At 44.5% G+C, this 144,179-nt stretch overlaps 4 protein-coding genes across 9 annotated transcripts in view; all 4 read right to left on the bottom strand.

Moving 5' to 3' along the window:
* LOC139393098 (metabotropic glutamate receptor 8-like) overlaps positions 1-70,386 on the bottom strand; it is a 235,002-nt gene extending 164,616 nt beyond the window's left edge. Inside the window, exons 1-2 of one of the 2 annotated variants that reach the window (XM_071141447.1) lie at positions 70,267-70,386; positions 64,898-65,758 (exon numbers count right to left, since the gene is read on the bottom strand). In XM_071141447.1, coding sequence (XP_070997548.1) covers positions 64,898-65,452 — 555 coding nt within the window. In that variant the 5' untranslated portion in view covers positions 65,453-65,758; positions 70,267-70,386. The remainder of the gene's footprint in view (positions 1-64,897; positions 65,759-70,266) is intronic. The other variant, XM_071141448.1, reaches the window with a different exon arrangement.
* Positions 70,387-77,375: 6,989 nt separating this feature from the next.
* On the bottom strand, positions 77,376-95,307 carry LOC139393148 (zinc finger protein 800-like). 4 transcript variants are annotated; one of them, XM_071141519.1, is made up of 9 exons: positions 94,981-95,304; positions 89,413-89,487; positions 88,193-88,361; positions 85,549-85,644; positions 85,083-85,226; positions 83,774-84,123; positions 81,926-83,670; positions 79,516-79,864; positions 77,376-79,429 (listed from the first exon to the last, which is right to left on the bottom strand). In XM_071141519.1, coding segments are annotated over exons 2-8 (2,556 nt in total). In that variant the 5' UTR covers positions 89,464-89,487; positions 94,981-95,304; the 3' UTR covers positions 77,376-79,429; positions 79,516-79,863. The 4 variants fall into 4 exon arrangements, with proteins under 4 accessions (XP_070997620.1, XP_070997618.1, XP_070997619.1 ...); XM_071141517.1 differs by lacking the exons at positions 77,376-79,429; positions 79,516-79,864 and having other exon boundaries at positions 81,922-83,670; XM_071141518.1 differs by lacking the exons at positions 77,376-79,429; positions 79,516-79,864 and having other exon boundaries at positions 81,922-83,670; positions 89,413-89,498; positions 94,981-95,211.
* A 3,725-nt stretch (positions 95,308-99,032) lies between these two features.
* LOC139392736 (ataxin-7-like protein 1) lies at positions 99,033-131,029 on the bottom strand. Of its 2 annotated transcripts, none has more exons than XM_071140948.1 (11): positions 130,906-131,029; positions 130,365-130,433; positions 126,655-126,759; positions 114,296-114,485; positions 113,671-114,077; positions 111,136-111,218; positions 110,706-110,950; positions 110,053-110,275; positions 103,464-103,585; positions 102,417-103,101; positions 99,033-102,174 (listed from the first exon to the last, which is right to left on the bottom strand). In XM_071140948.1, exons 1-11 carry the CDS (start codon positions 131,000-131,002, stop codon positions 102,157-102,159), a joined length of 2,244 nt encoding a protein of 747 aa, XP_070997049.1. In that variant the 5' UTR covers positions 131,003-131,029; the 3' UTR covers positions 99,033-102,156. The 2 variants fall into 2 exon arrangements, with proteins under 2 accessions (XP_070997049.1, XP_070997050.1); XM_071140949.1 differs by lacking the exon at positions 130,906-131,029 and adding an exon at positions 123,072-123,181 and having other exon boundaries at positions 130,365-130,415.
* A 1,346-nt stretch (positions 131,030-132,375) lies between these two features.
* Positions 132,376-142,061, bottom strand: LOC139392743 (synaptophysin-like protein 1). Its single transcript, XM_071140963.1, has 5 exons — positions 141,296-142,061; positions 139,083-139,201; positions 137,208-137,412; positions 134,075-134,266; positions 132,376-133,828 (listed from the first exon to the last, which is right to left on the bottom strand). The coding sequence occupies exons 1-5, from the start codon at positions 141,365-141,367 to the stop codon at positions 133,688-133,690; spliced, it is 729 nt and encodes a 242-aa protein (XP_070997064.1). The 5' UTR covers positions 141,368-142,061; the 3' UTR covers positions 132,376-133,687.
* Positions 142,062-144,179: the final 2,118 nt, after the last annotated feature.

Below are 144,179 nucleotides of genomic sequence, written 5' to 3'. Positions count from 1 at the left end.
CCTGTTAGAGTACAACGAGCTCATTTGTACGTGTGTGTGTGCTGTGATTAACATTGCATGGGCTCCCCTGTGGTGAAGCTTCAAAGAAGCATCTCAGTCCGGGGAGAGGGAGGAGCAACATCGGACGAATGGCAGGAAGTCAACACTTCCTTTCCAAAGTTTCCATCGAGTCAACGGTCAGAACAGAACTGTGAAAAATGAGATGTAGTGGAGGAAGACTTGTTCTGTCTGTCTGTCTCTCTGTCTGTCTGTATGTCGGGTCACAGACATCATATCCTTTTACCGGCTTGTCTGTTTTTCAACAACACTCTGTTGAAAAGTGCTGTGTCCCGGGATAACTGTGTCTTTACTGTCGTCTCTCAGCCCGGGATCGCTGTACCTTCACAGAGAAGAAATAGACTGAAAAGCACCAACTCATCAGTCCTGGGGGAAGATGAGAGAGGGAGGAGAGGAGGATGGAGAGAGATACGGGGGTATCGGGCTTTCTCTAGGTCTGAGTGCCTGTCTGCTGTCTGGCCAACACAAAGGTTTCTGCGTGGGCTGAAGAGTGTGGATGCAGAGAGTGAATAGATATAGATCATCTGCCATCCACACACAGTTTCACATTCATTTGTCTGGGCTTTCCTTGTTAGATTACACATTGTGTTAATTAGGGATTGTTATCGTGTTTCACTGCTTGCAGGGCGTCTAGACGCTAGACAAACACACGCACACAAACCTGTGATGTTTGCTTCGTATGTAAAGAGATACCTCTCTCTAAAAAGGGACACATATGTCCCAACACTGTTTGCTTAGATGGAATAATGAGAGTGTTTTGTAGGTGGGAATGACAGACTCGCACACATAATCAATTGTAGCAGGATCTGATAACATGTCTCTCCTTTTGACCCCTACTGAGTAGCAGGCTGGTGGCTGGACCCTGACTATCCCTCTGCATTCTGCCCAGGTCCTCCCAGCCCTCCCTGTCCTCCACCTCCACCCTCGGGCCTAATCAATGGATATCTGCTGCCATCGATCCACAGCAGGGATCTTTGCCATGCACGGATAAGCCAGGTCTGGATCCTCTCCCCTGAAGTCCCTCCCAGCTTAGCGACACCATTACTCCGCATTAAATACACCGAATATGTGCTTTTAGCTACACCATTACACAACAAGACACAGAGTAAACTCATACAAAGATAGTTCTACAGGAGTAGGATGACATTGCCTCTAGACACACTGATCTAAGCCCAGTGTGCATATTAAGGGTCATTTTCTACCCAGAGAAGTTCTGCAGTTGCACAGTTTCTTACGTGTCTCCCCCTGGGGGCAGGAGTGGGAAGTGCTTTACACATGACAGACCTTTAAAAGAGCAGTATACCTCTGCCCCACGCCATGAGATCTGTGTGTGTGTGTGTGTGTGTGTGTGTGTGTGTGTGTGTGTCAAAACGGACAGCAGCTGAGCATTACTTCCACGCGATTGGTGACACTACAACCACACGGCACTACAGAATGTCGCCTGTGTTTCGCACAACATCATGCTGGGTGAAAAGCGCCAGAGACATCATAGAAAAACACCTTTTAGCTGTGGGTGTGCATGTGGTCTTACTGTATGATGACATCTCAGTGCTCTGTCGATGCCTGTAACCTCTGTTTAGTCCTGCAGTAATGTGTAGCAGAGCCAGAGAGACGTAAGATGTCTTCCACAGTGCTTGACCATTGGCTGATCGTTTAAACTGCTGAGGGAATCCTGTCTGTGAGTCCAGTGTTATTGACTAGCTCCTCTCCTAGGGAACACCCAGGGAGCATCCTCACAGTACAGTGGGGCAAAAAAGTACTTAGTCAGCCACTAATTGTGCAAGTTCTCCCACTTAAAAAGATGAGAGAGGCCTGTAATTTTCATCATAGGTACACTTCAACTATGACAGACAAAATGAGAAAAAAAATCCAGAAAATCACATTGTAGGATTTTTTATGAATTTATTTGCAAATTATGGTGAAAAATAAGTATTTGGTCAATAACAAAAGTTTATCTCAATACTTTGTTATATACCCTTTGTTGGCAATGACAGAGGTCAAACGTTTTCTGTAAGTCTTCACAAGGTTTTCACACACTGTTGCTGGTATTTTGGCCCATTCCTCCATGCAGATCTCCTCTAGAGCAGTGATGTTTTGGGGCTGTTGCTGGGCAACACGGACTTTCAACTCCCTCCAAAGATTTTCTATGGGGTTGAGATCTGGAGACTGGCTAGGCCACTCCAGGACCTTGAAATGCTTCTTACGAAGCAACTCCTTCGTTGCCCTGGCGGTGTATTTGGGATCATTGTCATGCTGAAAGACCCAGCCACGTTTAATCTTCAATGCCCTTGCTGATGGAAGGAAGTTTTCACTCAAAATCTCACGATACATGGCCCCATTCATTCTTTCCTTTACACGGATCAGTCGTCCTGGTACCTTTGCAGAAAAACAGCCCCAAAGCATGATGTTTTCACCCCCATGCTTCACAGTAGGTATGGTGTTCTTTGGCTGCAACAGCATTATTTGTCCTCCAAACACGACGAGTTGAATTTTTACCAAAAAGTTATATTTTGGTTTCATCTGACCATATGACATTCTCCCAATCTTCTTCTGGATCATACAAATGCTCTCTAGCAAACTTCAGACGGGCCTGGACATGTACTGGCTTAAGCAGGGGGACACGTCTGGCACTGCAGGATTTGAGACCCTGGCGGCGTAGTGTGTTACTGATGGTAGGCTTTGTTACTTTGGGCCCAGTTCTCTGCAGGTCATTCACTAGGTGTGGTTCTGGGATTTTTGCTCACCGTTCTTGTGATCATTTTGACCCCACGGGGTGAGATCTTGCGTGGAGCCCCAGATCGAGGGAGATCTTGTATGGTCTTGTATGTCTTCCATTTCCTAATAATTGCTCCCACAGTTGATTTCTTCAAACCAAGCTGCTTACCTATTGCAGATTCAGTCTTCTCAGCCTGGTGCAGGTCTACAATTTTGTTTCTGGTGTCTTTTGACAGCTCTTTGGTCTTGGCCATAGTGGAGTTTGGAGTGTGACTGTTTGAGGTTGTGGACAGGTGTATTTTATACTGATAACAAGTTCAAACAGGTGCCATTAATACAGGTAACGAGTGGAGGACAGAGGAGCCTCTTAAAGAAAAAGTTACAGGTCTGTGAGAGCCAGAAATCTTGCTTGTTTGTAGGTGACCAAATACTTATTTTCCACCATAATTTGCAAATTAATTAATTAAAAATCCTACAATGTGATTTTCAGGATTTTTTTTTCTCATTTTGTCTGTCATAGTTGAAGTGTATCTATGATGAAAATTACAGGCCTCTCTCATATTTTTAAGTGGGAGAACTTGCACAAATGGTGGCTGACTAAATACTTTTTTGCCCCACTGTATGTGGTTGATTTTATCAGGATAATTTATTCCCTGTTTGGCTTACAAACACACACACACACACACACACACACACACACACACTAGACACAGACAGGTGATCCCTGAGGTAAGGCTTTGAATTAAATGAGAAAAGCTTCAGATCACAGTTTGCACCCATGTGTTTGTGTGTGTTGCCTGGTTCTCAGTCACGGTTTGCGTACCGTTTTGAAAGGTCATCACACATGGTGACTCATCACCGGTTATCACCCCCATGCACCTTCCAGCCTGCTTGAAGACACACACACACACACCTCTAAGCCTTATATAAACGCTATTTCTCTGTCTTGACATTTAAGCCAGAATGTTCCTCTCTCTCATGGTGCTGTACCACTATTACTGTGAGTAACAACACTATCTCAGACCCACAGACCCACTGGTTGGATATTTCACGACTGCTTAGGTTCCACTCCTTTGTGTCCTCAAGCACAGCTGGATCTCCTCTCATCCTTTGCTGCAATCACTCTTTCCTCTCCGCCTCTCGTCCTCTCCTTTCCTTTCCACTTATCTCTCTCCTGTCCTTCCTTCGCTCTCTCTCTTCTTTCTTCCTCAATTCCTCTCCTCCTCTCTTTTTTCCCTTCTCATTCCTCTCCTTCTCTACTCTACTCCTCTCCTCCTACCGCTCTCTCTCTCTTCTTTCGTCCTCAATCCTCCTCTCTTCCTCTCCTCCTCTCTTTTTTCCCTTCTCATTTCTCTCCTTCTCTCCTCTACTCCTCTCCTCTTCTGGTCACTCCAGCTCCTGATAAGAGTGTCTCCATAGGAACCAGCCGGCTCCTTAAGAGGGAGCCCTCCACTAATTACCACATATCTTCCTAATAACCCAGGACAGAGAGAGGGAGGGAGGTATAGAGGGGGGTGGGGGGGGGGGAGAGAGAGGGTGAGAGGGGGAGAAGAGGGAGCAGAACACGGAAAAGAGAGGAGAGATATGGAGAAGGGGAACAGAGAGAAAGAGAGAGCTGAGGTAATTGGTGTGTTGAAGAACAAAGACCTGTTTTTGACTGACAGATTCCAGATTCAATATGAGAGGAGCTGAGAGAAGAGGAGAGGAGTGTGGAGGAGGGGAGAGAGTCTATGATACTGAATACCTTACTGCAGTAACAGTATCAGCTCTCTCCAACACACACTGCTATTTACAGTATATTATAAACTGGGTCGTTTGAGCCCTGGATGCTGATTTGCTGAAAGAATGTGGAATATGAGACATTATAAACCGGGTAGTTAGGATACTGGATAATGATTGGCTAAAACAGAATTTAGCCGTGTGTATTTGAGACCGTATACCATGACTATGACGTTTAGCCTTTTCACCTTCACATCATTGCGCCTTTCACCTCGGTAAAATGGCTACATGAACAATAGTTTGACATGCCGATGTACAAAAGCACTTACCTGCTTCACTGGCTGGTGTGCAGAAAAAAAGGGATACATTGTGAGTTTGGGAATACAACAGAAACGGAGCTGAACTTCACGAGAATAACTTCAACGAGACTTGTACGGTTCAGTGACATGAATGCTGAAGAACACAGGGCTGATTAGCAGCTATGCTGGACTCAGAACTGGTTTGAACCAACACATCAACGACCCCCTCTCTCAGTCTGGCATGGAGTATACAGAAGGACACCAAATTCACAACGAGCAACAACGTGTCTGTCGGCGTAATTAAAAGGTTGAGGGAAGAGGGGTGCGATAAAGCTGCACACCAGTGAACGGGTACATGTGGTAGGTAACTGTTATCTAGCTAAATCATTTTAATGTACCCTGACAATATAATCGGTAGCTATGTAGGCCTAACTATTAGCTAACGTTAGAATGATTTTCAGGTCCACAAAAGAGCCAATGGGAGTGAACACCCTCGCAAAAATGCTGCCAAACATCTGCAAAATAGCTGGTCTGTCGCAGATTTACCCAAACCACTGCCTTCGAACCACCGCGATCCAGAAACTGTCAGATGAAAGAGAAATAGAGGTACGAGAAATACTGTCCGTCAGAGGACACAGACTCGAAACCTCTCTTCAACCTTACTGGAGGCCAAACCTGGAAGCGGCGGAGCACTGTTCTCTCTGACAACACAGCAGCAGGTCCCCCAGTTAAATGAACGGCATCCATTTCCAACATTCATAAATAATTGGCGCTAATGCTCCGCTTTTGCATACGTTTAACGTAAGCTTGCTAGCTAGCCTGTGGTTGTTGCAAGGCAACCAGTCTAGCAACAACTAGACCTGACTACCCTTTCTGGCGGATTGTATTTGTTAATTATGTATTTATTAAAGCAAAAAAAATGATTTAGATGTGTAGTTCCTTGCCTTACTGTGTTGGCAACCGGTTTATGAAAGCAGTAAGGCACCTCGGGGGTTAGTGGAATATGGCCAATATACCACTGCTAAGGGCTGTATCCAGGCCGCGTTGCGCCGGGCATAAGAATAACCCTTAGCCGTGGTATATTGGCCATACACCACACCCTCCGGGACGTATTGCTGAAATATACCACGGGTAAACGACTTGCTTAATATTCAAATTATGTTGGTGACCAGTTTATAGTAGCAATAAGGCACCACTTGTTGTCCCCATAATAACCCTATGTGGAAAGGGTTCTACATGGAACACAAATGTGTTCTACCTGGAACCAAAACAGATTATTCAAAGGGTTTTCCTATGGGGACAGCCGAAGAACCCTTTTAGGTTCTAGATAAGTCCCTCCCTCACTAACTTTAAATATCAGCTGTCTGAGCAGGTAACCAATCACTGCAGCTGTACATAGCCCATCTGTAAATAGCCCACCCAATCTACCTACCTACCTCTGTTTTTATTCCCTTTTAAGCTCTTTTGCACATCAGTGTTTCTACTTGCACATCATCATCTGCTCTCCTATCACTCCAGTGTTAATTTGCTAAATTGTAATTAATTGCTACTATGGCCTATTTATTACCATACCTCCTCACACCATTTGCACACACTGTATGTAGACTTTCTTTTTTCTATTGTGTTATTGACTGTACGCTTGTTTATTCCATGTGTAACTCTGTGTTGTTGTTTGTGTCGCACTGCTTTGCTTCAATTTGGCCAGGTCGCAGTTGTAAATGAGAACTTGTTCTCAACTAACCTACCTGGGTAAATAATGGTGAAATAAAAAATAAAATGTGTGTGTGCGTCACAGTCTTTATCATCATCATCATCATCAAATTATATTGGTCACATACACATGATTAGCAGATGTGTAGATATTGCGAGTGTAGCGAAATGCTTGTGCTTCTAGTTCCGACAGTGCAATTAATCTAACAAGTAATCTAACAATTCCACAATAACTACATAATACACACAATCCAAGTGAAGGAATGGAATAAGAATATATACATATAAATATATGGATGAGCAATGACCGAGGGGCATAGGCAAGATGCAATAGATGGTATAAAATACAGTATATACAGTGCCTTGCAAAAGTATTCGGCCCCCTTGAACTTTGCGACCTTTTGCCACATTTCAGGCTTCAAACATAAAGATATAAAACTGTATTTTTTTGTGAAGAATCAACAACAAGTGGGACACAATCATGAAGTGGAACGACATTTATTGGATATTTCAAACTTTTTTAACAAATCAAAAACTGAAAAATTGGGCGTGCAAAATTATTCAGCCCCTTTACTTTCAGTGCAGCAAACTCTCTCCAGAAGTTCAGTGAGGATCTCTGAATGATCCAATGTTGACCTAAATGACTAATGATGATAAATACAATCCACCTGTGTGTAATCAAGTCTCCGTATAAATGCGCCTGCACTGTGATAGTCTCAGAGGTCCGTTAAAAGCGCAGAGAGCATCATGAAGAACAAGGAACACACCAGGCAGGTCCGAGATACTGTTGTGAAGAAGTTTAAAGCCCGATTTGGATACAAAAAGATTTCCCAAGCTTTAAACATCCCAAGGAGCACTGTGCAAGCGATAATATTGAAATGGAAGGAGTATCAGACCACTGCAAATCTACCAAGACCTGGCCGTCCCTCTAAACTTTCAGCTCATACAAGGAGAAGACTGATCAGAGATGCAGCCAAGAGGCCCATGATCACTCTGGATGAACTGCAGAGATCTACAGCTGAGGTGGGAGACTCTGTCCATAGGACAACAATCAGTCGTATATTGCACAAATCTGGCCTTTATGGAAGAGTGGCAAGAAGAAAGCCATTTCTTAAAGATATCCATAAAAAGTGTTGTTTAAAGTTTGCCACAAGCCACCTGGGAGACACACCAAACATGTGGAAGAAGGTGCTCTGGTCAGATGAAACCAAAATGGAACTTTTGGGCAACAATGCAAAACGTTATGTTTGGCGTAAAAGCAACACAGCTGAACACACCATCCCCACTGTCAAACATGGTGGTGGCAGCATCATGGTTTGGGCCTGGTTTTCTTCAGCAGGGACAGGGAAGATGGTTAAAATTGATGGGAAGATGGATGGAGCCAAATACAGGACCATTCTGGAAGAAAACCTGATGGAGTCTGCAAAAGACCTGAGACTGGGACGGAGATTTGTCTTCCAACAAGACAATGATCCAAAACAAAAAGCAAAATCTACAATGGAATGGTTAAAAAATAAACATATCCAGGTGTTAGAATGACCAAGTCAAAGTCCAGACCTGAATCCAATCGAGAATCTGTGGAAAGAACTGAAAACTGCTGTTCACAAATGCTCTCCATCCAACCTCACTGAGCTCGAGCTGTTTTGCAAGGAGGAATGGAAAAAAATGTCAGTCTCTCGATGTGCAAAACTGATAGAGACATACCCCAAGCGACTTACAGCTGTAATCGCAGCAAAAGGTGGCGCTACAAAGTATTAACTTAAGGGGGCTGAATAATTTTGCACGCCCAATTTTTCAGGTTTTGATTTGTTAAAAAAGTTTGAAATATCCAATAAATGTTGTTCCACTTCATGATTGTGTCCCACTTGTTGTTGATTCTTCACAAAAACATACACTTTTATATCTTTATGTTTGAAGCCTGAAATGTGGCAAAAGGTCGCAAAGTTCAAGGGGGCCGAATACTTTCGCAAGGCACTGTACATATGAGATGAGTAATGAAAGATATGTAAACATTATTAAAGTGGCATTATTAAAGTGACTAGTGATCCATTTATTAAAATGGCCAATGATTTCAAGTCTGTATGAAAGACAGCAGCCTCTCTGTGCTGTTTAACAGTCTGATGGCCTTGAGACAGAAGCTATTTCACAGTCTCTCAGTCCCAGCTTTGATGCACCTGTACTGACCTCGCCTTCTGGATGGTAGCAGGGTGAACAGGCTATGGCTCGGGTGGTTGTTGTCCTTGATTATCTTTTGGCCTTCCAGTGATATCGGGTGCTGTAGGTGTCCTGGAGGGCAGGTAGTTTTCCCACGGTGATGCATTGTGCAGGCCGCACCACCCTTTGGAGAGCCCTGCGGTTGTGGGCAGTGCAGTTGCCGTACCAGGCGGTGATACAGCCCAACAGGATTTTCTCAATTGTGCATCTGTAAAAGTTTGTGAGGGTTCTTCACCACACTGTCTGTGTGGGTGGACCATTTCAGTTTGTGTGGAACTTAAACGTTCCTCCTTCTTCACTGCTGTCCCGTCGATGTGGATAGGGGGGGTGCTCTCTCTGCTGTTACCTAAAGTCCAGGATCATCTCCTTTGTTTTGTTGACATTGAGTGAGAGCTTGTTTTCCTGACACCACACTCCGAGTGCCCTCACCTCCTCCCTGTAGGCTGTCTCATCGTTGTTGGTAATTAAGCCTGCTACTGTTGTGTTGTCATCAAACTTGATGATTGAGTTGGAGGTGTGCATGGCCACGCAGTCATGGGTGAGCAGGGAGTACAGGAGGGGGCTGAGAACGCACCCTTGTGGGGCCCCAGTGTTGAGGATCAGCGAAGTGCAGATGTTGTTTCCTACCTTCACCACCTGGGGCCAGCCCGTCAGGAAGTCCAGGACCCAGTTGCACAGGGCGGGGTCGAGACCCAGGGCCTCAAGCTTGATGATGAGCTTGGAGGGTACTATGGCGTTGAATGCTGAGCTGTAGTCAATGAACAGCATTCTTACTTAGGTATTCCTCTTATCCAGATGGGATAGGGCAGTGTGCAGTGTGATGGTGATTGCATCGTCTGTGAACCTATTGGGGCGGTATGCAAATTGTAGTGGGTCTAGGGTGACAGGTAAGGTGGAGGTTATATGATCCTTGAATGCTACAGGGCGATAGACATTCAGTTCAGTTACCTTTGCCTTCTTCGGTACAGGAACAAGGTTGGCCATCTTGAAGCATATGTGGGGACAGCAGACTGGGATATGGAGAGATTGAATATGTCCGTAAACACACTAGCCAGCTGGTCTGCGCATGCTCTGAAGACTGGGGATGGGGATGCCGGGGATGCCGTCTGGGCCGGCCGCCTTGCGAGGGTTAGCACACTTAAATGTCTTACTCACGTCGGCCACAGAGATGGAGAGCCCACAGTCCTTGGTAGCGGGCCGTGTCGGTGGCACTGTATTATCCTCAATGTTGGTAAAGAAGGTGTTTAGTTTGTCTGGAAGCAAGATGTTGGTGTCCGTGACGTGGCTGGTTATCTTTTCGTAGTCTGTTTGTCTGTAGACCCTGCCACATATGTCTCGTGACTGAGCCTTTGAATTGCGACTCCACTTTGTCTCTATACTTACATTTTGCTTGTTTGATTGCCTTGCGGAAGGAATAACTATGCTGTTTGTATTCAGTCATATTCCCAGTCACCTTTCCATGGTTAAATGCGGTGATTCGTGCTTATGGTTTTAGGCGAATGCCGCCATCTATCCACGGTTTCCTGTTAGGGTAGGTTTTAGTAGTGACAGTGGGTACAACATCTCCTATGCACTTTCTTATAAACTCACTCACTGAATCAGCGTATAAATCAATATTATTCTCTGAGGCTACCTGGAACATGTCCCAGTCTGTGTAAACAAAACAATCTTAAAGTGTGGATTCCAATTGGTCAGACCAGCGTTGAATAGTCCTTGTCACTGATACATCCTGTTTGAGTTTCTGCCTATAGGAAGGGAGGAGCAAAATGGAGTCGAGGTCAGATTTGCCAAAGGGTGGGGGAGGGCCTTTTAGGCATCACGGAAGTTAGAGTAGCAGTGATCCAGTGTATTGCCAGTGCAAGTGCTATAATCAATAGGCTGATAGAATTTAGGCAGCCTTCTTCTCAAATTTGCTTTGTTAAAATTCCCAGCTACAATAAATGCAGCCTCAGGATATACAGTGGGGCAAAAAAGTATTTAGTCAGCAACCAATTGTGCAAGATGAGAGAGGCCTGTAATTTTCATCATAGGTACACTTCAACTATGACAGACAAAATTAATTTAACAAATCCAGAAAATCACATTGTAGGATTTTTAATGAATTTATTTGCAAATTATGGTGGAAAATAAGTATTTGGTCACCTACAAACAAGCAAGATTTCTGGCTCTCACAGACCTGTAACTTCTTCTTTAAGAGGTTCCTCTGTCCTCCACTCGTTACCTGTATTAATGGCACCTGTTTGAACTTGTTATCAGTATAAAAGACACCTGTCCACAACCTCAAACAGTCACACTCCAAACTCCACTATGGCCAAGACCAAAGAGCTGTCAAAGGACACCAGAATCAAAATTGTAGACCTGCACCAGGCTGGGAAGACTGAATCTGCAATAGGTAAGCAGCTTGGTTTGAAGAAATCAACTGTGGGAGCAATTATTAGAAAATGGAAGACATACAAGACCACTGATAATCTCCCTCAATCTGGGGCTCCACGCAAGATCTCACCCCGTGGGGTCAAAATGATCACAAGAACGGTGAGCAAAAATCCCAGAACCACACGGGGGGACCTAGTGAATGACCTGCAGAGAGCTGGGACCAAAGTAACAAAGCCTACCATCAGTAACACACTACACCGCCAGGGACTCAAATCCTGCAGTGCCAGACATGTCCCCCTGCTTAAGCCAGTACATTTCCTGGCCCGTCTGAAGTTTGCTAGAGAGCATTTGTATGATCCAGAAGAAGATTGGGAGAATGTCATATGGTCAGATGAAACCAAAATATAACTTTTTGGTAAAAACTCAACTCGCCGTGTTTGGAGGACAAAGAATGCTGAGTTGCATCCAAAGAACACCATACCTAGTGTGAAGCATGGGGGTGGAAACATCATGCTTTGGGGCTGTTTTTCTGCAAATTGACCAGGACGACTGATCCGTGTAAAGGAAAGAATGAATGGGGCCATGTATCGTGAGATTTTGAGTGAAAACCTCCTTCCATCAGCAAGGGTATTGAAGATGAAATGTGGCTGGGTCTTTCAGTATGACAATGATCCCAAATACACCGCCCGGGCAAAGAAGGAGGGGCTTCGTAAGAAGCATTTCAAGGTCCTGGAGTGGCCTAGCCAGTCTCCAGATCTCAACCCCATAGAAAATCTTTGGAGGGAGTTGAAAGTCCGTGTTGCCCAGCAACAGCCCCAAAACATCACTGCTCTAGAGGAGATCTGCATGGAGGAATGGGACAAAATACCAGCAACAGTGTGTGAAAACCTTGTGTAGACTTACAGAAAACGTTTGACCTCTGTCATTGCCAACAAAGGGTATATAACAAAGTATTGAGATAAACTTTTGTTATTGACCAAATACTTATTTTCCACCATAATTTGCAAATAAATTAAATAAAAATCCTACAATGTGATTTTCTGGAATTATTTTACTCATTTTGTCTGTCATAGTTGAAGTGTACCTATGATGAAAATTACAGGCCTCTCTCATCTTTTTAAGTGGGAGAACTTGCACAATTGGTGGCTGACTAAATACTTTTTTGCCCTTCTGTATGGTTTCCACTTTGCATAAAGTCCAGTGAAGTTCCTTGAGGGCCATCGTGGTATCGGAGTGAGGGGAGATATACACAGCTGTGACAATAACCATCTCCTCTCTTGGGAGATAATACGGTTTGATTTTGAGGAATTCTAGGGCAGGTGAACAAAAGGACTTGAGTTATTGTATGTAAGTACAATTACACCATGAGTCGTTAATCATGAAACATACACGCCGTTCTTCTTCCTGGAGAGATGTTATTTCTGTCGGTGCGACGCACAAATAATCCCTTGGCTGTATCAACTCTGACAGCATATCCTGAGAGAGCCATGTTTCCGTGAAACAGAGTACGTTACAATCCCTGATGTCTCTCTGGAAATTTGTTTGTCTACCTTGTTATCTAGAGACTGTACATTTGCGAGTAATATACTCGGAAGCGGTGGGTGGTGTGCGTGCCTCCAAAGTCTGACCAGAAGGACGCTCTGTCTTCCTCTCCTGCGGCGACGTCAGCCTCTGGAATCAGTTCAAATGCCTTCGAACAAAGGATCCGCTTCGGGAAAGTCGTATTCCTGGTCAAAGTGCTGGTAAGTTGACGTCGCTCTGATATCCAATAGTTCTTCCCGGCTGTATGTAATAACACTTAAAATTTTCTGGGCTAACAACGTAAGAAATGATACGTAAAAAAAAACAAATACTATCAAATCAAATTTTATTTGTCACATACACATGGTTAGCAGATGTTAATGCGAGTGTAGCGAAATGCTTGTGCTTCTAGTTCCGACAATGCAGTAATAACAAGTAATCTAACTAACAATTCCAAAACTACTGTCTTGTACACAGTGTAAGGGGATAAAGAATATGTACATAAGGATATATGAATGAGTGATGGTACAGAGCAGCATAGGCAAGATACAGTAGATGGTATCGAGTACAGTATGTACAAATGAGATGAGTATGTAAACAAAGTGGCATAGTTTAAAGTGGCTAGTGATACATGTATTACATAAGGATACAGTCGATGATATAGAGTACAGTATATACGTATGCATATGAGATGAATAATGTAGGGTAAGTAACATTATATAAGGTAGCATTGTGTGGCTAGTGATATATTTACATCATTTCCCATCAATTCCCATTATTAAAGTGGCTGGAGTTGAGTCAGTGTCAGTGTGTTGGCAGCAGCCACTCAGTGTTAGTGGTGGCTGTTTAACAGTCTGATGGCCTTGAGATAGAAGCTGTTTTTCAGTCTCTCGGTCCCAGCTTTGATGCACCTGTACTGACCTCGCCTTCTGGATGATAGCGGGGTGAACAGGCAGTGGCTCGGGTGGTTGATGTCCTTGATGATCTTTATGGCCTTCCTGTGTTTGCCCCCAGTGATGCGTTGTGCAGACCTCACTACCCTCTGGAGAGCCTTACGGTTGAGGGCGGTGCAGTTGCCATACCAGGCGGTGATACAGCCCGCCAGGATGCTCTCGATTGTGCATCTGTAGAAGTTTGTGAGTGCTTTTGGTGACAAGCCGAATTTCTTCAGCCTCCAGAGGTTGAAGAGGCGCTGCTGCGCCTTCTTCACGATGCTGTCTGTGTGAGTGGACCAATTCAGTTTGTCTGTGATGTGTATGCCGAGGAACTTAAAACTTGCTACCCTCTCCACTACTGTTCCATCGATGTGGATAGGGGGGTGTTCCCTCTGCTGTTTCCTGAAGTCCACAATCATCTCCTTAGTTTTGTTGACGTTGAGGTTGAGGTTATTTTCCTGACACCACACTCCGAGGGCCCTCACCTCCTCCCTGTAGGCCGTCTCGTCGTTGTTGGTAATCAAGCCTACCACTGTACTGCTAAGTTTCCTAAGGACTAGAAGCGAGGCGACCCTCTCTGTCGGCGCCATCTGCATGGGCTGACTGCCTCAGACTAGGAGTAACTGACTATCACTCTCACAATGTAATTTAAGTGGTATACATCTGGCCTTACATTCTTATATATGACTGAATTCTAAATGTCCTTCTCTTCCTAAGAAGTATTCGGACTCTCCTTTACAATGCTAATACTCCCCCAACATGCATTTTGTGAGGCATCACTCCCAAGCTATTTTTAGAAAACAACAGAGCCTGCTGTCCTTTTTAGAGGGAGAGAATATTTTGTTAATGGAAAGGTCCTTGAGGGGGCGAGATGGAGAGAGGGAGGGAAGAAGAGAGAAAGAATGAGGTAGAGAGAGCACTGAGATGCATTAATCTCCACTGTCTGAGAAAATACATTTAGAAGTTCATCACGTAATATGGAGAGAACAGAGAGAGAGATATAGAGTGAGAAAGAAAGAAAGAAAGAAAGATAGAGACAGAGAGAGAGGTAGAAAGAGATAGAGGGAGAGAGATAGAGAGAGAGAGCTCTCTGTGGGTGCCTGTGGGCAAACGGCAGGACGAGATATACTCCCACACACATCTGCATAGCACACATACACGCGCGCGCGCACACACACACACACACACACACCCCCCCACGCGCACACACACACACACACACACACACACACACACACACACACACACACACACACAACACACACAAACTCTGCATCACAACAGAGCGGCAAAAATGTGAAAATAGTGTTGCATCTCTTTTTCTCTCTCTAGATAACGACACTTACATCTGAGTGAGTGTCTCCAGACCCATAGTACCGTGTCCCGAGACACACAGCCCCAGAATGTCCTCCTGATAATCTCACTATAAGAGCCTCTCTCACACCTCGCAAAGGAAGATGCTGCACAGCGACACTACAGCAAGCAGCCCATCTCCTCATAGACAGACTACGCACTACATTCAATGACAATGTGGTAGAATACCCTACGTTCACTTTAAGGAAGCAACAGGGAGCTGTTCTCTTGTCAGAATCCAGAGAAAGGAGAGAGGGGATGTACAACAAAGGAGCCTGTAGAGAAGGGAGATGATTAGCAGTTTACATGGTGAGAGGGGAGAGAGGACAGAAAGAGAAAGATGGAAAGAGAAGCGAGGTCTGAGGTTATAGAGGCAGGCTGCAGACAGACAGAGAGAGAGAGAGAGAGGGGGAGAGAGAGATGGAAAGAGAAGTGAGGTCTGAGGTTATAGAGGCAGGCTGCAGACAGACAGAGAGAGAGAGAGAGAGAGAGGGAGAGAGAGAGAGATGGAAAGAGAAGCGAGGTCTGAGGTTATAGAGGCAGGCTGCAGACAGACAGAGAGAGAGAGAGAGGGGGAGAGAGAGATGGAAAGAGAAGCGAGGTCTGAGGTTATAATGGCAGGCTGCAGACAGAGAGAGAGAGAGAGAGAGAGAGAGGGAGAGAGAGAGAGATGGAAAGAAAGAGAGATGGAAAGAGAGAGAGAGAGAGAGAGAGAGAGAGAGAGATGGAAAGAGAGAGAGAGATGGAAAGAGAGAGAGAGATGGAAAGAGAGAGAGAGAGAGAGAGAGAGAGAGAGAGAGAGAGAGAGAGAGAGAGAGAGAGAGAGAAGCAAGGTCTGAGGTTATAATGGCAGGCTGCAGGCTGCAGACAGAGAGAGGGAGTGGGGTTGGTGTTACACCCTCCTCCAAGTTGCCTCGGAGACCCTCAGTCCTGTCAGACCCCATTACTTCAGCATGCGTGGGGTACAGCACCACACAACTCTCACAACACACAACAACACAAATCCCTGAGACAAAACGCACCAACACACAAACGCAACCATACAGCACCCCTGGGAATGCAGTAAAACACCTTTTAAAATACCAAACAACAACCTTACAGATACATAACAGAGTATCTGTTATCTATGTGGGTTTCAGTTTTGACCAGACACAATCCTGAGTAAAAGGATGAGGGCCTGAGGGCGAGGTGGGATGAGAGGGGTTCTGTAACCCCCTGTGACCAAAACTCTTAGATCAATATACTACTAGATGGACGTGTTGTGTTCAACCACACTGCAGTCTGGAGAAGACGGTTGTGGTCACTAATGTGCAATGAGAGGAATGAGGAGATGGCTGACGGTGAACATGCTCAGAACAGAAATATGAGAGGGAGAGGGGGGTGAGGGAGAGAGAGCGAGAAAGAGAGCGCGCGTGAGAGAGGGAGAGCGAGAGAGAGAGAGACGGTAAAGAACGATAGGGAGAGTGAAACAACAGCTTTTTACTTAGAGGTAGATAAGTAGTAGAGAGGCTTTCATTGATATATTGTATAACACTCCTGGATCCCCACAGGGATGGAAACGTGTGGTATTTACTTCTTAGATTCTTGAATTGGAATGTCAATTTTCTCCCCGAATGGATAGAATGACTGAAATGGAATCAAACAGCAAACTATAAAACACGGTCATTGCCACAATATAAGTGGTTCTGATAGCTTAGTTTGTAAAATAATGTTGCTGGTAACACCAGGGTCTGATGCTATGTTATAAACACATAACACATTCATCTGAGTTGATATTGCTGGTAATAGAAGCCATAATACTCAGATAATACTCATAATACAAAGATGTTAACAGAAGAAGAGGGGTTAATTGACAGCCATATTGCAAATCCCAAGTGGCCTTAATCACTATGCAGTACACTATTTTTGACTTGAGTCATATGCCCTTTTGAGAAGAGCTTGTGGCCGATTTGAGACGTAGGCAGAGGAGTCTGTGGTTCCGGGTCAGGGGTCGGCGACAAGTGTAGGAGATAGATGGCGGTCTCCCTGTTTAATGACTGAGAGTGGAAGTTCTCCTAGAGACACAAATACGCCTCAGCCCTTCACACCCACGCACCCAATCTAATCGTCAAGACACACACACACACACAACACAGTCCAGTCTCGTACCCTGAAGCTTGCCGTATGCGTCCCAGGCGGAAACAGTTTGCGCATATATTACGACGCCATTGTGTTCGTTTTAATGAGCGCTCGTCAGTCTCTTTTCTTCTTGAGGCTTGTCGAAGCTCGGTAGCCGGACGTCTTAGTTAGACGTGATATTACACGACTAAGAAAAGGAGATCTTAGACTAATTCTGACCATTCTGAGGAAGTGTACTGGCTACGGTGTATGAATAGGGACTAACAGTAATATTGTTTTTGAAACTAAGGTATTGTAAGGGAATATTCGAGCACAGACGTTCAGTTCTGCTAGGAGCAAAACCAAACCGATCTATGCGGTCGGCTTAACTCATCCCCAGCTAACTCATCCCCAGCTAACTCATCCCCAGCTATGGCATGTACCAGAAAAACACATTCTCTATCTCACTGCTGCCGTGTCAGGGATATTAGGAGGCGCACCAGCCACGGTCTGCTCCAAGGGTACCTTCATCATCAGATTCCATTTCCTGTAGACAGACTGAGCGCCCAGGCAGACATACACAGACAGAGTGATTTGTGTCCAAGGTGGGCATTATGGCTCCCAGGCCTCGTTTCATTTCTTTGTTTTTCTCCACCACTCAACCGATTCCCTTTTTTACAAGGAAAGCACTTCGCATTTAAAACCCATAGGGGGGCTGTGTGTGTGTGTGTGCGTGCGTGCGTGTGTGTGTGTGTGCGTGTTTTCAGAGGACATTATGCAGGCGGATGTGAGTGATTCGAAGCAGAAAGCCTGGTTGTTCAGTCTGTCAGCCCATCATGCACTCTCGTTATGGAACAGGACTGACGAGCCAACCTACAAAGACACAGACACGCAAACACACAGTGCCAGATCCCTGTGTCACACAGTGGAGGCCTGCTGTTGCCTACCTGTCAAGGTGCAGTATACATACGGCAGAGACAGGGAGGCAGCTGCTGGAGGAGGATGGATGAGGAGGGCCTGTATGAGCGTCGTACGGTGCCCTGGGCACGTTCATCACTTAGATCTGTGTTTGAACAGATTAAGGTGATAAAGGTACTGTAGTAGCACGCACGCGCACACACACACACAGACACACACACACACACACAGCCTTCTAACAGCAGGCCTGATTAAGGCATTAGTGCCTTGTAATGAACCAACCAAGGATGATTAATCCCTCTCTCTCCCTCTCTCTCCGCTCTCTCTCTAGCTCTTCTCTCTCTCTCTAGCTCTTCTCTCTCTCTCCGCTCTCTCTCTAGCTCTTCTCTCTCTCTCCCCCTCTTTCCTGTGATGGGATGAGGGCCTGGTGTTAACACTTAATCAAGCTGGACAAAGGCTGCCATTACACAGAGACAAGGAAGGCGGCGGTCAAACGACGGGGCTCTGTATCAAAGCTTAAGAAACAAGACTCTTTCTCTGAGAGACATTCGACATGATTGTCTATCTGATCAGAGGCACGCAGTGGTGAGTCTGTGATCGAACCACTCTGTAGTTCCACTCTGAGAGAATAGGGCTAGGCCCTGCCTGAGAAAGACAGTAGCTGACAGTAGCAGACAGACAGTCCGATGTTGGGGTCGGTCTCTAAACAATTTGTAGTAGAATGGATCTGAGCAGCTCTCTGAGAGGCTAGGACCAATCACAGACAGAGAAAGTAGCAGACTGTCGTGGGATGAGACAGTGATCTGGTCACTCTGCAGCAGTACGGATCTGATCTCTAGCTCCTGATGTGGAGGGTATCTTTGCAGCAGTACGGATCTGATCTCTAGCTCCTGATGTGGAGGGTATCTTTGCAGCAGTACGGATCTGATCTCTAGCTCCTGATGTGGAGTGTATCTTTGCAGCAGTACGGATCTGATCTCTAGCTCCTGATGTAGAGGGTATCTTTGCAGCAGTACGGATCTGATCTCTAGCTCCTGATGTGGAGGGTATCTTTGCAGCAGTACGGATCTGATCTCTAGCTCCTGATGTGGAGGGTATCTTTGTAGCAGTACGGATCTGATCTCTAGCTCCTGATGTGGAGGGTATCTTTGCAGCAGTACGGATCTGATCTCTAGCTCCTGATGTGGAGGGTATCTTTGCAGCAGTACGGATCTGATCTCTAGCTCCTGATGTGGAGGGTATCTTTGCAGCAGTACGGATCTGATCTTTAGCTCTTGATGTGGAGGGCATCTTTGCATCAGTACGTATCTGATCTCTAGCTCCTGATGTGGAGGGTATCTTTGCAGCAGTACGGATCTGATCTCTAGCTCCTGATGTGGAGTGTATCTTTGCAGCAGTACGGATCTGTGTGTGTGTGTGTGTGTGTGTGTGTGTGTGTGTGTGTGTGTGTGTGTGTGTGTGTGTGTGTGTGTGTGTGTGTGTGTGTGTGTGTGTGTGTGTGTGTGTGTGTGTGTGTGGGTGTGTCTGCCTGCCTCCGCATGTGTGTGTTTGTGCAGTCCTTCCTGTGTGTGGCTGGAAAGAGAGCTCTCCTATCATGTAACGGTATTAAGATGCCAATATTGGTTGGAGGACCTCCCTCTCATGTCCTAGCAGGAGCTAATTGAAGTGAAGCCATTGATTGGCTGGTTATCTGAGATGGTCGAGGAGGGATCCATAGCGTGTGTCTGCAGAAATGGAGGCTAGGCTGATTGTGGAGTGGGCAGAGAGCAATTGACCGCACCACCAGCAGAAGTACATAGATTAAAGCCTTGTATCGGTAATAACCACCTGGCTGCGATACGGACAGACAATCATTCCTGTTTGCCGGTGTGGAACAATGATCCTAACAAGGGCTATTTTTTACTGTCCAGTTGCATGGCCTTTAGATCCTATGTTCACTGTTGTACTCTCTACTTTTGTTAAATAGAATAGTGTGTGTATGTGCGTGGTGTGTGTATAGAATAGCGAGCTCATCAGGGATCAACGCCTGTCTGTCGCCATTAAAACATCCACCACTGCATAAAGAGAAGGAAGGAATTCACAGCAGCCAGATCAATGGTTGCTCCTCTTTCTTTCTTTCTGGTTCCTTTCTCCTTGTTGTCGCTCTGACATCAAGCCAAGAACCCACCGAGGGGACTTCCTGCTTACCGACTGTTTATTAAAAATTCACAGCAGGAGACACACACACTTCCCGCCCCGACAGAACACAGCATTCACACACACATACACACTTCACTTCCTGCCGAGACTAAACACAGCACCACATCCCCCAGAAGACGACAGGAGACAGACAGAGGCAGACAGAAAGAGAAATGAGCATCTCTTTGGCCAACAGCGTTGACTGAGACGGACTACTGCTGATGGGAACACTTGAGACCAGCTGATGGGAAAGGAACTGCTCTGTGAGAGGGTTCTATAGCGTTCTGTAGTTGTTCCGTTATGAAAGAACATTCCCCTCTTTCAGACGGACTCTCCCTGGGATACAGAATCAGTGTCTCTGTGAGGGTCTACACGGGGAATGGAGGCAGTCTGAAAGAAGAGTGACACAGAGGGCCCCAGTGGCCCCATAGGGAGATGACTAGGAGCCTCCATAGATAGATGGGAGATAGAGAGGCAAGCAACGCTCCACAACAACAGAGACAGGGTTGGTCTTTGAGAGTTTAGGTCCAGGACACTGTTACATATTTTATGACAAATATAACTTGATTGATTGATTTAATAAACCAAGCTTCCACTGGCTATTATTGCGTACTGCTGTTGCATTGGAGTATGTTGTTTGTCTAATAAATTAAATCAATCAATCAATTGAGAAGGGTGTGGTTATAAATGTCCCTAGTCTCACTCATATCATATCTTTCACGCATATCTTGGCTGCTCATATTACACATACACATACAGGGTTGGGGAGTAACTGATTACATGTAACTGACTACATAAAAACTGTAACTGTAATCTGTTACCAGCAAAAATATTATAATCGGATTACAGATACTTTTGCAAAACTTGATGATTACTTCTAGGATTACTTTTAAATGAAAAATAAATAAATAAATAAATAAATTACACCTTTTCTGTGTTCTCAATGACTTTGAAATCAGCATTGAAAAAATATGCTAGTTTATGTTCGTTTCACTATTATAGGCTTTTGTAGGCTACAGTCCAAGCTGTCTTCCAGAGTTGTGACTGCTGTCGGCATCCAAAGATTATCCAATTTGAATAAATGCTTGGTGGTCAACGAAAGCAGTGGTGTAGCCTACAGACTGATATCTACAGACTGATATCTACAGACTGATATCTACATAGCGCATTGATGTGAATCTCACTGCTGCTCTCTCATTTAGCTATTTGTGCCTTACGGATTGTGGTTGTTGCTGTTAACAACAAATGTATGTGTCTATTTGAACCTAATAATGGATCAATTGAAGAAGTTTAAGCTGCCTATCGATCATTGTTTTTGTGACCAGTGGGCAGCGATTGAAAAATGCGCTCTTGCAACAGCTGCATAGTGCGGATCCCAGCCCATGGAATAAAAGTCCCTTCTTAAAAGTCCCTTCTAAACTCCTTCATGCTATTGTGCTCCGTAGTGTCAAAAACAAGTTGAATTTAAGAAGGCCACGAGTAGGGCTTTTATCGCACAGCGGAAAAGGTGCCGATTCCCCCCAGAGAAATCATAGACCTATTGAACACGTGCTCAAACTTGTGCACTTTTGGATAGACTTAAACAGCTGCAAATGATCACGATATCAGTGTCACCAACAGAAACAGAAACAATAGGCATATAGCAAATAACTATTGTACAAAGCATGCCATTCCATGAGAGCAGGATTTATTTTTCAACTAGAAGCAATGAGTCCAATCAGTCTTCCATGACAACAAAATCCTAAACAGAGTAGGCTAATAAATCCTTCGCTTTGGGGTTATGCTCAGGGAAAACAATTTGGCCCGCATCTACACTTCCATACTTCCAAGTCCTATTCTTGAAGATCAAGAGGTATTACATTAATTCAAATGAATCAGACAGGTTTAGTAATGTAAAGACATAGCCTAATCGTATTATCTGTATTAAAGTAGAAAGCAATGGGTTAGAAGAAGCCTACATAACCAACCCATAAATTAAAATGCAATATCCATTTAAGGCCAGCTATGTCAACTCTAACATTGATTTATCCTGCAATAGATGTCGTTCAATTGGTAATATTCATTTTTGTCTTCTTCTAATGACTATCAAAGGGAAAGTAATCTAAAAGTAACTGAAAGTAATCCGATTACATAGTTTGAGCACTCAAAATGTACTGATTGCAAATTTTGGACAGGTATCTAGTAACTGTAATAGATTACATTTACAAAGTAAGCTACCCAACCCTGTACACATATCATGCTATCAAACATCTCCATATCCCTCCCCGGATAGAGACCGACCAACAGCATCTAACCATCTCTGGCCCTGCCCACTATATGTTCTCTAGGGGCCCTGCATTCATTGTCTCCTTGGTTTAGTATTCAGGAAGTGATCCTGAGCATTAATCTATGCGGTGGTCTTGGAGTCTTTGATTATAGTCTCTGTTTACAGGGATGTGCTGAGGGTCACCAATACATGATCACCTGCCTAGAGGCCTGGGGGCGGGAAAGGGAGAGGGGAGTGTTGGTGATCAATGACATGGAGAGGAGTGGGACATGTGGCAGTGCTAAGCACCAGGGGAACAGTGTGAGGCATGCTAGCCCTCCTTAGAGGGGAGTCATGTACACATACTCACAAACACACACTCTGCCCGAGGAAGGCCAGCATCAGACTTTTACTTCCTGTGTTAGTGAGTGATGCCAGGAGAGGCACACACACACACAGGGCCAGCCAGAGCATGGTGCCAGGGTAAGAGCCAGTCTGTGCCAGCTTCCGTGACCAGTGCCCTCCACAGGGCTGTCCTGATCAACCACAATAGATCATATGCAAGCAAGCACGCACGCACGCACACACACACACACACTAAGTATTGGAGTCAACAGGTGCACAACATACCAAACCACACACACACAGTATAACTCGACAGGGACACAGAAAAAGAGGTGATATGTCAGAGTTAGCGACATTACCACTGTATTACAGTATTTAGGAAAAAAGGATCCATTAACACAGAGCTCCAAATGTGTGGCAACAGCCACCTTTAAATCTGTCATTTTTCACGTGCTTCCATCCATCCAAGCATCATCCATCGTCACATTAAAAATAACTTCTCCATCTACCAGCTGCTTCTCTCCCGACTGATGGTTCCAATTAGAGCCCTGGGAAACGTAACGGGATTCAAAGCCAACACGTTATTTATTACTTCAATGCTACAATGCTATTACTGACTAGCTGGCTGGCTCTGTCTGCTACACCGTTCCTATTCTGAGGATGGAGAAAGGGACTGGGCATATTCACAGAGATTCACAGATTCACAGACACTATATACAGTATAGATATTTATGTATTTTATGTACAGTACCAGTCAAAAGTTTGGACACACCTACTTAGCCAATGGTTTTTCTTTATTTTTTACTATTTTCTACATTGTAGAATAATAGTGAAGACATTAAAACTATGAAATAACACACATGGAATCATGTAGTAACCAGATGCTATATATACTCACAAAGACATTGCGATTGGAACCCAAAATCTCAAATTTGGACTCATCAGACCAAAGGACAGATTTCCACCGGTCTAACGTCCATTGCCCAAGTTTCTTGGCCCAAACAAGCCTCTTCTTATTATTGGTGTCCTTTAGTAGTGGTTACTTTGCAGCAATTCGACCATGAAGGCCTGATTTACGCAGTCTCCTCTCAACAGTTGATGTTGAGATGTGTCTGTTACTTGAACTCAGTGAAGCATTTATTTGGTGTCACGCCCTGGCCTTAGTTATCTTTGTTTTCTTTATTATTTTGGTTAGGTCAGGGTGTGACATGGGGGATTTATGTGTTTTGTCTGGTCTAGGGGTTTTTGTATGTTTATGGGGCTGTTTCCTTTCTAGGTAGTTTGTAGGTCTATGGTTGCCTAGATTGGTTCTCAATTAGCTGTCTATCGTTTTCTCTGATTGGGAACCATATTTAGGCAGCCATATTCTGTGGTTATTTTGTGGGTGATTGTCTTCTGTCGTTGCACCAGAGAGGACTGTTTCGGTTTCCACTTTTGTTGTTTTGTATTTGGTAGTGTTCTCATGTATGGTCTTGATTAAACATGTTGAACACTAACCACGCTGCATTTTGGTCCTCCTCTCCTTCAGCGGAAGAAAACCGTTACATTTGGGCTGCAATTTCTGAGGCTGGTAACTCTAATGAACGTATCCTCTGCAGCAGGGGTAACTCTGGGTCTTCCTTTCCTGTTGCGGTCCTCATGAGAGCCAGTTTCATCATAGCGCTGGAAGGTTTTTGCGACTGCACTTGAAGAAATGTTCAAAGTTCTTGACATTTCCATATTGACTGAACTTCCATGTCTTCAAGTAATGATGGACTGTAATTTCTCTTTGCTTATTTGAGCCGTACTGCCACAATATGGACTTAGTCTTTTACCAAATAGGGCAGTCTTCTGTATACCACCTCTACCTTGTCACAACACAACTGATTAACGCATGAATTCACTTTTAACAAGGCACGTGAGTTGAAATGCATTCCAGGTGACTACCTCATGAAGCTGGTTGAAAGAATGCCAAGAGTGTGCAAAGCTGTAATCAAGACAAATGGTGGTGTTATTTCAAGGTTTTGATGTCTTTATTATTATTCTACAATGTAGAAAATAGTCCAAATAAAGAAAACCCTTTGAATGAGTAGGTGTGTCCAAACTTTTGACCGGTACTGTGTGTACAGCTCTGGAAAAAAATAAGAGACCACTGCAAAATGATCAGTTTCTCTGGTTGTACTATTTATAGGTACGTGTTTGGGTAAAATAAACATTTTTGTTTTATTTTATCCTCCACCAAATTTCACAGTGGGTGCGAGACCTGGAGAGGCCTTACAAGCCACAGTGTCTCGTACCCACTGTGAAATTTGGTGGAGGATAGGTGATGATCTGGGGTTGCTTCAGCAAGGCGGAAAACGGGCAGATTTGTCTTTGTGAGGACGCATGAATCAAGCCACGTACAAGATTGTCCTGGAAGAACTTGCTTCCTTCTGCTCTGACAATGTTCCACAACTCTGAGGGTTGGTTTTTACAGCAGGACAATGCTCCATGCCACACAGCCAGGTCAATTAAGGTGTGGATGGAGGACCACCAGATCAAGACCCTGTCATGGCCAGCCCAATCTCCAGACCTGAACCCCATTGAAAACCTCTGGAATGTGATCAAGAGGAAGATGGGATGGTCACAAACCATGAAACAAAGCTGAGCTGCTTGAATTTTTACACCCAGGAGTGGCATAAAGTCACCCAACATCAATGTGGAAGACTGGTGGAGAGCATGCCAAGATGCATGAAAGCTGTGATTGAAAATCAGGGTTATTCCACCAAATATTGATTTTTGAACTCTTAAAACAGTATTTTCTTGTTTAAAAATGAATATGAACTTATTTTCATTGCATTATTTGAGGTCTGACAACACTGCATCAATTTTGTTATTTTGACCAGTTGTCATTTTCTGCAAATAAATGCTCTAAATGACAATTGTATTTGGAATTTGGGAGAAATTTTGTCAGTAGTTTATAGAATAAAACAAATATGTTAATTTTACCCAAACTCATACCTATAAATAGTTAAACCAGAGAAACTGATCATTTGTGATCTGTTTCACCTGTCTTTGTGCTTGTCTCCACCCCCCTCCAGGTGTCGCCCATCTTCCCATTATCCCCTGTGTATTTATACCTGTGTTCTCTGTCTGTCTGTGGCCAGTTTGTTCAAGTCTACCAGTGGTTTGGTTCAGCGTCTGGTTGTCCCGAGTCACACGTTCTCTTGGTTTTTGCCTGTCCTGACCCTGTACCTGCCGCCTGTCCCTGAGCCTGCCTGCCGTCCTGTACCTTTGCGCCACCTCTGGATTACCAACCCCTGAGCCTGCCTGCCGTCCTGTACCTTGGCCTCTGCTCTGGATAATCGACCCCTGCCTGCCTTGACCTGTTTGCCTGCCCCTGTGGTTACAATAAACATTGTTACACAGTCTGCACTTGGGTCTTACCTTGATTCCTGATTGGTGTCTTGATATTTTCCAGACCTGTATGTGTATATATATAGTGAGCTCCAAAAGTATTGGAAAGTGACACGTTTTGTTATTTTGGCTCTGTGCTCCAGCAATTCAGATTTGAGATGATACAATGACAAGGAGATTAAAGTGCAGACTGTCAGCTTTCATTTGAGAGTATTTTCAACCATATCGGGTGAACCGTTTAGAAATTACAGCACTTGTTGTACATAGTCCCCCATTTTAAGGGACCAATTGTATTGGGACAGATTCACTTTTATGTGTATTAAAATAGTCAAAAGTTTAGTATTTGGTGCCACCGTCTTTCGATATAGCCGCACACATGGTGATGTTTCCCGCTGGCCAATGAAATTCCGACCTCTCCTAATTGTCTTGGCAAGGTTGAAGCCTGCCTCATCCAAAAAGAGGAATTTGTGAGGGTTTTCGTTAGCATCCGGCTGCATCACCCTGTAAAAATACATTTTGGAAAGAGAATTACTGTTTACAATGATGTAGAATTTGGGGGAATTTTTTACCACAGGCATCTTGGAACTGAACATACCTGAACATGCTCAGTCCTCAGTTGCTTCACTCTGTCTGCATTTCTTTCAAAAGGCACACTGAGAGTAGCCTAATGTTTACTGCACGGTGGAGACTTACTGGTTCTCATTGCGGAAAGTTCTGATGATTGAGGCCACGGTTGATCTTCTGAGGTTCGGTTGAATCATTGTAGCTGCCTCAGTCATTGTCATGCCATGATTTACGACATGGTCTACAACTATTGCTCGGATTTCATTGGACACTTTGCTGTTGCTGCCGCTGTCTTGGTCCGTGGCCTTGTCCTCTACCACGTTCCACCATACCTCTCAAATGAGGCCCACGACCACCTCTCAGAAGGGGTGCTTGTCCCCTGCCATTCCTTTGACCACCACGTCTTCCTCGTCTTCCTCCTCCCACTGCTTGAACTCTATCGTGACCTGGATCACCTGCCGGCTCCATGTTATCGCTATGTTGTTGTAGGTGGATACCACTCATTTCACTATATACTCGTACCACAATGTGAAATCAATAATCAGTAACAAGTTGGCAGTTTTGGAAAAGCAATTACAAGGGCCTGCATGCATACACTCACCCGCCACTTTATTAGATACAGAGCTCACAAATGCTCAAATGACAGCCATTTAAAACAGTGGTGTGCAGAAGGACATCTCTTAATGTACAACACAGTGAATAATTCAGGCTGTTGTGGAGGCAAAAGGGGGTCCTACCCAGTACTAGATAGGTGTACCTAAATAAGTGGCCGATGAGTGTACAGTACAGTGTCAAATCTGAAAACATGGTCTTGAAAAGTGGTACATGAGACCATAGAAACAGTTTCTGATAAAGAATGATGATGAAATATTACATCCATAGATAATGTAGTCCAATTGGTTCATGTTCCACTGTAATTGGTGTCAATGGATCTCGTTATCCTGAAACTTTCAGAATCTAAACATGGAGTATTGTTTGTCAATTTCCATAAAACTATGCATTAAGAATAATTCAACAGTTACTTATCATTTTGAGCAGTTGTATCAACTGATAGTTAGATCATTGTAATGGAATGAATAGACAGTCATCTCAGATGCAATGTGTGAATTGCATTTTGAAATGGTAATACTTTGATGTTAAGTTGTGTCATTTTGAACAGGGGATTTTAGTTCAATGAACAAATGATCTTAGCTTTATGTGTATTGTATGCAAGCAATTGGAAAAATAGTTTTGAAAAATTAGCTTTTTTATCATCGTTTGTAGAGTTTTGAAAAATGACATCAAGGTTCTGAAATGAGTGCCAAAGTGATTGTAAAAAACTGTAATGTGGATGCTACCATGAATATGGATCTACATTCACACCTACCCATCAATACAGTAGGCCACAGAGGAACACCCTTCCACTTCCCACCAGGATCAGTGTGTGTGCATGTGTGTGTGTTTGTGTGTGTGTACATGCGTGCGTGTGTCTGTGCATGATTGCATGTGTGTGTGCGTGCGTGCGTGCGTGCGTGCGTGCGTGTCCCATTAGTTGAGAGCAGTGGGAGTCGGAGGGTGCAGTGCCCCCAGGCTGAAGGAGAGAGTTCCTATGATGAGTCTGACAGTACTGCTCTATGCCGCTTAAATCCTCTATTCTCCCTCTCCTCTCTCTCTCTCTCGTCTTCTCAATCTCTCTCTTTCTTCAACCTTATAAGCCAGGAGTGCTTTTAGAACACGCCCCCTCTCTCTCTCTCAAATACAAACTCCTTTCCTCTCTTTCACTCTCTTCATCCCCTCTCTCTCTCTCTCTGAGCTGGTGATTAGCAGTGTAGAGGTCAGAGCGTGTGAACTCTGGGTGAGCGCTCTGAAATGGAGCTACTTTGGCTCTCTCCCAGCCTTGTAAAACACACAAACACACTTCCATCAGCCTGAAAGCACTGCAGCAACAGGGTTTCTGACATGCTTCTTTCAAGAGGTTCGAAATTTGTTCTCAAGCAAACGACTTCAGCCTAAAGTAAAGCTTTTCCTACAAAGTTGTATTGAAGGGTTTGTCTCCAATCTCCAAGCCAGTCTACATTTACACTCTCTCTCCCATTATCTAGAATTACAGCTAGGCTGACCACGCTCTCTCTCGTACACAGAGAGACACAGAGAGAAATGTCCTGATAGTTAGCCACCCACACAAACATGTGTTTCATGCTCTCAGGAAACTAGTCTTGCAGACACTCCCGCACACACAAACACAGCACTGACGATCTGTGAACAGCTGTCAGTCAGCAGTAGGTCCTTGCAGTGCAGCTATGGCTCCTCTCCTCCAACTATGGAACTAGAAGAACTAGGAACGAGCTGATTTGCACAGCTAATTCTCCAGTGATAAATCAACATTGAGTGTTCATTTTAACAGTGGTTCAATGTCTATTCTGGACCACACTTTTTTCAGTGTTAAATTATTACACTACTTAGTGTACAGCCTTATTTCCATATTTCCCAGAGTGCCTTGCGTCTCGATTTAATTGTAGAGTTACCACCCATGACTGTATTTGTTAGTGACAGAGAGAGACATGGTTGCTGCATTCATCCAGTTTCTGTTTTGTGGCTTTCACCAAGTGTGATCCCAAGCAAATGTTATAATTACATTTTATTATTTAAGGCATTTCAACACATATCCCCAACCATCATCCAAAAACAATAAGCCACGAAACCACCACTTTTTGCCTAAAATTGTAATGATTACAAATGAGAGAGAAGTTAATGGATTTATATAGAAATTAAGTACCAATGTGTCAGCGGGCCTGTTGCAGCTTTGAACACAGCATTCGTTTTCTTGTGGGTGAAATATTTTGTGTGATATGATTTGCATGGGCACTTCCACTAACACCAGCTATGCCCAGTGCGGCCCATGAACTCTTTGGTCTCGGCGTTCCATAGATACACACACACACACACACATCGAACGCTTTCTCATGGAGCGTCCTCTCTCTTTCACACTCACACACACACACACACACACACACACACACACAGATCCCCTTGTTAGTGTGTCTCAGAGATAGAAAGCCAATGAGGTGCGATGAGGTAAAACTAATCAGCATCTCATTACAGAAGATTAGATGACAGAGACATGACATGTCCCCTTGAGGAATAGACCAGGTGCCAAACGCACCTGAGACATACTCAGACCAAGAAAGATGCAAATGGCACAGACAGACTCAATGTGTCCACGATCACAGAGTTATGGTTCCAGTCTCCTTCTCTCTCTCTCCCAGCCCCCCCTCCCACCTCTCTCCCTCTCAGCAGGTTGGAGGATTAAGTGGGCCAGCATTCCTCTGTGTGATGGACCCGTTCATCATGTGACCCACCTGCTGGCTGCACCTGTCTTGTTGCGGGCTTAAGTTGCAGTGCAGCGTGGGTAATCTATCAGGGCCTGAGGGCACACGTCAATTGCGCATCCATTTCTCTTTCTCTCTCTTTCTCACTCCCACTCTATCCCTCCATCCTTCCCTCCACCTTTTCTTTCTCTCTCTCTCCCTCCACCATCTCTCTCCTTCTTCTCTGTCTATCTGATGTATTAGCCGTGGCGCCTGGGGAGCAGGAGGTAGCTGTTTCTGTCACAGGATTTCATGCTTGCAGGAACACAAGTGTCATTTCACCAGGCAAGGGGGGGGGACTTTCCTTGTTGTTCAAAAATGAATTTCAAGCCTCATCTGCTCTTCCTGAATTCCCCCATTCACGGGCTAACACCCCTGAGAAAACACTTTCACACAAACAGCACCCTGCCTGGCCATATGAGGGTTGTGTGTTGTGTTGGGTGGGTGGGGGGGGGGGGGGGGTAAGAGAGAGAGAGAGAGAGAGACAGAGAGAGAGAGAGAGAGAGATGGAAAGAGAAGCGAGGTCTGAGGTTATAATGGCAGGCTGCAGACAGAGAGAGAGAGAGAGAGAGAGAGAGGGGGGAAGAGTGAGAGATGGAGAGAGGAATCAGGGGGTTCCCCATCAGTGCACTCCAATGTCCTCGTCTCTCCCTGATCACCTCGCAAAGGCAGACATTACTGTGCCAACGGCCCCAAACTGAGACACAACTTAAGCTTTATCACTCAATCTACTGACTCCCCTCAAGCTTAACTACTGTGGCTGGAACATGATAAAACACCATAGAGAATGAATGAACTTCAGCTACAATTTATCCATCTAGTCTGGTGAGACAGTGCCAGGGTATCGCAATCAGTGACAATCCAACTCCGCACACAGGTGTGTGCGTGTGTGTGTGTGTGTATGTGCATGTATGAGCGTGTGTATGAGCGGGTGTGTGTGTGTGTGTGTGTGTGTGTGTGTGTGCGTGTGTATGTGCATGTGTATGTGCATGTGTATGAGCGTGTGTGTGTGAGTGTGCATGTGTGTGTATGAGCTCGTGTGTGTGTGACCTGCGTGCTAGGTGATAAAGTGAGGTTTGGGGGGACCTAGGGCTGTTTAAAACATCATCAAACCATGACTCATCCCATGGTTTTTCTCACAACTCCACCTCTTGAGGGCTGCTCCACGCTCCCATGACTTTACTACGGTCACCATCATTGAATGGTCATAAATGAAGGGCAAGTGAAGGCCAGACGTGAATTTTTGCTCTGCTTCCAGAGTGCTTTTCAAGAGGCTCAAAGTACTTTGTAATGGGTGAACTCACCTCATCCACCACCGATGTGTATACTGAGTCCATGGAGGATGCTGAGAGAGTTTTGTATGCACTCCCAGATATGGGTGTAGAGATGTAAAGTAGAGCAGGCCTGGAAAGCTACAGTAGGATGAATATTTTAGTGGATTAAAGGCTAAAGGAGCTCGCTTCCACATCTTCCTCTTTCCCCCTCTTTCTCGCTCCCTCTCTTCCTCTCACTACCTGATTAATGTTACATGAGAAGCCTGGCGTCTTTCTGAGTGGAGATTTGTTCAGTTTATTGTACACTAACACTCTCTGGTTCTCGGACACACAACCAAAGACACACACACACACGCCATTGAACCAATTAGCAATTCGTAATTACTGGCACATGGGAAATGTTTGGGGGGAAATAAAGATTCTGTGACTAATTCCCCAGGATCCATTTTCAACCAGAAATCACATCTTTCACAACACTGGGTGGGAGAGGTGCTGTGTGCCATTCTGACGGCTGGTAATGGTTGTGGCTCACCATCTGAGGAACACCGCAGAAAGAAGGAAGGAGGGAAGAGAGGAGAAAGACGACAGGAGAACCGCACCATACTACTCACGGATAGAGGGAGCAGTTGCACTTTGGGATAGCGTGATGGAGTGATAGAGAGAAGGAGAGAACCATGACGCATTTAGGGAGAGAGGAAAGGAGGAGTGCAAACAGCGGAGGAGAAGAGAACCATGATGCGCAGTGGGATGGAGAGGACTGTTACACTCAGGGAGGAAGGAAGGATAGGTGGATGGGTTTGTGGTGAGCAGCGGAGGATGTTAACTTGACGTTGACGTCGCCAAGAGGCACTTCCTGTGAAGAGATAGAAGGATGCATCCAAGAAGATCTGTGTGTGTGTCTGTCTGTGTGTGTGTGTGTGTGTGTGTGTGTGTGTGTGTGTGTGTGTGTGTGTGTGTGTGTGTGTGTGTGTGTGTGTGTGTGTGTGTGTGTGTGTGTGTGGTGAAAAGTACAGTACTATTTTTAAACAATTCATCCACCCATTCTCTTAATGTGTACGGGTAGCAATATGGGAATACTACACATCTCTGATAGTGACACAGATGATGGCTGACACAGATTACCACAGCTCAGACTAAAACACAACTACAGGCCATACCAGCTATGACACTGACACAGCAGTGATGAGATCAGAGCAGCACCATTCTATCCACTGTCGGCTACTACTGAGTGATCTGATGGCTGCAGGCACCCTTCAAAAGGCTGCGGCGCAATACCACTACCACCACTACTACCACCACCACTATTATAACCAGTACCAGTACCACTACCACTACCACCACATTATAACCAGTACCACTACCACCACTACTACCACCACCACTATTATAACCAGTACCAGTACCACTACCACTACCACCACCACCACTATTATAACCAGTACCAGTACCACTACCAATACCACTACCACCACTACTACCACCACCACTATTATAACCAGTACCAGTACCACTACCACTACCACTACCACCACATTATAACCAGTACCACTACCACCACCACTATTATAACCAGTACCAGTACCAGTACCACTACCACCACCACCACTATTATAACCAGTACCAGTACCACTACCAATACCACTACCACCACTACTACCACCACCACTATTATAACCAGTACCAGTACCACTACCACTACCACCACCATTATAACCAGTACCACTACCAATACCACCACCACCACTACCACCACCATTATAACCAGTACCACTACCACAACTACTACCACCACTACCACTTCCACCACTACCACTACTACCATCACTATTATAACCAGTACCACTACCACCACCACCACCACCACTTCCACCACCACCACTACTACCACCACCACTACTACCACCACCACTATTATAACCAGTACTCCTACCACCACTACCACCACCACTATTATAACCACTACCACTACCACTACCAACACCACCACTACCACAATTATAACCAGTACCAGTACCACTACCACTACCAACACCACCAGGACCACTACTACTACCACCACTACTACCACTACCAGTACCACTACTACCAACACCACCTCACGGCAAAACAGTTCACTGGCCCCCCTCTTGACAGTAAAGAGGAAAATATTCAGTTAATTTCTTGCAATTCTACACGTTGCCATTTGTATAGAGAAGATGTTGCCGTTTTAAAGATCATTTGATGCAATTCGACACATTTCATATTGACTTCTTATGCCATGTTAATATGATATCTGAGTGAGAATGACTATCAAAATCAAATGGGAGCCCCTTGGAGGTCAGGGCCCCTGGGTACGTGCTCTGCGCGCCAGTTGTGTTCGGCCATGATCACTACAAGTTTAGATAGCTGGCTAGACTAAGTACCAATCAAAAAATTGTTAGCTGACATGGCTAATTGAGTGACTGTCAGTAAATGACATAATAAGGAGAAAACCTGCCGATTCACAAAGAAATTTCTAAATTGCATCTGGTGTATTGTACTAGTCTTACTCTCCAGGGCCATTTGAGCCCCCGACTGAGTTCCAAATCAAATATGACCGCTTATGCCTGGAACTGGCCTTGCATCCACTGTCCATATAGTGCTCTACGTTTGTCCAAACCCCAACCTCATGAGACTGTGTTGCAACCACCCTATTTGTTTGAAAAGTGAATATCCATCCCAATAACTCTGAGGGAACAGTCACTGATGAGACAAAGTTTTTCCTTCCCTCAGACTAAGTCTACTCCTCCAGCTTTACATATATGAACAGGATGAAAGAGGCTTTCTGTAGGACTGGTTCTCTATACACCCTGCAGTGTCAACAGAGCAGAGCAGAGACAGCAGTACGGGTCTCAGATCAGCCGTCCGTGTCTGCTCTGCTCTAATTAGAGCTCTGACAGCAGTTGGTTACTGATCCAGAGACATTTGTTAATCCCCTGAAGAGCTGAATCACATTGACAGTAGCTGTATGTAATAACATGTGTAATAACAAGTATTACCATGTAATAACGGAACAGAACATAGACTTGAGCTCTGACGTGGTGATCTACACCTCATTCTACCACCTCTGAGTGGAGGAGAGGGAGAAAATGAAAGTGGCAGACAGAGAGAGAGACACAGAGATATATAGCCTAATCGTATCAACTCTATTAAAGTAGAAAGCAATGGGTTAGAAGAAGCCTACATAACCAACCCATAAATTAAAATGCAATATCCATTTAAGGCCAGCTATGTAAACTCTAACATTGATTTATCCTGCAATAGATGTCGTTCAATTGGTAATATTCATTTTAATCTAATCAAGGGGAAAGTAATCTCTCAAGGGGAAAGTAATCTAAAAGTAACTGAAAGTAATCAGATTACATAACTGAGTTTGGGTACTCAAAGGGTACTGATTACACATTTTGGACAGGTAACTGTAATAGATTACATTTACAAAGTAAGCTATCAAACATCTCCATATCCCTCCCCGGATAGAGACCGACCAACAGCATCTAGCCATCTCTGGCCCTGCCCACTATATGTTATCTAGGGGCCCTGCATTAATTGGTTCCTTGGCTTAGTATTCAGGAAGTGATCCTGAGCGTTAATCTATGCGGTGGTCTTGGAGTCTTTGATTATAGTCTCAGTTTACAGGGATGTGCTGAGTGTCACCAATACATGATCACCTGCCTAGAGGCCTGGGGGCGGGAAAGGGAGAGGGGAGTGTTGGTGATCAATGACATGGAGAGGAGTGGGACATCTGGCAGTGCTAAGCACCAGGGGAACAGTGTGAGGCATGCTAGCCCTCCTTAGAGGGGAGTCATGTACACATACTCACAAACACACACTCTGCCCGAGGAAGCCCAAACACACACTCTACCCGAGGAAGCACAAACACACACTGCCCGAGGAAGCCCAAACACACACTGCCCGAGGAAGCCCAAACACACACTGCCCGAGGATGACCAAACACACTCTGCCCGAGGAAGCCCAAACACACACTGCCCAAGGAAGCCCAAACACACACTCTGCCCGAGGAAGCCCAAACACACACTCTGCCCGAGGAAGCCCAGCATCAGACCTTTACTTCCTGTGTTAGTGAGTGATGCCAGGAGAGGCACACACACACACACACAGGACCAGCCAGGGAATGGTGCCAGGGAAAGAGCCAGTCTGTGATGATGGGCCAACTTTGGTTATTTTGTGACCCAGCGTTGGTTAAATAATGGACAGAACACATGTTGGGTTATGTTGACCCAGCCAGTTGGGTTGATTGTTGGGATTACCCAAACATAGGTTCATTTAACCATCAATTGGGTATTTCTTATTCTCATGCTGGGTTGTCCTAGCAATCTAAATCTCTAAATCTCATTCCTGTTCATCATGTTCAATTTACATACTTTTTTTTGCAGATTCTGTAATATTAAGATTATATGCTATATATTATAGTAAGATATACCAACAACTGCATTTACGTAGGCGTTTAGGGAATTCATACACTTATGTAAGTGTATTGAATCAACAAAAATATAAATGTTAAATCTGAGCATGTCATAACGCTGCAACATAACAGTTCAATACATTTTACAGTGATTCTTTAGTTGACATTTAGAAAGTTTGCATAGAAAATAGGTAAATAGTAGACAGAACACAGGTTGGGTTTTTGACCCAGCCAGTTTGGTCACTAATTTGGGTTATTGAGCTATTATCCACCGGGTCAGAAGACTAGAGGCATGGCTTAGTAGGGATGTGGCTTTTAGATAGTTTGTTGTGGCCACCTGTGAGAGTTGCATTGTCAACACATGTTGAGGCTTACACAAGTTCAGTTCCTGAAGTGCCTATGTGTATCCTAATGTTGAGGTAGTTACCACTTTACAGTAGTTTAACTAATATTGTTATTAATGATGTATTTAAATATGTAAGGTGCCAAAATATTGAAGAAATATTAAAACGTTTAGTGTACAAACATAACATGATGAACAGGAATTACTCTCATAGGCAGCCAAAAATACATACCTGAAAGCCACATGCCATGCCCCCTGAAAATAACCTATGGATTACATCAAAAGGTGTGGCCTTTTAGTGGCATGGATTTCAGATAGTTACATATTTTCGTATAAAATTAATAACATGATTATTTAAAAAAATATTAAAAAGTGCTAACTAGCCCAACATTGGGATATGCATAGGCACTTAAGGAACTCATACAGTTGTGTAAACCTTATTAACGCTACAAAAGTATCTGTGTTTAACCTTAACATGTGCTAACAATACAACAGAACAGATGAACTGGAATGACATGTACTCTCGGGTGGCCAAAAACAACTACCTGAAAGCCACGCCCCTACTAAGCCACACTTAAATGCATGATGACTTCGGATCCGCAATGTGATTGGTCAATAATCTAACACGTCTAGGGTGTGTTGTATGGTTTTCAGCTTTTAACACATTAATTGCAGGAATTGACACAACATGTGTTAAAATATTTATACAAATCATGTTGTGCCAACACAGTGATTGTGTTAAAAGTAACACGTGTGTTCTCTTAAAAAATAACACATTTTCTAAGAGAGTGTATGCCCTCCCACTTATCTGTTTCATGCCTCGGGTATCCTGTGAAGGCCAGCATGGATAGAATGCAAGAATGTACTAATATTTGCCATATTCTGACAATTCTCATGTGCCAACGTATCGCCACAGCCCGTGCCATGGTGATACTTGGACTCCTGCATATCTGAAATAACCGAATGGTGAAACTTGCCAGACAGAAAAGCAAAGTGGTAAGTCAAACATTCTTGAAAGTCGGAGAAACTGTTGTCCCGGAAAGAAACACTTTTTAATAGTTGAACAGAAATGTTCTTAGAATTATTCGTCATTCATCATTTTCGAAGAAACGTTTCCATCATAATCTGTCGCAAGAAAGAAAGTTCAAATAAAACTCCTCCCTGTCGAAGAGATGCAAATTGTTGTCTATCTGTAGAACATGTCTCCTATATCTGCCATGTCCAATACACGTCACAGTGTATCTTTTTGTTGCAACATTGCTGTTGTGGAATAAACCTGGGTCAATGGAAACCTGCCCATGGAGAGGTTGAGAGAGATGTTGTTCTTCTGGGGCAGCAGGATTTTTGCAGAGATGCATGTGAACAGTGTGAGAGAGCAGGAGAGGTGCGTAGGTAGATGGGTAGCAGACACATACACATAAATCATATTTAGTTTTTCATTTCTCCACAAGCTACCACTTCAGCTGAGACCCCAGTCAGAGACATCAGAATATCTAACCTAGCAGTATGAGAATTGTCATATCCACAGAACAACTCGTCTCTCTCGCTTTCTCTCTCTCTCTCTCTCTCTCTCTCTCTCTCTCTCTCTCTCGGTTTCGGTTTCTCTCGCTCTGTTTCTCTTTCTCTCTCCCTTCCTCTCGCTCTCTCTTTTCTCTGTCTCTCTCTTTCTATCCTCTAGTGGGGACTGCACACACACATAGCCAGAGACACTGGGATTCTTGTTGACATATGTATGCCTTTGCTCAGTCCCATCCAGGTGCCATGGAGCAGAGAGTTGTGATGCTGCATGTGTGGTGGCCTATCTGGAGGTCTACACAGCCGTGTGTGTATGCACTAAATCCCAGTCATGATCTGTGTAGCAGCACTCAGGAGACTGCAGAGGGGAGGAACGGAGTGAACGGAACGGCATCAAACACCTGGAAACCATGTGTTTGATACCATTCCACTAATACTGCTCCAGCTGTTACCACGAGCCCGTCCTCCCCAATTAAGGTGCCACCAACCCCCTGTGGTGTAGCGATATGGAGTAAACACTCCAATCATTACCACACAGTAGGGTCGACAAAACATCACCCCACGGAGAAATACTGAAAGAGGGAGGGAGGGCGGGAGTGTGTGTGTGTGTGATCATAACCCCAGAAAAACAACACAGGGAGGTCACACTAGACGCCACTCACCCAGAGCTACAATCATCACACACCCAGACAACACTGACCTATGGCGTGCGTGCATGTGTGAGAGGGGACAGTTTCTCAGCAGGGAGGTGCCATTATGGAAATGGGAAGATTTACACCGCTGCCGCATCTCGCCGAATCACCCGCGCGACCAGACACACACAGAGAGACCGCCCTCTCTCCCACAGACACACTGCTCACACACACACACACAGTGCTCACTGGTGGTTGACATTAGTCACTGCAACATCTCAATGTGCATAATTACCATGTGCATCAAACTATTCCAACTATTCAAGCGAAGGCACTCAGAGTATTGTGTGTGTCCATTAGCACCAGGTGGTTGTTTACAGCCCTGAGACTGGCATAGTCCTTTAATAACGATGACCCATTTACTCTGATGGTTTTGACTCACATATTCCTATAGAAGCCAGCTCTTGCGTCATCTTCTCCTGTTGATTCCACCTATTCCAGACCTAAGCAGGTTGATGGCACCTTAATTGGAGAGGACAGGCTCGTGGTAACGACTGGAAAGGAATCAGTGGAATGGTATCAAATCCATAAAACATATGGTATCCATGTGTTTGATGCCATTCTATTTCCTCCTTTCCGGGCCATTATTATGAGCCGTTCTCCCTTCTGCAGCCTCCCCTGGCAGACTCCTTGTGACCTACTATGAACTTCAGCAGCCTCCCCTGGCAGACTCCATGTGACCTACTATGAACTTCTGCAGCCAGTCATCAGACAACAGTAACTGACAGTAAAACATTTTACACCTGCCCACAGAGCTGTAGAGTTAGACGCAACTCATTAGACCCAACTCTCTCCTAATAACTATTTAACCACATCAAAAGTTCTGAATATTGTTTTAATTGTGTTTATTTCAATTACAAGCCAGCTAGCACAACAAATAAAGTCAATCTGTATGGAAATAAGGAAATGGGCTCTGCCCTTGGGAGTGTGACAGGGCGTCGTGGAACCAACCACCGGAGAGGCAGAACAAATAGGAAGATGGCGGAGGGGAAATGCAGCTAGCTAATGTAGCTAACGTGGGTCCGTTGGCTAAGAGAAGGATACGGTCGATTCAAGAAGAACACAGAAAGTTCCAAGAGAAATGGACGGGCAAGTATTTTCTTTGTACTGCATGATGGGACTAACTCACTTTGTCTTATTTGCCAGAAAGCAGACAATTGTTTCAAACGAGCAAATTTAGAGCGACATTTCCAGTCACACCATGCCCACTTTGACAAAACATATCTGGCACAAAGCTACCTCAGAAACATCTAAATAGCTCAACTCAAAGGACAGCTCAAAGTACAACAACAAATGATAGACAGTTGCAGAGAAAACGACCGAGGCGACATATAAGATTGCTTGGATACTCTCGAGAAACAAGAAGGCCTTCACAGACGCGGAGATTGTTCAATCATGTTTTTTGGCCTCAGCCGAAATATTGTACGCCGATTTCACAAACAAGGAAATCAAGGGACTGAAACTCTCAGACTCAACCATAACACGACACATGGAAGACATTGGCTAGGACATCGGTTAGCAACAGATTACTGACATATCTGTGACACCGTGTTTTAGTATTGCGCTTGACAAAAGCACTGATGTAAGTGGCATTGACCAATTATGTGTTTGGGTCCACTTCCCTCAAAACGATTCGTTCAGAGAGGAACTTTTATGTTTATTGCCGCATCAGGGACAAACACGAAGAAAGGATATTCCGAAAGCCCCTGTTACATTTTTTGCTGATAATAGTATTGACCGGTCAAACCTGGCATCTGTGTGCACTGACGGTGCCCCAAACATACGAGGGAAGGAGAAGGGCCTCATAGGCCTGATTAGAAAGAGAGAGGATATTCCCAAATTGGTTGAGTTTCATTGTATCATTCATCAGGAAGCACTTGTGGCTAAACTCAAAGACTGTGACTTACAGAATGTGACGCAGCAAGTTGTGCACGTAGTGGACATTATTATTGCAAGGGGATTGAATCACCGGCAATTCCACGAGTTGCTGCAGGAATACCAGACAAAATAAGACGACTTGACTGTCTCGTGGCAGAGTTTTGGAAAGTTCTCTCTCTCCTCCCTCAAATTCGTGAATTTGTTGCAAGCAAGGGGAGAGAGGAGCCAGAGCTGGATGATCCAAAGTGGATATTAAAGCTGGCTTTTTAAACTGACATCATCAGCCACCTGAACACGGTGGCTCTCCAGCTCCAAGGGAAAGATAAAACTCTGGGCAAAATGCTGTGTGTGGTCACAGCATTTCAAAATAGAATCACCACATACCTCACGGACAGTTTGTACATTTCCCAAAACTCAGAGCAGCCACCACATCCAACCCAGACATACTGCAACCTTTTTAGCTATGGTGCATTTGTGCGTGTGTTGGAAGAGTTGAACTTGGAGTTGGAGTCAAGATTCAAGGATATCATGGAGTACAAGGAGTTTTTTTTTAACTTCATTGAGAACCCCTTTCATGTGCCAGTGTCATCTCTGACCTCAGTCATCACAGCCCTCTGTCCTGACCGTGCTGGAATAGAGAGTGAGATAGTGTCATCTCTGACCCCAGTCATCACAGCCCTCTGTTCTGACCATGCTGGAATAGAGAGTGAGATAGTGTCATCTCTGACCCCAGTCATCACAGCCCTCTGTCCTGACCGTGCTGGAATAGAGAGTGAGATAATGTCATCTCTGACCCCAGTCATCACAGCCCTCTGTCCTGACCGTGCTGGAATAGAGAGTGAGATAGTGTCATCTCTGACCCCAGTCATCACAGCCCTCTGTCCTGACCGTGCTGGAATAGAGAGTGAGATAGTGTCATCTCTGACCCCAGTCATCACAGCCCTATGTCCTGACCGTGCTGGAATAGAGAGTGAGATAGTGGAGCTGCAGGCAAATGACACATTGCAAGGTGAACTAAGTTCAGGGGTTACCCATTTCTGGAGCCTTGGGTCAGACACAGAGTATCCACTTCTGAAGCAGTGTGTGCAAAAGGTGACATCATTTTTTGTCAGCACTTATTCATGTGAAGCAACATTTTCAACAATGAACATTGTGAAACAAAAACAGAGAAACAGACTGACCAATGAATACCTGGATTGCCTCACAAGGATAGCAACAACAGACATTTAGAATGAATTCAGTCAAGGAGCAGAAGGGACATTTTCGCTCATCCAACTAAGGAGGTAACCCTTAATATGGGTCTTACACATGTGATGTAGCCTATTTGATGTCTGTATGTATATATTTGTGATGTGCTGTACAGTCGTGGCCAAAGGTTTTAAGAATGACACAAATATTAATTTTCACAAAGTCTGCTGCCTCAGTTTGTATGATGGCAATTTTCATATACTCCCGAATGTTATGAAGAGTGATCAGATGAATTGCAATTAATTGCAAAGTCCCTCTTTGCCATGCATATGAACTGAATCCCCCAAAAACAGTTCCACTGCATTTCAGCCCTAACACAGGTGTGAGTGTTGACGAGGACAAGGCCAGAGATCACTCTGTCATGCAGATTGAGTTCAAATAACAGACTGGAAGCTTCAAAAGGAGGGTGGTGCACAGAATCATTGTTCTTCCTCTGTTAATCATGGTTACCTGCAATGAAAAATGTGCCATCATCATTGCTTTGCACAAAAAGGGCTTCACAGGCAAGGATATTGCTGTAAGATTGTAAGATTGCACATAAATCAACCATTTATCGGATCATCAAGAACTTCAAGGAGAGCGGTTCAATTGTTGTGAAGAAGGCTTCAGGGCGCCCAAGAAAGTCCAGCAAGAGCCAGGACTGTCTCCTAAAGTTGACTCAGCTGCGGGATCGGGGCACCACCAGTACAGAGCTTGCTCAGGAATGGCAGCAGGCAGGTGTGAGTGCATCTGCATGCACAGTGAGGCGAAGACTTTTGGAGGATGGCCTGGTGTCAAGAAGGGCAGCAAATAAGCTACTTCTCTCCAGGAAAAACATCAGGGACAGACTAATATTCTGCAAAAGGTACAGGGATTGGACTGCTGAGGACTGGGGTAAAGTCATTTTCTCCGATTGTTTTGGGCAACCGGAAAAAAAGCTTGTCCGGAGAAGACAAGGTGAGCGGTACCATCAGTCCTGTGTCAACAGTAAAGCATCCTGAGACCATTCATGTGTGGGGTTGCTTCTCAGCCAAGGGAGTGGACTCACTCACAATTTTGCCTAAGAACACAGCCAAGAATAAAGAATGGTACCAACACATCCTCCGAGAGCAACTTCTCCCAACCATCCAGGAACAGTTTGGTGATGAACAATGCCTTTTCCAGCATGATGGAGCACCTTGCTCATGATGTGTGGTTCCAAGCCTCTCCAAAACCACATTCTCACAAGACTTATCCGGGTTTAAACCTCTCACATACAGTGGGGTCAGAAATTATTGACACACTTGATAAAGATTAGCAATAATGACTAATTAGAATACAGAATTCAAATACTGAGATACAGTATATTATCAATAACGATGAGTGAGAAAGGACATATATACCAATAACAGGAGAGGTTGGCATATCTTGAAGGTATGATCTTTGACCAATCTGTAAGTTTCTCACTCATCATTATTCACAATTTATTCAGGATTATCCGTAACATGAATGTAGAAGTGTTTAGAAACATATTCTATTCTTCTTCTTCTTCTACAATAAAAGTGACTCTTCTATTGAGCACGCAATAATTTGAAACACAACCAAATGCACCCAGCAAGTTTGTAGCGTCACCAGCTTGATGTTGTCATTGTGTGCTAGGAAAACACTAAACTTTTGACTACTTTATTGATAAGAATCTTTAGGGGTGTCATTCATTTTGACCCATAACTTTTTGAAGAGAAACAGTATCTCTTTCTCTGAGCAATTATATTAGCATAAAATAATATACTGTATATATATATATAAATATATATATATATATTACCTACAATACAGTTCAGTATTTGAACTATTTATTTTATGCAGTCATTATTGCTCATTTTTATCAAGGTTGTCAATCATTTTTAACCCTGTACATCTCAGATGAGAAGAAATCTGTTGTGTGGGTTACCAGAAATCAAGATGACTGTCACGGCCGTCCTCCTCTTCATCTGAAGAGGAGAGGCGAGATGGATCGGAAGACCAAAATGCGGCGTGATAAGTGTCCATGGTAAATCTTTAATCAAGAAAATACTGACACTGCATACAAAACAATAAACAAATGATGACCGTGAAGCTAACAAATTAGACCTGTGCTGACACAAGCCTCTGACATAGACAATCACCCACCAACAAACAGTGCAACCCAGGCTACCTAAGTATGATTCTCAATCAGAGACAATTAATGACACCTGCCTCTGATTGAGAACCATACTAGGCCGAAAACATAGAAATGCCCCAAAACATAGAAAAACAAAACATAGACTGCCCACCCAACTCACGCCCTGACCATACTAAATAAATACAAAACAACGGAAATAAAGGTCAGAACGTGACAATGACGACTGAGATGATGACTTAGGGATATAGATAGGAACTGAAATATAAAAAAAGGTATTACAGTATGCTAAAAGATCATACTGTATGGTAGCCTGAGTGCTAGTCTGCTTGTGATATTCATGCCAACTCCTTGACAATCATTGTCAGTGGGGAACCGTGAGGCGTTTCTAGGCCTTCAGAGGCAAAATCAAATGATATGTTGTTTTAATTTCTATTTCATATTTTAAATACTTTTTATGATCTTCTGATTTCATCTCTTCAGTTGTGTTGGAAAGAGAAGGGTTAGGAAAAAAAAATCCAATCAGGATTTTAGTTGGTGATCTCTCGGTAGGAAAATCTAGATCAGCTAGACCATTAGCTAGGAAATAAAAAGCTGGACAGAAGGCCTCTGTCATTCAACTGTATTAGAGCAGAATTTTGGAGTGACTGTGGAATGAACCAATCAAATTTTGACTTGGAATTTGACGGGTTCAGGCCTTCTCGAAGGCCTACACACCCTACACAGGTCACTACTAAGAGCACAAGAGAAAATAATCAGTAGAGCAAGCAGTAGATTTCCCACGCTAATGCCTCGATCACACCTACAGCTTCATTGCGCAAAATGGCGCACAACATCACCTGAATGTGTGCTACCATTTCTGTCAAGCCACCTTAGCCAAATACATTTAAACTCAGTTGTTCACAATTCCTGACATTTAGCCTGAGTAAATATTCACTGTTTTATGTCAGTTAGGATCATCACCTTATTTGAAGAATGTGAAATGTCAAAATAATTGTGGAGAGAATGATTTATTTCAGATTTTATTTCTTTCATCACATTCCCAGTGGGTCAGAGGTTTACATACACTCAATTACAATTTGTAAGCATTGTCTTTAAATTGTTTAACTTGGGTCAAACATTTTGGGGAGCATTCCACAAGCTTCCCACAATAAGTTGGGTGAATTCTGGCCCATTCCTCCTGACACAGCTGGAGTAACTGAGTCAGGTTTGTAGGCCTCCTTGCTCGCACATGCTTTTTCAGTTCTGCCCACAAATTTTCTATAGAATTGAGGTCAGGGCTTTGTGATGGCCACTCCAATACCTTGACTTTGTTGTTCTTAAGCCATTTTGCCACAACTTTGGAAGAATGCTCTGGGTCATTGTCTATTTGGAAGACTCATTTGCAACCAAGCTTTAACTTCCTGACTGATGTCTTGAGATGTTGCTTCAATATATCTACATAATTTTCCTACCTCATGATGTCGTCTATTTTGTGAAGTGCACCAGTTCCTCCTGCAGCAAAGCACCCCCTCAACATGATGCTGCCACCCCCATGCTTCACGTTTGGGATGGTGTTCTTCGGCTTGCAAGCCTCCCCCTTTTTCCTCCAAACATAACGATGGTCATTATGGCCAAACAGTTATATTTTTGTTTCATCAGACCAGAGGACATTTCTCCAAAAAGTACGATCTTTGAGCATTTGCAAACCGTAGTCTTTCTGAGAGGTGTCAATATAGGACTCCTTTTACTGTGGATGTAGATACTTTTGTACCTGTTTCCTCCAGCATCTTCACAAGGTCCTTTGCTGTTGTTCTAGGATTGATTTTCACTTTTCGCACCAAAGAATGTTAATCTCTAGGAGACAGAATGCGTCTCCTTCCTGAGCGGTATGATGGCTGCGTGGTCCCATAGTGTTTATATTTGCATACTATTGTTTGTACAGATGAACGTGGTACCTTCTGGCATTTGGAAATTGCTTCCAAGAATGAACCAGACTTGTGGAGGTCTACAATTGTTTTCTGAGGTCTTGGCTGATTTCTTTTGATTTTCCCATGATGTCAAGCAAAGAGGCACTGAGTTTGAAGGTAGGCCTTGAAATACATCCACAGGTACATCCCCAATTGACTCAAATGATGTCAATTAGCCTATCAGAAGCTTCTAAAGCTATGATATCATTTTCTGGAATTTTCCAAGATGTTTAAAGGCAGTCAACTTAGTGTATGTAAACATCTGACCTACTGGAATTGTGATACATGGAATTTTAAGTGAAATAGTCTGTCTGTAAACAATTGTTGGAAAAATTACTTGTGTCATGCACAAAGTAGATGTCCTAACCAACATGCCAAAACTATAGTTTGTTAACAATAAATTTGTGGAGTGGTTGAAAAATTATTTGTATTGACTCCAACCTAAGTGTATGTAAACTTCCGACTACAACTGCATACAATTTGATGCATACATTTGATAAATCCAACATATGCACCACAGAACGCACAGCAACTGCCCATGCAAGGCAATACTGCAAGGCAAACGCAGCGTTCCATTAGAAATGAAAGTACTTCATGCTTCTACATCTCCATTGCTTGTTTTTTGGGGTTTTGGGCTGGGTTTCTGTATAGCACTTTGTGACATTGGCTGTCTATGTGTGTAAGAAGGGATTCATAAATACATTTGATTGATTTATTCTTGTGTACCAAAACGCAATGACGCAGTCGGTGTGATCGAGGCGCTACACTAGTAAAGTTAGCTAGCTGGTGTTGTTGGCCAGCTTGTGTTGTAGGAATGTGACAATGTTGGCCAGCTTGTGTTGTAGTAGTGTGACAATGTTGGCCAGCTTGTGTTGTAGTAGTGTGACAATGTTGGCCAGCTTGTGTTGTAGTAGTGTGACAATGTTGGCCAGCTTGTGTTGTAGTAGTGTGACAATGTTGGCCAGCTTGTGTTGTAGTAGTGTGACAATGTTGGCAAGCTTGTGTTGTATTAGTATGACAATGTTGGCCAGCTTGTGTTGTAGGAACGTGACAATGTTGGCCAGCTTGTGTTGTAGTAGTGTGACAATGTTGGCCAGCTTGTGTTGTAGGAATGTGACAATGTTGGCCAGCTTGTGTTGTAGTAGTGTGACAATGTTGGCCAGCTTGTGTTGTAGTAGTGTGACAATGTTGGCCAGCTTGTGTTGTACTAGTGTGACAATGTTGGCCAGCTTGTGTTGTAGGAGTTTGACAATGTTGGCCAGCTTGTGTTGTAGGAATGTGACAATGTTGGCCAGCTTGTGTTGTAGTAGTGTGACAATGTTGGCCAGCTTGTGTTGTAGTAGTGTGACAATGTTGGCCAGCTTGTGTTGTAGTAGTGTGACAATGTTGGCCAGCTTGTGTTGTAGTAGTGTGACAATGTTGGCCAGCTTGTGTTGTAGTAGTGTGACAATGTTGGCAAGCTTGTGTTGTATTAGTATGACAATGTTGGCCAGCTTGTGTTGTAGGAACGTGACAATGTTGGCCAGCTTGTGTTGTAGTAGTGTGACAATGTTGGCCAGCTTGTGTTGTAGGAATGTGACAATGTTGGCCAGCTTGTGTTGTAGTAGTGTGACAATGTTGGCCAGCTTGTGTTGTAGTAGTGTGACAATGTTGGCCAGCTTGTGTTGTACTAGTGTGACAATGTTGGCCAGCTTGTGTTGTAGGAGTTTGACAATGTTGGCCAGCTTGTGTTGTAGGAATGTGACAATGTTGGCCAGCTTGTGTTGTAGTAGTGTGACAATGTTGGCCAGCTTGTGTTGTAGTAGTGTGACAATGTTGGCCAGCTTGTGTTGTACTAGTGTGACAATGTTGGCCAGCTTGTGTTGTAGGAGTTTGACAATGTTGGCCAGCTTGTGTTGTAGTAGTGTGACAATGTTGGCCAGCTTGTGTTGTAGTAGTGAGACAATGTTGGCCAGCTTGTGTTGTAGTAGTGTGACAATGTTGGCCAGCTTGTGTTGTAGTAGTGTGACAATGGTGACGGCGCCTGCAGCAGCTTTAACAACTTCAAGGTGAAACTTGTTGCTATTTTAAATGCATCACCCAAGTTTTTCAAGATCTGGTGTGGCCTGTTTTTTTGTGAAATATTGTTGCATTTAAACTTTCGACGTGTTAATGTGATGAACATGATAAAAATATATTTGCAATGAGAAGTAATAGCTGGTTTGTTCATTTCGGAAGTTGCTGTGCTTTTCTACTGTTATGATTTCATGGTTCCTACTGGAGTGAATGGGCTGCTTATTCTTATTTGATGCTGAGTGTGACTGCTGTCTTCTGTCTATCAGCCGTGTCTATGTGCTTGTACCTTGTCAGCTCGGGGATTCGAACTTGCAACCTTTCAGTTACTAGTCCAACGCTCTAACCACTAGGCTACCCTGCCGCCCCAATTGATTGCCCCCCATCTATCTTCAGAGTTTGTTCTGTTAGGTGACCTAAACTGGGATATGCTTAACACCCTGGCCGTCCTACAATCTAAACTAGATGCCCTCAATCTCACACAAATCATCAAGGAACCCACCAGGTACAACCCTAAAATCCGTAAACATGGGCACCCTCATAGATATTATCCTGACCAACTTTCCCTCCAGTGATCACTGCCTCATTGCCTGCATCCGTTATGGGTCCGCGGTCAAACGACCACCCTTCATCACTGTCAAACGCTCCCTAAAACACTTCTGCGAGCAGGCCTGGGTATCCTGGAAGGATATTGACCTCATCCCGTCAGTAGAGGATGCCTTGTTCCTCTTTAAAACAAATTTCCTCACCATCTTAAATAAGCATGCCCCTTTCACAAAATGTAGAACTAAGAACAGATATATCCCTTGGTTCACTCCAGACCTGACTGCCCTCGACCAGCACAAAAACATCCTGTGGCGTACTGCACTAGCATCGAATAGTCCCCGCGATATGCAACTTTTCAGGGAGGTCAGGAACCAATACACATAGTCAGTTAGAAAAGCAAAGGCAAGCTTTTTCAAACAGAAATTTGCATCCTGTAGCTCTAACTCCAAAAAGTTCTGGGACAATGTAAAGTCCATGGAGAATAAGAGCACCTCCTTCCAGCTGCCCACTGCACTGAGGCTAGGAAACACTGTCACCACCGATAAATCCACTATAATCGAGAATTCCAATAAGCATTTCTCTACGGCTGGCCATGCTTTCCTCCTGGCTACCCCAACCCCGGCCAACAGCGCCGCACCCTCCGCAGCTACTTTCCCAAGCCTCCCTGACTTCTCCTTCACCCAAATCCAGATAGCAGACATTCTGAAAAAGCTGCAAAACCTGGACCCGCACAAATCAGCCGGGCTAGACAATCTGGACCCTCTCTTTATAAAATTATCCGCTGCCATTGTTGCAACCCCTATTACTAGTCTGTTCAACCTCTCTTTCGTAATGCCTCTTTCGTAATTTCCTAAAGATTGGAAAGCTCCCGCGGTCATCCCCCCCTTCAAAGGGGGTGACACTCTAGACTGAAACTGTTACAAACCTCTATCCATCCTGCTCTGCTAAAGTCTTCGAAAGCCAAGTTAACAAACAGATCACTGACCATTTCGAATCCCACCATACCTTCTCCACTGTGCAATCCGGTTTCCGAGCTGGTCAAGGGTGCACCTCAGCCACGCTCAAGGTACTAAATGATATCATAACCGCTGTCATGACGTTGGCCTGGGGGTAGGGTTATGACAGTCATAAATACCTCTTTCCCCCTTTTTCATCTCTACCCTACTGATGTTACATTTGCAAAACCCTTGGTTAACGTAGAGATTCTGGGAACATCAGAAGGTGGGGGGAAATCAACTATATTCTGGTAATCCGACCAATTGAACATATGCGGTGGTACTTAATGAATATGATGTCAGTTCGGTTGTCATCTGAGACATTCTCATCAACGATAAGATGACATAAACTCTACAGTGGAAAGTCTACACATCAGAGTTATCGGATTCACATGTAATTGTTGTTCAATTTAAATGTTTGAATATGAAATTATTCGTGAGGGATGAAATGTGATTTTAGCTTCTAAAATGTGAGATTTGGGTTTTCATAAGATAGGGCTCTGCTCAATCAGTGGCCCGCCCCTGTGAAGGGACATGGGCTATAAAACTTTTCAAACACGCCCTCCTCTCCCTTCCTATATAAAGCCTTGACGACAATTTAACCTCCTGTTCCGAGGATGTGAGGACGACGGTCCGATGTCAGAATGGTTCAGATAATAACTACAGACCGAAGCCAACATCAGCATGAGCTTTGGTTGCGAATGGTATGAACTTTGAACTCTTATTCACTACAGAAGTGATACCTCCTAGACGTTGAGTTAGCAACAGCAGCTGCAAACGCAGGTTATGAAGGAACAGACAGAGTATCCCATCTACCACATAACAACGTTACTACAACGTATCCAATTTACCAGCAGAGACATTCTTCAAAGGACAAAGGATTCGGTTGGGCAACACGGCCTTCCAACTACCACAAACCTACCGAAGCGCAGCTCAGAGTAAATATTTCCTCAGTCTTCCCGCTCTTTCACTCAAACCCAGCCATTTTCTTTTGTGTAACCAGCTCTCATATCCGTAATTTGTAATCAAGTTATGATTTAATTATACGTATGTGCAATTCTGTGTGATTAGTTAGGTATTTATTTAAATAATTAAACCCAATTTTGTATTGCTGATTCAACTTGTTAGCCAGGGTTCGTGCAGATAACCAAGAATTTACAACTTTCAGATGAGACTGAATTAAGATGACGATTAATATTGACTGCTATTGATGTAAAATATTACTAGGTTTTTAGAGTTTATTCGGAAGATAACAGCTCTAGAAATATTATTTTGTGGTGCCCCGACTCTCTGGTTAATTACATTTACATGATTAGCTCAATCAGGTAATATTATTACAGAGAAATTATTATATAGAATAGCATGTCATATCACTTAATCCGGCATAGCCAAAGACACGACACCGCCATCAATAAAAGACCGTACTGTGCAGCCGTCTTCATCGACCTGGCCAAGGCTTTCGACTCTGTCAATCATCATATTCTTATCGGCAGACTCAACAGCCTTGGTTTCTCAAATGACTGCCTCGCCTGGTTCACCAACTACTTCTCTGACAGAGTTCAGTGTGTCAAATCGGAGGGCCTGTTGTCCAGTCTCTGGCAGTCTCTATGGGGGTACCACAGGGTTCAATTCTCAGGCCGACTCTTTTCTCTGTATATATCAATGATGTCGCTCTTGCTGCTGGTGATTCCTTGATCCACCTCTACGCAGACGACACCATTCTGTATACATCTGGCCCTTCTTTGGACACTGTGTTAACAAACCTCAAAACGAGCTTCAATACCATACAACACTCCTTCCGTGGCCTCCAATTTCTCTTAAACGCTAGTAAAACTAAATGCATGCTCTTCAACCGATCGCTGCCCACACCCGCCCGCCCGACTAGCATCACTACTCTGGACGGTTCTGACTTAGAATATGTGGACAACTACAAATACCTAGGTGTGTGGTTAGGCTGTAAACTCTCCTTCCAGACTCACATCAAACATCTCCAATCCAAAGTTACATCTAGAATCGGCTTCCTATTTTGCAACAAAGCCTCCTTCACTTACACTGTCAAACACACCCTCGTAAAACGGACTATTCTACCGTTCCTCGACTTATGCGATGTAATTTACAAAATAGCCTCCAACACTCTACTCAGCAAACTGGATGCAGTCTATCACAGTGCCACCCATGTTGTCACCAAAGCCCCATATATTGCCCACCACTGCAACCTGTATGCTCTCGTTGGATGGCCCTCGCTACATATTCGTCGCCAGACCCACCGGTCTCCAGGTCATCTATAAGTCTTTGCTAGGTAAAGCCGGCCTTATCTCAGCTCACTGGTCACCATAACAACACCTGTAGCACGCACTCCAGCAGGTATATCTCACTGGTCATCCCCAAAGCCAACACCTTCTTTGGCCGCCTTTCCTTCCAGTTCTCTGCTGCCAATGACTGGAACGAATTGCAAGGAATTGCTGAAGTTGGAGACTTATATCTCCCTCACTAACTTTAAGCATCAACTATCTGAGCAGCTTTCCGATCGCTGCAGCTGTACATAGCCCATCTGTAAATAGCCCATCCAACTACCTACCTCATCCCCATATTGTTTTTCATTTACTTTTTTGCTCTTTAGCACACCAGTATTTCTACTTGCATATCATCATCTGCACATCTATCACTCCAGGGTTAATTTGCTAAATTGTAATTACTTCACCACTATGGCCTATTTAATGCCTTACCTCCTTACACCATTTGCACACACTGTGTATATATATATATACTGTATGTTTCTATTGTGTTATTGACTGTACTTTTGTTTATCCCATGTGTTGTTGTTTTTTATTGCACTGCTTTATCTTGGCCAGGTCGCAGTTGTAAATGAGAACTTGTTCTCAACTGGCCTGCCTGGTTAAATGAAGGTGAAATTTAAAAAATGGAATGCACAGGTATTATGGCCGCTCTCCTTTCAGCACCATGAGCCTGTCAACTTTGATGTGACACTGTTGTTGTCGCTATTGGTGATAGTGGTGTTAGGCTATCATAGGTTGTGTAAACAGTGTGCTTTATGTTTTGCTGGTCGCATTATTTTATGCTGTGTGTCCATGCCGGTTCTGTCTCTGTGTGCTGCAGCCCAAAGCACATCCAAAGCATTGCTCCTCCTTCACAACAACTAGAATGGTCCGACTACAGAGGATATAATGTCGGGCGCATTAAGTTATGCTATATGTTCTGTTACTTTCTGGATTTTTACAATGCAATGTATTGGAAGATTTTTGGTCCCTCTGAAGGCCTAGATCCTATAGTCACGGTTCAGCACTGATCAGTGTCATGTTTGGCTTAACAATGAGCAATAGGGTTGGCAAGAGCAGAAACAGATCTGGGACCAGGCTAACAGTATGGAGCTAATGAAATGGCGATTTGATGGTGGTATGTACATTAGTTAATTACATGGGCGAGGTTTGTCTGCCTCTCCACTGTGTCTGTGTTTAATTGAGCGTGTTTAATATTGTTATGGATCTCAGTCTTTCCATTTACTCAGGATTAACAGCTAGATTCCCTCTCCACTCAGAGTGAAAGGTTTCATCCCAAATGGCACCCTATTCCCTATATAGTGAACTACTTTTGACCACGGCCCACTGGATTCTGTGTAGGGGATACGGTGCCATTTGGGATACGACAAAATTAATAATAGGAAAGAAAATCATTTACAGCCACAAGTGACAGGCACAAACAGAAAACCCAAAATCTATATTTATATATTTACCCCCTGGCTTGAAATGATGTAGATTTAGTGCCGGCTTGATTTATGAACGGTTTACTTTTTCAACTAACTAAATTGATACTGCAGTGGCAGGTGCTGTAGAAATGGCCTGCGGGTAATTATATATGACACCTAAAGTAGCCTATTAAAAATAATTCCATCATTGAAGTGGCACTTGGCAGAGGCAGCGGGGCTAGTATAGGATGCAGAACGGGAGCTTTCTGCCCTCTGATGAGTGTGTGAGTGTGTACGTGTGTGTGTACGTGTGCGTGTGTGTGTGTGTGTGTACATTTGGTTCAATTAAGGGCACACAGATAATTATGAATGAGTTTTAGCTATCCTCTGTACATACCTGTGTGTGTGTGTGTGTGTGTGTGTGTGTGTGTGTGTACTAGTAAACAAACAAAACTTTGACCAACTGGGGACATTTTGTTAGTCTCCCACAATGTCAAATGTTATTTCTAGGGGGTTTAGGGTTAAAGTTAGAATTAGTGTTAGTGTTAGAATTAGGTTTAGGGTTAGGGTTAGGAGCTAGGGTTAGGTTTAGGTTTAGCTTAGGTTTTGGGGTTAGGGTAAGGGTTAGGTTTATGGAAAATAGGATTTTGAATGTGTCCCCACAAGGTTAGCTGTACAAGACTGTGTGTGTGTGTGTGTGTGTGTGTGTGTGTGTGTGTGTGTGTGTGTGTGTGTGTGTGTGTGTGTGTGTGTGTGTGTGTGTGTGTGTGTGTGTGTGTGTGTGTGTGTGTGTGTGTGTGTGTGTGTGTGTGTGTGTGTGTGTGTGCGTGCGTGCGTGTGTGTGTGGCTAACAGCATGAAACTGATCATTCATTAGATTAGTCCCTTATGGAAGGGCTAAGTGGTCTCCTGGTGGTTCATTTTTCAATCAAATTTGCAGCCGGTGCTGTTCTGAGACAAAGTGAGGATGTTTGACACACAGGAGAGGCGTCACAACAGGAACATAAATAACCATCTGGACACTATTTGATTATTTGACATTGATCTGGTACTGCTAATCCCTGCACATAGCTCCATTCTTGTGTATTTTATTCCTCTTGTGTACAATTATTATATATTTTTTTACTCTGCATCATTGAGAAGGGCTCAGAAGGAAACATTTCACAGTAAAGTATACACCCGTTGTTTTCGGGTGTATGTGACAAAAACAATTTGATTTGATTTGCCATGATTCACACTTAATAACTTTCACAAAAATGTTGCTATACTTGATAATGCTGCTAACCAAACTATCAGTATATATTTTAACACTCTGTCAAATCAAGTTAAATCATTCACAACAGGAAGTCCAGGGTATGACCCAGATATTTAACTAGTTTCTGAAAGCCATTGGGAATAGTGGTCCATTTCTGACACAATGAATGAAATGATTGGAACAGTTGGCTCCCATGTGTAGCCTAATTCCTGAGAGGTGCTGTTGAATTTTAGGGTTTGCGCCCACAGCTCCTCTCTCCTGCTCTCCTCTATGGCATGAGAGAGATGAAGGGATGGAGATAAGAGAGAGAAAAGAGAGGAGAGCTGTCGCCTCTCTGCTACCCATCAGGCCCTCTGCTGGAGAGATCAAAGGGCCATGATGTCACACCTCTGGGCCCCTGTTGGGGGGGGTGGGGGGGGGGGGGTGGGGGGGGGGTGTACAGGGTGAATTCAATTCGAGATGTGAATGTTATAAAAGCACAATACTGTTTTTGGCTAAAAACGCATGAAAATGGTCCCACATGCAGACCAAGTGTTCTGTATTTCATCAGCTAACGAGTTAAGATCTAGGCCTTGATGTGAGAGCAATTTCTACCTGGAGTGTTATTAGTCTGAAAAAGTGAGTAACTTCAGGGGCTGAAGAGACACAGCAGCAATTATTCAGGCAAATACACACCTTCCCCACAGGGGAGAGGGGAGGCGAGGAGAGAGAGGGAGAGCTGAGAGCAGCTATTGATTAGCACTGCACTTATACGCAGTTTAAAGGCTTCCTTACCTTTTACTATTCTGCTCTCTGAGTCTCACCAGTCTCTCTCTATAGCTACGCACACGCACAGCCCTGCTCTTTAAGATAGGGTTCTTCGTAACTATATTTTGTCTCAAAGTGGGTTGAGTAGAAAAGGAGGTCAGATTTCTTATAGTAGATACACCTGTTTGTTACACACTCCCTTAGTCTCTACATACAGTGTCTTGCAAAATAATTCATCTCTCTTGGCGTTTTTCCTATTTTGTTGCATTACAACCTGTAATTTAAATTAATTTTTATTTGGATATCATGTAATGGACATACACAAAATAGTCCAAATTGGTGAAATGAAATGAAAAATATAGCTGGTTTCAAAGAATTCTAAAAAATGTAAAACGGAAAAGTGGTGTGTGCATATGTATTCACCCTCTTTGCTATGAAGCCCCTAAATAATATCTGGTGCAACCAATTACCTTCAGAAGTCCACCCGTGTGCAATCTAAGTGCCACATGATCTGGCACATGATCTCAGTATATACACACCTGTTCTGAAAGGCCCCAGAGTCTGCAACACCACTAAGCATGGCACACCACCAAGCAAGCGGCACCATGAAGACCAAGGAGCTCTCCAAACAGGTCAGGGACAAAGTTGTGGAGAAGTACAGATCAGGGTTGAGTTCTAAAAAAATATCCGACACTTTGAACATCCCACGGAGCACCATTAAATCCATTATAAAAAAATTGAAAGAATATGGCACCACAATAAACCTGCCAAGAGAGGGCCGCCCACCAAAACTCACGGACCAGGCAAGGAGGGCATTAAATCAGAGAGGCAACAGAGACCAAAGATAACCCAGAAGGAGCTGCAAAGCTCCTCAACGGAGATTGGAGTATCTGTCCATAGGACCACTTTAAGCCGTACACTCCACAGAGCTGGGCTTTACGGAAGAGTAGCCAGAAAAAAATAAGAAAACATGTTTGGTGTTCGCCACAAGGCATGTGGGAGACTCCCCAAACATATGGAAGAAGGTTATCTCGTCAGATGAGACTAGAATTTAGCTTTTTAGCCATCAAGGAAAATGCTATGTCTGGCACAAACCCAACACTTCTCATCACCCCGAGAGGGATGTTTTTCATCAGCAAGGACTGGGATCCTGGTCAGAATGGAAGGAATGATGGATGGCGCTAAATACAGGGAAATTCTTTAGGGAAACTTGTTTCAGTCTTCCAGAGATTTGAGACTGGGACGGAGGTTCACCTTCCAGCAGGACAATGAACCTAAGCATACTGCTAAAGCAATACTTGAGTGGTTTAAGGGGAAACATTGAAATGTCTTGGAATGGCCTAGTCAAAGACACCAGTGGAACCCATCGAACTTGAAGGATCTGGAGCAGCTCTGCCTTGAAGAATGGGAAAAATCCCAATGGCTAGACGTGACAAGCTTATAGAGACATACCCCAAGAGACTTGCAGCTGTAATTGCTGCAAAAAGTTGGCTCTACAAAGTATTGACTTGGGGGGGTGAATAGTTATGCACGCTCAAGTTTTCTGTTTTTTTTGTATTATTTCTGGTTTGTTTCACACCCAAAAATATTTTGCATCTTCAAAGTGGTATGAGTTGACAGTAAACTGTCTTCAGCAACCTCACCTTGTTGGCTGAGTTTGGCCACACACAGTTGTATTCCTCCTACACAGCTGTTTCTGTTTCAGTTAATGACTGTGTTTCAACCTACATATTGAATTGATGATGACTAGCACCTGTTTAGTATAATTGTTTAATTATACACCTGACTGTATGCCGACAAAATCTCTGACTATGTGCAAGTGTACCTTGAAGAATAAATGCTGTTTTCAAGGCAAAGTATGGTCACACCAAATATGGATTTGATGTAGATTTTTCTTATGTTCATGCACTTTGCATTTTGTTAATTGATAAATATAATCTATCAACATGTCTATTTTTGAAAGCATTCTTACTTTACAGCATTTTTTCACACTTGCCTAAAACTTTTGCACAGTACTGTACATGCAAAAACAGAGATATTGAAACAAACAATTGAAAAATAATCTACCTGCAATACAGCACGGAATATTGATAATGATGGGCGTGGTTTGGGGTTAACACTGGTTATTAACACCAACACTGGGTTTCCTTTTCACCAATGAGTGTTATTTTAACACTTACAGAGTTCATTTAACTCCTGAATCAACACTAGAAATGTTACACTGACAAATCAACACTAGGTAATACTGGCCAATTTGCAGTGAACGCACATACACACTTTCCCTCTGTCACATTATAATAGAAATCAGAGGGTGGCCGTCACGCTACAAGACAAATTATAGAGATCTGAGACCAGTAAACTCCTTCCTTTCCTCTCGCTCTACCTCTTCTCCCCTCTACCTCCATCCCTCCCTCCTCCTGTCTCTCTGTCTCTCCCTCCCTACCTGATGGTACCCTGGTTTTTGAAGATGCCATCCTTAAGGCGTCCATTTAATCTTGTCTTTACTAACATGTAACATTAGTTGAGATTTAGAATGGCCCGTTATCAAATGGGCGGGAACAGGGGCAGAGTTCAAACACATGACATCTGTATGCACTCGAATAGCGAATGGAGGCCACTTTCCTGCCGGTTCGTTTCACTCATGTCAGGTAGGCTACTCCGTGCAACAACATATTCCACAACAAACTCTGTATGGCAAGGGGCTCTCCAACCCTGCTCCTGCAGCTACCCAGTGCTTAAAATCTGTTCGGGTTTTCACAACAAAACGTATTTCATTAAATGGTTGACAGCCCCTCTCTGCACGCTGGAGAAAGGAATCAAATGTATCACCACAGTGAGGTGAGTTTTAAAAGTGCATACTGTTTTGGTGATAAGTGTTTGATAGAATTTTTCCCCCGTATGATGCATTTTGCATCATACGCAAAACGCAGCATCATATGATTTCTGTATTTTGAAAGTTATATATCTTGAAAACTTGATTGGTGACAAGCAAAACATTGTGGGACTATGTCAACAATGGACTAATGAAATAAACGCCTAAATCTAATTTTGTTTGGGTGGAGTGTTCCTTCGGTTCACCTAGTCGACTTCAGCTAGCAAGCCAAACTGAGACTTGCTGAAGTCTTTAGTCACACACCGGTTCCCAGGTAGCCTGTGGAGGAGGGAGGGATGGAGAGATGGATGAAAGAGGGGTTGCCCCTGAGGCGCAGTGGGGCCCTGCTCTGCAACAAAGGCTATTCAACTCAAACACTTATTGGCTATTCCTTCTCTCCCTCTATGTATTATTCACACAGATCCAAAAGGACAGCCAGTTAAAAATACATGGACAAGGCTAACACAGTTAAAAGGCTTTCTTAGCTTTTACTATTCTACTCTCTGGGATTCACCAGTCTCTCTCTATAGCTACGCACACGCACAGGTATGCATGCACACGCACGCACGCAGGCACGCACGCACACACACACACACGCACACACACACACACACACACACGCACGCACGCACGCACACACACACACACACACACACACACACACACACACACACACACATTCACACACACACACGCACGCACGCACGCACGCACGCACACACACACATTCACACACACACACACACACACACACATTCACACACACGCACGCACGCACGCACACACACACATTCACACACACACACACACACACACACACACACACACACACACACACACACACACGCACGCACGCGCACACACACAGAGGAACTTTAGAGCTCTGTCAGAGTGACCATTGGGTTCTTGGTCACCTCCCTGACCAAGGCCCTTCTCCACTGATTGCTTAGTTTGGCCAGGCGGCCAGCTCTAGGAAGAGTCTAGGTGGTTCTAAACTTATTCCATTTAAGAATGATGGAGGCCACTGTGCTCTTGGGAACCTTCAATGCGGACAAAATGTTTTGGTACCCTTCCCCAGATCTGTGCCTCGACACAATCCTGTCTCTAAACTCTACGGACAATTCCTTCAACCTCATGGCTTGGTTTTTGCTCTGACATGCACTGTCAACTGTGGGACCATATTTAGACAGGTGCCTTTCCAAATCATGTCCAATCAATTGAATTTACCACAGGTGGAATGCAATCAATTTGTAGAAACAAAGGGTCTGAATTCTTATGTAAATAAGGTATTTCTGTTTTTTATTTTTAATACATTTGCAAAGAAATCTAAAAACCTGTTTTCGCTTTGTCATTATGGGGTATTCTGTGTAGATTGCTGAGGACATTTTTTATTTAATGCATTTTAGAATAAGGCTGTAATGTAACAAAATGTGAAAAAAGTCAAGGGGTCTGAATATTTTCTGAATGCACTGTAAAACAGTAAATCCACCCATTGACAGAGGGATATGTGATAAGGGGATAATAGAGAGGAAGAAAATACATATACATAGGCATCCTGATCACGTATTTCCTGTCTGAACCCGGAAATGGCTTCTGAGAGAACAGGAGAGTGCATATATTATGACAACATTTTGTGACGTTTTTTCGTTCATTTTGGACTGTTTCTGGAGGCAAGTCGACGTCTACGCTAGGACTGTGGCGGTGATGTCCTTCTGCCGGTTATTGTCATGCAAAAGACTGCCGGTCTCACAGTAGTCGACCGTTTATTAACATAAACACGTTTAGCATCTGCAGGCCTCCACACACACACGCAAGCTGCTGCTGGGCGCATTTGGAACATTTAACATGTCTAAAAAAAATGATTGAATATACACCATCACAATAAATCCATTATTTATTTTTAGGAATGTCCGTCTAAATAAACATTATGATATGAAGAAAATGTATTTCAGAAGAACAGAATACGTGTTGCCCGACTGTATGTTATCTAGCTATGTGCCACGCTATCGGCTGTAGGCTTGTTCATTTAGCAGACAAGATATGCTTAAGTCCCCTGACATTATTTTATATTTTAGGATTTTATAGTAAGAAGATTATAATTGAACTTAGCTGACTAAAATAGAAGCGATATTTTTCCCGTTCCTGAGCAAGTGTGAATACGAAGAGGCTATGTTGAGCGTAAAAGTGATCATTTGAAACAGGTCCTATACACTAGATTTAGAGTTATTTGGCAACTTTACTTTTGAATGATGCAAACCATAGTGCCGTGCTGCCGACCACCATTTAACCTCTATTTAAGTATTCACAGCCTACAGAAAATACGTTTTTCAACGCTTTTTCATCCTATTTTCAGCTCTCTCTCCTCCTCCACTAATGTTGTTTCCATGTTTTCCCACAACCATTTTATAAATAATGCTGGTGTGCTAATAAAACATAGAAACAGCTCCCTCTGGACAAGAGGCTGAGAAAAGAGAGGAGAGTTTTGTCTTTCTTCCCTTCTATACCCCTCGTTCTATTCCCACCCTCTCGTTCCCTGTATTCTAAACCGAGCCCTTGGAGCCAGTGAGAGCCAGTGCACAAACCCTGGGTCAAGTACAGAATTTGAATATTTTCTAATTACTTGTAAAGTACAGAGGCGAGGGTGATTTAGCTTGGGGTTTGCCCTTTGGGACTATTCCATCACTCATCACAACCACGACAACCAACCACTGAGCATCAAACTCCCATTAGTCTCCTTATGTTGTTCAACAACAAAAACAAAGCTCTTGTTCATGCCATGGAACCATCTTGCTTTGACTAGCCATAGAGATATACTTCCTAGTAATAACCAGCCAGTCTCTCTCTCAGGCAAAAGCCATGCATGGGGGGCTGTTTTGCAGTGTGTCACTCTGACAGGCGGTTTATAAGAGGCCGCCTACGGCGTCATTTTCCGTCAGACACTAGAGTTCACACATCTCCTGCTCAACCCTGGGGATCTCCTTAGAGGCAGGTGACAAGTCTCAGAGAACAGCACAAACACGCTTCTAACACACACAGACCAAGCACAATGCTAACACACACAGACCAAGCACAATGCTAACACACACACTTCTAACACACACAGACCAAGCACAATGCTAACACACACGCTTCTAACACACACAGACCAAGCACAATGCTAACACACACACTTCTAACACACACAGACTGAGCACAATGCTAACACACACAGACCAAGCACAATGCTAACACACACGCTTCTAACACACACAGACCAAGCACAATGCTAACACACACGCTTCTAACACACACAGACCAAGCACAATGCTAACACACACACTTCTAACACACACAGACCAAGCACAATGCTAACACATGCTTCTAACACACACAGACCAAGCACAATGCTAACACACACACACTTCTAACACACACAGACCAAGCACAATGCTAACACACACGCTTCTAACACACACAGACCAAGCACAATGCTAACACACACACTTCTAACACAAACAGACCAAGCACAATGCTAACACACACACTTCTAACACACACATACCAAGCACAATGTTAACACACACACACTTCTAACACACACAGACCAAGCACAATGCTAACACACACACTTCTAACACAAACAGACCAAGAGCACTCCTCACAGAGACTTTTGAAACTCACCACATCTTACACATTCAGCCCAAGTACAATCCTCAAACACACTTCCTACATCCACATACAACACACAAACACAAACACAGACAAACACACAAACCTAACACATGCACCCCAAATACACCCCTGACAATCACACACATATTTCATTCACACCCACATCCATGACACAATCTCCTCACACAAACGCGTTACACACACTTGTGAGTCGTGACACACATACAGTAGCCCAAGCACACTACTCTCACCCCTTATACAACTTCCTTACAGACCTGACCCAAAAACACTTGTTACCCCCATTCTCTTAAAGGGATAGTTGCCCCAAACACACATTCTACAACCAGGCTTTCCAGAATCAGGTTCATTATAAAAACAAACTCTGGTGACCTCGACTCACTCCCAAAGAGCTTGAGGAGAAACTGGTAGACAAGTAAACAAACTTCACTCAAAAACCTGTGTGTGTGTGTGTGTGTGTGTGTGTGTGTGTGTGTGTGTGTGTGTGTGTGTGTGTGTGTGTGTGTGTGTGTGTGTGTGTGTGTGTGTGTGTGTGTGTGTGTGTGTTGCCAGTGGAGCTCGTTTGATGAATCATCAGTAGGTCGTCCTGGCTGAAAATAAATAATTTGAGACGGACAATTAGAGCTCTCCTCGTTAGTGAGTGCCTGGCCTTCACTCTCTGGGGTGTGGCGGCCATCTTGCTTGAGACAGGCAGAGCGAGTCAAAAGTAGTGCACTACACAGGGAATAGGGTGCCATTTGGGAAGCAGTCAGTTTCTCCTCTCTAATGAGATCTCCTGGTTGTTGTTGTTGTTGTGGTGTGAAGAACCCCTGGCTCCATTATCAGCCACTTAATTCTCTCATCATTAACGAGATCAACGGCACAATCATCAGACTCCTGAGACTCCTGAGACGCTCTCTCGATTTCTCCCTGTTGATCTCAATCTCTCTCTCTTCTCTCAGTCTCTAAATCTAACTCAGTTCACAGTAAGAACAGACACATACTAGCACACTTTCTGTCTGGACCTGTCCAACCACATCCTCAGAAGTCTTGCCCTCTGGCCATCAGTAACTCTGTCCTTAAACTCTTCAATGCAGAGGGCGAAATCATCCCGATGACTTCTATTTGTCATGTATGACTCATGAGCATGTAGTTGTTCATTCCATTCCAATCTAATTGTTGTCTTCGGAGTGTAATGGAGCAACACGATTGGTTCATAATTCGCCGAGCAGTCTTTGAAATGAGGGAACTCAATCTTAGGATGGTGTTTTTAAAGTTTTGTACACTCGGTGTATACATACACACAAACACACACACAGAAATGCTACAAAGCAAACACACACGCCTACCAATCCCCTGCTCTAAATCCTATTAGTGAAATGAGAACGAGGCACTGCGACCTAAAATCAAGGCCCTGTGTGTGCTGTTTCCATGGCAGAATCCTCCCTAAATCATGTTTAGTATTATTATGCACAGGTTTAGAATACAGCACTGCCACTCACACAGAACCAGGGCAATGATGTGGGAGAAAATGAGAAATAAAAGAGAGAGAGAGAGAGAGAGAGAGAAATAAAAAGAGAGAGAGATAAATAAAAAGACAGAGAGAGAAATAAAAAAAAGAGAGACAAGAGAGAGAGAAATAAAGAGAGAGAGAGAGAAATAAAAAGAGAGAGAGAGAAATTTAAAAAAAAGAGACGAGAGAGAGAAAAATAAAGAGAGCGAGAGAGAGAGAAATAAAAAGAGGGAGAAATAAAAAAGAGAGAGACGAGAGAGAGAGAAATAAAAAGAGAGACGAGAGAGAGAGAGAGAGAGAGGATTAAAGAGAGAGAAATAAAGAGAGAGACGAAAGAGAGAGAAATAAAAAAGAGAGAGAGAGAAATAAAAGAGAGAGAGAGAAATAAGAGAGAGAGAGAGAAATAAAAAAAGAGAGAGAAGAGAGAGAGAGAAATAAGAGAGAGAGAGAGAGAGAAATAAAAAAGAGAGAAGAGAGAGAAAAATAAAAAGAGAGAGAAATTAAAAGAGAGAGAAATAAAAGAGTGAGAGAGAAATAAAAAAGAGAGAAAAATAAAAAGAGAGAGAAATAAAAAAGAGCGAGAAGTGAGAGAGAGAGAGAAGAGCGAGAGAGAGAGAAATAAAAAGAGAGAGAAGAAAGAGAGAGAAGAGTGAGAGAGAGAGAGAAATAAAAAGAGAGAGAGAAGAGCGAGAGAGAGAAATAAAATGAGAGACAGAGAGAAGTGAGAGAGAGAGAGTAAGAAGACAAAGGTGTATGGCTGAGAATGTCACATGGATCATTAGGAGACACATATTTCCACATTGCGCTCGCATCAATCAACCTTGTTGGACTAATGACGGCGGGAACACACACACTCTTGTGCTCGTATACTCACATTCCTCTGTTACAACCACTCTACCATTAATTGGCTTTTGTACCCTAGACAGTAATTGATTTCATTGTTTCTCCATGTTCTAGAAAGCCCCGTCTAAACCAGTCGAGCATAGATCAAATTTGAACAGCATACTACCATGCCCAAAACCTCATACACACACACACACAGTCTCCAGGGCTGAGGGCAGAGTGAGGTGGAGTATTCTTTAATAAGATTGACAGTATTTTAATTGGTTGTCACAATTGAACTGTATCTGCCTGCAGTAGCGAGCGAGCGCGGCTGGCTGAAGTGGCGTCTCTGTGTGTAATACCAGAGAACCTATGTCAGGAGCCAGGCTGCTTCTAGAACACAATAATGGCTCTGACTGACAGACACAGGCCAGGGTAATATCCTGCTGGAACAATATGCATCCATCTGACGAGGAGAGGATAAGAGGAGGAGGAGGAGGAGGAGGGGAGATAGACAGGATGTAGCCCCAGCCCTGGCAGCCAGCAATATACTCCATTTCACTGTAAAGAGACCCCTTACATCCAACACACAGTGGCTGGTGTTCAACACCTACACACACAGTGCCATAGTATCCACACAAACACAACACAAAGATCCACGCATGGCTCCAACACCAATGTAAGCACAAACCATGACATCACCCACACTGAAACCGGCAAGGTTCTTAACCCAGACCCAGCCTGACTAACCCAACTAAACTCAAGTCAAACTATACCAGACCCAGCCTGACTAACCCAGCCAAACTCAAGTCAAACTAAACCAGACCCAGCCTGACTAACCCAACCTAACTCAAGTCAAACTAAACCAGACCCAGTCTGACTAACCCAACCAAACTCAAGTCAAATTAAACCAGACCCAGCCTGACTAACCGAACCAAACTCAAGTCAAACTAAACCAGACCCAGCCTGACTAACCCAACCAAACTCAAGTCAAACTAAACCAGACCCAGCCTGACTAACTCAACTAAACTCAAGTCAAACTAAACCAGACCCAGCCTGACTAACCCAACCAAACTCAAGTCAAACTAAACCAGACCCAGTCTGACTCAAACAAATTAAACCAGACCCAGCCTGACTAACTAAACCAGACCCAGCCTGACTAACCCAACTAAACTCAAGTCAAACTAAACCAGACCCAGCCTGACTAACCCAACCAAACTCAAGTCAAACTAAACCAGACCCAGCCTGACTAACCCAACCAAACACAAATCAAACTAAACCAGACCCACCAGAAACCAACCCAGACCCGTTCCAGTGTCCTTACCTTGAACAGCCTCAGTATATTGGCAACCATGATGGACACGGAGCTGGCAGCCGCCCCGATCACCCCCACGATCTTATCAGGCTTGGCGAAGATGGGCAGGTCGCCATTGGCACAGCGTACATCCGAGCCGTCCTTCTCGATGAGGGCCTGGACAAAGGTCAGCGACTGCTCCAGGGCGTAGGTGTCTCTGGAGCAGGTGTCCAGGATCCGGGCCCCCAGGGTGATGTTGGGGAGCAGCTCCGTGTCCTTGTTGATCAGGTCGATGGCAAACATCATGGCCTCAAGACGATGGATCCCTTTCTCCTTCTTCAGTTCCCCGCAGGGCATGCCACCGCCCCCCCGGGAGTGCACCGGGAACAGGCCACCCAGGATGATGTCGCCTTCCAATCGGATGGAGTGAGCGTACTCCTGATTGGGCGCAGTACCAATGGCGGGGTCCGTGATTCGCTGAGGAGAGGCCAGAGGGAGGAACCAGGAACATGAGGCAAGGAAGTGGAGAAGGAAGTGCCGTGTGGCGAGGAAGGAAGGAAGGCGTTGGGATTCCGGCAACGCCATGGTAACAGTTGAGTGACGGTAGTGGGAGGAGTTACTGAGGAGTTACTGTGGAGTTTGTGGGCGGGATCATGGGTGAAAGAGCGTCAGTGCCCCGGGGGAGGAGTTAGCAGGCAGCTCTAAGATGTCCCAGGCCCATGAGGCATGCATGTCCCAGTAGAGGAGATAGAGGAGAGAGAGAGAGAGAGAGAGAGAGAGAGAGAGAGAGAGAGAGAGAGAGAGAGAGAGAGAGAGAGAGAGGAGACGGTGGCGGTGGCGGCGAGTGTAGCTGCAGCGATTGTAATCCTGAACTCACATCTTCAGCAGACCCTGCAAGATACACACACAGAGAACACGTAGCAGTCAGTGCCTCAGTTATCTAGCACACACAGTCTCTCCCTCCCTCCCTTCCTCGCTCACACACACACACATACACACACACACACACACACACACACACACAAACACACACACACACACACAAATCACTGTTCATGCTGCAATGCCTGTCTTCCAGATTCAAGAGTAGACAGATGAGCATTGGCCACACACACAGTACAGCCCCCTCCCCCTCTCTCTCACACACACACACACACACACACACACACACACACACACACAACCGCCAATCCTATCCCACTGATAAGTCCATCCTATCCGTCAGTGCCAAGCCTGTCAAACACAAAGTGCCAAGCCTGTCAAACACATCAACAATGGTCCAGAAGGCATTATTCACGTGGACAGAGTGAAGGTTACTCAGTGTGTAATCATTCAGTATAAACATCTACTGGTTCTACACCTGTTTGACTGACAGCTGCATGGGAATCAACACCTGGAAGGTGTCACCTCAGCTACCTAATCATTGTCATCAGAAACAGTACAGTAATGATGTAGCAAGCCATCCTAGTACGTGAGTCAGTGAGAAGAGGCAAGGCTTTCATGGAGCAGGTTCGGTTTAACGCTCTTAGTTTTCTTGCTGGTCTCATTCCCGCTTTGAATGTCCTTCACGAATGGAAGTGATGCCATTGCTGGCCAAACAGATTAGGCTACTGGGTGCCCTCTTTACCTCAAAATATAATATCCACTGGCGGCCTGGTTTATCTGTAGCCCGCTAATAAACTTTTATCATTCATATCACATCATCACTCTCTATTCCTCAGACAAAACAAAGGCATGAGGAAAAGACCATCATTGAGACAGACGAAGAGGGCCTTCCTAATAGTGTGTTTGATCTGTTATGGTTTGACCACACCCGCTTCCCCAAAATAGTCAAATGTGTGGATATTCTTCAGAGATAGATAGAAGAGCATATTAATAACACTAGAATGTGAAAATATCAAAGAAATTCACATTCGTAGCTATAATGTATTGGCTCAATAAGTCTAAACTTCCCGCTGAGCGCCATGACCACTTTTGAGCGCGTCCGTGTGTGTTCCAAAGGGCACAGATGCTGCGCAGTATGCTTGTGTGGGCTGAACCGGCTGCACAATTCTAGGATGCTGAGATGCTAGGGGACTGCTGCATCATTGCATATAAATATCCTAATGTTTATTCGGACATCGTGGCAATATTTCTCCCTCCCTCCCCATCTATGTACCCATATTTCAAAGACGCTCACCTTTCCACACAAACAGCACTTCCACATACCCTCAGAACAGCCTCAATTCCTTGGGGCAAGATGTCAAAAGCGTTCTACAAGATGTCGAAAGCGTTCTACAGGGATGCTGGCCCATGTTGACTCCAAAGCTTCCCACAGTTGTGTCAAGTTGGCTGGATGTCCTTTGGGTGGTAGACCATTCTTGATAAACACAGGAAACTGTTGAACATGAAAAACCCAGCAGCATTGCGGTTCTTAACACAAACCGGTACGCCTGGCACCTACTACCATACACCCCTCTGAATGGCACACATACACAATCCATGTCTCAATTGTCTCAAGGCCTAAAAAATCCTTTGTTAACCTGTCTCCTCCCCTTCATCTACAGAGTTTGAAGTGGATTTAACAAGTGACATCAATAAGGGATCCTAGCGTTCACCTGGATTCACCTGGTCAGTCTGTCATGGAAAGAGCAGGTGCTCATAATATTTTGTACAGTGTATAGTTCCTATGGTTGCCAATTATGCACCTATGAAATAAATGAATCATTTACCTTGAAAGGATAACATTACTATAGCACTTTACCAAGCACTTTAACAATAAAAAAAACGGCTAACGGAATTGGGTAAGGCACACGCATATTAATATAAAACAGTACATCTTTATGGTTAGGTTTTATTCCTAATTGGCTATTCAGGCTGTATTCATGCATACACTTTAAACCCCAATGTGCTGTCATTACTCAGAAATCTGTTGCACTTAATATATATGAGTACAGTTACTTGAAGTGATTCTGTAGTGTCGTGTGAGCTTGAACACTTTGAGTAATGCCCCCACTAAGCCACGCATCCCAATATAGTTTCCCAGTGTACCTTGCCTTTTCGAGGGAATTGTAGTTAACCCCCCCTCCCCATGACTGTATTTGTTAGTGACATAGACATGGTTGTTGAATTGATTCATTTTCAGCCCTGTGGCCTTCACCGAGTAAATTCCTAGGTGAATGTTATCATTAAACTCTTTATGACAATACTAAGTATAAGGCCTTATTTTGAGGTCAAAACAAATTCCAGTAACTTTCCCAGATTTTCAAAAAAGTCCTAGTTGAAGTATTTCCAGGAATCTTCCGACTGCAATTTCTGGAAAACCTGAGATATTTACAAGAACTTTGCGTCCCTAACTGCAAGTCATTTAATGCTGGCTTGCAAAGTGATGTGTAATTCCTATTGGAATCCAGACAGAATTAGGACATCGAACAGCTGGAATTCACATTCGCCTACAATCTGTATTCACAATGACTGCAAGGTTTTGGGAAATTATGAGGACTGCATTTAAACTGGAACAGTAATTTCAATAAGGGGTTGCAAAAATCAAAATAAATTATTAGATTAGTTTAGAAAAAAAATATGTTATTTATCTCTGTGTAGCATAAGATGTATCTATCCATCCCTCAATGTACATGCAAAAACACAGATATTAAAAACAATTCCAAAAAAATGTATCTGCAGTAGAGCATGCTGGGAAAAAAAGTACGTTTGTTATTTTTTAATATAACTTTTAAAAAATAAAGTTGATGTGACTTCTCATTTCGTTTTGAGTCACTACCACAAACATTGTAAGTAATGATGACTTTTCATTGACTTTGAGTTCAACTTACTATACGTTTTTGAGTTCATAATGCCTTGGGTTTTACAGTGTAAGAATGGATGTTTCAACGTATTGTTTTCTTTTACACTATTTTATTTCCCTCCTGCAATAAAACCGTATCACAAGCATTTCGCTACACCCGCAATAACATCTGCTAATCGCGTGTATTTGGCCAATAACATTTGATTTGATTCCTGCTCGGGTTGGAACTTTTGACTCACTAATAAGAGATAATTGACAGAATGGTGGAAATTCTAGCAGTGTTATCATTATTGTTGGCAGTAAGAAAAAGGGAGTATTACCCTGCGAGGCAGAGGCCGGCCCATTTAACTTTTTAATTTACACCAATCGCTAGGTGTCAGTCTGCACCATCCTCTCTATTGGTCATTATATTAGGTTTCCTCGTGTGCAGAGACGTTCACTGGGGAGCGCACTGCTCTTTTCACAAAGTGATAGCTTTTCTCTCTTTTTCGCCTCTCTCTCTCCCTCCCTCTGCTATTTTATTCCCCTCCCTCTGCTCGTTTCTCTCTCCCATCTCCCCGCCCGTTCCTCTCCCTCCTCCTGCTCCCCCTCCTCCTTATAGTTTCCCCCTCTCACCGCACCCGTTGAATATGACATTTTTTTATTTTTTTTTGCAATTCCGATCACAGGCAGGTAAAGACACCAACCAACGGCAACGAATCAAACACATCCCAAATCCCTCCAACGGTTCCCCCCTAAATTGACTTGTGATCCTCACAATTCCCTTGACCCGTTCTTGTGGATGAGAGAAGCAACGGAACTCCTCACAGAAGACGTGGTGGAAGTGGTGTGTTAGTATGATTGCGTGGGTTTGTTGCGGGGATAGATGGGGAAGCAGGCAGCTGCGGTATACAAATCGTGGTTGTGCTCCAAAGAGAAATAACGACCTAATGACGTCTTCATGGTAGGCTACATATAAATAGATAAAAACATTATCAACCCGTAATGTTTTTTAATTCAAGTTCAATATAACATTTCGTGTCTATAGATTGAGACAGCATCCTTCATGTGTGTGAAATAACGCGTCCCTTTTCAGTGAGCTCTCTGAAGATCACACTATTGATATCCCAATTATTTTCATCTAATTTTCCCATATTAATTATGATTAATTAGATCACAAAATAAGACGTTTGTGCTACGGATGAGATCAGATGTATGGATCATTCCTAAATGCCATCAGAGCGGATGCTGTTTCTTGGCGCGCGGAACAGAGCAGAGAGCGCATTCCTTTGGGTCAATATCGGAACTTCATTGCGGAGCTCAGCAGTTTCCTTTCCCAACACTGAACCCTTCTCATTTAGCTACAGGTCACGACTCTGATTAACGATACCGTGGACTGTCAACATCAACTATGCATGTCGATAATGAAAAGATAAATAGTTATTTAAGGGATGATTTGCAGAACCATCGAGGGTAATTAATTTAACAATGAGGGAGAAGAAAAGGCAGATGGACGAAGAGCGATGGATTCTTCAGATAGAGGGAGAGAGGGGGGGGGGGGGAATGATGTTTGATGGGACCTTCTCAGACATACGAAAACTATTGAACTAAATATGTAATTTTCAAAAATGCCTACCTGCTTTTCCGTGACTTGATTGAGTGATCCTCGCTCCTTCGCGTCCCACTCATAGATGCACGCGCCTCGGGTTTTCGGTGCTGAAAGGGACAGCGCATGCAGTCGTCCAGCCAAGCAGCCAGCGCGCGTCTCCGCCAAATGAATCCCCCCCCCCCCCCCCCCCCCCCCAAAAAAAAAACACCCACCCAACAGCGATTGGTCTCCCTACTCTCTCTTTTTTCTCTCTCTCACTCTCTCTCTCTCCGCATATCCCCTTCTCTCTTTATCAGCATCGGCACCTTTTATATGTAGCATAAATGACACAGAAACGGTTTGAAATGCAACATTTAAGCAGTCATATTCTGATGCATCTGCCCAGACAAGATTCCCATTCAATTAATCCGTTATGATTGAGATCAATGTCTTAAAACAAGACGACACCAATAGGCCTACATCTACTTTCTGCATAATAGCCAACACAAAAACGCAGCCATTGGTTCCTCTCTGACGCTCACACCAACATACATGTGTTGCTACATGTCAATAGGTTCTTTCTAATCAATAGGCCTATTGGTTGCAGTGATCAATCTATAACTTGATTTATGCAGATATATTGCAGATAAGCCGATGCTATATATTGGTGATTAACAACCTAAATGAATACGGACGGGGGTACGATCAAAAGTCAGACAACTGATTCATCAAGAAGAAAAAAGGCTTTCGCGTTCAAATGACGGTGCTGTGCGAGACGTGATAAAATGGTGTCATGACTTTAGGAGCGAGCGCCTCACTAGATAGAGCACTACCGCCATCTAGAGTAACGTAGCCTACAGTAGGTCCATAAACGAAACACCGGTCATGTCAATTTATGGAAACTATTGACTATAGCTCTTCTGTTAAAAAAAACCCATAGGTTGAATCAACCAAAGCATACTTGTTCAGCGATAGACTAACAATCCGCAAAAACACTTCAAATCCACCAATAATAGACCCTCTTAAATCCAAGCATCAAGATCCACAGTAGCCTGGCCCAGTGGTTCTTAATAAAATAGGGTTCGGGGACGCCTGTGGGTCAGAGGAGGTACTGCAAGGGGTCCGCAGACTGATCGCAAAACTCTGTATAACACACAGCCTGTCTGGCTGCTTTGTATAGTAAGCCACGGCCACGTGACTCACTATCTGTACGAGCGAACCATTTTCCTGATCGGGGTGATGTACCTAATAAACTAAAAGGCTAAATAAAAGCCTTTAAATTCCTTCATCAAATCCACTTCAATCATTGTAGATGAAGAGGAGGAGACAGGTTAAAAAGTGACATCAATAAGGGATCATAGCTTTCACCTGGATTCACCAAGTCAGCCTATGTCATGGAAAAGGCAGGTGTACCTATTTCTTTTGTACACTCAGTGTGTATAAAACGTTTCAATTGTTTATGAATATACCTAGAAACAACAAGTTGAATGAATTTTGGGCAAGGAGTCCAAGGAAAAAAAATTGAGGGCGCAAACACAACATAATGTAATATTATTCAACCAAATTAAATCTTTACCCTTAGATGCAGAGCATTGTTCTGGTTCACACAGATATTGGTAGCCACATTAAACAGAGGCTGCTGGGGGGAGCTATAGGAGGACGGCTCACTGTAATGGCTGGAAGGAAACAACATTTTTGACTCCAATGAGCCCATCCTCCTATAGCTCTTCCCACCAGCCTCCTCTGACACCAGTGATCAACTCAATTCGTGTATTACCTAAGAATGTTGTTTTGAACATAAATGCACTGTACTTTATGCTTTACACTGCAAAATTCTCTCTGCCCCATGGACAAGAAATGAGCTTTAAAGGGCAAAAATGTCTCTCTGATGCCAAGTGGGGAGGCCTTCAAAATGTTCGTTTTTTTCCTCAGGGCTCTAGACTTGATGAATCTGGCCATACACTGCAGAAGTCATAGTAAAAACAGCTTGTATGCTATTTTTATTGCACTCTAAAGCAGGGGTTGGAAGCACAATTATTTTCCAATCGTTCCTTTCTTAGCCACAGAAACTGTGTGATGCCATCGCGTCAGCATGGACCAACATCCCGGGGAACATTTCCGACTTGCAGAATCCATGCCCCGGAGCTTTCAGGTTGTTCTGAAGGCAAAGGGGATCTGACCCGGTACTAAATGGGTGTACCTAATAAACTGAGTGTATACTGATGAGAGGTCGAAGGAGCATGGCAAGAATCGTGTAAGCTAACAGGCGAGCTACAAACAGACGAATAACGACTCAATATAACAGTAGTGTGCAGAACGCTATCACATTGATCCTTGTCACAGATGGGCTATTGATGGGCTATTGCAGCAGACGACCACACCGGGTTCCACTCCTCATCGCCTGTTCCGACAAATTGTGGGTCCTGTTGCGTCATGCTGATGGCAGAGATAGGATTTGACGTAAGCAGCATGAGTGATGACTGGATATGATGTAGGCCTACCTGTTGCACCTGACCAATTTTGCCCTGGTCTCCACTATGCCTCCATGCAATAGGGGATCCTTGGTATGTCCCTAAACCCTAACCCTACCCTTACCTAACGCTAACCTTGAACCCTAACCCCTACCTAACGCTAACCCTAAACCCTACCCTTACCTAACACAAACCCTAAACCCTACCCTTACCTAACGCTAACCTTGAACCCTAACCCCTACCTAACGCTAACGCTGAACCCTACCCTTACCTAACGCTAACCCTAACCCCTACTCTTACCGAACACAAACCCTAAACCCTAACCCCTACCCAAACCTAAAGCTAACCCTACCCTTAACTAACACTGAACCCTACCCTTACCTAACGCTAACCCTAACCCCTACTCTTACCGAACGCAAACCCTAAACCTTAACCCCTACTCTTACCTAAAGCTAACCCTAAACCCTACCCTTACCTAACACTAACCGCTACCCTTACCTAAAGCTAACCCTAAACCCTACCCTTACCTAAAGCGAACCCTAAATCCTACCCTTACCTAACATTAACCCCTAAATCCTACCCAAGGCAAACCCCTAACCTTACCTAATGCTAACCCTAACCCCTACCTAACGCTAACGCTAACCCGTACCCTACCCTTGCCTAACACTAACCCTAACCTAACGCTAACCCTACCCTTACTTAACACTAACCCTAACCCCTAACCTTACCTAACGCTAACCTTAAACCCTACCCTTACCTAACGCTAACCCTAACCCCTACCTAACGCTAACCCCTAACCAAGGCTAACCCCTAACCCTTACCTAAAGCTAACCCTAAACCCTACCCTTACCTAACATTAACCCCTAACCCCTACCCAAGGCTAACCCTTACCCTACCCTTACCTAACACTAACCCTAACCTAACCTAACCTTACCTAACACTACCCTAACCCCCACCCTTACCTAATGGTAACCCTAAACCCTACCCTTACCTAATGCTAACCCTACCTAACGCTAACCCTACCCTTACCTAACACTAACCCCTAACCTTACCTAACGCTAACCTTACCTAACGCTAACCCCTACCTAACGCTAACCCCTACCCTACCCTTACCTAACACTAACCCTAACCTAACGCTAACCCTACCCCTAACCTTACCCAACGCTAACCCTAACCTTACCCTAAAATGACCTAACACTAACCCCTAACCTTACCCTACCTAACACTAACCCCTAACCTTACCTAACGCTAACCCTACCTAACGCTAACCCTAACCTTACCTAACACTAACCCCTAAACTTACCTAACGCTAACCCTAACCTTACCTTACCTAACCTAACACTAACCCTACCTATCGCTAACCCTAACCTTACCTAACACTAACCCCTAACCTTACCTAACCCTAACCCCTACCTAACGCTAACCCTAACCTTACTTAACGCTAACCCCTACCTAACGCTAACCCCTACCCTACCCTTACCTAACAATAACCCTAACCTAACGCTAACCCTACCCCTAACCTTACCTAACACTAACCCTAACCTAACGCTAAACCTACCCCTAACCTTACCTAACGCTTACCCCTACCCTACCCTTACGCTAACCCCTACCCTACCCTTACCTAACACTAACCCTAACCTAAGGCTAACCCTACTCCTAACCTTATGTAACACTAACCCCTACCCTTACCTAATGTTAACCCTAACCTAACGCTAACCCCTACCCTTACCTAACACTAACCCTAACGCTAACCCTACCCCTAACCTTACCTAACGCTAACCCTAACCGAACGCTAACCCCTACCCCACCCTTACCTAACACTAACCCTAACCTAACACTAACCCTAACCTAACGCTAACCCCTAACCTACCCTTACCTAAACTAACCCCTAACCTTACCTAACACTAACCCTAACCTAACGCTAACGCTAACCCTACCCCTAACCTTACCTAACGCTAACCCCTACCCTTACCGAATGCTAACCCTAAACCCTAACCCAAAGCTAACCCTAAACCCTACCATTACCTAAGGTTAACCCTAAACCGTAACCCATACACTTACCTAATGTTAACCCTAAACCCTACCCTTACCTAACGCTAACCCTACCCTTACCTAACGCTAACCCTAAACCCTTACCTAACGCTAACCCCTACCGAATGCTAACCCTAAACCCTAACCCAAAGCTAACCCTAAACCCTACCCTTACCTAAGGTTAACCCTAAACCGTAACCCATACACTTACCTAATGTTAACCCTAAACCCTACCCTTACCTAACGCTGACCCTACCCTTACCTAACGCTAACCCTAAACCCTTAGCTAACGCTAACCCCTACCGAATGCTAACCCTAAACCCTAACCCAAAGCTAACCCTAAACCCTACCCTTACCTAAGGTTAACCCTAAACCGTAACCCATACACTTACCTAATGCTAACCCTAAACCCTACCCTTACCTAACACTAACCCTAAGTCCTAACCCCTACCCTTGCCTAACGCTAACCCTAATCCCTACCCTTACCTAATGCTAAAACCAAATCCCTACCATTACCTAACGCTAACCCTAATCCCTACCCTTACCTAATGCTAAAACCAAATCCCTACCATTACCTAACGCTAACCCTAATCCCTAACCTAATGCTAACCCTAAACCCTAACCTAACCTTACCTAACACTAACCCTAACCCCTACCCAACGCTAACCCTGACCTAACACTAACCCTAACCCCTACCTAACCCCTACCTAACACTAACCCTAATCCCTACCTCTACCTAACGCTAACCCCTAACCTAACCCAATGCTAACCCTAACCAAATGCTAACCCTAACCCCTACCCAACACTAACCATAACCCTAACCCAATGCTAACCCTCACCCCTAACCTTACCTAACGCTAACCCTAACCCCTACCTAACACTAACCCATATACAGTGCATTCAGAGACTTGTCCCAAAGACACACCTGCGTTGTCTTGGCTGTGTGCTTAGGGTCGTTGTCCTGTTGGAGGATTAATCTTCACCCCAGTCTGAGGTCCTGAGCGTGCTGGAGCAGGTTTTCATCAAGGATCTCTGTACTTTTCTCCGTTCATCTTTCCCTCAATCCTGACTAGTCTCCCAGTTCCTACTGCAGAAAAACATCCCCACAGCATTATGCTGCCACCACCATGCTTCACTGTAGGGATGGTGCCAGGTTTCCTTCAGAAGTGACGCTTGACATTCAGGCCAAAGAGTTCTATCTTGGTTTCATCACACCAGAGAATCTTGTTTCTCATGGTCTGAGAGTCCTTTAGGTGCCTTTTAGCAAACTCCAAGCAGGCTGTCATGTGCCTTTTACTGAGGAGTGACTTCCGTCTGGCCACTCTATCATAAAAGCCTGATTGGTGGAGTGCTGGAGAGATGGTTGTCCTTCTGGAAGGTTCTCCCATCTCCACAGAGGAACTCTGGAGCTCTGTCAGAGTGAACATTGGGTTCTTGGTCACCTCCCTAACTAACTAAGGCCCTTCTCCCCCGATTGCTCAGTTTCGGCAAAGTGTCTGAATAATTATGTAAATAAAGTATTTCTGTTTTTTATTTCTAATAAATTTGCAAAAAATTAAATAAATCTGTTTTTGCTTTGTCATTATGGGTTATTGTGTGTAGATTGATGAGGGAAAAAATATATTTAATCAATTTTAGAATATGGCTGTAATGTAACAAATGTGGAAAAAATACTGAATACTTTCTGAAGGAACTGTATTAACTATTTCAAATGGTATGGTACTTCAATTGGTATGAACGTCCCACGGATCCCAGATAGCAGGGACCTAGAAACCATGCCACTGTTAACAACTTCTAAAATGGTGCAGTTCACCACTAGAATGCCCTATGATCTTCCTCTTTTAAGAGTGACCATTAATTACTTTCAAAAGGTGTTTTTCCACGACTGCATTAAGAATGTTGAAGGCGCCACCTGCAATTTGAAAGCACCGAGAGGAATATTATTTTTCACATAGAATGCAAAAGCTGACCAATTGAATAGGCAAACTATTATAATATGGGGTTGTATGATTTTGCTGTTGCTTACTCGTGTCGTTGGCTGAGAAAAATGACATAGATAATAAATATAAAAAAGGTACTGTGTCTCAGCTCCGCCTGGCTCTCATTTGGATCATAGGTCCTGGCAGAACCTGAACCAATTTAACCCCTGGTATAGCCTACTTTCTCTGAATTGGTGGCTTCTACGATTGTGGCTAGATGGAGTTCAGCTATGGACTTAAAGTATGTTAGGAGAACTAATGTAGCAGGTTACTAATGTAGCAGGAGAATTAGGTCAAGGTTAGGAAAAGGGTTAGGCTTAGCTAAATTCTACAGTTGTCCCTGACGCGACAACTAGATGGAGATGTGCTAGCCACAACCGCAGAGGCCATCATTTCTAAAAAACCATCAGTATCATAACGCCGCCATAATGAATTAATGAGGTGTGTGTCTGTGTGTGTAGGCCCCATGACAAGCAACGCTGCACAATATGGCCTGGGTTTGAGACAGGGGGGGGGGGGCTATAACTAGTTCAAATGGAATAACCATGAACTGAATAGTTCATTCACAGCTTTCCTGACAAATGCTGAGGGTTTGATTATCTCAATTGATTCTTGCTGAAATACTGGGGCAGGAAATGTCAATTTCACAACTACAAAATAAAAACACAAGAACACATTTTCCTTTTGGGCTGTTTATTATTGGGGTAACAGTTGATTTCTTCCGGATGGATTAATGGGTTATGTTATTTTCAACAGAAAACCTAACTGATCTACTCTTCTCCTTATCCTACAGAGGTGCTTCAGGTCAGCTAGTAGGCCTGGAAAAATGTCTCCACTCTTTTATATCTGAATGTAGAGGACCGGTAAGGAAAGTCAGTCATGAAAAGGAAAATCACTTAATTTCCCTTCTGCTCGGTCACAGATGTGCCGCCAAAAACACACATCTTCTCCTTTAAAGAAAACTCCCTACGTCATTTCACCATCTGGTTTTGACACAGTCGTATGAGTGAGAGTCTGAACGTAACAGATTCTTCAGTGCTTTGAACAAATAGAGGAAAACAAAATCTCTCACTATTCAGAGATACTGGAGCATATGCAACCAACTGTAGGCTATACAATATATCTACTTTTCAGGGAGATTGAAACAAAAACTATACATCACCTATACATCTGCCAATATATCTATTGTTTATACCATCCATATGATATTTTAACAAGCGTTTCCGTTAGAAAAATACAATTTGGTCTGTTTCTTTTCTACTGTGCCATGGCTTTCTGACTGAACAAGACATAATTCAGATTTTTTCCCCCTCCTCACTAATTGTTTTTTTGACCAATCGGATCTTTTCACATCGTGATTTTCATGAAACCATTTTTTTAAAAAGGCTGTAGCAAATTGAGCTACAAAACCATGATGCATCTGCAAAAATTAACTATCATTCTGAGGACTAAGATATCTAGTTATTGGGAAGGTAACATTTTCCCTGAATTTTGTACATTTTCACCCCAAATTCTCATTTCCGAAATGTGTCCGGATTAAATTCTCGGGTGATTATAAATGTTCTCTTTAGAAAACCTAACACAATTTTTTTTTGCTGTACATATATCATACATTTGTCCATAAATCATAAAAATGGATTAGTAGTTGGAGTTTACATTAAACTATAATATTTATTACATACAAACACAGTGTCTGTCTGAGGACGGGTTTCATTACCGTAACTACCGAATCAGCTAAAGTGCTGAAATTGGAAAGTCTGATTTAATTTTAGAATAACTGAACAATTTAATTTGAAAATATTTACATCTTCAGTGTGATGTTTAACTCAGGCCTTGTCATTAGGGGAGCAATATTAACAAATATTAGAAATATATATCACTTTTTGGGACTTTGAAAACTGTTACGGTAATGAGAGTTTTGTGAAAAGGCTAGTAAAATGCATAATATCTGATAAAAAAAGTTGAATAATTCTGAAATAGATAAGCACAGATCCTAATCTCAGTGATTCAAGAGGAAATTCCGTGAAAAATTACACTTTAATTCATTTTCAGTTTCATGAGAATTGTCTATCAGAGCTTTTTCAGAGCTGATCTGATTGGTCAAAAGTCCAATTAGCAAGAAAAAAAAAAGTCAGAAGTCATAGCCACTCAATCAATCAATCAAATGGTCACCGTCTCTTCAATGTGCCAGAGTATCGCTGGTCAGCTATCTACTTGTCTTTCTCTGTCAGATAATCACCCAAATTATATCTCTTGGAATGCCAGAAAAACTCAAGCCTATCTGGATGAACTGAGTTAATATGGAGTCTTTCCCGTTGGATGGATAGCTTACTATGAGCTGGGGAAATAAACCACTAACATCACTACTGCTGGCTCTGGCTGGGCCAACTTCACAGCATACACATGGGGAGGTCTCTCCAACCCGTCCTGTAGGTTTTTCACCCCAACCCTAATCTAGCACACCTGATTCTAATAATTAGCTAGTTGATAAGATGAATCAGGTAAGACATCACTGGGTTTGGCGTGAAAACATACAGGAGGGTAGCTCTCCGGAAACAGGGGTGGAGAGCCCTACCTTAAAGTCTAATCCTATAAAGCAGAACTGGAGCACCATCTACTGGTCAGATATGGGATATCTATGGTGTGCTAAGAGCGCTCCCAACCCTGCCCTCTTCTCTCCCCACCCCTAAGGTTTATACAGGCTCAAGTCTAGACCAGGTTCAGGTGTGTGTGTGTGTGTATATATAGATATATATATATATATATATATATATATATATATATATATATATATATATATATATATATATATATATATATATATATGGATCTACATGTACATACAGTGATGGTAACCTACACACAGCAGTGTGATAGCATCAGTGCCTCCGCAGATGGCTCCTTGAGTGTCCACTGACTCCACTCCTCTGGCATCACGTTGGCTCCCATCCCTCCTTCTAGTGCGGGGTTCCAGCAATACTTTTGGTCCCTTAGATGTGAAGTCTCTCCTTCTTTCACCCCTTCTCCTCCCTCTCTCGGTTTCGCTTGCACCACTTTCTCAGCCCAGCTACTTTCTTCATCATCGTTAGCGGTGCTCCTTCATCTGTTAAGTCTCTCCTCAGGATGGAGGCTCCCAAGAACCAGGAGTGAGACGAGACTGGGGATCTGAGAGAGAGAGAGAGAACAGCAGCTGTTAGAAGGCGCTCGCCAGTCAATTAGAGACAGTTTAAACACGGTTTCTGTTCTCTCTCCTCTGCGCTGCTGTAACATCACTACCCCAAGGACCAGCCTCCTCCCAGACATAAACACTAACACACTAATCAACTGTCTGTCTGGACACTCTCACACACACACACACACTTTTAATCAGGTGTCTGTGCTCGCTCCCATTGATTGAAACCTACAGTCGTCCGGGGGAGAAAACAAGTTCAACTCTCTGGAAGAGACGTGACACCTGAATCAGCCTGTGTGTGTGTGTGTGTGTCGTAGCAGACTGACCAAAGGGTTTCAATGATGTGTAATGTGTTAAAAAGAGAATGTTCTTCCCCTCTCTGTGGTCTCCTGACACCCCACTGTGACTAACACTGAGCTACACACACACAGTGGTGGGGTTAGTTTAATCACAGCTAAAGAGGCTCATCCTCAGACAGACCACACAGAGCCCCGGGGGAGTAAACCTGGAGGACGGATTCGGTCTTATATCTGGGCCTGGCTACACAATCCATATTTTACTAGACAGAGTGAGTGAAGAGAGGAGGAAGCTTGAGGACATCTGCACTCATAAAACATTGTGATATACGATGGTATCGCCCCCTATTGGACAAAACCCCCCACCCCCCTAAAGAACACTAAAAATCCCCCGTTGGGCTATAGCGCGAAATCACATGCTACAACTGGACGAATCATGACGTAAGATGATGTTGCGGAAAGCCCGGGCAGAGGCTGAGCGGGGGAAAATATTTTCTAATATTATTGTCTGGTGGAGCTTTTGGCATGGAATGGGTTTGCCCGTGTCTGTGTGGCGCGCACATGATGGGGCACAGTGACGGTCAACTGATCAGGCTGTCGTGCCGTAATTAGGTTCTAAATAACGAGACAGGAAAAGAAGGAAAGTCGGTCCTCCTCGGACCAGGATAACATCAGCTTAATTTGGCACGTCCTCCTCTCTTTAATATTGTTGGTTCGATCTCTCATAAAGCTGTGACCAAGAATAGCCCTTGCCTATAGACTCCCACTTCCATTCACTGACCTGAGAGATCGAACCAACAATATTAAAGTAGGCTGTTTGGAACATTTGGGAAATCGCCTACGGTTCATACCTTCAACGAGCAGGAGGATTGGCGTCGGAGGGATTTCTCTGCGTCGCACAAATTATTTCTTCCTCCGTTAGCTTAAGCTCGATTCAACTCGTCATTCCATTTCTCTATTGGCTATATTGATATTTGTTCTCCCTCATTATTACCCCGGCTACTTACGTTTTTAGGCTATTCAAACAACTTTGAGATAAAAGCGTAGCAGAGCCCAAAGTAATATGCAGAGCCTGTCGAAATGGAGAGAGACGGGAATACAGCCAAAAGAAACAACAAGATAGATAAAGACTAGCTGTCATGTAATGTGTACAAAACATTAAGAACACCTGCTCTTTCCATGAATCTGGGTGACTTCGATCAGTGTCGATGAAGGGGAGGAGACAGGTTAAAGAAGGATTCAGAGGGTGAATGGGCAAGACAACATATGGCTTTGAACAGGGGTAGGGTAGCAGGTGCCAAAGGACAACCAGCCAACTTGACACAACTGTGGAGTCGAGATGAGCCAGCATCCCTGTAGAATGCTTTCGACACATTGTCGAGCCCATACCCTGACGAATTGAGGCTGTTCTGAGGGCAAAAGAGACGGAGAGAGAGAGAGACAGAGAGAAACAATATTTGGAGGACTTCCCCACTCTATAACATATTGAACTAGGCTATATAGGATATTACTCGGTAGGTCACTCCGTGTGGTGCCCTGCTGTGCACCCCCCAGTCAAGTTCAAATAGGCTAAACCAAGTTCAAATAGGCTGTCTATCATCGTCAATAGATGTAATATCGCCCCAACCCCACTCTCCTGGCTCCATCTCTATTAGTCCGCCCCCCCCCCTCCCTCCCTCATAACAACCCATTTCACACGCCACTTCCTCTCAACAACAAGATATCGACAAAGACAACCATATGTGTAGTGAGGCTCACCAGAGCAGTGCCTTGGACCGAGTGCTGACCCCCTTAGCCCTGGCGCCGCTGGGCGGCGTGCTGACCGGTGGCGTGGCGTTCCGGTGGCTCCTCTTATGGGACTCCAGGTAGAGTTTCTTGGCAAAGGCCCGGCCGCACACGTCACACGCGTGGAGCGAGAAGTTCTTGGTGACACGCACCTCTGTGCTACTGCTGCTGCTCTCCTGGTGGGCGTCATGGCGACGCGTGTGGAGGGGCGTCGGGGCGGGGGTGTCGGGGTGTTGTTTGTCGTTCTTACGGGAGACAGGTGACCCGGTTTGGGCCTCCTGCTGCCTCTCCTGTCTCTCCTGGTTGCGAGTGACCGGAGTGGAGGAGGAGAGGAGGTCCTGTTTACGTGTGACTGGGTAGGAGGAGGAGTTGAGGAGCTCCTGTTTGCGTGTGACTGGGGGCGTAGGGGGGGAGGGGGCCGAGTGGCACCCGTTTACCTCCTCCTTGACCGTTGTTCCTCCTCTCTTGTTGTTGTTGGCATTGGGGGCAGAGTTGAGGACCACCTCAGCCGGCCGCTTGACCGCACGCGACTCCAGCTTGGGCACGATCTTGGCCAGGTAGCCCGTCGACTTCTTGTGCACCACCGTCACGTGGCGCAGGACGTCGCGCTTGCGCCGGGACTCGTAGCGGCAGAGCGGGCAGCGGTAGAACTTGATGAAGATGTCCGTGCCGTCCGTGTGCAGCTCGATGTGCTTGGTGAGGTTCTGGCGCGAGCTGAACTGACGTTTGCACAGCTTGCAGAACAGCTGCTTGAAGTCGAACCCCACCGAGAGCTTCTGAGGGGGTCTCCCAAGAGTCCCGCTACTAGTACCACCGGTGCTGTTGATGGACGTGGAACGAGTCCATGTCTTGGGGCTGCCGTCACCCTCTTCCTCTTTGATCTTTTGACCTGCCTTGGTTGCCACGGCGACGCCCTTCCTGTCCGTGTCGCCTGGCGTCGAGGCGGGGCTGGAGTCAGGGTCGTCCCAGGGTTCCACCGCCTCCTCCTTCACGCTCAGGCTGTTGATAGGGGTTCTGTTGCTAGGGCTGCTGTCAGTGTTGGTCGCTGTTTTGCTGCTGTTGTTTTTGTTGGTCGCCGTGGATGTGGTTGCGGCCGTGGTCATGGAGACGGAGCTAACGTTCTTGAGGTTCTTGAGATTGTAGATCTTGTGGACGATGCGCATGTGTCTCTTTAACATGACCTGGGAGCTGTACTTCCTCTTGCAGAGCAGACAGCGGCAGGAGGCCAGGTTGTACAGGGCCGATGCCAGGAGAGAAGGGGCAGGGGGCGCCGCGGTTGAGCTTTTGGGGGGCTGAGGGGTGGTAGCAGCCGCGGCTCCTCCGCTCTTTGGGGTGTGACCTCTCGTGGGTGAGGAGTTGGCGCTCTTGCGGGGAGGCGTGGCCTCCAGGGACAGCGGCTGGCCGGGGCGCGTGGCTATGTCCGGCGTGATGGTGTCCCGGCGCAGGCCGCGGTGCACCTCGTCAAAATGGCGCCGCACGTTGGCCTTGGTGGCGAAGGACTTGAAGCAGACGGGGCAGGACTTGCCGCTGGGCGTGTGCAAGGGGCGGGACCGACCTTTGACCATGGAGAGGAGGCTGATGGGAACGGTGCGCGTCTCGGTGAACTTCCGGAGCTCCTCTAACTTGGTCTGGTGCATCTTGCGACAGTGGCGGCGGATGCTGCGGCGAGAGTTGAAGTCCTTACCACACAGGCAGCACGAGATGGTAACGTCCTCCACCTAGGGGGAGAGAGACAGAGGGAGAGTATTACAGTGAGCGTTGGTGTGTGTGTGTGTGTGCGAGCGTGTGTCTGCTTGCAACCTTTCTCCTGTATGTACCCACCCCGCTCGTAGACCCCTCCTCCTCGGGCTGCGCCGCCTCCTCTCCTCCCTCCTCCTCCTCCTGGTCACTCCTCCTCCTCTCATCCCCCTCTCCTGTCTGTCCATTCTCCGGCGTCCCTCCCTGCTCCCCCCAGGGCTCAGGACTGTGTGTGTGGGTCCCTCCAGGGGTGTGTGGAGCCCGGGGGAAGTGGGCCAGCTCCTCCTCTGAGGACATGAACTGGAACACAGCGTTATTGGAGGTCTGGATTGGCTCCAGGCGCATCACGTAGTCCGGCCGGTCCTTCCTGGGGTAGATGGCCTCCAGGAGGTCCTTCATGGCCCCGCTCTGCTTGTCACCCTCGCCCGCTGGATCTAAGAGGTCAGGGAGGAGGAAGAGAAAGGCATTAGGAAAAGAACGTTTTCAACCAGACACCAATATTTGCTCCCAAACGTGATGTGTTTTGAGCCTAGATACGTCACAACACTAAGGAACATTCCGACAGAAGGAACATTTTTAAACTTGCCAAAGGGAGAAACAAAAACACACTATTTTTTCTGTTTCTAAATAAGATATGTAATGAGCACATTGTGGCAACAGCAACCACGTTTCAACCATATCATTAAATAGCAATTGAATGTATCTTTGTGTTTTCACAGACATGGTCTTTGTTGTCGTTATAGTTCAATACACAGATGAGATAACAAGAGGATTTTCTAGATGACTGGTATTTCTAGATATAGACAGAAGTCATAGAGAATGGAAGAGTAGTGGCTAATGAGGCTGGATCAAAGACAGAGGCTGGAGCATGAAAGAAAATTTAGTTAGAGTATAGGAGGACAGGAGAGAAAGGGACCAACTACATTAGGGAGAGACAGAGACATGGAGAGAGACAGAGACATGGAGAGACAGGGAGAGAGACAAAGACATGGAGAGACAGGGAGAGAGACATGGAAAGAGACAAAGACATGGAGAGAGAGAGCGACATGGAGAGAGTCATGTAAAGAGAGGCATTAGAGGGAGAGAGAGACATGTAGAGAGAGACATGGAGAGAGAGACATGGAGAGAGAGACATGGAGAGAGAGACATGGAGAGAGAGAGAGATTAGAGGGAGAGACATGTAGAGAGAGAGAGAGTGAGAGACATGTAGAGAGACATGGAGAGAGAGAGTGAGTGTAGACCAACGAAGACCGTGAGTGAGTGAGTGAGTGAGTGACAGAATAAAAGAGACAAGCATAGGCATTAAGTGGGAGACAAGCATTGACAAAGAGGGAGAGAGACAGAAAGAGAACAAGAGAGCGAGAGAGAGTCTTAGAGAGATGTAGTCACGTACCGTCCGGCTTGGACAGTCTGGTGAGGCAGTAGTACTCTTTGTGGGTGATGAGGTTGGGCAGGCCCCGAAACAAGCTGCGACATGTCTTACACTCAAAGATGGTGTCCACCTCATTCAGCAGCATGTGCTTCAGCTGGGCAGTACCTACACATACACGACACCAGGGGGCAGTGTTAGGGAGCGCTGGCGGAGACAGACAGACAGGACAAATAGGACTGGGCCATCATTAACTCCTAGAGCCTAAAACCCTTCGATGTTTGCATATCGGAAGGAATATGATAGGTGTGATTAAATAGATTTGGTTTGCTGGACGAGCGATCACTATTTTTCTTCAGATGTGCAAACATTGAAAGAGTAGGAGCTAGGTGTTGCACTTGGGCCATGTTTCATAACAAAATGTACGACTGTGTTGTGATTCCTGATTAAAAGACCTCGGTGCAGTCGGAGTAGCACGACTAGATGTTACCTGAGCGGAAGACCTCTGTGATCTGCTGGATGCCAGACTTGGAGGTCTGGAGCTGCTGCTGCAACAGAGGAGGGTCACCTGGCTCCACGCAGTACCCTGCAGAGGTCACACACTTCAATACAACACTTCACTCTGCCCCCAGCCATGGAGTGTGTGTGTGTGTGTGTGTGTGTGTGTGTGTGTGTATAGAGAGTGGCTATTTCCTATAGGAAGTGACTAGGATGGGTTTGCTGCAAGATCCTGGGCATATAAGTATAGAAGTGGTGGCAGCCCCTATACAAATGACAGTGGTGGGTGCAACGTGTGTGTCAATGAGAGTCAGAGTGTGTGTGTGGGGGGGGGGGGCACTGGTTTAATCTCACCCCCCCTACAGCCCGGGGTCAGATGGCGACCAATCAGACGCGCCGACACAGCAAACACGGCAGTAATCATTACGCCCATTCTGTTGCAAAACGTTTCGTCTGTTGCGTTTACTCCAAGTGGAAAATGTAAACGAGTCCCTATGGGAATAATTCGGTTAGGTCCCTCCCAGTTTTGCTCCGTTTGCATCCGTTTGGTTCTTAACGGTTTCCGTAATGAATACACCCCAGTTCACCCCTTCCGCCCCGCTAGAGTAGGACAAACAGGAAATATGCGTGTGTGTGTGTGTGTGAGTTTTATGCAACAGACAGACAGTTGATGCAACAGATATTTCACATGTTCGCTACAGTTAGTGGGGTCTCTCTCTCCAATCCCAAATGGACCCCTAAGAAATATGGTGAAACTTCCACCTAAAATATCAGAGGGCAAGGTGGAAGTTATTGCCACATTGCTTACACCTGTCAAATCCTCTCAGATCTCCACAAGTACATAGGGGTCCATCTGGGATTGGGCCCTGGACTGAGGCTTCACCTCTGTCTCCGGCTGCACGTCAATACTCCAGCATATCTTCCTCTCCTCTTCTCCTCCCCTTCATCTGACGTGAAGGATCTGGACAGGCTTCAGCCATACTGCTGTAGGGCATTTCCATGTAAAAGGAGCCACGAGCACCAACATGAGAGGTCAATAGGAGCGAGTGTCAAATGAAAGCTAAGAGTCTATTTTTGTTTCAACACCGGATGTCCATAGACATTGAAAAGTAGTTGACATTTGGTGGCCTTGATTTCAATGTCCACAGATGTTGTTTCTTTTGAAACGTTCCGGATCGGCCTTGATTTCAACGTCCACGGATGTTGTTTCTTTTGAAACGTTCCGGATCGGCTTTAATTTCAACGTCCACGGATGTTGTTTCTTTTGAAACGTTGCGGATCGGCTTTAATTTCAACGTCCACGGATGTTGATTTTTGGTCCGGTCCCGACCGGCCTTCATTCGGCCCAATTTACGTCCATGATTATTCAGATTTGGTCAAGTCTGGACCAGACCAAACTAATGTACTGTACTGAATGAACTATACTCTACTGTTCTGAGCTGTACTGTGTTGTACTTTGATGTCCAAACTTGGGAAAGATAGATGTCTATTGTTTCAGATTTGGTCCGGTCCAACCTAATTTTATATTTGTTTGGGGTCGGAGTGCATTAAAATAATAGCCAGTGTACCCAAATATGAAAAGGAAGATATTGCATATTTCTACCTTTATGTACCTAGGATACATCACCATGAAGAGAATGAAATGTACATGTATAATTATGTGTTTCTGTGTAGTACAAATACACTTCATTTACTGTAGTTCATGAACCAAAAAAAATACTTATTTTGTCACTCTCCTCTCCCTCTCCTCTCCCCGGCCCCTCTCCTCTCCCCGGCCCCTCTCCTCTCCCCGGCCTCTCTCCGGCCTCGGTCCCTCTCCTCTCCTCTCCCCGGCCCCTCTCCTCTCTCCGGCCTCGGTCCCTCCGGCCTCTCCCTCTCTCCCGGCCCCTCTCCTCTCCCCGGCCTCGGTCCCTCTCCTCTCCCCGGCCTCTCTCCTCTCTCCGGCCTCGGTCCCTCTCCTCTCTCCGGCCCTCTCCTCTCCCCGGCCCTTCTCCTCTCCCCGGCCTCGGCCCCTCTCCTCTCCCCGGCCCCTCTCCTCTCCCCGGCCCCTCTCCTCTCCCCGGCCCCTCTCCTCTCCCCGGCCTCGGTCCCTCTCCTCTCCTCTCCCCGGCCCCTCTCTCCGGCCTCGGTCCCTCTCCTCCCCGGCCCCTCTCTCCGGCCTCGGTCCCTCTCCTCCCCGGTCCCTCTCTCCGGCCCCTCTCCTCCCCTCCTCCCCGGCCCCTCTCTCCGGCCTCGGTCCCTCTCCTCCCCGGCCCCTCTCTCCGGCCTCGGTCCCTCTCCTCTCCTCTCTCCGGCCTCGGTCCCTCTCCTGTCCCTCTCCTCTCTCCGGCCTCGGTCCCTCTCCTCTCTCCGGCCTCGGTCCCTCTCCTCTCCCCTCGGTCCCTCTCCTCTGTCACTCTCCTCTGTCACGCTCCTCGGTCCCTCTCCTCTGTCACTCTCCTCTGTCACTCTCCTCTGTCACTCTCCTCTTCCAGTCTCCTCAGCCCCTCTCCCCAGCCACTCTCCCAGTCTCCTCAGTCAGGACAGACTGGCCAACAATGACTGAATAAATATATTGTATCTAGTGCTCCGCAGTGTGTTTGAAGGACATCAATCAAACTAACGGTAGGTTGGTGTAGACAAGCGGGCAGTCTTACCCGGTGTCCTGGGGGCTGCGTCGGGGCCAGGGTTAAGGTCAGTCATTGGGTTAGGGCTGCTGGGCTGTGGCTCGTCTGTCTGGCAGCACTGGTCTCTGGTAACATGGCGCTCAGGTTGGGGCTCGTCCTGGGGGATCTCCTCCATCTCCACCTCCATCCTGCTGGAACTCTGATACATAGACAGACAGAGATAGAGAGAGAGAATGGTGAAGTTTACCTTTTAAACCTCACAGACATTCCTGGGCTATACGATGGTCAGGGAAACACAGGGACAGAGGGCGTGGGGTGCAGAGTTGGAAAAAGAGGTACGGGTAATTCAACACAGGTGTGGCTCCTGAGTTAATTAAGCAATTAACATCCCATCTTGCCTACGGCGATGTATAAAAATGACTAGTTGCCCATTATTTTAACTACCATGACTAGAAGAAGAGATCTCAGTGACATTGAAAGAGAGGTCTCAGAGGAGCACAGGGGGTTTAAAGCTGTTCTGGTTGCTCGTGGTGTCCCAATGCCCTAATAAGACACATTATGTTGGTGTTTCCTTTACTTTGGCGGTTACCTGTACATCTACAGACACTCTCTACTACACTCTCTACAGACACTCTCTACTAGCCTGTGTAACACCAGCGCTATAAGTGTTATGGGAGAACCCTACTTATATAGGAGAGACACAGAAATACTGTACACGGCACTACGGAACCGCCTCTATAGCTGCATAATTGGTCTGAGTAAAGATACCTAATGACTCATTATGCCAAACGCTATTTGATCAGCAGTGCTGTTGCTGATCTCGACACCTGCGGTGTCACGTGGCATTGTTTGGTTGGGTCTGATAAGGGCGGGTGGTGGTTCCACTACTGGCTGGGTGAGACTCTTGCCTTGTCTGTCTTTCTTTCTCTCTCCAGGGTGATGGAGATGTTTCCCAGCACACCCAGCTAACACACACACACACTAGGCTGTCAGAGATAAGGGACTCCACACTAACCCTTGGCTTCTCCCTCTCACCTCTGAAGGCACTGTAAGTCTGAGGAGAGAGAGCGAGAACTTGTCATCTCTCTCACTGATTGATGAGTAAACAGTGAGGATGACTGTCTGTATTCAACTGCTGCATGACAGACGCTGTGAAAAGGAAAAGACAGAGTGGGCTGGAAACAGGGAGGAGTAGAGGACTGTGTACTGGTAGGATATATACGGGGGGGACGGGACTGTCTTGTCTCTACCTTCATGTGTTGCTGAGAGGTCTTCCTCGGAGCGGATTTGGCCTTCACCATGCTGCTCTCCCTCTACCCAAACACCTGCAACAACACTGGAATGAGCCCATGTTTCAGTGTGCGTGTTTCACCATCATCGCCAAACCATGTTTCGATGCCGTCACAGAGGTGAAAACAGAGGTAAAGCCCCCCTCTAGTGGTGGCCCCAGGCTAGTGCAGTTCCATCCATCACATCCACCTGCCTGACTGTCGGCACACTTCCAAGTCTTCATGTATTATTCCAAGTAAAGAGTGTGTGTGTGTGTCTCTATCAGAAACTGCCCAAACCATATACACACCCCCCACACACACACACACACACACACTATATTTTCAATGCACTGTGAAGTTGATTAACGGTACCGTCTCTGACTGGAACTGTCTGGTGGTCAATACGTGGTACAAACTCCATGTTTTGGAAGTCATGTCAAAGTGATTCTAGCACTACCGCCTAAAGAGTCAACCCCCCCTGTCCCGAGCCTGGTTCCTCTCTAACTCCCTTCCAGGTAGTTTTTCCTGGTCGCCGCGCTAGTGCTTGCTGACTCACTTTAGGTTACCGTAAGGCACTTTGCAAATGTTTTGGTTAAGTCGGTATACCGGTCCTCAATTTGCACCGATTTGATCAAAACTAGGTTTTCAGATTTCCATTCTTCCAAACCTATAGCCTAATGCATTAGGAGGAAGATGGTCATCGCCGTCTCAGAGCGGGGAGAAATACAAGAGCATGTTCAATGAAGAGCTCAGCGGTAATGCTCTCTGACAGCATCAGACCGGACGGACGGGTATCACTGGAGTCAATCCAAAGTCGTGAGGCTCAATCAGAAAACATGCAGCTATCATCAGAGAGGTGACCTGGTGGCGAAGACTTGGTAACACGCGCGGGCGTTTCCATGGAGACAGAGCCAGAAGTAGTTGTTCCTACTCAGGTAATATGATGAAGTGTGTATTTATCAGTGGGCCTGTAGAGACAGACACTGCTACCAGAACAAACTCACCAGAGAGTCATTTAAAATTTAAAACGGGAAATCTGTGATTGCTACATCATTATTTATTTTTTTTTGCTTTTAAATTCATGACATACAAATGTCCCATTGATTCTTGAAGAATATAACTCAATGACCTCATGACCTTAGTTGGCTGAATTGTCTTACCCCATCAGAAATATACGCTTGTTTTACTCCTTTGCTAGTTAACAATGTTTTGTAGACAAACACGGTATAGATTCAAAACATGGTTAAAACTACAAACAAATGTTGTTCTCATGGACGGTCAGTCCTTGGACCCATAGCTCTGTTTATGATTTTAAGAGTGGTCACATATCCCTAAGCTATTTACCGAATACGTGGCGGGGGTCATTGATGTGTTATTTATTTGAACTGCAGATTGCCCCTTTAACGTCGCCTGATAAGATGTACACTGATGTGAAAGTACTGAACCCACACCTGCAGGAGACTGCTGCAGCAAGGCAGTGAACATAATTGAATGAAGAAATTATGGGAAAAGTTCACAGCAATTATTTCTGTGTGTAAAGGGATGAGTGTATAAGTGCTGGAATAAAGAACGGACGCCTCTGTTCACGTTGTAACCCGTGTGAGACGCCATAACCTCACATGGAGACTGGCTGCTGCCCTCATAATCACACCCACTAGACAGACCACCAGTACATCATAACGCAGGTCTGCCCTTATTATTATTATTCTCAACTTCCTCAATCTAAACCCTATCTGACCATAACAATAGGCCGGCCTTGGGATGTTTACATTCAGTTGTTAGGCAACCCTCTCCTGGTCGTTTTAATTCATCTGAAGAAGAATTTGACCAAAAATATACATCATAATAGCATTATATAGGCATACTTTCTCTTGCCCTCGGCTAGTCTTCTTAAAATGGGCTAGAAATCCGTTTCTAAAGTGGGCACTGTAGAGGCATATACTTTAAAATCATAACCCACATAACCCAACATTACCTAAATATCTCCACATGCTAAAAACGGTCCAATTAAAATGCATTCAGGTGATTTTGATTAAAGTCGAGAAAATAAAATACTACTTTTTGTTTGAAAGCAGAAAATCACCCGAGACAAGTGTAACTAACATGCGCAGTGCCCAACGGGGCGCAATAACAAAACCAAGCGTTCAGTTGGACAATACGCCCCACTCGGGACGAAACCAGAAATGGTACAGCGTTTCCCCCGCTTTAATCAGAAAGGATGCCTTATTTTTATGATTCATTATCTACAATTTTATGTGTGCGCTATTCGTAAGGGCTTTACGGTCGAACAAAATGTACGTTTACCATACTGTGGAAAATTATACCCATATTTTGAGAAGTCGCGAGATATCGACACCAGCGACTCCACAATGGGTCTCGTCAAACATGAAGGACGAAGTGAACTGCCCTCGCTGACTAACAAAAGTCCCTGTGAGCCTGCCAGCCACCATCCCCTTACGCATTCCACGCAAAGGGGGAAGAAATTTTGCCATTCCGTAAAATAAAATACCATAAAACGATGCCTACACTGTTCAATTTCATCTCCAATTGCAACTCGTCTCCACTAGCAAGCGCGCATTGATTGTTGGCGTTTGGTTCACAGTTATCTTTCAGCGGGTAGCAGTCTCCATTAGCAACTCCATATCCCATGGGCGTGCGAGGGCCGCGGGCTGTGACGCAAATGCCACTTGTGAATTGCAAATTTGACATATCTAATTCAGTGTGGCTGGATGACTATTCACCCCGCATTTAAAACTATAACACCCCCCCCCCCCGCCCACGTGCTGGGAGAAGTGGCGATGCCAATAGCCACTAGCCAGCATATTATGTTAGGATTCGTTGCATAACTCGCCAGCCCAACTTAATAAATTGTGCACCGAGAGCGAACGGGTGCAGTAGCCAGTCTGGATATTGTTACGTTTTGAATATGATGGCCCAATCAACACAATTACATTACAATCTGCGCGAAATGACACAGCGACTTATACGATGTGTACACGAGACATGGAAAGCGAGTGGCCTCGGTAAACGTGGATCTATGGTAGCCAGCACTTGGCTACGTTCTGCTAGGACGCATGCAGCTGACGAGAGAGAGGAGGGCAGGGCAGCCAGAGAGTGGAACTTGGGACTGCATTCATACATAGACCATACGGGCGCCCGGATAAAGGGCTGCATGAATACTGTATTGTGTGCTCCTTTCTCCAAAAGTCCAAGTATTTACAAAAGGTTCGCCCAAAAAATATTGTGGCAAAACACAGGTGGTTTCAGCAGCTGCCGATATATATGGAAGCCCATTCCCGCCACCAATTTTTTTAAAGTCTACTATCTCAACATTTTGAGAGATACCTACATCAACATTTTGAGGTAGACCATACATATATAGGTCATTTTTCTTTATTTGTTGTATTGTGTGGCGACTTCCATCTATCCACGTTGCAGAGACCGACACAGCAGGGCCACCAGCAAGCTAATGGTCAGCTGGCATTTGCTTATCACTTTTGATTTGGTTTAATAACAAATAGTGCACAAAAAAAGCACTGAAAAGATGGGACAAAGTAGCCTACTGTTGTTTAGACAGATTTGCCTCATGATTTGTCAACTTTTGCACAATTCCTCGGTGCTTCAGTCTGAGCAACTGTAGCCTACCCACTGGGCACACGCTGGTCGAATCAACATTGTTGAAATGACGTCGAACCAACATGGAATAGAAGTTGAATTGACGTCTGTGCCCAGTGGGTACTGATAACAACCACCACTACAGCACACATTTGGTTATAATATGCAAACTTTAGCTGGCTAGGCTACCTAGACATTTTCAATTCAAAATGATTGATTGGAATGTGATGTGTGATTAACTTTTCAATTACACATGAAAAGGGCTACATGATGCAACCCTGTTAGTGTTATTGTCCAATTGCAGTTGTGTCTATCTGTGTAAAGGACTTCCCATTAGTTCATTTAAAAAATACATAAATTCATCTGAACAAGTACAAGGTTGCTGCAGTTTGACAGTGTTTTGATAGTTTCATCCTCACTAGGGCCCAAAGTAAAAAATAAAATAAAAACATATGACCTGATTAGACATTTTTTTTATCCCATCATAGCCCATATAAAACTGTTTTACAGTTGATTTATTACCAGATCATACCCTACAACTAGGGTCCAGAGTTTTACCTAGTTAGGTTTGCCTACCAGATCAGGAGAAACTCTGTGCTCCTCACACTGAGGAGTGTGCTCCTCACACAGCACAAAGGCTAGCTGTTAGAGCTTTGGACCAGTACCTGAAAGTTTGCTGGTTTGAACACCCAAGCAGACAAGATGAAAAATATGTGCCCTTGAGCAAGGCACTTAACCCTCATTTGCGCCAGGGGTGCTGTACTACTATGGCTGACCCTGTAAAACATTTCACTGCACCTATCCAGTGTATGTGTAAAATACAACTTTTTCTTCTAAGAATCATTCTATATAGGCCTAGGGATCTATCTCGAAATGTCAACTTAGTATCTCAAAATGTTGATTTATGTAGGCCTATTTCGAATTAGTATCTGAACATATTGAGATAGTATCTGAACAATTGGATCTCTCATTTTCTGTGTATAGTATCTCGAAATGTTGAGATAGTAGGCCGCCTGTTGACATTGTGGGAATGGGCTTCCATAGATATGTGCAACATATCAGCATATCGCTGCGCAGCACTGAACTTTCCCAGTTTTGTGCTAACTACGTGGTGTTCCAAAGGACCATTTTATTCAGGCTGTCCTCACTGGCAATCTGGAAGCCAGCGCGCAGGGCATTTTACCGTTCTCATGGCACGATTTGCATTGCCCCATTATCCCCGAAAATCTCCTTTACACGGTTATGTTGTCAGCCTCAAAACGCCAGTATGTTGAGCAACAAAAGACCAGCTTAACTTGATCAAAGCAGAAGCCAAGTACAAAATGCACCTTTCAAGCCGTAAAAGAGAGAGGCCCCTTCTACATTTTGCAGCATGGCAGGGGAGTGCGGCGTAAAAACGGGCTAACCCATACAAAATAAATACAACGAGAACGTACAACACTCACATAAACACATCCATCACCATCTTAGGGAAATCCCTAAACCACTCTCAGATATTTGGCTTTGTAAAGACTCTCCCGAGTGGACGATATTACGAATGTAAAACGCTGCGCTTTGCGGCTCTGTGCCACCTTTTCCAAGAAGCAGCTTGGCGCACAGACCGGTGACCCTTCCGGCTTTGCGCGTCTTTATAACGACTAGATTTTTACCAACAAATCTAATTTTAGCAATGAAATATGACTAAATACATCTAGTTGTAACTATCATCGTATTTGAGGCCCTAGAAATATTATTTAAGGGCGAGTTTGAGTCGCCGAAACCAATTCCTCTCCCCTCCATGGACAGGCAGAACAAGAGAACGATGACGCCATTTTCTGCAAAAACAACCACGTTCGGGGAGCCAAGGCGAGGGCTTTTACGCTTCCATAACGCGTTCCAGGTCTTCGATGAGACATTTAGGGCGAATATAAATGTGTTAAGAATAGTTCTTACCTGTATAAGTCTTAACCTGACGATGGAATCCGCTTTCACGGAGTAAAGCTACGGGCTTGGGCCGGGGAGCGACTTCGAGTCCGCGTCCCTGTCTGTAGCTAGCCGGGGGTTGTTTATTACGCCTCTCAGCGCTCGGCTCGTCTCTCGCACTGAACAGTTCCTCCAGCAGCTGCCTTTGTGCACTCAGAGGGGACCGTTCAGCTAAAGGCGGCCGCTGCGCAAAGGTGCAGCACTTCTACTTTTCTTTATAAATGCCAGTCTCGTTGGCACTTTGGGGGGTAGGAGAGGAATAGTTGACCCCCCCCCCCCTCGTGATCGAGGAACACTGTTGCCAAATTCAGGCCGTTTTAGTGCTCCATTTACTAAGCGCGCGCACAGGCTTTCCAGAATCCAGGACACACAAATTAAACCGAAACGTTAGGTCGTTTTGTTCTCTTCTGCGCATTCTTGTCGTTGATAAAAGTGCATTATTCCTTGGGAAAAGTCGTAAAACGCTAAACGCAGAATGTAAAATAATAAACGGATGATTTGGAACTGTTGGAAATGTTGCACCATGGCCATTTATAATTTATGTGTTTTGAGTTTATTTAATAGTAGGGCAAACAGAACAAAGCCACAATTTTGAGAAAAAATACATTTATTTCAATAAATCTAAGTTATTTATCTTGCCACCAAAACGCAACCTGCAATTGTTCACCTGTGGGTTGAAGTGAACGAGTAGCCTATCCAGTGATTCATTTGTTTCATTAAGGATCAAATATATTACTTTCATAAGTGATAAGATAGGCCTATATTATAATAATGATACGTTTATATATTTCAACATTTCCCTTGATACACAGGAAGACAGGATTTCCCCTAAAGAACGCAGCATCTGCAGCCCTTTTGATAATCTCATTTAATTAAAAAAAAGTTTAGTCTAGAACATTCCAGTAGCCTATTAGATAAGCCTACATTTTCATATTGCATAACTAGTCCTACAGCATAGCCACAATTAGTCAATGCAGATTATGAATTGTCGTGATATGTTAATATTGGTTGCAATAACGCATGTCCAGCATCGGCACCAGCCTGGTCTCATAGACTAGACATAACATAGTAAATCCTAAATCCGGGACACTCAAATTAGTGTGATATGTTATGTTTGGTTTGGTTACATAAGACAGAAGGTTACTCAAGGCAAAAATAATGGGGTGGTTGGTCGGGGTGGATGGGTGGGCATATAACTGGATAATCTAGCAACCCAAAGGTTGTGTGTTTGAATCTCATCAAGGACAACTTTAGCATTTGAGCTGATTAGCAACTTTGCAACTACTTGCTACTTTTTTAGCTACTTTTCTACTACTTAGCATGTTAGCTAACCTTTCCCCTAACCTTAGCCCTTTAATCTAACTCCTAACCTCAACCCTAACCCCTAGCCTAGCTAACGTTAGCATTAGCCACCTAGCTAACCTAGCTAACTTTAGCATTAGCCACCTAGCTAACATTAGCTACAACTAATTGGTATTCGTAACATTATCATACATTTAGCAAATTCATAACATATTGTATGAATTGTAATTTGTAACATGTTGTAAGAAAGGGATGATGGACATCCACAAATTAATACATTCTATATAAAATGCAGTGGAGGCTGGCGGGAGGAACTAGAGGAGGACGGGGTCATTGTAATGGCCACGTTTGACTCCATTCCATTAATTCCATTCCAGCCATTACAATGAGCCCCTCCCCCTATAGCTCCCCCCACCAACCTCCACTGATGAAAGGTAACATATCATACTAACTGGAGTGTTACGGATGTACTTTTACTCTGTTACGTCTACCCTTGTGTCCAGGTTGCCGGCACACAGTCTGTTAATTTTTGTTTTCATGGATAGCCAAGTAGAATGTTGGCATAAAAGCAACCTTGCCAAATAGCTTACCCATATGGATTAATAAAATGTTGCTCAAATGTAATACAGTTTCTACAACATTTGGTAATTCATTAAGGAAAATATGATTTTCAGCATTAAATGTTCTGGTGTGCTTAATAGTGAAAGAGCTAGAATAGGTGGAGAGACGGGGCTACTCATAGGTTCCATGGAATGCCATCTCGCAGGTGCTGCAGCATTTTGTTGCTATGTTACCGCAATCTGTCGTGAACGTCGAAAGTGTCGTTTAGCTAATCACGTGCTGAATAAAAATGTGGACATGGCAAACAGTGCACTCTAGGCCGAATGCCACGAAGATTTGCGCAAAGATCGTCTATTATTCACTATAAACTCGGTGGTTCGAGCCCTGAATGCTGATTGGCTGACAGCCATGGTATATTTGAGCAATAATGACATGAGGGGGTGTGGTATATGGCCAAGGGCTGTTCTTAACAAGACGCAATGTGGAGTGCCTGGATACAGCCCTTAGCCGTGGTATATTGGCCATCTACCACAAACCCCAGAGGTGCCTTATTGTTATTATAAACTGGTTACCAACATAATTAGAGAAGTAAAAATAAATGTCCGCAACTCCGCAATGCGTCGTGCCTAAGAACAGCCCTTAGCCGTGGTATATTGGCAATATACCACACCTCCTCACGCTTTATCACTTAATTAACTCATAAATATCAATAATATTACGCTAATCATTCAAACATAAGTCTACAAGTTATGGCTGTAGGCCTGCAATATCTCACCATGTGATGTGTGTTTTAGACATTATTTTGGATTCAGTAGAACAGGTATTATAGGCCTTCATATTGTTTAGCCTACTTCCACATAATACAGTATTAATCACCAGTCTAAAAGTAGTCGGAACGAACTTCTAGCGTAGGCTACATATTGGGGCTTCTGAAAAATATAGTTGTTGTGGTATTTGAGTAGACATCTAGAGTTATAATCCCTGAGACCAGACCCTGTCCTTTAGGCCCAGTGAGAAATACAACAAAAGGTGGCCACCGCTATCGGCCAGACAATTAACCAAAGGACCAGCATTAAACCATTATCATAAGAATGCTGTTTGCGATGGGGGGGGAAGCCCTCGGAATTCATTGACATGCTGCATAGTGTTGGAAACCTTTTATGTCATCAATTACATGCAAGCTGCCTTTCCCATTTTACCTACTGACATCTTTTTGACATTTTGGAGCGCGAGTTTCTCTATTTGTGTTGCTATAATAACCACTTTACAACACACAAATAAGGCCTACTTGTGGGCAGTTAGGAACTATTCCCTTTTGATTTGAAAGGTGAACAGAAAAGGCTCTTATGAGACCTTCCAGCAAGCCTACCAATTCTTGCGATGTGGCGGCACCTGTTGCTTAGACATCTATAAACTTTTTACAGGTGGACGGATAGGCTACTGTGAAGAATAGGATGAACACAGCTCTGTAGTAGCCATCCCTACACACCAGGACTTGTTGTTCGTGCAATATATTACGAACGGAAGGAAGCTCCCTGCTCAACACAGTTCCAGATACCAGTGTTTGTTCACCAACATAATATTCAGGTCTGGTTTCAAAATGGATTCTGGCTCACCTACTAGACTGTATACCAAGTGATCGTTTGTGGTCATGTGTACAAGGGGACTCAAAGATATCCTAAACATCAGCACTACACCCACCTCAGTGCTCCAGTCCATGTGGCACAATCCATACATTTTATATTAGGTAGGCCTTTAAAAGTGCCACCCTTGCAGGAATGAGGGGAATGGACTTTGCAAGTGTACTGAGGACTAATTCAAGTAAATTGAAATGTATGGGTGTCTGTCCCTCTTTCAGGCATAATTCATTGTGTACATCTCTTCCCCCCCCCCCCCCCACGGGACACAAAGACATCAATTGCATCCTCCTCGCGTCCTCTCTCCTTTCCTCCTTCTAAAAACCCATTGGAGGAGAAGGTCAGAGGGGTGGGACCTCTGACTTCTTATCCAATGGGTATTGAGGAGGCAAGGAGAGAGGACGCAAGGAGAGAGGACGCGAGGAGGATATAATTGAGATTCTCCCACGGAATTACTATCCTGCTATGCTGAATCGTGCACCTGGGTGAAGTTATTCCATCAAGAATGGACAGGACAAAACAGCAGGTAGAAAACATTTTATATATCCTTTTTTAATCCAAAACATAGTCAAACCTGAAAATACACATCTAAATGTGTTCAAAACACCATGGGGACAACAGGATAAAAGAGTCACCCAGGAGTAGAAAGCACATGATGGACGCCACCACAGACTGATAAAGGTGAACCAGTGACTATTTCATAGTAAGATCTCGACAAGGACCAGGTTCTGCTTTATTTACAGTGAATACAAAAATAAGGCCTTACTTACAGAGAGACATCCATGTCCTGGGTGAGTAGCGAGGAGACTGCACTGAAACACTAGTCTACTCAAGTCTGCGTCATTCCCTATAGTGCACTAATTAGGCACTGTATTCCCGATACAGTGCCCTTGTTTTGCCCAGGGCACTTATATTAGGGCATTGGTCAAAAGTAGTGCACTACAGGGAACAGCGTGCCATTTCAGACCAACACGTAGGGAAGACCTCAATTGCATTCTCCTCGTGTCCTCTCTCCTGCCGTCATTCTCACAACCCATTGGAGGAGAAGGTCAGATGGGCGGGACTTTTGGCTTTCTTATCCAATGGGTTTTGAGAAGGAGACGAGGAGCGAAGAAGCGAGCCGTATGCAATTGAGATCTTCCCATAGTGTACTGCTACTCCCCATAAACTTGAGTCAGCCTCTGAGGCAGTTGAACTAGATGGCATATTTGCTGCTCCACACTCAGTGAAAATAGTGAGGGGAGGAGAAGCAAAGTTAACATTCAGGAATACTACCTAGTCAGTCACGTGCCGTTTGTGAACCTAAATGACTGGAGAGGGGCATTGCTGCCTCCTGACGGGACTAACCATTAGAGCAGTGCACACATTTTCAGTGATCGAACAGTAACTGATGGGAGTTATAAACTAATATTCTGTAAGCCTAATACTATGTTGGGAAGAAGTTACATGTCGACATTGACCACTTGCAGAAAGCGAGCATATCTGACCGAGATGGTGAAAAATAAACAATACCTTCACCTATGAGCACTTATAGAAATATGGAGGGCCTAAGGACTTGGAAGAGTGTGCACTCCTGCAGAGGCAGGGTCTGAAGACAAAACGGCAGGCATAGAAACCTTCCCCCACGGTACCTCCCCCTGGACCAGGCAGACAGTGTTTGTGACTTCCCTTAGCCATGGTGACAGACACATTCTGTCTGAGATTCAGATAGCCTACACCTTTCAAACTCAACTCCGGACCTCAAAGCCAGTTCCAATGCATTTTTTTCTCCCATTGTTCCCATCTAAAATCAGGGACTGATTTAGACCTGGGACACGAGCTGGGTGCAATTACTGATCAGGTAGAACAGAAAACTAGAAGGCTCCGGCCCTCGTAGGGTCAGAGTTGAATACCCCTGGCCCACACTACACTGGTTTATAGAGGGGATTGACGTCACAAGGAATACAGGCCTAGTCTTCATATTTACTGTTGTTGACAAAACACCTTTACAAATGTATACAGTGCCTGGTGAAAGTCTACACACCCCTCGCAGTCTTCGCATTTTGCAGCCTTACAATTCCTTCAAAAAAATAAAAAGGGAATATATTGGATTTTTTCCCACTGCCGATCTACAAAACCGTCAACATTTTCAAAGTGAAATAAAAACGAAAGAACATTTTCGAAATTGATTACAAATACAAAAAAAATTATAATAATTGTCTTGATTGTGCACGTCTTCCCACCCCAAGTTCATACTTGGTGGGCAGCAAATATCTATAGAAATGGAAGTAGATTTAATGACCTGGGCATATGAGGAAAAAGTGCAAAAGAGAGGATCGGAAAAAGCAATATTCTACCTTCAGGCAAACACTGAACAGACTTCCCCACCTACACTATGCAACAGTAGGGGCACTGCCACTGCTCTGAAATACGCATCGAAGTAATCTAAAGTAACTTCCTACCGCAAGAACTCGCTAGACAGAAGTCAAATTCCTGTCTGGCAACCACCACATTTTCTCTAAAGGTCACCGTCGTTTTCAGATCAGGAAAGACAAAAAAAAGGAAGAGACGAGGAGAAGATGCCACTTAAGACTATTGAGATGCAGCCCATGTCAGTGACGTCCCTGTAGTGTGTCCATCCTTGACAGAATAGAAGAACACAGCGCAGTGGAACCAGCGATATTAAAAGAAGATGGCCGGTGCCATATGTACATTTCTGTAATGTACATATCATATAGAAACATTGGAAGAAGTGTGAAAAGGGAGAACCACCGGCAGAGGACCCTTGAAAATACTAACCATCGTATTAAGAGCGCACACGTCACCTGGCAGGTAAAACACTACAGCTTCATTTCTTTTAGTAAGGGGAGACTAATAATAAATAATAAAATATATGTACACATTTTCAACAATAACTATGATTATAATAATACTTCTTAAAATTGACATACAAATATAATTTTGCTCAACGTTTGTAGCTCTACTCTGGTCAGTAAGAAAATGAAGAAATTATAAATTATACATTTTTAAAAATCCAACACCATAGTTTTTTCCATTTAGGGTGTAGGTCCTGACACTCTGTGTCGCAACATTTGAGACGAATAGTAAAAACAATCCTCGATAACCTGAATTGTTCCTATTTTGCAAGACATTTCATGAAAAAGTGTCGGTATGAAGTCTTCCCTTGTGTGACAGACAGGTTGTTGTGTAGCCTCCAGGAGGAGAGCAAGTGCACTTTGAACTCTGGCATGCTGGAGAGAAGGGTGTGTGTATGGTGGAGGAAGGGAGGTCTGCTGGGGCTGTCAAGACAGGTCTGTCTGAGGAAGTTTTTGGACATGGGAATTCCTTCCTGGTCACCTGACCACACAGGAACAGGAAGCTACAACAACAAATGTCTAAATGCATGTAGAGTGGTGATGAAGATGCCAAACTAAAGCAGGTTCCCTTTTCAGAGGGCAGTTTGTGATGTTGAGTGTCTTGATTTGAGTGTTCCACCTTGTATCCATGGAGACTACCTATGCAAAACCGCCCATTGGCTGATCAATGTGTGGGCGGGGTGACATCACTGTTCAGAGGTGCAGGACCCTGTGTTACTGACATTGGGTCAAAGGTCACAGATTCTAGTCCACGCAGCTGCCCAGCATTCTGTCCATGTCTCCTGTTATTGTCAATGATGCAACTTGGACTGCAAGAGGAAAGAGAGAAACAGGGGGAGAGGAAGAGCAGAGGGAAGGCAAGAAATGGAGAAAGAAAGATACAAGTTGACAGTCAAGCTCAACCCATATCCAAAAACGACATCAATCTGTATAATCCGTGACAGCAAAAATAAATATGAGGCAGGCTATTTGTATTTGAGCCAAGCTAACTTGAAGCTGTCAAGTGAGGTGAATTACCATGTGAGTAACCAGGTGAGTTAGGTGTGTTTACCTGTCGAGGTGACTCGGGGCCTGAGGCCAGAAGTCCAGTGCTGTTCCTCCTGAAGATGCCGTCCAGCCCTGCTGCTGCTTTGGTCACCTTACTGGGCTTCCCTCCTCCTCCGTACGCACTGGGGCTCCTCCTCTTTCTCCCATCCACCCCTCCTCCGTGGGCCAGGGGGCTGGGTGGAGGCAGGGGGCTGGGGTGGTCCGTAGTGAGGGGGTAGGGTGTGGTGGTGGTTGGGTCAGGGTTGGAGTACCAGTCCTCGGCCCTGACCCCCACCTCACTGGCACTGTTTCCTAAGGTCTTTCTCCTACCACTAAGGGGGGGCAAGCCAGAGCTGAGCATGGGGGTGGGAGTCAGAGTGTGGTAGCTGCTGTTGTTCCCCCTGAGAGTGTCAAAACTAGATGGAAGGGTGGTCCTCCTCTTCTTGGCCGCGACACCAGTGGCCCCTGGGGGCCTGATGGGTTTGGTGGAAGTGCCGTTACGTGGTTTCCCTAGGGCGGAGACAGGGGCCAGGGAGGGGTCCCTGATGCCAAACAACCCTGCTGCTGATGCATTCTGGGGGAAGGCTGTGGAGTAGGATCCAAGGGAGAAGGCTCCGTTGGTGGAGGGAGGGAAGGAGGGGGAGGAAAGGGGGGGAGGAGGGGTGAGAGAGCTGGGGGAGGGAGGGCTCTCAGCAGCCAGGGGCACCTTTCTGTAACACAGCAGAGGACAGAGACAGGCAGAGGCAGCGCATTAGGAAAACCAGAGCCATAATTAAATACTGACCCGTAGATTTACAGGGGTTCAGAGACATTTCTGTCTAGAATATGAGCTGATGTCCTATTCCAGAGCCTCAGCAGATCCAGGTCATAGTAACATCTGCCATTCCACACCTATTAATAGTGTCTATGAGTCTCTGTGTGTCTTCCCTAGACAGCTGAACCCACTTTCTCCATAGAACATCTCAGAGTCTTAAGCTGGATGTAAATACATTGGAGTTTGTCCCAGAGCCCCAGAACAACGGGCCGACAAATCATTTAGACTGGTACAACAACAGACGCACACTTTCCTCACCTCCACATCTGAGCGTTGACATGTTTCTCCACCATGCAGTGTAACGCCAGCCTCATCCTGTCCCACCGCCGGTCAAACACATAGTGACCACGCCCCATCAGCCTGCTGTTGAACGCACAGCACTGAAACACAGTCGGAGAAAAGAGATCAAATCAGCCTGTATGGATGGCTTCAAGCTAAGGGGTGTAACGATTCACCAAACCCATGGTTCGGTATGTATTGAGGTTTTTAGGGGTCATGGTTCGGTTCGGATTTCGGGACAGCGGGAAGATTAAATGCCATTCACAATGTTCAGCATTCACACAATGTTCCTGGAATTCACACAATGTTCCTGGCATTCACACAGTGTTCCTGGCATTCACACAGTGTTCCTGGCATTCACACAGTGTTCCTGGCATTCACACAGTGTTCCTGGCATTCACACAGTGATCCTGGCATTCACACAGTGATCCTGGCATTCACACAGTGTTCCTGGCATTCACACAGTGTTCCTGGCATTCACACAGTGTTCCTGGCATTCACACAGTGTTCCTGGCATTCACACAGTGTTCCTGGCATTCACACAATGTTCCTGGCATTCACACAATGTTCCTGGCATTCACACAATGTTCCTGGCATTCACACAATGTTCCTGGCATTCACACAATCTTCAGCATTCACACAATGTTCCTGGCATTCACACAATGTTCCTGGCATTCACACAATGTTCCTGGCATTGACACAATGTTCCTGGCATTGTCTGTCGTGACAGGATTGTTATGTCGGGCCTCTCAAGTTTCCACTCTGACGCTGCGTTTGTGACCATGTGGGAGGTGGGAAATCACCAGTTGGATGCGATCATGTGATTTGAACTCACTGAGAGACGCAGATTGGCTAATGGCTAAACTAAAAGTACAGCTATTATACAGTTCCAAATCCACATGAATAGATTATTTATTTTAAAAAGCAATGTTTCGTTGCTGCATTGAACTGCTGAAAATGCTGTTAGGGGTCATTTCCTTAGTAGGTGACGTCAAAGGTCAGTATGCGGGAGAAGTGGGAGCTCAGAAGTTTCCCACTAGTAATAACCAGTTGGAAGGTCGTTCGAGTGGCAAATTCCCACTTCCATCTTGGTAACGAACGCACCATGACACTGCATCCTTCAGTGCCAGATACGCACTTGTGACGGGGCCGTTTCTGTAGCACGGTACATCTCCCACTCCGGGGTAATGCGATGTGATGACACTTAAGTAAGTGCCAATTCATTGAACACTTTGGCTTTTTTATGCTTATATAGAGCGGGTGCTACCTGTTTGCTGAAACGGGTGCAAGAGGGAAGTTTGTAGCCTGGCTCGAGCACTATCACGAGGTGCTGAAACCCTCTGTTCTCAACCACCGAGAATAGGCACATATCCGTGGCTATAAACCGAAAAATATAATCATAGCCTACCTATCGCTTGGTCAGGTCAGAATCTGCTGCCAAGGGCTGCTTGCATGCGGTATACTGAGGTGATGTCAACATATTTGAGGTGTTGCCAGCTGCATAAGCTATTCTCGTTGAGCGCGGCGACATACTGTTAACGTTTTACCCACAACTCTATGTCCATCGCTGTTGTAATCTACTAGGAAGCTAAAATGATCCCAAACGGGATTTTTAATGGAGGAATGGAGGATCGTCCAATTCTGATTTATCGACCCCACCATAGAACTAGTTCCCAGGTGCGCATCAGAAAAGAGCACTTTCAAATGCCCCAATTAAATTAATTTAATTTTGTTTAACGTGCGCATAGCTTGTTTTAACGGAATAGCCTGACATTTTGTTTTTTTCCGTTAAGATTTACTCAAGAGGTTGTAGGCCTGTAAACGCAGCGTACGTATCATATCTTCCGGCGCCGACAGAGATGGTCGCTTCGTTTCGCATTCTTAGGAATCTGTGCAGTATTTCATTTTTTTAATGTATTATTTATTACACTGTTACCCCAGGAAATCTTAAGTCTCATTACATTCAGCCGGGAAGAACTATTGGATTTAAGAGCAACGACAATTTACCAACATTACGACCAGGAATACGACTTTCCCGAAGCGGATCCTCTGTTTGGACCACCACCCAGGACAATGGATCGGATCCCAGCAGGTGACCCAAAACAATGGTGCCGCAGGAGGGGCAGGAGAAGCGGTCTTCTGGTCAGGCTCAATAGACAGGCACATCACTCACCGCTCCTGAGTATACTACTCGCCAACGTCCAGTCTCTTGACAACAAGGTAGACAAAATCCGAGCAAGGGTTGCCTTCCAGAGAGACATCAGAGATTGTAACGTTCTTTGTTTCACGGAAACATGGCTCACTCGAGACACGCTATCGGAGTCAGTACAGCCACCTGGTTTCTTCACGCATCGCGCCGACAGAAACAAACATCTCTCTGGTAAGAAGAAGGGCGGGAGGGTATGCCTTATGATTAACGAGTCGTGGTGTAATCATAACAACATACAGGAACTCAAGTCCTTTTGTTCACCTGACCTAGAATTCCTTACAATCAAATGTCAACCGCATTATCTACCAAGGGAATTCTCTTCGATTATAATCACAGCCACATCAAGCAGACACATCGATGGCCCTGAATGAACTTCATTGGACTCTATGTAAACTGGAAACCACATATCCTGAGGCTGCATTCATTGTGCTGGGGATTTTAACAAGGCTAATCTGAAAACAAGATTTTATCAACATATCGAATGCGCTACCCGGGCAGAAAGAATCCTGGACCATTGTTACTCTAACTTCCGCGATGCATAGAAAGCCCGCCCCGCCCTCCTTTTGGAAAATCTGACCACGACTCCATTTTATTGCTCACAGCCTATAGACAGAAACTAAAACAGGAAATGCCTGTGCTCAGGTCTGTTCAACGCTGGTCCGATCAATCTGATTCCACGGTTCAAGATTGCTTCGATCACGTGGACTGGGATATGTTCCGCATAGCGTCGGACAATAACATTGATGAATACGCTGATTCGGTGAGCGAGTTTATAAGCAAGTGCATCGGTGATGTTGTACCCACAGTAACTATTAAAACCTTCCCCAACCCATCTGGACAAGAGGAATACCTATGTAAGAATGCTGTGCATCGACTACAACTCAGCATTTAACACCATAGTACCCTCCAAACTCGTCATTAAGCTCGAGACCGTGGGTCTCGACCCCGCCCTGTGCAACTGGGTCCTGGACTTCCTGACGGGCCGCCCCAAGGTGGTGAGGGTAGGAAACAACATCTTCACCCCGCTGATCCTCAACACTGGGGCCCCACAAGGGTGCATCCTCAGCCCTCTCCTGTACTCCCTTGTTCACCCATGATTGCATGGCCATGCACACCTCCAACTCAATCATCAAGTTTGCGAACAACACTACAGTGGTAGATTTTCATTACCAACAACGACCAGACGGCCAACAGAGAGGAGGTGAGGGCCCTCGGAGTGTGGTGTCAGGAAAATAACCTCACACTCAACATCAACAAAACAAAGGAGATTATCGTGGAATTCAGGAAACAGCAGAGGGAGCACCCCCCTATCCACATCGACGGGACAATAGTGGAGAAGATGGAAAGTTTTAAGTTCCTCGGCGTACACATCACGGACAAACTGAAATGGTCCACCCACACAGACAGCGTGGTGAAAAAGGCGCAACAGCGCCTCTTCAACCTCAGGAGGCTGAAGAAATTCGGCTCGTCACCAAAAACACTGTATCACCACCGCCTGGTACGGCAACTGCTCCGCCCACAACCGTAAGGCTCTCCAGAGGGTAGTGAGGTCTGCACAACGCATCACCGGGGGAAAACTACCTGCTCTCCAGGACACCTACACCACCCGATGTCACAGGAAGGCCAAAAAGATCATCAAGGACAACAACCACCCGAGCCACTGCCTGTTCACCCCGCTACCATCCAGAAGGCGAGGTCAGTACAGGTGCATCAAAGCTGGGACCGAGAGACTGAAAAACAGCTTCTATCTCAAGGCCATCAGACTGTTAAACAGCCACCACTAACATTGAGTGTCTGCTGCCAACACACTGACTCAACTCCAGCCACTTAAATAATAAAACATTGGATGTAATACATGTATCACTAGTCACTTTAAACTATGCCACTTTATATAATGTTTACATATCCTACACTACTCATATGTATATACTGTACTCTATACCATCTACTGCATCTTGCCTATGTCATTCTGCCATCGCTCATCCATATATATTTTTATGTACATATTCTTATTCATTCCTTTACACTTGTGTGTATAAGGTAGTTGTTGGGGAATTGTTAGATGACTTGTTAGATATTACTGCCAGGTCGGAACTAGAAGCACAAGCATTTCGCTACACTCGCATTAACATCTGCTAACCATGCGTATGTGACTAATAAAATTTGATTTGATAGCCTATAGGTTTAGTGTTTACATTTTGTAATATTTGTATGTATTCATTCGTGTTCACAGTGCGGACCGAACTGAGGTCTCCGTACCGAACGGTTCTGTACAAATATGAGTATCGTTACACCCCCTACTTTTTTACATTTTTAAATGTAACCTTTATTTAACCAGGTAGGCTAGTTGAGAACAAGCTCTCATTTACAACTGCGACCTGGCCAAGATAAAGCATAGCAGTGTGAACAGATAACACAGAGTTACACATGGAGTAAACAATAAACAAGTCAATAACACAGTAGAAAAAAGGAAAAAAAGAGAGTCTATATACATTGTGTGCAAAAGGCATGAGGAGGGAGGCGAATAATTACAATTTAGCAGATTAACACTGGAGTGATAAATGATCAGATGGTCATGTGCAGGTAGAGATACTGGTGTGCAAAAGAGCAGAAAAGTAAATAAATATAAACAGTATGGGGATGAGGTAGGTACATTGGGTGGGCTATTTACCGATAGACTATGTACAGCTGCAGCGATCGGTTAGCAGTACAGCAGTACAGCAGTACAGCGCCCTTAACCACTGCGCCACCCGGGAGGCCCTTCTTTGGATGTTTTTGTTCTAAAAACATTATTTTGTCAACAGTAATGTCCGTTAACGTGCTTTCTGCAATGAAAGTACAGTCTCTTCCTGGTTCCTGTTTCTCTACCCGGTCTCACTCCCTTTCCCCACTTTCCCCACCAAGTGAATGGACAGGTGCATTCTGATAAGCGCAGGCATACAGCCACTGATCAACATTTCAAAATGTCATTTTTGGGGAAAACAACGTTTTTAAAAACGTATTTTGCTGTTGTTAAAAAAAATAGGACATTCTCAGCTTTATGTGAGCATATTTGTTCCTCAGCTCTCAATATTGAGGAAACAGCACTTTACAGACAGAGTATGTGATTGAGATGATGCGCCGACGGATCGTGCCGTTTGCAGTCAATACATCAAGTCGTCTACTGATGCCTGCCAATGGAAAGTTTATGTTGAGGCATTACATTTACTGTTAGGTCAATTACATGGCCATCTAGCAACAATGTCATATATTTAGGGTTAGCAATATGTGCTTTGAGTTCTTACCTCCTCAGGTGGTGAATGATGTGTCATATTAACGAGGGCAATATGCACCAAAAAAAAAGATGCAGGCAAAAGAATCTATAAAAATCCACAAAGAAATCTGATCTTTCTGGATCCTATTTTGACAGGTTGCACATCAAAATACCCCTCATGCATTCACTGAACATGTTAGATGAAACATTGTAGCTAACTTTCATGTCGGTCCTGGCACTGGCAAAGTCGAGATCCCAGCCGCTAATGGAAAGTGACTGTGTACTTATCGTTATCGAGCAAAATGGGTCAATTTATTGTGATATGGCTTCATGTCCATAACACACAGGTCTACCCCCCCCCCCCTGCACACACACACACTGTAGAGATTTGATTGTGTAAGCAATATTGTGGAAACCTCAGCCGGCATGCCTGATGATAATACTATAGGGCTATGCCTTAGTAATGACTGAGGAGCTATTGCCATGTCACCGTACTGAGTGGCACAGTGGTCTAAGGCACTGCATCCCAGTGCAAGAGGCGTCACTACAGTCCCTGGTTCCAATCCAGGCTGTATCACAACCGGCCATGATTGGGAGTCACATAGGGCGGCGCAAAATTGGTCCAGCGTCGTCTGGGTTTGGCCAGGGTTGGCCGTCACTTGCCTAGTTAAATAAAGGTGAAATAAATTTTTAAAAATAAAATAAACTGTAGCGCCAGCTGTGCCATCAGAGTCCCTGGGTTCGCGCCCAGGCTCTGTCGTAACTGGCCGCGACCGGGAGGTCCGTGGGGAGACGCACAATTGGCCTAGCGTCGTCCGGGTGAGGGAGGGCTTGGCCGGTAGGGATGTCCTTGTCTCATCGCGCATCAGCGACTCCCGTGGCGGGCCGGGCGCAGTGCGCGCTAACCAAGGTTGCCAGGTGAGCCGGTAAGAGGGCAATGTCCGTGTCGGTAGTTTCTGTTTATCTTCCTAGCTCTAGGGAAGGGGCGTAGGGTTGATTTCATTTTAAAAAAATGTTAAATGTTGTGTAGACAACGCATTTAACCTACATTTCTCCTGTAAGTGACCCTGGAAAAGAGCGTCTGTTAAAAGACTGAAGGTACATACCCCCAGTGGTCGAGGGTGGTGAGGGGAGTAGTGGCAGGATGGTCGGTCTCCGTCTATGTCTCTGTCAGGGTCCTCCGGTGTTCCTGGGTCGCCCTCATAACTGGACAAATGACCGTCCCTGTCCTCTCCTGCCCTCTGCCAGACAGGGGCTGGGGGGTCCTGGGTCGAGGCTGGAGGGACGGGGGTGGAGGATAGGACAGCAGCGCCCCCACCACCTGGTACCCTGCACACAGAGGGGGGAGAGAGAGAGAGAAAAAGAGAGAAAGAAAGAGGAGAAAAAGTGAAAGGTAGAAAATGTTTAGAGCTTGACACTAACATGACCTACAAAACGAACAAGCGTCAAAATCGCCTTGTTTCACTTGGATTCATTTGGATTCTGGATTCTGCTATCAACAGTAGTTTACATCACCCCCTAGTGGTGTGAGTTTGAACTGAGTGATTCAAAAAAAGAATCAAATCAAAGTTCATTGGTTGCGTACACAGATTTGCAGGCGTTATAGCAGGTGCAGCAAAATGCTTTGGTCTAACTTCGGTCTAATGTTCCTGAGAAGCAAACACAGCATCTTTATTGAACAAATATCCATAACAAGTATACGATTCCATTGAATGAATAGAAGCTATACATTGACTTTGGCCTCAGTGCTGCCCCCTACCTGGGTATGTGTGCATTAGCCAGCCGCAGTTTGAGAGTGGAGACGGTTCTGCCATTGTGGCAGTGGGGGGGCAGGGTGGAGGGGGTAGTGTCATTGGCAGGGCTGCTCTGACTGCCCCCCTTTGACTCCCTCCTCTGCCCTCCCTCCTTCTCTTTCTCCTTCGCTCTGCCCTTGTGTTCTGCCAGGAGGATATCAAACTCTTTCTGCCTGCCTGGGACGGCCCGCCGGTGGATCAGGGAGTGAGTCTGGAACACACACACACAATATAATAACAAAGAGAAGTGGGCATAAGAGGGCAATAAAAACACATTTAAATGAGACTTCAAATGTAGCTTTCCCTGGTATCAAGGAAAATAAAGTAATGCGAACTGATGGTCAGAATAAGCTGTGTAGCCAATGGGAAGTGAGGTTAGAGGTCAGTGTGTCTCACCTTGCAGGTGAGTGATCGCGTGCAGGACCGTTTGCTCTCCGGGTCCTGGACTCCACAGTGCTTGTTCGGGTCAAACACCCTTCCTGTAAACACCAGACGGAGAAAAAAAAAAACAAACCAGGTCATCACGGCTGATTTCAGAATTTTGTCTTCCGGAATACCACAAAGTCATCTTTTGCCAAAATATTGTGAATGACAGGAGAGAAAGTGTCTTACAAAGTCGTGTTATAGGACCTACAGTAGACTGTTGTTCGACTGAAACTTCCCAAATTCTCCTGAGAAGTTTCCCCTGAGTTAAACACTTCAATTGTCCCTGTAATCTTCCACATGTAATCTCTATAATCTAGCTAGGTAGTCTGAGTTATGGGAGTGGTTGGGAGTGTGTGTGTGTGTTTGGGAGATGAGAGTGTATGTTCATGTGTGTGAGTGTGTGTATGCGGGAGATTAAAAGTGTCCGTGTGTGTGTGTGTGTGTGGTACCGCTTGTGTGGGAGATGAGAAGTGTGTGTCTCTCTCTCAGGAGTATGTGTTTAGGAGATGAGAGTAGATGAGGCCAGTTGGGAGTCCCAAGCGGTGGGAAGGTTTTTAAGGAGCAGACGCCTTGGCAGCAGTAGCTCATGAATTACACTTACTTCTAAATCATAGAGTCAGAGGGACGCACAGAACAGAGACAACAACATACAGAGAGACAGAGAGAGAGACAGAGAGAGACAGAGAGACAGAGAGAGACAGAGAGAGACAGAGAGACAGAGAGACAGAGAAACAGAGAGAGAGAGGGAGACAGAGAGAGGGAGACAGAGAGAGGGAGACAGAGAGACAGAGAGACAGAGAGACAGAGAGACAGAGAGAGAGAGAGAGACAGAGAGAGGGAGACAGAGAGAGAGAGAGGAAGACAGAGAGACAGAGAGAGGGAGAGACAGAGAGAGAGAGACAGAGAGAGAGAGAGACAGAGAGAGAGGGAGACAGAGAGACAGAGAGACAGAGAGACAGAGACAGAGAGAGGGAGACAGAGAGAGGGAGACAGAGAGAGGGAGACAGAGAGAGGGAGACAGAGAGAGACAGAGAGAGACAGAGAGACAGAGAAACAGAGAGAGAGAGGGAGACAGAGAGAGGGAGACAGAGAGAGGGAGACAGAGAGAGGGAGACAGAGAGAGGGAGACAGAGAGACAGAGAGACAGAGAGAGAGAGAGACAGAGAGAGGGAGACAGAGAGAGAGAGAGGAAGACAGAGAGACAGAGAGAGGGAGAGACAGAGAGACAGAGAGAGGGAGACAGAGAGAGGGAGACAGAGAGAGGGAGACAGAGAGAGGGAGACAGAGAGAGGGAGACAGAGAGAGGGAGACAGAGAGAGGGAGACAGAGAGAGGGAGACAGAGAGAGGGAGACAGAGAGAGGGAGACAGAGAGAGGGAGACAGAGAGAGGGAGACAGAGAGAGGGAGACAGAGAGAGAGAGACAGAGAGAGAGAGACAGAGAGAGGGAGACAGAGAGAGGGAGACAGAGAGGGAGACAGAGAGAGGGAGACAGAGAGAGAGACAGAGAAGGAGACAGAGAGAGGGAGAGACAGAGAGAGACAGAGAGACAGAGAGAGAGAGAGAGAGAGAGAGAGAGAGAGACAGAGAGAGAGAGAGAGAGAGAGAGAGAGAGAGAGAGAGAGAGAGAGAGAGAGAGAGAGAGAGAGAGAGGGAGACAGAGAGACAGAGAGAGAGAGAGAGACAGAGAGAGAGAGAGAGAGGAGAGACTGGGACAAGAGACGGGAGAGAGGAGTAAAGGAAGAGAGGAAAGAAAGGAGAAAGACAAGAGAGGCGAGAGGAAGAGAGAGAGAGGGGGAAGAGAGAGAGAGAGGCGGAAGAACAAAGACATAGGAGAGCTGGAGAGAGAGGTACGAGGGAAGTCTCCTCCACAGTAGAATTAGCAAGGCCCCAGTGCATAGGATTAGTGTTGAGCAACAGCCTCCAGTCTTTCTTCTTTCAAAACAGCCCCCACCCATGCCGAGTTCCTAACCCATCATATGAATCTGTTCATGCCCCATCACTCCCATGACTGGGCAGCTTTCAAAGGTTAGGGGAGATAAGGAATATGGAGGGCTTTTACACTTAGAAACATATTTATACCATGACCTTTTATTGTGCTTAGATAGATATGCACAATCCTGGTGGAAGAGTTTAAGCTGATACACATTGCATACCAGATAAAAAGGTACATTAATACATTGTATGTTCTCTCCATCGGTCGTTGTGTCTATTCACCTTGGAGGAGGATGAAGTTGGCTGACCTCTGGTCAGTTTTGATCCCTGATTATAATACTGTAGATATAATGTATGCCATTTAGCAGACGCTTTTATCCAAAAAGCGACTAACATCATGCATTAATACAATTTCCGTGTGGGTGGCCCCAGCGGGAATCAAACCCATGATCATTGGCGTCGCAAGCACCATTCCACCAACTGAGCCACACAGGACCATGATAATGATTAAAAAGGTAGGATTGGGAGTAGGGTAAACTGATCCTAGATCTGTGGTGATACTGTGTTCTCACCTGACAGTCTCCTGTGAGGCCTGGGGGTCTTGGTTCCATTCTGCTGTTTCCTGTCCAGGGGGGAAGGGGTTGCAGGGGTCCGAGGGGAGGGGGAGTGGGAGGCGGAGGGTCTGCGGTGGTCCAGGGGGGAGAGGCTAGTGGGCCGTTTATCCACGGGAGAGCGGGCCGGGCTGGGCCGGGGGTCCACCGAGGGGGGCGTGGAGGAGCAAGGGGCGGTGGGGCCACGACCGTTCACCAGCATTTCCTGAGACCCCCTAAGGGGAGCTGGGGGGGTCAGGGAGGGTTTGAGGGAGGAGGGAGAGGAACAGGAGGGGGAGGAAGAAAAGCAGTGGACTCTGACATGTGTTCCGCTCTCTGCCCGGCCCAGACATGGCATCTTCTCCAGACTCACTACTGGCAACGACACACTGGAGAGAGAAAGAGGGATGGAGCGACAGATAAAGCAAGAGAGAGGGATGAGAGAGAGGGGGGGGTGCTAATTGATTGAGTGGAAAGTTCAGGATTTTTTAAAATAAATGTATAATAATTAATAATAATAATAATAACCATGACAGGGTTAAGTGCAGGAAATTCAATGCAGGAAAATTCTGGATGTTCACAAGATTTGGCCAGTGTGTGTACTCACCATGTCTTGCTGCGGACACCCTTGGGAGGGTAGACAGCGAGCGGGGCCTTGTTGAAGCGGGAGTGGGGGTAGTCTCTGGGGACCCTGAAGGGCAGAGGGGGAGTAGGACCCGGGGTGGGGGACACTGCAACATTGGGCTTCACAGAGGCCACTGGACCCCTGGAGGGACATGGGGAGCCGTGCCGGCGCTCTGAGAGAGACACACACACACACACACACACACACACACACACACACACACACACACACACACACACACACACACACACACACACACACACACACACACACACACACACACAGAGGGTCAGGAGAAATACAGACTGAACATACACAGCGAGAACACATCTTGTAAACACCCAGCATCATGAGAACGTCTTAACGCTGTAGATCACGGACTAGTCAGTTATTCACACAATGGATCTGTGATGTTTGCAAGTGATCCATGGCTCCATTTGACTGTACAGGTTGAGCTTCATTAGTCGTCGCATCGGTGCGAGTCGCACATTCTACAGTCACTCACTCAAACCTTCCTCTTTTGTTGGGCAGCTAAAAAGCACTATTTGGTCAAACAGTAAAGTACATTATACAGTAAAGTACATTCTACTCATGATTCCTATCATGTAAGTGTCTGTTTCACTGGGACCTATGACGTGATGAGCCACTTTACTCTCCGATTGTAAAGCATTTCAAAATCCAATTGCAGGAACAACACAGCTTTAGAAGCAACTACTGTTGTCCATGTTGAAGAGAGGAGAGTCTCAGCTTTAATATAGATATCATTTTCTTGTGTTACAGCCTGAATTTAACATGGATTAAATGTAACAAAAATTGACACTGGCCTACACACCATAATGTCAAAGTGGACTAATATTTAGCAAAATGTTTACAAATGAATTAAAAGTGAAAAGCTGAAATGTCTTGAGTCAATAATTATTTAACCCTTTGTTATGGCAAGACTAAATAAGTTCAGGAGTAAACATAATAACAATTGTCATGGACTCACTCTGTGTGCAATAACAGTGTTTAACATGATTTTTGAATGACTACCTCATCTCTGTACCCCGCACATACAATTTTCTGCAAGGTCCCTCAGTCGAGCAGTGAATTTCAAACACAGATTCAACCACAAAGACCAAGGGAGATTTTCCAATGCCTGACAACAAAAAGGGGCACCTATTGGTAGATGGGCAAAATTTTAAAAAAAGCAGACATTAAATATCCCTTTGTCGATGGTGAAGTTATTAAATTACACTTTGGATGGTATATCAATACACCCAGTCACTTCAAAGATACAGGTGTCTTTCCTAAATCAGTTGCCGGAGAGGAAGGAAACCACTCAGGGATTTCACCATGAGGCCAATGGCGACTTTAAAACAGTTAGAGTCGAATAGCTGTGATAGGACAACACTGAGGATGGATCAACAACATTGTAGTTACTCCACAATACTAACCTAAATGACAGAGTGAAAATAAGGAAACCTGTACAGAATACAAATATTCCAAAATATGCATCCTCTTCGCAACAAGGCACTAAAGTAATACTGCAAAACATATGGCAAAGCGATTCACTTTTTGTCCTGAATACAAAGTTATGTTTGGGGAAAATCACATTACTCACCATTTTTTCAAGCACAGTGGTGGCTGCATAATGTTATGGTTATGCTTGTAATCATTAAGGAGCGAGATGTTTTTCATGATAAAAAAAATTATAAACGGAATGGAGCTAAGCACAGGCAAAATCCTAGAGGAAAACCTGGTTCAGTCTGCTTTCCACCAGACATTGGGAGACGAATTAACCTTTCAGCAGGACAATAACCTAAATCACAAGGCCAAATCTACACTGGAGTTGCTTACTAAGAAACAGTGAAAGGTCCTGAGTGGCTGAGTTACAGTTTTGACTTAAATATGCTTGAAAATCTATGGCAAGACCTAAAAATGGTTGTCAACTTGACAGCGCTTGAAGAATCTTTTAAAGAAAAATTGACAAATGTTGCACAATCCATGTGTGTAAAGCTCTTAGAGACTTACCCATAAAGACTCACATCTGTAATCGCTGCCAAAGGTGATTCTGACATGTATTGAGTCAGGGTGTTGAATACTTATCTAATCAAGATAGCATCATATTTTATTTTTTTTTAAACAAATGTTCACATTTTTCTTCCACGTTGACAGGCTATTTGTTGTAGACTATTTGTTGTAGACAATTAAATCCATTTGAATTCCACTTTGTAACAACAAAATGAGGAAAAAGTCAAGGGGTGTGAGTACTTTCTGAAGGCACTGTATCCCTCTCATTATTACCTTAGGCCTACCATATTTGTAGGTTATTAAAAAAAAAAAAACTTTGAGATAGCCTAGAACTCTGTTAGATATATGAATTGCTTGAACATGAAATAGCGAGGTGGGAGAAATCATCCACTATTGGAGAGAGAGAGAGAGAGAGAAAAAACAAACATTTTCTGACTGGACATTTAGCGCCGCTTGGTGAAACTAGGCCATGTCTTCATTGTTCTCTTTCATTCTGTAAATATAAGGTATTCATTGAAATAGGCTACAGCAAATAGGAATATAGACAGTTTCCTCGGAATGTCACCTACGCACTGCCCTGCACCACCGGACTCCGCTTCTCTATTTAAAACGGCCAGTCAAGTTGAAATAGGTTAGGCATCGTCTGTCACATCATGTCGTCGTCACTATCGACAATGGCTGTCGATCATCCTCGATAGACGATACTATCATAATATCGCCCAACCCTAGTTACAAGTGCATCCTTAAAAGCTGCCTGGGTTTAAACTCCTTCTCTTTTACAAAAAGTGAATAGCTCAATTGATAGCAAGAGAGTTACACATTGTAGGCCTACTCGATTACCTCCCTAGCAAAGTACATTTTTTGACTTTGAGGCTATAGAAATTCGTAGCTCAGCCTCTGAATATCAGAGGCAAACGGAAGATATTCCCATACGCAAGAGTCTCGTCTTTCTCGTGCATTTTGTGGCTCGTTTCTAGCATCAGAGGAAAGCGCTGTTTAAAGATCAGTTTTGACAAAATCTTAAACTAACAAAGGGGTAGGCTTTTTGCAATTTTCTTTAACAAAGTAGGCTATGGTATACCCTCACATAGACCTGCCCCCTTAATGGTTTTAACTTAACATACAAAGCCCTTCACGGACACAGAGGTATTTAAGGAGTGGTGACACAATTGAAGGAATTGTCCGACAAATCTAAACATAGCGTATAATTGTCGGCCAAACAGGTAGGCCTACCTCTTATTTCTTAAATAGGAAGAAATAGGCTCCAACACAAAGCCTTCGTTGTTAGTTAATTAGTGAAATGTTTTTTTTTTAAATAATTACTCAAATTAGCGTAATTTCAGCACCATGTGCTTTCCACCTCCCGATTGATTGCACAGCGGCTGCAGCTTCTCATTACAGCACCATGTGCTTTCCACCTCCCGATTGATTGCACAGCGGTTGCAGCTTCTCATTACAGCACCATGTGCTTTCCACCTCCCGAATGATTGCACAGCGGCTGCAGCTTCTCATTTCAGCACCATGTGCTTTCCACCTCCTGATTGATTGCACAGCGGCTGCAGCTTCTCATTTCAGCAACATGTGCTTTCCACCTCCCGAATGATTGCACAGCGGCTGCAGCTTCTCATTACAGCACCACAAAGCTGTCATGGAAGTTACTCGACACGGGCTTATTGTGAGGTCAATTACGCTGATAAAAAGCCTCATCATGGGCAATGAAACATGTTGTTTTGTGGCGTTTGGAAAATATCAATATTACCCCCACCCCCCAGTCATTTTCTAACTGTCCCCTAATGCATATAAAGATGTAGATAAATTCATCTCCATAAAATGAAAAATAACATCTGGAGCCCTATTTTGCCAGTAAAATATAACAATATCCTAATTGTCAACCCAAAATCCATGACTATCACTAGATTAGGTTGCACATCAAAATATCTTGAATCATGCATTCCTGCTTGGACAAGTTGAATGAAACAGCTGATTTCTTGAATAGTAGTAACCTATCACATGTATTAATAAAGCACTGCGAATTACTTGATTCAATTACTATAAAAATATACAGCACCAGTCAAAGGTTTAGACACCTACTCATTCAAGGGTTTTTCTTTATTTGTTACTATTTTCTACATTGTAGAATAACAGTGAAGACATCAAAACTATGAAATAACACATATGGAATCATGTACAAACCAACAACAAAAAGTGTTAAACAATATATTTTATTTTATTCAAAGTAGTCAACCTTTGCCGTGACAGCTTTGCACACTCTTGGCACTCTCAAAACCAGCTTCACCTATGCTGAGCACTTGTTGGCTGCTTTTCATTCACTCTGCAGTCCAACTCATCCAAAACCATCTAAATTGGGTTGAGGTCAGGGGATTGTGGAGGCCAGGTCATCTGATGCAGCACTCAATCCCTCTTGTTCTTGGTCGAATAGCCCTTACACAGCCTGGGAGGTGTGTTGGGTCATTGTCCTGTTGGAAAACAAATGATAGTCCCACTAAGCGTAAACCAGATGGGATGGCGTATCGCTGCAGAATACTGTGGAAGCCATGCTGATTAAGTGTGCCTTAAATTCTAAATAAATCACGGACAGTGTCACCAGCAAAGCACCACGACACCTCCTCCTCTATGCTTCACGGTAGGAACCACACATGCAGAGATCATCCGTTCACCAACTCTGAATCTCAAAGACATGGCAATATTAACCCAAAATCTCAAATGTGGACTCATCAGACCAAAAGGACAGATTTCCACCAGTCCAATGTCCATTGCTCAAATTTCTTGGCCCAAGCAAGCCTCTTCTTATTATTGGTGTCCTTTAGTAGTGGTTTATTTGCAGCAATTTGACCATGAAGGCCTGATTCACGCAGTCTCCTCTCAACAGTTGATGTTGAGATGTGTCTGTTACTTGAACTCTGAAGCATTTATTTGGGGTGCAATTTCTGAAGCTGGTAAATCTAATGAACTTATGCTTTGCCACAGAGGTAACTCTGGGGCTTCCTTTCCTGTGGAGATCCTCATGTGAGCCAGTTTCATCATAGCGCTTGATGGTTTTTGTGACTGCACTTGAAGAAACTTTCAAAGTTCTTGACATTTTTAGTATTGACTGACCTTCATGTCTTAAAATAATGATGACTGTTGTTTCTCTTTGCTTATTTGAGCTGCTGTTCCCATAATATGGACTTGATCTTTTGCCAAATAGGGTTAGCTTCTGTATACCACCACTACCTTGTAATAACACAGCTGATTGGCTCAAAAGCGTTAAGGAAAGAAATACAACAAATTCACTTTTAACATGGCACACCTGTTAATTGAAATGCATTCCAGGTGACTACCTCATGAAGCTGGTTGAGAGAATGTCAAGAGTGTGCAAAGCTGTCATCAAGGCAAAGGGTGGATACAAATATAAAATATATTTTGATTTGTTTAACAGCTTTTTTCCATATGTGTTATTATATTGTTTTGTTGTCTTCACTATTATTCTACAATGTAGATAATAGTACAAATAAAGAAAACCACTGGAATGAGTAGGTGTCCAAACTTTAGACCGGTACTGTAGTCGTGGCCAAACGTTTTGAGAATGACACAAATATTAATTTCCACAAAGTTGGCTGCTTCAGTGTCTTTAGATATATTTGTCAGATGTTACTATGGAATACTGAAGTATAATTACAAGTATTTCACACGTGTCAAATGCTTTTATTGACAATTACATGAAGTTGATGCAAAGACTCAATATTTGCAGTGTTGACCCTTTTTTTTCAAGACCTCTGCAATCTGCCCTGGCATGCTGTCAATTAACTTCTGGGCCACATCCTTGGAGTTTGCTTGGAGTTTGTCAGAATTTGTGGGGTTTTGTTTGTCCACCCGCCTCTTGAGGATTGACCACAAGTTCTCAATGGGATTAAGGTCTGGGGAGTTTCCTGGCCATGGACCAAAAATATTGATGTTTTGTTCCCAGAGCCACTTAGTTATCACTTTTGCCTTATGGCAAGGTGCTCCATCATGCTGGAAAAGGCATTGTTCGTCACCAAACTGTTCCTGGATGGTTGGGAGAAGTTGCTCTCGGAGGATGTGTTGGTACCGTTCTTTATTCATGGCTGTGTTCTTAGGCAAAATTGTGAGTGAGCCCACTCCGTTGGCTGAGAAGCAACCCCACGCATGAATGGTCTCAGGATGCTTTACTGTTGGCATGACACAGGACTGATGGTAGCGTTCACCTTGTCTTCTCCAGACAAGCTTTTTTCCGAATGTCACAAACAATCGGAAAGGGGATTCATCAGAGAAAATGACAGTCCTCAGCAGTCCAATCCCTGTACCTTCTATAGAATATCAGTCTATCCCTGATGTTTTTCCTGGATAGAAGTGGCTTCTTGACTGCCCTTCTTGACACCAGGCCATCCTCCAAAAGTCTTCGCCTCACTGTGCGTGCAGATGCACTCACACCTACCTGCTGCCCTTCCTGAGCAAGCTCTGTACTGGTGGTGCCCCGATCCCGCAGCTGAATCAACTTTAGGAGACGGTCCTGGCGCTTGCTGGACTTTCTTGGGCGCCCTGAAGCCTTCTTCACAACAATTGAACCACTCTCCTTGAAGTTCTTGATGATCCGATTAATGGTTGATTTCGGTGCATTCATACTGGCAGTAATAATTGCATTCATTTCACGGGAAAGAGGGACTTTCAAATTAATTGCAATTCATCTGATTACTCGTCATAACATTCTGGAGTACAGTGGGGCAAATAAGTATTTAGTCAGCCACCAATTGTGCAAGTTCTCCCACTTAAAAAGATGAGAGAGGCCTGTAATTTTCATCATAGGTACACTTCAACTATGACAGACAAAATGAGGAAAAAAAATCCAGAAAATCACATTGTAGGATTTTTAATGAATTTATTTGCAAATTATGGTGGAAAATAAGTATTTGGTCAATAACAAAAGTTGATCTCAATACTTTGTTATATACCCTTTGTTGGCAATGACAGAGGTCAAACACACACACACACACACACACACACACACACACACACACAGGCACACGTTTTCACACACTGTTGCTGGTATTTTGGCCCATTCCTCCATGCAGATCTCCTCTAGAGCAGTGCTGTTTTGGGGCTGTTGCTGGGCAACACGGACTTTCAACTCCCTCCAAAGATTTTCTATGGGGTTGAGATCTGGAGACTGGCTAGGCCACTCCAGGACCTTGAAATGCTTCTTACGAAGCCACTCCTTCGTTGCCTGGGCGGTGTGTTTGGGATCATTGTCATGCTGAAAGACCCAGCCACGTTTCATCTTCAATGCCCTTGCTGATGAAAGGAGGTTTTCACTCAAAATCTCACGATACATGGCCCCATTCATTCTTTCCTTTACACGGATCAGTCGTCCTGGTCCATTTGCAGAAAAACATCCCCAAAGCATGATGTTTCCACCCCCATGCTTCACAGTAGGTATGGGGTTCTTTGGATGCAACTCAGCATTCTTTGCCCTCCAAACACGACGAGTTGAGTTTTTAACCAAAAAGTTATATTTTGGTTTAATCTGACCATATGACATTCTCCCAATCTTCTTCTGGATCATCCAAATGCTCTCTAGCAAAATTCAGACGGGCCTGGACATGTACTGGCTTAAGCAGGGGGACAGGTCTGGCACTGCAGGATTTGAGTCCCTGGCGGCGTAGTGTGTTACTGATGGTAGGCTTTGTTACTTTGGTCCCAGCTCTCTGCAGGTCATTCACTAGGTCCCCCCGTGTGGTTCTGGGATTTTTGCTCACCGTTCTTGTGATCATTTTAACCCCAAGGGGTGAGGTCTTGCGTGGAGCCCCAGATCGAGGGAGATTATCAGTGGTCTTGTATGTCTTCCTTTTCCTAATAATTGCTCCCACAGTTGATTCCTTCAAACCAAGCTGCTTACCTATTGCAGATTCAGTCTTCTCAGCCTGGTGCAGGTCTACAATTTTGTTTCTGGTGTCCTTTGACAACTCTTTGGTCTTGGCCATAGTGGAGTTTGGAGTGTGACTGTTTGAGGTTGTGGACAGGTGTCTTTTATACTGATAACAAGTTCAAACAGGTGCCATTAATACAGGTAACGAGTGGAGGACAGAGGAGCCTCTTAAAGAAGAAGTTACAGGTCTGAAGTTACAGGAGCCAGAAATCTTGCTTGTTTGTAGGTGACCAAATACTTATTTTCCACCATAATTTGCAAATAAATTCATAAAAAATCCTACAATGTGATTTTCTGGATTTTTTTTCTAATTTTGTCTGTCATAGTTGAAGTGTACCTATGATGAAAATTACAGGTCTCGCTCATCTTTTTAAGTGGGAGAACATGCACAATTGGTGGCTGACTAAATACTTTTTTGCCCCACTGTATATGCAAATTGCCATCATACAAACTGAGGCAGCAGACTTTGTGAAAATTAATATTGGTGTTAATCTCAAAACTTTTGGCCACAACTGTATATTGCGTGACAACGTTTTTTTTTTATGGGTGCGACCGAATCATGAGCTAGTGCCACCAAGTGAAAAGGTTTGTCTGAAACGCTGGGATCCACATTGCAGTAGAGTGCATTGGAGAGAGACAGAGAGAGGAGAGAGAAGGAAGGAAGGAAGGAAGGAAGGAAGGAAGGAAGGAAGGAAGGAAGGAAGGAAGGAAGGAAGGAAGGAAGGAAGGAAGGAAGGAAGGAAGGAAGGAAGGAAGGAAGGAAGGAAGGAAGGAAGGAAGGAAGGAAGGAAGGAGACTTACGGTTCTGGCTATGCATGTCTTTGGGAGGGGAGGGTGAGGAGGAGGAGGAGGAGGAGGGTGGGGAGGTCCTTTACTCTCTCTGCCTCACTGGGACTCTACTCCCCAGACACCTAATCAGGACAGAGGGACATGTCAAAAACACAACACAGCCACACGGGCGCTCCCAACCACACACAAACACACGTCCTCCCACACACCCACCCACCACAAACGTGCTCTCTCTCACACACACACACACACCACACGTGCTCTCTCGCGCACACACCTCATTAAATGCTTGTTGTAGATCTACTACTCATGCAGACTTTGCACTAAAATTTGTGGAAAGCTTGTGAACTGTGCAGTGGGGATACAATAATGCATTATAACACTGTCGGCAAATAAAACTCTTCGTGATTATTCATTTTGGAATCAACATCTTTGTTCTGCCCTGGCAATTTCCTAAATAGACTTGGCCCCGGCAACACAGCCATCCTGCCAACTGTCCTCAGCCAACTACTGTCTGACAGGCTGTATCACCCACTCCACAGAATCTGTCTCATTGGTCACAGTTTAGTGACTGACAGTGTGAGGAGCCAATAAGATGACAGTCTGTGGGAATGACAAGGAGATTGCCTTACCCTGCCAATGAGTGCTGAAATACCAACAGCTCGTTAGAACAATACGGATGACTGAGCACACAGATTAAGCAGGTGTCAAGGCCTCTGTGTGTGTGTGTGTGTGTGTGTGTGTGTGTATGTTCCAGGTGTGTGTGTTCCAGGTGTGTGTGTGTGTGTGTGTTCCAGGTGTGTGTGTGTGTGTGTGTTCCAGGTGTGTGTGTGTGTGTGTGTGTTCCAGGTGTGTGTGTGTGTGTGTGTGTGTGTGTGTGTGTGTGTGTGTGTGTGTGTGTGTTCCAGGTGTGTGTGTGTGTGTGTGTGTGTTCCAGGTGTGTGTGTGTGTGTGTGTGTGTTCCAGGTGTGTGTGTGTGTGTGTGTGTGTTCCAGGTGTGTGTGTGTGTGTGTGTGTGTGTTCCAGGTGTGTGTGTGTGTGTGTGTGTTCCAGGTGTGTGTGTGTGTGTGTGTGTGTGTGTGTGTTCCAGGTGTGTGTGTGTGTGTGTGTGTGTGTGTGTGTGTATGTTCCATGTGTGTGTGTGTGTGTGTGTGTGTGTGTGTGTGTGTGTGTGTGTTCCAGGTGTGTGTGTATGTTCCATGTGTGTGTGTGTGTGTGTGTGTTCCATGTGTGTGTGTGTGTGTGTGTGTGTGTGTATATGTTCCAGGTGTGTGTGTGTGTGTGTGTGTGTGTGTGTGTGTGTGTGTGTGTGTGTGTGTGTGTGTGTGTGTGTGTGTGTGTGTGTGTGTGTGTGTGCGCGTATGTTCCAGGTGTGTGTGAGCGTGTGCGTATGTTCCAGGTGTGTGTGAGCGTGTAACTGCGTCCGTCAGGCAGTTGAGTAAATAGGCAAGGTAAAGCAGAGGGGGCAGCTGTATTGGGAGCTAGGATTAAAGTCCACCTCATTCAGATATGTAGTAGTAGTAGCAGCAGTAGTTACACAGCAGCCCATCCAGATTGGTTACTTACAACTGTAGTTTAGCGTACATATAACAATGCACCCAAGTCTATGTCTTGTGCTTCTGCCCTTCCAAGGTACAAGTTACCACATTTAATTTTTAAATGTTTAAATTTAACCTTTATTTAACTAGGCAACAAGTCAGTTAAGAACAAATTATTCTTTACAATGACGGCCTACAAAAAGGCAAAAGGCCTCCTGCTGGGACTGGGATTAAAATAAATAAATACATACATACAATGTAAATATAGGACAAAACACACATCACAACAAGAGAGACAACACTACATAAAGAGAGACCTAAGACAACAACATAGCAAGGCACCTAACATAGATCTAGGGTCAAAATACCCTATCCTAACCTTAAAAACATGATTAAGGGCTTTTAAAACTAGCTGACCCTGTATCAGTGGTTAGGGGCAACAACTACCTAGTCCCTCAAGCCCGTTGCCATGACATTGCCAAGCGAGCGAAACGGTGGCTAGCGTGAGAGCCCTGTGAGGCTAGCAACCACAGGAAGTAGGAAGCTCAGCCTCAGCTTCTCAGAGCTCAGCTGGGTTTGTTTACATCCGCACCGCCAGCACTAGAGGAAGACACCCACCAGAGAGAGAGAGACAAAGAGAGAGGAGAGGAGAGAGAGTAGAGAGAGAGACAAAGAGAGAGGAGATAGAGAGAGAGAGATAAAGAGAGAGGAGAGAGAGAGAGAGAGAGTGAGACAAAGAGAGAGGAGAGAGACAAAGAGAGAGGAGAGGAGAGAGAGAGAGTAGAGAGAGACAAAGAGAGAGGAGAGGAGAGAGACAGAGAGAGGAGAGGAGAGAGAGAGGAGAGAGACAAAGAGAGAGGAGAGAGAGTAGAGAGACAAAGAGAGAGGAGAGAGAGTAGAGAGAAAGAGAGAGGAGAGAGAGTGAAGCGCCAAACCCTTCTGTAACAGCCAATACATTTCATATTGTGACACAGACAACGCAGCACATTACTAAACTACTCCACACAAGTCAGCACTACACTAAACCACACACACAATCACTGCCGCTGCTTCAACACCACACACAACAGCTGCCCACACTGGAACCAAAGCAAGCACACAAACAACTAGCTGCCTCGCCAACTCACTGCACTGCAGTGAGTGCCAAGCCCACACATCAAAGTCAGGAAACGAAACTAAGCTGAGAGGACAGAGCCTGCAAGGAGTTCAATTAATCCAGGACCATACGAGCAGTCACCAGACAACAACGCACACACTATGAATAACAGTCTAGCACACAGACATTCTCAGAATGACACACACCCCACCTCTGAATAACACACAAAAGCTTTTCCGTTAAACTGCTTAATCAGCCTCCGCCGCCAGCTACAGATGTGTCTGTCTGACTCCTGCAGCCTGGCTGGCAGAAAGAGTATTTACACACACACACACACACACACACACACGAGCTGGAGGAGCATAGCTGAAAGGCATTGACCCCTGAGCAGACCTGACCTATTCAGAGCCTGTCAATGAGCAGCTGTTGTGAGAGGAAGATTTCCTGTTTCCCCTAACCACAGATCTAAGGTCAGATGTACATGCGTTATAACAATTTAGTGGTTAGGAAAAAGTCTAGGTCCTGTCTGAGAGGACTGCAGCTGGAGGCAGCAACCTGCAGGGGGCAGGAGAGAGCACTCAAAGTGGGTCGTGTGTGTGTGTGTGTGTTTGTGTGTGTTTTGCCTGTCTCTTGGCACAGACGGACTCCTCTCTCTAGGACATGAGCAGCCAGCAGCAGAGAGCAGATGTAAGCGCGCTCCGCTCACTGGGGATCAACGAGAACGTAAGCAGACGGACAGACAAGAGCTGGTTTTCAATTATTATTATTTTTTTTAAAACTTTAACTCTGCATTGTAGGAAAAGGACCCGTAAGTAACCATTTCCCTTTTAGTCTACGAAGCATGTGACAAATAAAATGTGATTTTAATTTGGTCCAGCACTGACCAATGTTTAAGGGGCTCTTACTGGGATGGGTTAGAGTTAGGGGTCTTACTGTAGTGTGTAGGGGTTAGGGTTCTTACCGTAGTGGGTGAGGATCCCCTGGGGTTTGACCACTTGGTTGCAGACATTGCAGACGACGAGACAGAAATCCTCCTGGTTGGGAAACTGGCCAAACACGTGCATCTCTGCAGGAGACAGAGACAGGAACAGGGACAGGGGGTGAGCTAGGAGAAGGACCAGAAAGCTGCATTGATCTAAGGGCAGCTTGTTGTTTCCTCCCATGGTTAATGTTGGGAGGGGGAGGGGGGGGGGGGGGGTTCAGCTGATCCAATCAAAATGTCTCTTCCTACTTCCAAACAGGCAACTTCACAGAGATCTTACTCATCACTATGTGTACTCTGCATCCCAGGGGGATTGGCAGGTTAGCATTTGTCGTCGTGAATCTTGCTCTGCAGAGTGCCACAAAGTCATCAAATACGATTTTTAACTTAACCACGATGCCTACAACTAACTACCGGGAAAAAAAATCGCTCAGTGCTGCCTTCAGGAGAAAAATCATGACAATAAACATCAACCTGTGGGAAAACTGAGGATTTGGTTCGTCTTCGCCTTGACCTGGCATGTCCTGTCGACTGAAATAGATAAGAGACCGGTCATGCTTGGTGGGTATCTAACTGAGGCGGCACTCATGCTGTCCTGGACCGTCCGGAGATCTTTGGCTGCGTCCCAATTCTCCACAAGTGTACACTTTGGGGAGAAGGGGGATGCTGCCTCAGAGCCAGTCAAGGTCTCATGGAAGCGAGGACTGAAGCATCACTCTGGGTAACACTGAACACACAATAATGCCTGCTGATTGATTGTGTCTTTGTATTTTAAGATGTGCGTGACTGTGCTTGTCCACCAGTGTATCAGTGTTGTGTTACTTGTCATGCTCTGTGTTTTGTGTGGACCCCAGGAAGAGTAGCTGCTGGTTCTGCAACAACTAGATGGGGATCAAAATAAACTAATCAAATCGAGTGGATCTGGTCCAGATAGTTGCTTAGACAGAATGGTTAAAGGTTAGGATTGTCGGAGGGTTATTCTGATGCTAGATCAGTGGTTAAGGGCAACCTTGACCTCCATGGTCCAGCCCCTACACTGTGTGGCGCATCAGACCACTCCGGTAGACCAGCCGCTCTGCTCCAATAAAAATAGCCCATCTTTTTTTTTTAAACCTTTATTTTACCAGGGAAGACATCTTTTTCCAAATGTGCCCTACAAGTAAAACATCACAAATCACTTAGAAAAAACAGTTTACATCCCTCCACAAATAAATCCCCAATCATTACTCTAAACTGTACCAGAACATCAAGATGAAATGGATGTTATCCAGCAATACGGTACATTAAAACCTAAAGCAGATTTACCAAGCTCGGGGGAGATCCTAGGAAGCTCGAGAGTTAACCAATCCTGTGAACAGGTTAGGCAACTCGGGTGTCTATACTTCAACAGCAAAGTTAGATAAGATGGACGTTTCTGAAGTAGGGAGTAATGTAGAGATGTACGGGTCTTTAGCGAAGTCCAGCCAACCTTTTGATACAGGATGTATTGATGAGTATCAAAACTATCCTCTGTAACAAAACGAAGGGCACTACGGTAGATGACAGACAAAGGTTTAACAGTAGCAGCAGCTGCCCAGGGCACAGACAGATTTTTCACCTAGTCGGCTCGGGGATTCGAACCAGCGACCTTTCGATTACTGGCCCAATGCTTTTTAACTTCTAGGCTACCTGCCGCCCTATTTATTAACAAATGAACAATGAAAATGCTTTGTACGTACATTTAATTATCCACGTGACACTGTTAAATACAAGGATGACATTGGAAACGGTTTCATTCAATAAAACAAGCAACTTGTTAAAAAGTAGGATTCATGGCGTTCAGCCCATTAAAAAAAAAGACATCTACGTCGGCAGCCTACACACGTTTCACGCTTGGTGATTTTTTGTCGGCCAATCAAAGTCGCTCCACAGTCTGAGCTTCCAAGTGTAGCAAGTGAAGTGAGAGATCACTAATGATAAAATGACAGAATTAAAAAGTGAGCTAAATAAGAAGGAGTGGGCTACGACAAACAACCAAGAGGTGGGCTGTTGTTTAATCTGAATCACGGTGTTGCCATTTCTTTACAAGGACGAGGAGTGCAGTAAATGTAGCCTTAGTTAGCTCGTTACCTAGCTAGTTACCTAACATCGATTTGACGCAGTCAAAACAGGCACTGTCGTGGCATGATGAATAAGCAGCAGCTAACTGTTACAAGATTGTCTAACGCGCGCGGGCCAGCTTGGCTACTTTGTAGTCTCACACACACACACACACACACACACACACACACACACACACACGTCCTTCCTCCTACTAAAAACACAAGTAAAAACAAACAAAAAAACATGTATTCCAACTATCCAGATATCCAAGAAAGAAAATCCTGATATTATTCTAATAGTGAAATTATTTCAAATGTCCACATCCCTAAACCAGAAACAACAAGTATAGCACTTATAAAAGCACCCGTTTTTTTTCATCTGTCACTGCCAAGACAAATGAGAACAGTGTGTAGTTTACTCCAGCGCTCGCCTGCCAAAACGACACAAACTGCCACAACACTGCTGCTAAAACAATCTTGTCTTTCGTGAATGAGAGCTACCCAGGCAGAGAGAGAAACACACTGTCTGTCAGACACCCGCTGAGAAAATAGTTTAAAGCGGGGATAACATTTTTCTATATATTTGTGCATTGTCAAGTCTCACTTATCCTCTAAACAACATTGTCAGATAATGAATTGAATTATAGACCGCATCAGCTGTTGACCTATGTAGTGGAGAGAAGGCATAATGCTGAGTTCACCATATAACAATGGGCATAATCGCTGTCTGGCACTAATCTCAGAGATGATTAGGCATTGACTGTAATGACGTCACCCACCTAGCTATTACTGTCTGCTTGACACATGGTGTGACCTCATCGGCTGATGGTGTGACTGACTGAGTGTGTGTGTGTGTGTGTGTGTGTGTGTCTCACAACCTGCCTGACTCTTGGCCGGGGAACAACAACACTGGGAGACTCCATTCTGACTGAGTGAGTGGATCTCCTTACCTTATCCATTAGGGGGTCCAGGGCAAACACAACTGGCCTTAGATCAGTGTCTAAAGGGGAAGTCAATCTTACTCTGTCTCAGTGTGTTGGCCTGGGATCAGCAGTCAGAGCATGTTGGTGATTCCAGTCTGGCTGGGACTGAGAGAGGCTGCTTTGGCACTCAGTCTGACTGAACTGAAGACGGGGTAGTTAGTACTGAAGTGTACTACACTTGAGTGTAGCTCATGTCTGTCACTCTGGGTGGCCCACCAACCTAGAGTTATCAAATCCCCTCATTTGTACAGTGTAGGTGGAGCCAAGAACCTCTAGGGTACAAACTCTAGGTAAGCAGGAAGGGAACATAGTCATGCACATGTGACATTTCCTGCTTGACCAATATCATGCCACTAGATATCAATTCGTTTGTAATTAACAAATTCGTACATTCACTATCATACATAAAACACATGTGATCTTCATAATAAACAGCTTTAGGAAATATGTATGCTGTGATCATCCCTTAGCTTTGAAGTTGACAGGCTGTGCCTTGTTGTGTGGCCTTGGTGTTAAAATATGCAAGAATGTTGGCAAGAACGCCGGAGTGACACCTGGAGCGTCATCAGTCCACAAGAACAAGGCTCGGGTGACAGTCACCACAACACGTTTTGATCAACCTTACCTTCTTTGCTGAGTTTAGTTCCTTCCCAGGAGTTGTACAGCTCTTTCAAGCGGTTTCCGACGAGCGAGTCTGTATTTGAGTAATATAAGAAAATGAGGTTCATATTGGAGTTAATGTACTAGAGGTTAGTTGGTGCTTGAATTAAACATACATCTCACGCACACCACGCTGGAACGTGTCATGACGTCCAGCTCGATAACTAGGTCGCAGCTGTAACGTTAACTGACGAGGTGCCTTGACCAATCAAGCAAACTGTCACCAACAAGCAACGAAAAGTTATCCTGGCCAGACAGCAGTGAACTAACCCATGTACATCACGAACATGTTGAGAATGCATCAGAGAAATGAGTACAGAGCATTTGCAAAGCATGCGTTTTATCGATTTGTTATGCATTTGGTAACTAACTTAATATGTGGTTGTTATCTTCCAGTTTTGACAGATGCATGGAGGACACGGCTGGCTAACTCAATCTCAGTTCAACAACACTGTTCGCACGTGCCATTTTTATAGAAATGGACGACAAAATTGACGTGCACTTACTGTCAGAATAGTGTAATTTTGCTGCGCTGATAAAAGTCGACCAAGGTTTGCACAGGAACGTATCCGGATTTGGTAGTTGGCGATCCAATGTCGCCATTGCACTTCCTTCTTGTTGCTTGCTTTTTTCCCTCTCCTTCGCAGTACGCTAAACGAGACAAGCGGAGCACCTGACGTCATTTTCGTCACGTTCCGTCTTCGCTCGGCCTCTGGCGGCAAGGAGTTGAAAGGTTGCAAAGGGGTGTGTGGGCCTCTGAAGTTCAAACGTTTGTTTTTCTGATACATAAATGACACGTGTGTTGTTGTTTTTCTCAAAATTGCATTTCACCCATTGTTGATTTGCTGAAATATATTCCGATGTCTTACATATTCAATATGTTTTAATGTTTCAGTAACAGTAGAAGATTTTAGGCTGGCAATAGCCAAAGTACAGCACATTTGACCAATATGTGAGCCATATTACAGTATAATACAGTACAACAACGTGCAGTCGTTGTGAAGCAGCAATATCCTAGTCGGTCAATAATACTTTTACTACAGACAAGAATATTGTACACTTTTGCACTACACAAACAAAATACCTTTTGCTGCCCATACACATTATTATATAAAATATCACTTTTGCTGATCACAAATTTGCCATAGGAATCCTATACATTGTTCCAAGAGATCTTCAGCGCAACAACAAAATATGACTCAGCATTGACCTCTTGTGGTTGGAATTGAAAATTGCGTCTCTACTCAATGATGGACAGACAGTGGCCTACAACATTGGCTCATTGGTGATGTCGATGTTTGTGAAAATATCCATACAGTCAGTACCCATACATCCTTCAACAAGTGATTGTTGGAGAAATGTATGGAAAAATGTGTGGATGAGTGGTCAAACTTGTGTTATAGCTGCAGACTGTGTTATAACATTAGTTATAAGTCAGTGATGGTAGGCTGGTGTTGAACAGGAAACAAAGCCAATAGGGCCGCATGACTTCAGCACGTGTCAGTGAGGACTACCACAGACCACATGACTGAGCATGTAACAGTGGTTCCCTAGCTGCAGGACATCACTGGGAGGAATACGTGAGCCATGTTCCAATAGGCTACTATAATATTGCATCATTTCATCCTTCTGTGAGGTAATTGTCACCCTCAAAGACAGTCTGGTAGGTCTAAGCAATGATCACATAGATTTAAATTATCCAGTCATGTCAGATGAGCATTTAAAGGAAGGGAGGAATGATGCATTAAGGATGCCAGTGATCAGCTCAGACACACCGGAGCAGCATTACCAGATAATATCCTGTTTGTTCTTCAGACAAACGGTAAACAGTGAGGTCACAGGACAAATCATGAAACAAGTCAGGAGTCTTTGGGTCAGAAATGTCCCGCAACCTCCCCAGTATGGCTTGTAAGCGAAGTAAATATTACCAGATAGAGAGAGACCCATTCTACTTTTATACAAAAAGAGAGAATGTAGGAAATGCATTGGTTTTTATTCAAAAAGAAAGCAGACATTCATAATTCGCATGTTGTGGAAAGGACAGCTCCGTCTCTCTCCACAACGGGGCAGATACATACAGATCCTCCATGAAGCTAAAGTTGGTCTGATGACTACAAGAGGAAGACAGAGGCATAACCAGGATACCAGACATTACAAACACACACTCAACATTGGCCATCCATACACAAGCACTTCAAGTTACACTTTTATTAGATCAAAGGTAATAACAGAAAATATATCAGAAATGCAAAGGTAATGGCAGGGAATAATAATTCATTAAGCAATCAAAAAAAACAAAAAAAACAGGAGATTTCAAAACATAAAGCCAGCACATGCACACTTTCTTAGTGGCTGAGGTTCAACAAACCTCATAATACAAAGTACAAAAACCATGGCAGATTAAAGAACATCATTTTAAAAATCAGTCTTCGCAACAGAAGATGATATTGAAAGATACAAGATCAAGACTGGAAAGTTCTACTTAATTTCAAGTGAGACAAACATTAAAATGTTTTATACATATCATTTAAGAAAGCATATGGCCAGCGGTACAGTCAGAGACACATGCATCCTTGTGTAAACAGTGTGAAATGGCTAGCTAGTTAGTCGTGCGCGCTAGTAGAGTTTCAACTGGTGACGTCACTCGCTCTGAGACCTTGAAGTAGCTGTGGAGCGATAGATAATGATGCTTCGTGGGAGGCAGTTGTTGATGTGTTCAGAGGGTCCCTGGTTTGAGTCCGGGTTGGGGCGAGGAGAGGGACGGAAGCAAGACTGCCACACTTGGCAAAAGTGAGGACAGATCAGGATTCCTTCTAGGCCATGAGGCGAAAGGACACATTGTTTAAGAATCTGAATTATCCCAGGTTAGGGTTTGGTAGAAATGCCCAGAACAAAGACACTGTAGTTGCCGGTCAAAGTGCACAAATGCTGTCAATGAGTCTGTACCACAGCTTAGGATAAAATACCAGGGGTTCGTGAGATTTACTGGTAAGAGAAGGCACCGGTTTAGAAGTTAAAGAAGGCACGAGGAGAGAAAGCATTAGCATGCTAAGGCACAGAAAGGCATGGCCCAAAATTGGGACAGGTATTGAAGGCACAGATATATTCGACAAAGCATAGATATTGATAACTAAGGCACAGTAAAAATATGGCTGTTTCCACCCAGACAATCAGCAGGCAAGATGAAGCTGCCTATTACCATAAAACTTATAGTGTATCTATCCAATCCTCTCAGATCTACATAAGTACTTAGGGGGCTATTTTGGCCATTGGAAGTGGAGTAGAGTATTAGATAGCAGCAGGGACTTGTTGACCACGCCCGGCCCCAGCCCCCTGCTGGGCAGTGTACTTCTGAGAGTGGCAGCGGGTCTCCTTGTACACAATCCAGGCGTTCCCAGCCCACACGATCAGATTCAGGTACCCAAACACCTAGAGGAGATAGGCAGAGATTGCTTTAGTCAGAGATTGCTTTAGTCAGAGTGAGACCATGTGGTCAAAGAGAAGTGAGCATGGCAAACACAGTATTTCTGTTGGATGTGCAGAAAAACTGTTACATTTCACCTCTTTTTAAATCTATGTGCGTATCATGCAATTCAAGTGAGTGTGAACTTGATACATTCTGATGAACAAGTATGGTCTATAAGAAGATTTGTTTTAAACGGTCGAGTTACTCACCACAGAGACATTGAGGGTGCGCATGTTGGCGAAGTCAGTGACCTCGCAGGACACGTCGCTCTCCTTGCAGAGTGTCAGTGTGGAGGTGATGCCCGCTGTCCCGGTGGCATCCTTCACGTTCTGCAGCCCCTTGGCCCATGCTGAGGAACACACTAGCCACAGGAAGGCAATCGCTGCCGTCAGACCAAAATCCTGGGGGGAGAGAGGGAAGAGGGAACCCAAGTCATCATCCCTCACTTTGTTCCCGTTGGAACCACTTTGCTTCAGCATGGTTTAAAATGGACAAGGGAGTACATTCAATTGTGGCCTGATCCCTGATCTGTTTGTGATGCCTTGCTTGGCGTGACAATGACCAAAAGGAGTTGTCAAGACAGAATAAACAGTTGTAGGACCACGCCAAATTAATTGTTCACATCCTACTGGAAGATGTGCATGAATAACTCAAGAAATTGGCTTAAAACACCGCTCGGCGGTCATCGTCACCTGCCACAGATTATTTTTCCCTTTTCTGTTGGTTTTGTCTTGATTGTTTTCACCTGTTTCTTGTTAACCGTTTATTCAGGGCTATTTAAACCTTCAGGTCTGCTTTTGGGCGGGCTTGTTTATTTTGCTGTCAGTGGAGGTTCATGTTTTATGGCTTACGGTTTGTTTTTGTTTTTGTGGTCATGTGTGCCTGTTGTTTTTGGCTTGACCCATATTTGGAATAAACATTCTCCTTTGGAATGTTGCTCTTTGTGCTTGACTCCACACCCACCAATCCTAGCTATCCTGACACATGTGACTAACAGAAATTGAATAATGTGTTCCTAAACAAAGGGGGGGTCAAAATCAAAAGTAACAGTCAGTATCTGGTGTGGCCACCAGCTGCATTATGTACCGCAGTGCATCTCCTCCTCTTGGACTGCACCAGATTTGCCAGTTCTTGCTGTGAGATGTTACCCCACTCTTCCACCAAGGCACCTGCAAGTTCCCGGACATTTCTGGGGGGAATGGCCCTAGCCCTCACCCTCCGATCCAACAGGTCCCAGGCGTGCTCAAAGGGATTGAGATCCGGGCTCTTCGCTGCCCATGGCAGAACACTGACATTCCTGTCTTGTAGGAAATCACTCACAGAATGAGCAGTATGGCTGGTGGCATCGTCATGCTGTAGGGTTATGTCAGGATGAGCCTGCAGGAAGGGTACCACATGAGGGAGGAGGATGTCTTCCCTGTAACGCACAGCATTGAGATTGCCTGCAATGACAACAAGCTCAGTCCGATGATGCTGTGGCACACCGCCCCAGACCTTGACGGACCCTCCACCTTCAAATCGATCCCACTCCAGAGTACAGGCTTCGGTGTAACGCTCATCCCTTCGACGATAAATCTGAATCCGACCATCACCCCTGGTGAGACAAAACCGCGACTCGTCAGTGAAGAGCACTTTTTGCCAGTCCTATCTTGTCCAGCGACCAGAGGGTTTATGCCCATTAAGCGACATTGTTGCCTGTGATGTCTGGTGAGGACCTGCCTTACAAAAGGCCTACAAGCCCCCAGTCCAGCCTCTCCCAGCCTATTGCGGACAGTCTGAGCACTGAGGTTTTGTGCGTTCCTGGTGTAACTCGGGCAGTTGTTGCCATCCTGTACCTGTCCCGCAGGTGTGATGTTCGGATGCATCGATCCTGTGCAGGTGTTGTTACACATGGTCTGCCATGCGAGGACGATCCTGTGCAGGTGTTGTTACACATGCAGTCTGCCACTGGGCGAGGATCTTTCTTTTGGTGTTTGTCAGATCAGTAGAAAGGCCTCTTTAGTGTCCTAACTTTTCATAACAGTGACCTTAATTGCCTACTGTCTGTAAGCTGTAGCGCTGTCTTAATTGCTTATGGTTCATTTAACGTCAGTGTTTAAACACTTTACAGATTTTTACGGACATTGCTGAGTTTACATACATTATCAGGACATACAGACACATTTTATTGATGCTGGCCACATCTGCAGTCCTCATGCCTCCTGATATTTGCAGCATGCCTAAGACACATTCACGCAGCATGGGAACCAGTTAATAATGTTCTGGGGCAACAAAGTGCCTATGCAAAGCCCTCACTCTGCCACTCAGAAATTCAGTGTCTGCCTGCCTTGAAAATCTTTGCCTGTGTGTGTGTTGTGTCTAAGCTTCAAAACATAGTCTACTGTAGCTACTGACGTTAAAGTGCCTGCTAGTTAAGGATACTATAGTTATCACATTTCACATTGGATTTATTAACTAACTACACAAACTTTCATAACAGTGACCTTAATTGCCTACTGTCTGTAAGCTGTTAGTGTCTTAATGACTGTTCCACAGGTGTCGTCCAATGCATTACATATTGTAATTGCTTATCCAGCTGCTCTATCTATTGGTGAAGTAATTTAATGTCAAGCTAAATATATATATAAAAAATGATTTCAGAGGTTTAAAAAGAAATGTGAAAAAACTATACAAACCCTAAAACAGTGTTTAAACACTTTACAATGAAGATAACTCTCATCAAAGAGAACTACACCCTTGAACCGTATGTCTACCTGAATCTAACAGAAAGTCAAAGGTCATTTCCAGCCCCCTCCCTCTATCTATACAGATGGGTAGATCTAACAGATTGCCTGAAGAAAAGACAACTTGCGTGTGATCTTGGGGAAATCAGAAACAAAATCCATGTTGTGTTTTATTGCCCTCTGTATATTAATCTCAGATGTTCTGAGACATTCTTTTTTGTAACATTTTTGGTGATAACCGTGAAGTATTCTGGTTACGAGACAAGCAGAGGCTTAAATTTAGTTTCAAACAGGATGTGTTTGAGATTGCAAAGTTTGTTCACAATGCCTAGAGGTGAAGGAGAAATGTACTGTTTGTGTAGTGTGGCTGGATGGTAGCTGTACTTGCTATGATTATTGTATGCGTATAATTTGTGAAATATTATTTTGATTTGAGTACAAGGAAAATGGTACTCTGTACAGTAGTGTCTTGTAAGCCCATGTGGGCTGGGCAAGAGTAAGTGTATGACACTTCCATAAATAATATCAATCAAAATCAAATCACATCAATCATATTCATTTCAAGTCACGTATGAGAATCTCAATCTAGGTTTTGTCCCGGTACTTTCCCAATACTCACAAACATAGGGCCGAAGTCAGAGTCCTTGTACACGTGCATGTAGCCCAGGTAGACGAGCAACGCCACTATAGAGTACAGGAAGCAGATGATGGCCACGCCCACAAAGAACTGGGCGGAGGAGGCGGAGTCTCCCACCAGGTGGGTGACGGGCACGGAGTGGTTACACAGAGTGGTGTTGCTCTCCACTAGAGCAACCAGGTTTAACCTGGGGACACAACGCAGCTTAACACTTCAGTGTACATCTCTACGTAATATAGCAGAGTTATCCAGAGTACTTCTGTAAGAGATCAGTGTCACACTAAATATACTGAACAAAAATATAAACGCAACTTGCAGCAATTTCAAAGATTTTACTGAGTTACAGTTCATAAGGAAATCAGTAAGTTTAAATAAATTCATTAGGCCCTAATCTATATATTTCACATGACTGAGAATACAGATATACATCTATTGGTCCCAGATACCTTTTTTAAAAAGTTAGGGGCGTGGATCAGAAAACCAGTCACTATCTGGTGTGACCACCATTTGTCTCATGCAGCGCAACACATCTCCTTTGCAGGCTGTTGATTATGGAATGTTGTCCCAATATCCAGCGGAGTTGCTGGATATTGGCGGAAACTGGAATGCGCTGTCGTACACGTCGATCCAGAGCATCCCAAACATGCTCAATGGGTGACATGTCTGGTGAGTATGCAGGCCATGGAAGAACTGGGACATTTTCAGCTTGTGTACAGATGCTTGTGACATGGGGTGATGGCGGCAGATGAATGGCATGACAATGGGCCTTAGGATCTCGTCACGGTATCTCTGTGCATTCAAATTGCCATCGATAAAATGCAATTGTGTTCATTGTCTGTAGCTTATGCCTGCCCATACCATAACCCCACCGCCCCCATGGGACACTGTTCACAATGTTGACATCAGCAAACCGCTCGCCCATACAACGCCATCTGTGGTTGTGAGGCCGATTGGAAGTACAGACAAATTCTATAAAATGACGTTGGAGACGGCTTATGGTAGAGCAATTAACATTACATTTTCTGGCAACAACTCTGTTGGACATTCCTGCAGTCAGCATGCCAATTGCACGCTCCCTCAAAACTTGAGGCATCTGTGCCACTTTGTTGTGTGAGAAAAATGCACATTTTAAAGTGGCCTTTTATTGTCCTTGGCAGAAGGTGCACCTGTGTAATTATCATTCTATTTAATCAGCTTCTTGATATGCAACAACTGTCAGGAGGATGGATTATCTTGGAAAAGGATAAATGCTCACTAACAAGGATGTAAACAAAGTTGTGCACAACATTTTAGAGAAATAAGCTTTTTGTGCATATGGAACATTTCTGGGATCTTTAATTTCAGGTCATGAAACATGGGACCCATGTTGCATTTATATTTTTGTTCAGTGTACTTATACCCAGGGGATATAGAATGACAATAGCAAGAGGAAAGAATGGAGACTTTTATTGTCAACATTTCAGCTGCTAATCATCCTGATTGACAATTAAAAACTATTCATTGTGTCATCTATTTTAACCTGATACATCTTCACTGTACAGGTCACTTCCTGTTTGTGTCATACTACACCTGGAATAAACCCCAGTCATTACACTGCACACGAAAACACTCATCCAGATTAATGGAGGAAATAATCAGTAGAGGTCATGGGGTCAAGTTGTTTCCTCCACCACGAACATCCTTCTACAGATGATATCTATACAACAACTTCCTTCCTAGTTCCAGCAGGATATCTGATAACACATCAAGGCATTTCAAATATTTCAAAAGGGGTCTTATTTGCAGTTGGGTCTAATAGTTGTATGGGTTATCAAACACAGTAACACAGAGAGAGAGAGAGAACTGACTGACACCCACCTGAAGGGATAGCTAAAAGTAGCATTCAGTGTCTCGTTCCTTCCTTCGCTGCAGAAGAGTGACACGATAGTCCTTCCAGAATACCCCCCACAGCTCCCAAATGCAAAGATGGCTGTCAGCTGTTTAAAACAGAGAAAGAGAGAGAGATTGTGAGAGAGAGAGAGAGAGAGAGAGAGAGAGAGAGAGAGAGAGAGAGAGATATTGAGAGAGAGAGAGATATATATATATCACGTAAACTGTTTTAGCTGAGCGGGGAGAAGGGAGAAACATTGCTTACACTGGACATACTGTGAGATACTGTAGTAGACCAGCTCAGGGGGGATGTTTGGATAAACGGACTGAAAGAATTGAAGAGACTGCATGCAGCATCACACCCAACAGCAAGCTTGCCAAGAGAAAGGAAGATCTAACGGTGTACATAAAGATCTGTTTTGATCCTCTTCTCGTTCTATCTGCTGCAATCCATGTGGTTCTAAGGTTGATGCCCTCTCTCTCTCTCGATGTAGGCTATTAGATCAGTGTCTAGGGGGAAACGTAATGCTACTTCGTGACTGTGCCTCCATTTTGCTTCCGGAGAGGCCCTTCTTTCTCACCCTTCTCCAGATGTTTTCATTTCACAGTGTGGCAACTTCCTGTTGGCTGACGACCTCATTGTAGCAACTTGTGCCATTTCACAGCAATTAACATCTAGTGAGCACTGCAAATGCACAGACAGAGACAACAGCCTGCTATGGTCAGATGACTTGGGTGACTGGGGTGGTGCTGCCTGTCTGGTTGCTGCCTGTCTTGCCTGCAGCCTGTATCTTGAAGGATTTGCACAGTGAGAGAGAGAGAGAGAGAGAGAGAGAGAGAGAGAGAGAGAGAGAGAGAGAGAGAGAGAGAGAGAGAGAGAGAGAGAGAGAGAGAGAGAGAGAGAGAGAGAGAGAGAGAGAGAGAGAGAGAGAGAGAGAGAGAGAGTGAGAGTGAGAGAGAGAGAGAGAGAGAGAGAGAGAGAGAGAGAGAGAGAGAGAACAGCTGAATTGTTAACCTAATGTCCTCCTGCATGGCTACACAGGATTCCTTTGACCGAGTTATGCAGGCAAGTCGGTTAAACTTGATTAAGGAATTCTCTCCAAAAGCATGGATTCTCAGGACAACATGGTTTCCAAAGTGGAAGGAATGTAACCCTGGCCTAAAAACTATATCACACCACTTCAGTGCTGATTAACTCTCTAAAAGTCTACGCCCACTACTACTACAGCCCATAGAAACGCATTGATAACACATTCATGACAAAAAAATTAATGAAATGGAATAAGGTTTTGAAGTATCTGTCCTTTATCTAGAAGATACAGCCTAAGAAAGCACAGGAAATATGTGTTTTTTGGACACATGTTTAACCCCAAAATGACACCCATACTTCCATTAATTTTTTTAAACTGGTATCGGGTTTGGAGGTTCAGACATTACATGCGAGAAGACCGATTTTCGGAGATGGGGATGGAGTAGATTGAGACGCATCCCAGATATCTCTAGGTTAAATGGACAGATTTTGATGAGGATTTTTCTATTATGTTACTTAGATTGAGTCAGTAGGGTGCGTCAACATGGTCTCAAGGATTTTTAAGTTCTGCAAAACCTGTCAGCTTGATTGGGTGCAATTTTAATTTCATTTTCTTCTAAGTGTCAGGTTATGTCAGGGGCACAGAGCTTCCTGACCCCAGATCTGCATGTTCCCTTCAAGATAATGATTGTATATGCTGGGTAACATTAAAGTGAATTATTAATGAGACATGAATTAATGTATAACACCTCTTGCCTTTCATTTGAAAGGCAGGAAAAGGGTTTTGAACAGGGACATTTCAAAACCATGCCAGTACAAACTGATCCAGCCCCTAGCCCGCTACTGTAACATACTTTGCTGAAATGGAGAGGTGAATGAATGTCATACTGTAGGATATCATTGTTTTGTCATTGCAGAATAAGGAGAAGAGAGACTGACAAAACAAAACTGTGACCCATTAGTTTCTGAAAAACTGATGAAAGCTTGTGTGGTTTGCTCCAACATGCAATACGATTGAAATGCAACAAAAAGCATGATATACAGTACATGTCTTTTCTATTTGATTTAATCAGGCCACAGCCCCGAACTAAAGTGAAAAATCCCTCGGCTATTAGAACTGTTGAGCTGCATATTTTCTCCAGTAAGATTCTGGACAGTGTAGCCTACTTACCCATTCTATAAATTTGATGAATCCCAGCGGTTCCTTGAGAGGCGCCAAGTTCAGTCGAAATCCTGTTATCATCTCCCCCGACTCCCCAACTATCTAAATATTATCTGGATGAAAATTAAGTATATGTTGCTATAAAGTAACGAAACAAGTTTCAATAAGTTTGACAGAATGACGTGGTACTGCGCGCAATGGCTTTGTGCGCTCTGTTTTGGTGATCCCTGTCCCTCCTACGCAAATGCCGGAGGCTAGAGTAGAAACAAATTATGAAAAACGATCAATTTGCTTTTTTAGATTAATGTTTACTCTCTCGGTAGATAGTTGCAACTTGAATCACCTAGGATTGGGTCGATTTAAAAAATCCTAAATTGGCTAAACAACTGATAGACCAATGATGGAAAGTAACGGTTCTCTCAACTGGCGTCTCGAATTCCTTAACACAAAAAAACACTGTGTAAGCCTGCAAATGACTGTAAAAAAATGATGTCTGTATTGTATTCGCACTAAGCTGCTGAACCTTCGGTCTCTGTTTGGAAAAATCTTCGCTCTCTTGTTGCAAGTTTCTGCTACTCTAGTCATATGGCCTGAAAGCAAATCAAGGCCTTCATTGTAAATACGAATTTGTTCTTAACTGACTTGCCTTGACAAATACAGGTAAAATACATGTAAAAAAGGTAAAAGGTAAAAAGGTAAAAAATGTTTAAATAAATGAAAATATTACAACATATTGGATGACTCTCATTCACATTCCATTCACCCAGTTCAATGTAAAATCGATAGGTTTAGGCTACTACATGATACTCACATTTTCCCTATTCCCATCATGAGGTTGCTGCAACCTAGCCTATGAATGAAAGTGTACAATGTACAGTTGAAGTTGGAAGTTTACATACACCTTAGCCAAATACATTTAAACTCAGTTTTTCACAATTCCTGACATTTAATCCCTGTTTTAGTTCAGTTAGGATCACCACTTTATTTTAAGAATGTGAAATGTCAGAATAATAGTAGAGATAATTATTTAGTTCAGATTTTATTTCTTTCATCACATTCCCAGTGGGTCAGAAGTTTACATACACTCAATTAGTATTTGGTAGCATTGCCTTTAAATTGTTTAACTTGGGTCAAACGTTTTGGGTAGCCTTCCACAAGCTTCCCACAACAAGTTGGGAGAATCTTGGCCCATTCCTCCTGACAGAGCAGGTGTAATGAGTCAAGTTTGTAGGCCTCATTGCTCGCACATGCTTTTTCAGTTCTGCCCACACATTTTCTATAGGATTAAGGTCAGGGCTTTGTGATGGCCACTCCAATGCCTAGACTTTGTTGTCCTTATGCCATTTTGCCACAACTTTGGAAGTATGCTTGGGGTCATTGTCCATTTGGAAGACGCAAGCTTTAACTTCCTAACTGATGCCTTGAGATGGTGCTTCAATATATCCATATCATTTTCCATCTTCATGTTACCATCTATTTTGTGAAGTGCACCAGTCCCTTCTGCAGAAAAGCACCCCCACAACATGATGCTGCCACCCCCGTGCTTCACAGTTGGGATGGTGTTCTTCAGCTTTGCAAGCATCCCCCCTTTTCCTCCAAACATAACGATGGTCATTATGGCCAAACAGTTCTATTTTTGTTTCATCAGACCAGAGGACATTTCTCCAAAAAGTACGATCTTTGTCCCCATGTGCAGTTGCAAACCGTAGTCTGCCTTTTTTTATGGCGGTTTTGGAGCAGTGGCTTCTTCCTTGCTGAGCGGCCTTTCAGGTTATGTCGATATAGGACTCATTTTACTGTGGATATAGATAATTTCACTTTGCTGTTGTTCTGGGATTGATTTGCACTTTTCGCGTCAAAGTACGTTCATCTCTAGGAGACAGAACGTATCTCTTTCCTGAGCGGTATGATGGCTGCGTGGTCCCATGGTGTTAATACCTGCATACTAATGTTTGCACAGATGAACGTGGTACCTTCAGGCGTTTGGAAATTGCTCCCAAGGATGAACCAGACTTGTGGAGGTCTACAATTATTTTTCTGTGGTCTTGGCAGATTTCTTTTGATTTTCCCATGATGTCAAGCAAAGAGACACTGGGTTTGAAGGTAGGCCTTGAAATACATCCACAGGTACACCTCAAATTGACTCAAATGATATCAATTAGCCTATCAGAAGCTTCTAAAGCCATGACATAATTTTCTGGAATTTTCCAAGCGGTTTAAAGGCACAGTCAACTTAATGTATGTAAACTTCTGACCCACTGGAATTGTTATACAGTGAGTTATAAGTTAATTAATCTGTCTGTAAACAATTGTTGGAAAAATAACTTGTGTCATGCACAAAGTAGATGTCCTAACCAACTTGCCAAAACTTTAGTTTGTTAACAAGACATTTGAGGTGTGGTTAATAAACGAGTTTTAATGACTCCAACCTAAGTGTATGTAAACTTCCGACTTCAACTGTATGTTCACACAGGTCAGGTATGTTTATGCCTGTTTTGTTCCGTTTAAGAAATGTTTTCAACAGAATCGGCAGAATGAATACACCCCTGATCACCTGTAAACACAGTTCACTTTCATAGCAGCCACGTTGTATTCCTTCTCGCATCTATGCGCTCTCCTCCTCTCACCTCTTCCCTTCGCTTGTGGACTTCAATGCACAACACATCAGCTGTATGTGACCAGGCGAATAACCTTTCCAAACCAAACTACTAAACACAACCTACATAGTTATCACCATATTAGCTAAGTAATATCATAGTCAGCATAGCTAATATAACTAACTCGTCAGTAAACATGCTACAATTATGCAGTAATGTAAGTGTACAATCAGTAAGCAGTTACACCGGCGGTCCCCGGTGGCAATAATTAATAATACCAAAAGCTTAGCTTGACT

Source organism: Oncorhynchus clarkii, chromosome 33 (genome assembly GCF_045791955.1).
Source record: "Oncorhynchus clarkii lewisi isolate Uvic-CL-2024 chromosome 33, UVic_Ocla_1.0, whole genome shotgun sequence".
Classification (NCBI taxonomy): Eukaryota; Metazoa; Chordata; class Actinopteri; order Salmoniformes; family Salmonidae; genus Oncorhynchus; species Oncorhynchus clarkii.
The sequence above is the reverse complement of the archived record's forward strand: the minus strand, read 5'-3'. Positions and strand labels throughout refer to the sequence as shown.

Bases quoted from the DNA above. Each gene is read 5' to 3' on its own strand.
- LOC139393148 (XM_071141517.1), bottom strand. From the start codon at position 89,463: ATGGTGAAGGCCAAATCCGCTCCGAGGAAGACCTCTCAGCAACACATG. The intron at 88,362-89,412 runs GTAGAGACAAGA...TCTATGTATCAG, and splicing joins CCTCTCAGCAACACATGAAG to AGTTCCAGCAGGATGGAGGT. The intron at 84,124-85,082 runs GTACGTGACTAC...CTGACCTCTTAG, and splicing joins CAGACTGTCCAAGCCGGACG to ATCCAGCGGGCGAGGGTGAC.
- LOC139392736 (XM_071140948.1), bottom strand. From the start codon at position 131,002: ATGGCGACATTGGATCGCCAACTACCAAATCCGGATACGTTCCTGTGC. The intron at 126,760-130,364 runs GTAAGGTTGATC...TGTCTCCTGCAG, and splicing joins AACTAAACTCAGCAAAGAAG to AGATGCACGTGTTTGGCCAG. The intron at 111,219-113,670 runs GTGAGAACACAG...TGGTGTTTACAG, and splicing joins GCCTCACAGGAGACTGTCAG to GAAGGGTGTTTGACCCGAAC.
- LOC139392743 (XM_071140963.1), bottom strand. From the start codon at position 141,367: ATGATAACAGGATTTCGACTGAACTTGGCGCCTCTCAAGGAACCGCTG. The intron at 137,413-139,082 runs GTGGGTGTCAGT...TTGTGTCCCCAG, and splicing joins ACTTTTAGCTATCCCTTCAG to GTTAAACCTGGTTGCTCTAG. The intron at 134,267-137,207 runs GTGAGTATTGGG...CTCTCCCCCCAG, and splicing joins CTGACTTCGGCCCTATGTTT to GATTTTGGTCTGACGGCAGC.